The 121,896-nt window shown below is 40.4% G+C and overlaps 1 protein-coding gene across 1 annotated transcript; it reads right to left on the reverse strand.

Moving 5' to 3' along the window:
• Positions 1–21,088: 21,088 nt before the first annotated feature.
• Positions 21,089–102,064, reverse strand: ABCC12 (ATP binding cassette subfamily C member 12). Its single transcript, XM_036751849.1, has 29 exons — positions 101,946–102,064; positions 96,827–96,982; positions 93,276–93,423; positions 91,947–92,180; positions 88,706–88,879; positions 86,534–86,681; positions 85,360–85,508; positions 82,564–82,671; positions 80,535–80,813; positions 77,922–77,993; positions 72,121–72,245; positions 71,235–71,307; positions 70,218–70,421; positions 65,283–65,417; positions 65,099–65,187; positions 64,945–65,024; positions 62,600–62,689; positions 61,784–61,887; positions 59,166–59,363; positions 58,128–58,354; positions 54,466–54,603; positions 50,836–50,992; positions 34,741–34,830; positions 34,463–34,652; positions 33,808–33,967; positions 23,223–23,301; positions 22,372–22,485; positions 21,281–21,445; positions 21,089–21,175 (listed from the first exon to the last, which is right to left on the reverse strand). Exons 1-29 carry the CDS (start codon positions 102,062–102,064, stop codon positions 21,089–21,091), a joined length of 4,092 nt encoding a protein of 1,363 aa, XP_036607744.1.
• Positions 102,065–121,896: the final 19,832 nt, after the last annotated feature.

The following is a 121,896-nucleotide window of genomic DNA, read 5'->3' on the forward strand; positions in this document are numbered from 1 at the left end:
CATGTGGGTTCTCTTTCCACTTTTTCCACTCCCATAACATTTCACAAAGAGGCCATCATACTTTGAGTCCTACAATTTTTCAGGAGCAGAGTGATAGTCCCTCCCTTCTAATAAGACTTAGGTAAGACTAGAGATGGTATTGGAGTCATCAGTACATGTGACCAAATGATACCTGCAGTGGCCAGTGATTCTTGCCTTGAGCTTGGCCTCAACTTTGGAAATATGAGCAAAATCTGTGTGGCTTAGTAGGAAGAACCCTGGTTCTAGAGTCAGAGGACCTGGGGCTCAACGCTTACTACCTATGCAACTTTGAAAGTTAGTTAATTTCTCTGATCCTCAGTTACTCATCTGTAAAGTGAGGAGATTGGATTAGGTGGTCACTGAGATCCCTTTTAATTCTAGTTGTATGATCTTAGACCTTTTTATAGTAGCAAAGAACTAGAAACAAAACAGGTTTGCCTCTACTGAGGAATGGCACAACAAATTGTGGTACATGAATGTCTTAGAATATCACTTCAATACATGAAATAATGAATATGAAGAATTCAGAGAAGCATAGGAAGATTTATGTAAAATTACGCAGAGTTTAGTAAAAAAAAAAAAAGGCCCAATAGAACAATATACACAAAGATTACAATAATGTAACAACAAAACAAAGCTGAACACTGTGTCATCATGATGACGAGGCTTCTCTTAGAGAAGAGCTGAGAAAATGCAACTCTTCTTTTCTTCTTCAGAAATGGGAAACTATGAATGTGGAATATTGCATATACAAACAGACTTGGTTGATGTGTTGGCTGGTTTAATAGAATAACTTTTCTTTTTTGTTATAGGGTTCATTGTGTAGTAGAGGAAAGAAGAGGAGAAGGATATAGTTATAAAGTAATACAGTGCAAAAAATAATATAAATATTTTAAATGAATTAAACAAAACAAGTAATAAATTTAAAATTGTGCTTGATAATTTCTTTTTTTCATACTTTATTATTTGATATTTTTTCATTTTCAGCATTGATTTCCACAAGATTTTGAGTTACAAATTTTCTCCCCATTTCTACCCCCCCCCCATTCCAAGATGGCATAAATTCTGATTGCCCCATTCCTCAGTCAGCCCTCCCTTCTATTGCCCCCCTCCCCCTCCCACCCTATCCCTTTTCCCCTTACTTTCTTGTAGGGCAAGATAGATTTCTATGGCCCATTGCCTGTATATATTGTTTCCCAGTTGCATGCAAAAACAACCTTTTTTTGAGCATCTGCTTTTAAAACTTTGAGTTCCAAATTCTTTCCCTCTTCCCTTCCCACCCACTCTCCCTAAGAAGGCAAGCAATTCAACACAGGCCACACATGTATAATTATGCAAAACTCCCCCATAAATAGTCATGTTGTGAAAGACTAACTATATTTGCTTCTCTCCTATCCCGTCCCCCTTTATTCAGTTTTCTCCCTTGACTCTGTCCCTTTTCAAAAGTGTTTGCTTTTGATTACTTTTTGCCCTCCCTTCTATCATCCCCCCTCTTTTATCCCCTCCCCCCTATTTTCATGTGGAGTAAGATACCCAAATGTGTGTGTATGTTATTCCCTCAAGTCAAATCTGATGAGAGCAAATAAACTCCTTCCCCCTCACCTGCCCCCTCTTCCCTTCCAATGAACTGCTTTTTCTTGCCACTTTGATGTGAGATAATTTACCCCATTCTATCTCTCCTTTTCTCCCTCTCTCAATATATTCCTCTCTCATCCCTTAATTTGATTTTATTTTTTTAGATATCATCCCTTCATATTCAACTCATCCTGTGCCCTCTGTCTATGTATATGTATATTTCCTTCAACTATCCTAATACTGAGAGAGGTTTCATGAATTACACGTATCATCTTTCCATGTAGGAATGTAAACAAAACAGTCCCACTTTAGTAAGTCCCTTATGTTTTCTCTTTCTTGTTTACGTTTTCACGCTTCTCTTGATTCTTGTGTTTGAAAGTCAAATTTTCTATTCAGCTCTGGCCTTTTCACTGAGAAAGCTTGAAAGTCCTCTATTTTATTGAAGATCCATATTTTACCTTGGAACATTGTACTCATTTTTGCTGAGTAAGTGATTCTTGGTTTTAATCCTAAAACCTTTGACCTCCAGAATATCATATTCCAAGTGCTTCAATCCCTTAATGTGGAAGCAGCTACATCTTGTGTCATCCTGATTGTGTTTCCACAATACTCAAATTGTTTCTTTCTAGCTGCTTGCAATATTTTCTCCTTGACCTGGGAATTCTGGAATTTAACGACAATATTCCTAGGAGTTTTCTTTTGGGGATCTTTTTCAAGAGGTGATCAGTGGATTCTTTCAATTTCTATTTAACCCTCTGGCTGTAGAATATCAGGGCAATTTTCTTTTATAATTTCTTGAAAGATGATATCTAGACTCTTTTTATGATCATGGCTTTCAGATAGTCCAATAATTTTTAAATTAGCTCTCCTGGATCTATTTTCCAGGTCAGTGGTTTTTCCAATAAGATAGTTCACGTTATCTTCCATTTTTTCATAGCTTTGGTTCTGTTTTATAATGTCTTGGTTTCTCATGAAGTCACTAGCTTCCACTTGCTCCAATCTAATTTTTAAGGTAGTATTTTCTTCAGTGGTCTTTTGGACTTCCTTTTCCCTTTGGCTAATTCTGCCTTTCAAGGCATTCTTCTCCTCATTGGCTTTTTGGAACTCTTTTGCCATTTGAGTTAGTCTATTTTTTTTAAATCATAATGTCTTTTTAAATTTATTTATTTAATATTTTTAGTTTTCAGTGTTGATTTTCACAAGAGTTTGAATTACAAATTCTCTCCCCATTTCTACCCTCCCCCCCCACTCCAGGATGACATATATTCTGATTGCCCTGTTCCCCAGTCAGCCCTCCCTTCTGTCACCTCATTCCCCCCATACCCTTTTCCCTTACTTTCTTGTAGGGCAAGATAAATTTTTATGCCCCATTGCCTGTATGTCTTATTTCCTAGTTGCATGCAAAAACTTTTTTTTCAAACATCTATTTTTAAAACTTTGAGTTCTAAATTCTCTCCCCTGTTCCCTCCCCATCCACCCTCCCTAAGAAGGCAAGCAATTCAACATAGGCCACATGTGTATCATTATGTAAAACCCTTCCACATTACTTTCAAGTCCTTCGACCCCTTAATGTAGAAACTGCTAGATCTTGTATTATCCTGACTGTGTTTCCACAATACTAAAATTGTTTCTTTCTGGCTGCTTGCAGTTTTTTCTCCTTGACCTGGGAACTCTGGAATTTGGTGACAATATTCCTAGGAGTTTTCTTTTTGGGATCTTTTTCAAGAGGTGATCAGTGGATTCTTTCAATTTCTATTTTACCCTCTGGTTCTAGAATATCAGGGCAGTTTTCCTTGATAATTTCTTGAAAGATGATATTTAGGCTCTTTTTTTGATCAGGGCTTTCAGGGAGTCCAATAATTTTTAAATTATCTCTCCTGGATCTATTTTCCAATGAGATAGTTCACATTGTCTTTCATTTTTTCATTCCTTTGGTTCTGTTTTATAATTCCTTGATTTCTCATAAAGTCACTAGCTTCCACTTGCTCCATTCTAATTTTTAAGGTAGTATTTTCTTCAGTAGTCTTTTGGACCTCCTTCTCTATTTGGCTAATTCTGCCTTTCAAGGCATTCTTCTCCTCATTGGCTTTTTGGAGCTCTTTTGCCACTTAAGTTAGTCTATTTTTTAAGGTGTTATTTTCTTCAGTATTTTTTTGGGTCTCTTTTAGCCAGTCATTGACTTGTTTTTCATGGTTTTTTTTTGCATCACTCTCATTTCTCTTCCCAATTTTTCCTCTACTTCTCTTACTTGTTTTTCCAAATCCTTTTTGAGCTCTTCATGGCCTGAGACCAGTTCATGTTTTTCTTGGAGGCTTTTGGTGTAGGCTCTTTGACTTTGTTGGCTTCTTCTGGCTGTATGTTTTGGTCTTCTTTGTCACCAAAGAAAGATTCCAAAGTCTGAGTCTGAATCTGAGTCCGTTTTCACTGCCTGGCCATGTATATCGTTAAGGCAGAATTCATGACTTCAAAGATAACCATGAATATGCCTGAGTGGTCCAGAATCACAGAATATAATGAATTCTCTAAGTAGAAGATAGAAGATTTAAAGCATTTATTGAAACGCAAAAGTAGCAGACCTACAGACCAGTGTTCCCAATTCGACATCCTGGCAAGAACCTTCCAAAACCAGTATCCCCATCTCACAATAGTGACCAGGAGGCCACAGAAAAACATTATGGCAGCAAGCCAAGCCATACTGGTGCTTCCCTCCCCTCAATGCCAGGGCACTCCAGCACTAGCCTGAAGCCCCTGCTCAGCATTCTCTGGTCTCCACGAGGGTCAGTCCTGCTTTTTTTTTAGCAACTGCTGCTGTCGCCACCGCTTCCACTGCAATCTCCAAGCTGTGTTCCAGCTAGATGACTGCTTCCTCTCTCTTAACTGCTCTCACCAACTGCCTCTTAGCTTTGCTCCAACCGTACAGCAAGCTCCTCCCACCACAGGCTTCATGTCATCACATGGACCAGAACTCAGGCACCTACCATTGACTCCAGTCCTAGCCAGTCCCCCCAAGACCCTGAGAGCCCTGCCCCAGAAGCCCAGTGAATGGGCAGGAAAGATCTTCCCATTCACTGATTGCCTTTACACCATGTTCCCAGCCAACTTACTTGACCCTTGAGTTTTTTGTCAAGGTATGACCACTTGTAGAGTATAGAGTACTTTGTCCCAAGCTTGAGGGGCTGCGCTGTTGTTTTCAGAGCTATTTCTACACAGCAAGCTCTGCCACACCAGCGCTACTCCTCCCCCAAGAACTGCCAACCCGGACTGGACTTAGATGTAAACTGGCTCTGCACTCCCACTCAGATCCACCACTGATTTCCTCCCACCAAGTGGGCCTGGGGCCAGAAGCAACTGCAGCTGTAGCTCTGTAAGCAGCCTCAGAGTTGTATCACCTCCACTGCCCCTGGGGCGGTGGCTGAACCACGAACTCCTTTCACCCAGCTCCTGGTCTGGTTGGTCCAGGCGCAGCTCATGCTGGGCTCTGCTCTACTCCGCTCCCAGTTCCATGTGATAGACCTTACCCTGTGACCATCCAGGCTGTCCAGGGCTGGAGCCTAGCTTCCCTCTGCTATTTCATGGGTTCTGCAGTTCTAGAATTTGTTCAGAGCCATTTTTTATAGGTGTTTGGAGGGACCTGGGGGGGGAAATCATGCAAGTCCCTGCTTTTCAGCTGCCATCTTGGCTCCACGCCCCTCCCCCCTTGATAATTTCTTAAAGAGAGTTACTGCTGAAATATTTGGAAGTTTTATCAGAAGTTTTGGAAACTTCTGAGTAACACAAGGACTAGAAGGAAAGGATGCACCATTTTCTAGCCAAGGGGTTAACTGTCTAAAATGACATAACAAGGTCAAGAGGACCTGGGAATGCCATGACATAGCTGTGAAAGCACTTTGAAAATTTGAAATCACTATATAAATCAAAGGTGATATTATTTTTATTATTAAATCCATATGTTTCATTGATATCACTAGGTAAGAAAAAGTTGGCCTTTTCTGGAACCATGAAGGATTGGCTAATGAGAGGGAAGTTTCTGTTCATTTAAAAGTCACTATCTCATATCTCCATCTCTTTCCTGACCTTTTCTCTGCTTGGCTGCTCTTTCTCTGGGCACACTCCCAGCAGGAACACCTGCCTAGTTCTTGTCCTTTACACATATCATCCTGCGACATCATGGAGTCAGCTTTCTTTCCCATGCCTCATATAACCTGGAGTCATCTATAAACCCGACTTGTTTAATTCAGCAAATACTAGAGCCAGACTCTAGGGCTTGTTCCAAATTATACTCTGCATTTTGACAATCTTCTTATGCATCTTAGCACAGCACTGCTATTTCTGCTGCAGCATATTCTCTGTGTATTTACTTGAATGTCCAGTTTGAGTTTAATGACTGAATATAACCTAGCCTTCTGGCTTCGATACACAGTAGGAATAATTCTGTTCATTGTCTATAGAATCTAAACTCTCTGTGATTTTTTCTGACCCACTATCTGCCTAACAGCAAACAAGTTTCCATTCAGAAACTAGAATGGTAATAATTATAAATAAATATAAACTAAATAAATAAAAATTATACTCCTTGTTCCTTTTTATTTCTTGGTAGCCATTATCATAGCCCCATTTGAATAGATATGTTTCAGGAGGTATTCCTGACCAAAAAGGACCCTTTCAAGCAATAGCATAAGGGATAGTTGGCCTATAAATCCTAACTCTCTCAATGGAGTTGGAATAATGAGATTACTTCAAGGGACTGTGTACACCAGACCCAGATGTACTTCAGGCCGGCTGGTGGTCTTTTGTGGATATTCACAGGGTCCTGTAAAGCAGTGGTCTACAAAGTGGGAAGCCATATATCTCAGGCCTGTGGGTCTTCCTGCTCTCAGCAAGGCTAGCTCCTGGTGAAAACTACTCTATGCGGGTGACTTCTGGGGCAGCAGCAGGGAGGGGTGAATGGTGGTGGCAACAGTAACAGTGCAGATTGAAATAGGGACCCATAGGACTCTGAGCTGGAGCCTAGGTTTGAGAGTGGCAGTGATGGCAAGATGCAGTGGTGATGGAGACTGAAGTCAGGAACCATGGTGGCTGAGAAGATTGTAAGGTGCATGGGGGCAGTAGCTGGTTTCTCTTTCCCTTCCCAACCTCCTCCAAGGTCTGGGCAGCTGATGTAGAGATAGGGACAGATGCAGACAGAGTAATGGATGCCAAGCAGGACTAGTCTGGTATAGCTGGTTTTTCTTTTTTGCAGGGCAATTGGGGTTAAGTGACTTGCCCAAGGTCACACAGCCAGTACATGTGTCAAGTGTCTGAGGCTGGATTTGAACTCAGGACCTCCTGACTCCAGGACCAGTGCTCTATTCACTGCTCCACCTAGCTGCCCCTGGTATAGCTGTTAAAGTGACAGAAGCAATAGTGAGGCAGCAGCTGAGGAGGCCATATAGTATGTGGGGTCATAGGCTGATAGGTTTAGAACTAGAATGGATTTTGAAGGCCATAAAGTCCAATTTCTTCATTTTATACATGAGGAAATAGGTTCAGAGCAGTTGAAGGTCTTACCTATTGTCATTCAACTAGTAAATATCTGGGGTGACATTTGAAACTAGGTCTATTCTGACTCCCAAGCTCAGAGGGCCCTCTCCACCACACCATGTTGCTTCTCAGCACTTGCTAAAGCACCTAGGTCAATGCATCAGGCCCAGAAGGCTGCTGGAATAGGAAAATAAGCAAACATTTATTAATCCCCTACTATTATGCTAGGTACTGAGGACACAGAGACAAAAGTGAAATAGTCTATGCCTCACATGCTTACATTCAATCAGGGGAGTTAATGAGCCTCTACATAGGCATATAGAAAATAAATACAATTATTTCTTGCCTTCTCATTGAGTGGGGCAGGGGAGTGAAGGGAAGAAGGGAGAGAACTTGGAACTGAAAATAAAAGTAAAATATTCTCAAAAAGAAAATAAATGTAAGATAATTGGGGAGGGGGAGGCATTGACAAGTAGGCGGATCAAGAAAGGCGTCATGCAGAAGATGGTGCTTGAGTAGATACTTGAAGGAAATAAGGAATTCCAAGAGAAGAATGTGAGTAAGGAGTCCATTTCAGGGCTAGAGGATGGCTAGTAGGAAGGCATTGAGATGGAAAATGAATTGCCATGTAATTGGACCAGTAGGAAGGTCGATTTGATAGGCCCAGGTGGTATATGAAAGGGAGTATGTGTAATAAAGTTGGAAAGGAAATTTGGGGCCAGATTGTCATCTTCCAATGACAGACAGAAGATGATAATAGAGAAACCTATGAAGAAGATGAGAGAACTAAACCTTCACTAGAGAGAGAGGCATCAGGCCTTTATCTCCAGGCTAGGGTGGAGGATGGAGCCCAGAGCACATCATGGTGTTGCTATTCCTGTTGGGTTCATTCTTTTCTGCTTCTGGCTGAAGGATATTGGCGATGGCTATGACCTTCTGAGCTTCCAAAGGTTGATGATACCAGAAGTCTAGGAGCAATGTCCATGCCAAGATTTGCTAGAAGCCAGGAGTGAAGTGAGGAGTGAAGGCAGAATGGCCTGCCCCAGCCCAATCCAGCAGTAACAGAGAGCCACAGTGATGGGCCTTGCCCCAGTTGGAAGTGAATTTTGTTGGATTAATTGCTGTATTAATTCTGAGCCTACTCTCCATAGCAACTGAGTTGACAGAGGAAAGATTGTGTTCTTAAGGGCTGGGAAAGAAAATAACATCTGTTCTTGCTATATCTTTATAGTAAATATCTCTTTGTGAGATAGACAGACAGACTCAGAGATTGAGACAGATAGAGAACAATAGGGGAGTTATTTTAAAAGAAAGATTGTTTCTAACTAGGTAGATAGCAAGATATTGAGAAAAAGGCAAACAATAAAGGAGAAAAATCACAAAGGACACCGATTTCGGTGTCCTACTTAGCTCTGTAGGTGACACCCCCCACCGTTTCATTCCAGGGAGAAAAAAGAATGGTATACAGAAGCTTCATTCCCTAAGCAGCTCTCAGTCCTTTATGTGGCCTGTAAGCCATTGGTCCAAACCCTTCAAAAATCACTTCTATCATTGGGGATAAATGTGGCTGCTGACATAGTTCAGCTCCTCTAGAGCCCCCACCGATGAAAGCAAAGAAAAAGGGAGAGGGCAAGGGACACATGAGACCCACGTGAAATGGCCCTTGGGGCTAGGTGCTGATGTGATCTCTGATGTTGCTCACAGTCTGTCTAGTGCCCACAGGTTAAGGATCGCCTTAGGCCTTGTTCTTCTTAGGCTTCCCAGAAAATCACTCCCCCATTTTAGCCTGCCAGTTGAAAAACTAGATAGGCTGCTAAATTTAGATGTTTCTTTTAAAAAAAAGAGGATGATAACTCTCTAACAGCTCAGCCACCCCTGAGTTCTAACTCCAGAAAATTCAGTAAGGGGTTGACCCAAGAGAAAAAATATTCTTGTAAAACTCTGTGACTGAAGAAAAGAGTCTGGAATTTGAGCAACTACCAAGTATATACACAACTCTTAAAGAAGAAGAGCCTGAAGCCTGGCTGGACAGAATGATTTTCAAAAGATTAAAAAAAATAACTTCTTCTTACACCTTACTCACTTCCACATACTTTTTTATCCAATGATACTAGCCTCCTTGCTGTTCCTCAAACAAGACACTCTATCTCCTGGCTTCGGGTATTTTCATTGCTGGTTCCCTAAGCCTGGAACCCTCTCCCTCCTCATCTCTGCCTCCTGTCTTCCTTCAAGTCCCAGCTAAAAATCTCCCCTTCTGCCAGAAGCCTTTCCCAATTCCCCTCACTGCCGGCATCTTCCCTCTGTTGATTATCTCCAATTCATCCTCTATTGCTTATACATAGTTGAGTTTTCACATTGTCTTCCCCCATTAGATTGTTAGCTCCTTGAGAACGGGCTCTTTCTTTTGCCTTTATTTGTACCCCCAGTGCATGACATGCTTGTTCATCTGCCTTGAAGAATTATCATTGTGTTGTTTCTTACAGGTGAGTCTAAGAGGAAGACATAGAATAAGATAATACTCCAGTAAAAGCTGTTTGTAAGCATACCCCACAGCTATGATCAGCATGGCTACTGAAGTCTGCCTCTACCCCTGTAATGCAGAGACCAGTTGGCACAATCAATTGTAAAAACTCTTTCCAACCAATTATTCTTTCTAGCTTACCGTTATAATAACATGATTTCCTTTAGCAAGTAGAATGCTGTTCATCCTATGTACCAGGTGCTCCTCACCCTTCCAATTAAGATCTAGTCCCTAGTTTTTGTTTACAGTAAATCGGAGTTCACAGGAAGTGATGAGGTCAAAGTATGATTAGTGCCTATCTACATTTGGGGAAAACAAATGGCAAATGCTCATTTTTCAAAAGAAAAAAAAGAAATTAAGCTTTGCTAATATTTCATATAGAGATTGACATTGACACTGCCATTCTGTCTGTATGCCAGATGGTCACATGTCACATACAGTACATGAAATGTCCTAAGGGAAGAGTTGGAGTTCCACAATACTGAGGGGTTGACAGTGATGCCCTCACTTGTTCATTAGCTTTCAGCATATTGGGACATACTATAACATCATAAAGTGTTAAACCAAGATTTTCAAAAATAATGAATAATCACATTGCTCTCAGTTAAAATATTGTTATCAACAATACTTTGATAATATTTTAGGGAGAGCAAAAAGGGTTTTTCAACCATTAATACATAAAAATATTTTAAAATATATTCTTTCATCTTTATTTCAAATTGTGTGTTTTATTAGTGTGCATAATGTATTGGTACAGTAATACATATATAATCTACATGCATCTGTAATTTATTGTGTGTATAATTTACATATGTGTGTAATTTATTATGCATGTAATTTGTAAAAAAACATATATGACATAATGTAGGGGCATGCTTAATCTCCCCCTCCCCCTTTTTAACTGCTGAGATGTGAAGATCCAAAAAAGCTTGCAGACTACTGTTGTTAAAAACTTCTGCTAGCAGATCTGTCAACAACAAATTTTCCAGAAGCCTAGAACATCAGAGCTGAAAGGGTCTTTAGAGACAACTCTTGCATTTCACAGAGGAAAGAAGGGGAGGAACTTGCCCAAGGTCAGGCAGCTAAATTTCAATTTACCAGATTGAAGATTATATAATGTTGGGGCAATTTCTAACGCAGCCACACATTTGATGGGAGGCAGGTGGTCCAGTGGGAAGAACTCTCGATTTAGACTCTAAGGCCCTGTCAATAAATCCCAACTCATTCACCTGTGTGAACTTAGGCACGGTACTTAACCTCTGAAACTCAGTTTCCCCGTTGGTAAAATAAGGACTTTTTAAATTAAATGGCCTCTAAGGCCCTTTCAAGCCCCCAATTTACAAAACAAGTCTTGCTTTGTGGATTTTTCACTTTAAAGGATAGCTAATATTATAACACTTATTTTTTCACTGCAGGGACTACCTTTCGTCATTTCAGAGAACTTTGTCCACTTAGGGAGTCTGGGACTGGCTTTGGGCAGAGGAACACAGAGGTGTTGCTGCATGAGAGAGTATTGACAGGCTAAGGATGGACAGGTGGTGGACAGGCACAGAATTAGAGGGAGGCCGTCCCAGCCTCGGTCCGAGCGTGGTCATCCCCCTGTCCTTTCCCTAAGTTATACTTTAGGATGTGTGCTTGTTATTTGGACATGCTTGTATTTCTATTGCTATTTACTTATTTGTCTACCAGTGGTTTTCCCCCAGTAGAATGAATGCTCCTTAGAGGCCTGGGAATGTTTCCTTTATGTTCTTGTATCCCCGGCACCCAAGAGCTCATAATTAAGATTTATAGCATTGAACTGAATTCGATTTGGTTGGAAAGGGGGTGACTCGGGAAAACAGGTACTTAGCAAGGACCAGTGACTGTGCCAAGCTTTAGGGTTACAAAGAAAGTATGAAAAGAGGTCCTGCCCTCAAGGAGCTTACAGTCTAAAGGAAAGGAAACACGTCCGTGCACGTATCTCATCATAGACAGAAGACACACAAAATGGATGCTATATTACTTTAAGGGGAAGGCGATAGTATTTGGAGGATTGGGAAAGGCCCCCTAGAGAAAGTGGCATTCAGCTGAGCCTTGAAGGATGTCAGGGAGTCCAAGGGCGTGTGTGTATGTGTGTGTCTGTGTGTCTGTGTGTCTGTGTCTGTGTCTTCTCCAGACTAAGTGAAGGTGGGGGGGGGGTGCAGGGGAGGGTGGCATAATATGTCAGAAGACTGGAAAGAAAGGAAGGGTTCAGATTGTGAACACTTTAAAATGTCAAAGTCGTTTTAGCCTAAAGGTACTAGAAAACCACTGGGGTTTTGTTGTGTTTTTTTTTTTGGAGGGGGGTGTGGTGCGGCGAGTGCTGACAGGTCTGTGCTTTTAAGAAAATGTCTAAAAAGAAGATGAATTGTGAGAGAACACAATGAAAATCCACAGGAAGAGATGATGAAACAAATGTCCTCCCTTAGGCGGAGAGGTGGGACACTATTAGGATGAAATATTACATACATTGTCGGAGAAGGTATCTGCATTGGATTTTATTTTTTTAATTCTGTCACAAGAGAACATCCATTCTGAGAGTAGGGATGGGAAATAACTTTCATCAAAAAATAAAAGGCTTCAAAAATCAAAAAAGATTCAGCTTTTGCTATATGGATTTTGGCCTTTGGAATACATTTTGGTCTCTAGTAAGACTTTTTAAAAGATTCTTGAGTGTCTTTTGATATTTGACAGAACGATAAAAGTTCATCCACAGCCACTAACCCTTGAACATAATGAATCATGGGAATAAATAATAATAATAATAATAAACAGCAATAACCATAGCTAGCATTTTTATAGCTCCTAATGTGTTCTAGGCATGGTGCTAAGAGCTTTAAAAATTTTATTTCAGCTGATCATCACAACAACACTGGCAAATAGGTGTTGTTATTATCCCCATTTTACTGTTAAGAAAAGAGAAATCAAGTGACTTGCCCTGGGTCACACAGCTACTAAGTAGTCAGCACATAGCAAAGTGCCTGGCACATAGTAGGCACTCAATAAATGTTTATTGTTTAGTTGAAGCTGAATTTAAACTCAAGTCTTCCTGACTTCACTTCTCCGTGCTCTGTCTATGGCACCACCTAGCAGCAGTAATGATCTACTAAGTTACTGCTACTACTACCAATAGCTAGCATTTATATAGTGCATTAAAGTTTGCAGAGTACTTTACATAAAACAACTCTGTGAAGTAAGTGCTATTATTGTGCTCACTTACTGGTGGAGAAACTGAGCCTAAAAGAAGTTGTGACTTTCCCATAGTACACAGCTCCTGTTTGAAGCAAGATTTGAGCTCAAGTCTTGAAGTTAAATCCTCTGTCCCGCCTAAATTATTTCCCTATTGTCTCAATTCCCCAGGTAAAAATCATCCTTAAGCAAAAAAAAAAACCAACCAAAAACCTCACCTTGATTTCATAGTCATCAGAAAGATGTCTGGAGTACCAACAACCTTCTTTTCCCTGATTTGAGATTATTCTAACAAAGTGGCACACTGAGCTTGGAGTCAGGAAGACCTGAGTTCAAATTTTGTCACAGACACTTGTTAGCTGTGTGACCCTGGGCAAGTCACATAACCACTGTTTACCTCAGTTTCCCCATCTGTAAAATGGGCATGATAATTATACCAATCTCTCAGGGTTGTTGTGAGGCTCACATGAGATAATTATAAAGTGCTTAGCCTATTTCCTAGCACATAGTAATACAAAAATGCTTTCTTCCTTGTTTTTCTTTTCCTTCTGAGATTTGCTTTCAACTACCTTTCAGGTATGAGACTTTCTTCTCTTAGAGCACACTGTACTTTGAGGAAGGCTGCCATCCCAAGCTCCTTAGGGTTATCCCTTCTTGAGATCACACTACACTGGTTTCAAATTAATTCAAGTATTTTGTGAAGCCAACAGTATCTGGTTCCTTAGTAAGTAGTTACATGGAGTTCTTTATCCTGAGAAAATGATAGTCAGTAGGCCAAGTCTGGCTGGCAAGGTGTGCACTGTCTCCAGTGCAATTTCTGTTGCTGTCAAAGAGATCTCTATCTTTTCATTCTAAAGTGATAGTTGGGGCTTGGGGTTGGGTGGGAACCACATTTCATTCTATCATAGATTCCGATGTCTTCTCCCATTAGAACTCTGCCCTGGGGAACTCCGCTTGCCCACATCATTTCAAAAAGCAATAGGTGGCAATGTATTTCCTGGTCTCTTTATCTTCATATTTTCCTCTTCTATTGTCCTCATTTTCATTTATATCCCCAATCCTTTGAAATTACTGCCATGTTTCTCTGTTTCATTTTGATCAGATAGTGCATCTCTGGGGTGGCTGTCACCCAGGGCATCAAATAAATTACTTTTAGTAATCGGTTTTTTAATGTTTTTTTAACCCTCTCAACCACCAGTGTCTTGTGTATCTTCCTCTTAGTTCGGTTTGGTTCATGTTTTAAGGTAGTTTTAATTTGTATATTTGTTTTTGTTAGCAGAATCTACTTTAAGAGTTTTTCCTTCATTAATTCTACTTATAATTTTATAATTCGAACATGGAGATATGTTTCTCTTCACACACACATACACAGACTATACTGAGTAGGGAAAGAAAGGTTTGGGATTAAAGTATTCATTATTTGTATTGCTCCTGCTTCCAACAGTTTTCTTTATTGCTGATCTTGTGAAATCTTCTCTTTTCATTTAATTTGGTATTTTTTTCCCTTGCTTGATTAGATTCTAGACTCACTATTGGGTGGTGTGGTATAGCGGGGGGGGGGCGGGGGGGGAGGAACCAACACAAAACTTAAGTCAAAAGGCTTGGGTTTTCTAAAGGCTGTGTGACCTTTGGTGGGTCATTTAACTTGGAAGCTTGTGGCCATCTCCAGTCATCCTGATTTATATTTTGTCACTGGACCCAAATGGCTCCAGAGGAGAAAGTGAGGCTGGTAACCATGCAAAGTCCTCCCTCACTTAAATCCAATTCAGTTGCAAGTCATGGCATCACTTTCCTGGTATCGTGGTCCTCTTTGAAAATGAAGGACAAACAACAACTTGGTAGTTAGGTGGTGCTGTGGATAAAGCACTGGGTCAGTGCTTTATCTGGGTCAGGAAGACCTGAGTTAAAATCCTGTCTTATTAGCTGTGTTAGCCTAGACAAGTCACTTCACCACCATTTGCCTCAGTTTCCTCAACTGCAAAATGGGGATAATTATAGCACTTACTTCTCAGGGTTGTTATGAGGGTCAAATCAAATGAGATAACATGGGAATAACCAGGGCTTGAATCCTAGACCAAAGGGGAATGTGCAGTCCTCTCACTCTGATCCAGCAGAGCTTTCCAGTTGGCTAATATTGTCCAAATCCAGCAGCAGTCTACTGGAACTCAAACCAAGGGCATGCCCACAGGTATATTACTCAGACCCAAACCCAAGTCAAGAACTTCTATAACTCAGACAGAGGGCTATAACTCAGATGGTGGGGAGGGACAGCAATTGGACTTTGCCTTGGATCAGACTACTTTGAGAGCATTGAAAACTTTCAAGTCAGTGGGTTTTTTTCCTGTGCTGTGGCTGCAGCCATGAAGTATGTTCAAGTTTCAGAAGACCCTTGCCTCTAGCATCCCTCAATGTAGAAAGAATGTATTTCTTGACCCCACTGAGATCAATGAAATTGCCAATGCCAATTCCCATCAGCAGATCTGGAAGCTGGTTGAATATGGACTGACCATCCCAAAGCCCATTACTGTCCACTGTCATGCCCAATGCCAGAAAAATACTCTAACTTAATGGAAGGGCATTAGTAAGAAAAAGAGTACTGCCAATGCTTGTATGCCTGAGAAAGTGACCTGATGAGGAGAATGAGGATTCTGCTCTGTCTGTTCCAAAGATATTGCAAATCCAGAAAGATTGACCACAATATATATACTGTAGCCTGTATTTGAGGGTGAAGGGAAATGTTTTCAAGAATAAGTAGATTGTCACAGAGCACATTCATAAACTTAGGTAGAAAAGGCCCAGAAGAAACTTCTGGATGACCAGGCTGAGGCTCATCAATCCAAAATTATGGAAGCATAAAAGTGTTGGGAAGAGTATCTAGAAGCTAAGAAAGAGATGATCAAGACTTGTCCAAGAAGGCAGAGACCAAGAAATGATTCTCCCCATCTCCTCTGTACACAGTACCCCTCTACAAAGTTCATGCCGTAAGATTTAACAAACTATCAAAAAAAGGAAAAAAAAGTTTGCAAGTCTGATATGTCCCTGAGATCTTAGAACAATACTCAACACCCCTAGAAAGCAGCAGGAACTAAGAGGACACAGAGATGATAAAGGATATCGGCTTACAACCAAGAATAACTTACCCTGCAAAACTGTGTATAAGCTATAGGGGAGAAAAATGAAACTTTAATGAAATCAAGGATTTCCAGACGATCCCAATGAAAAAGCTGGAGCTGCATAGAAATTTTAAAATAAAAACACAGGAGTCAAGAGGAACATAACAAGTTAAACATGATTGAACAATCATAAAAGACTAAACAACCAGTCAATAGTCTGAGTATTTGTTAAGTGTGTACTGAGTGCCCAGCATTGTGCTAAACACCGGAAATACAAAGAAAGGTCAAAGATAGTCCTTGCTCACAAGGAGCTCACATCTAATGGATGAGACAACACAGAAGCAACTACGTACAAACTATGTATTCAGTATAAATTGGAGATAATCAACAGAGAGAAGGCACTAGTATTAAGGGGAATCAGGAAAATCTTCTTGAAGGTGAGATTTTAGATAGGACTTGTAACTAGAAAGTATAGTTGAAAAGGAACTGAATTCCTAGTGTGGAAGATAGTGAAAATTCCCCAGTCAAGAGGTATTGAGTGCCTTTTTAAAGGAACAGCAAGAAAATCAGTATCACTGAATTCCAGAGTACCTTGTGGGAGCGGGGAGGGGAATGTCAGTAGGGGTTGGGAGTAAGGTGTAAGAAGACTGAAAAGGTAGAAGAGAACCAAGAGTTGAAGGGCTTTGGATGCCAAACAGAGGATTTTATATTTGACCTTGGAGCCCTTGGAGTTTATTGAATAGTGAGGGTGACATGATCAGACTTGGGCTTTAGGCATATCTAGTTGACAGTTGAGTGGAATATGGAGTGGAGGAAAACTTGAGGCAGGGAAAACCACCACTAGCAGCAGACCAATAGTCCAGGTGGATGGTGATGAGGACCATTCACCAGAGTAGCGGCAGTGACAGAAGAAAAAGAAGGTATATATGAGAGATGTGTCAAAGGTAAAAAAATCCATGGAACTTAGCAACAGATTGGATATAGGGAAGTTAGAGAGTGAAGATTCAAGGATAACATCTATGTTCATAAACTGTTTGAAATATCCAGAGATGATACATGCCCCCTAAGAACCCTATGATTATCAGTTCTACTTGGTTATATCTATGATGATGTTCTTGGATTTACCAATTACAGAAGTAAATAGGCCAACAGTTTAAATCGAATATGCCTGAAGGCATTGTAGTTTTCTTTTTGTCTTCCCCTGTTGCAAATCATTTAGAACATTGTCTCTGCCACATTGAGTTTTGTGTAGCTGAAAGTTGGCAAGCCAGACATTGCATTTTTTAAATGAAATTTCCATTTTGGGATGTCCAGGTATATGTGTTGATGGGTAGAGGGATGGCAGTAGGGAGAAGTTGAAGGATCATATTATCTCAGTTTTTTTTTTCATTTTCCCACAGCTCAGATGGCTTTGTTGGGTAGCGATTGTCCACTCCCTCAGCTTTGCCTTGGGCAAACCCTTTTGTTAACCTGTTGGTTCTTCCCAACTAACATGTATAGTTTCTCTTGCAAGCCATTCTTTCATAATTGTGTCCAAGACCAAATACCAACCACGTTTAGGTTCAGGCAGAAAAAGCACATGGCAAGTTTTCAGCTACTCTTTCTCAATTAATATCCTTACTGTATCCAATATATGTAACAGAATCATAGTTTAGAGTGTCCAACTTTGAGATTGTCATTCTTCCTAAGATATCTTTCTTGACCTGATGTCAATCAATTCACAGATTGAGCAGTGTTTTCTAAAAGTAAATCACAAATAAAACCCAACCATGTATTTAGATTTCTCTGGTTTCAGTTCATGACAACCAGAGAGGATCCAGAACTGGAGAAAGCTGTTATAGTGGTCTCTGTTCTTTGGCTCTCATACAGTTTTATGCTAAAATGTGAGCCAGCCATGGGTTTCATGGTGGCCTTTTGATTCTCTCTCAGCCTGAGGTGAAAGCTGTTCAGCTGCAGACAAAGGACCTTTCATGACATAAAGACAAGTCAGACCCTATCCATGGCAATCAGCTCATCTTTTAAGTTTTGAGCCACTGCTTTAACTTCCCTCAAACATGGTCTTCCACAAAGGACAAGAAGAGAATAATTTCTTTGGTCATCTGACCTCAACCTGAACTGCGATATTTCAAATACCTTTAAATCATGTCACTGGCCAAAAGGATTCCATCTCATAGAAAATAGCATTTCCTATTTTTATTAACAACTCTGAGCCAGTTTTAGATCTATTTGCTTCAGTGGTAAGAATAAAACTTTGGGAGTTCTTTTGATCTTCCAGAGGAGGCACAGAGAGCAGGAGAAATATTTTTAAAGGGCCCTAAGACTCTGACAGAGGAGATAAATGATTCCCCTTTGTCAGAGACTCATTCTCTCTAAAATGAAGAATAGCATTTTTTCAGTGCCCTGCATGGCACCCTAGGCACCCTAAATACTAATGTCTGCTGCCAGGGAAAGAGCTTTCTGCTCCCTACTCACCAAGGCTAACTGTGACATCTCCGAATTTGTGTTTCTTACCTCCACACATTGTTGTGAGTGATGGACTTTCCTTCTTCCAATTAATTTCTCTAAATTACAGGACAAATTTGAGAAACTAGGTAAACATATAAGAAAGTATTCCTCCTTTGTTTCAATGGGAGCCTGAAAGAATACCTTACCCTTGTAATTCAGAATCCAAATCTCATAATTCCTTGAGGGCCTGGAGGGATCTTGGGTCTCATCACACACAATCCTCCTCGACATGGACCTTCACAGAACAGAGTGTAGTGTTGATGGTCTGCAGTTATCCTAGTATTGCTGTGTTCCATATACCAAATGAACTTAGCTGACCTGGCAAGGAGCTGCACATACTTGTTACTACAATCACGAAGGCCAGGAAGCTGAGTTGGGAGGTAGGTAGCAACTACTGCCACTGTCCCTAATGAGGGTTTCCTTCTGAGGCAGCTTGCAAAATTAGACATCATCCAGGCCTCTAAGATACACCATATATATGATCATGGAGCTGAATTATAATATGGGAAAAGCAAAAAGAGGCAAGGGTGTGTGTATTGTGTTGTGGCGCTGGGGAGGGGGTGGACAGTTCAGATGAGTCTCTTGCATGTCTGTGTTTGGGTTCCTCTGTGTTATTTGTGTCCCTGAGAGGTCTCCTATGTTAGGTAATTCCATAAGCTGCTTGAGGTCTTAGGAATTGAATACAGCAAAGGGCTAAGCAGTGATGCTTGTGTTACAAGAACAGCAATAGCTGAGTCCTTGACAGAAAATAGTTTATTGGAGGTCATAGAACCCGCGCAGTCAGTAATAAGACCTTGACAATACCCTTGCCTAAGAACCATAAATAACAAAGACAATCCACTGGGAAAGGATATGAATTGAGTTTCTCCTCTAGGTAGTGGTCTAGGTAGTGGTTCACTGGGAGTGAGAAAGTAAAATGTTTTGTATAGCAGGTCATTTTTTAAAACAGTTACAGAAGAAACTGAGTCCAAGAGAATGGATAGGGGCTCAGATGACCATTGACTTGATGGAGGCACCTCCTGAAAATCATGGTCCAGTTGCTCTTCTGGCACCAAGGTGGAAGAAAATAAAAATGGTCTCAAGTTGACCTACATTTGGCTGAAGAGAATGGAATTCCCCCTGACAATGTACAACCAGGATTTCTTGCTTATTGAATGATAGGAGTTGCTGGGTATTTCTATCAAGTTGACTGACTGTAATTGGCCTAAACTTGTAACCTCTATAGTCTGAACTTACATTAGTGTTTTGACCTCAAAATCAAGACTAAAAACCAAGGGAGAAAGTTGTTCCCTGTGCAGTGGACCATTTAAAGGTACATTATGTCCTTTCACCTTGAAGATTCAGAGCTTGGAGGAGAAACATTTTCCTTGGCATGAGCTGCATTTGAATTGAGCCTCCCCAGCTTTGTCATTTTCAGCTTTGATTGAACTCGGTGTAAATCTTTTGCTGATGAAAACACACTCCTCTAGTATTCAGTACAATAAGATAAAAGTTAGATGTGGCTAAAAGGAGAATCTTCAAGACATCAAATTTCCCTTCACATCACAGGAATTAATGTAATAAGCAACATTAAATCACCATAGCATGACCATATATGAGAAACTGCTGTAACTATCAATAGGCTGCTCATAAAAAAGGAAAAAATAAGCTGCCACTGGCAAATATTGCAAAAGAACATTTTAGATTTGCTATTTCTTTTTAAATATCACAATGAATTAGAACTGGTCACTCCCTGGTCTACTTGGAGGGCATTTTTAACGTGTCTGTCACAGCTCCAAGGAACCTTGAAGTCATAAAGAAAATTCTTTATTAGGAAAACATCACTTAAGTTATTGAGTGAAGGAAGAAACCAGTAAGGTTCTATGAAAGCAGATACTACAGAAGTTCGACTATCCTCAGGAAAATAATTGTGAAGCAAACATTTCAAGGTAGTTTAATTTTCTAGTGCATTTTAATGACCAAATAAAGAAGATATAAAAATATCAATTATATATAAACTCCAACATTTTGTTTTCCTGGTTATTCTAATAGATCAAATGGAGTATACAGTATGATTTCATTTTTTAACAAACACTGCAATCAGTCTTTCATGCTACAGATCTGTGTAGTTATTGCATGCTACATAGTCAAGATAAAAGTGAATTGGAGCTTAAATAGAACACACACTGTTTTCCTCTGATGGTACTGTAAGGAAACCTGTAAAATCCCTATATCCAGGTGCCTCCCCATTCTATTTCCTATCAACATGTTCTTCCAGAAAAAATGGCATTTCTGTTTTCAGGAAATAAGATTGAATTAGTAGGGACAAAGAGTTGGAATTTTAGTAGATGAGGGGCAGTGTATGAATCTACCAGCTCTGTCTGCTTCTGTCCATAGTCCATTACCAACTTCAAACCCAACATGAGGTGAGGAGACATTGGAGGGCCAGGCAGTTTCCATCCCATCACAGTCAGTTCCCTGTGGGGCTGCGTGCTTTCTGCGTGTCAAGCCCTATTCCCACGAAAGTCACAATGATAAGCGTTCCTGGACACTGGGCTCTTGAATTAACTTCATTACCTACTCATTTCACACATTATCATCCTTCCCTAACATCACATGATGGGGACCCACAGCGTGCTCTTTACTATCAGACTTCTTTTTCTGCAGCTATTAATGTTGCAAATGCAGAATCTGGTTTCTCAGCAAGAACCTCTGGCAAGTCAAACTCAACCACCTGAAAGTCAGAGAACAAGGACCAAAATATTAGGAAAATCTCCCACATGAAGCCAGGATTTAATAATGTTTCCAGGTAAATGAATCAAGACAGGACTTTCTTTACCTTCCCACTGTCCATGACTAGGACACGGTCACAGTTTAGGACTGTGTTTAAACGATGGGCAATGGTTAAAACAGTGCAGCCCTTGAAGGCTTCTTTGATGGTGCTCTGGACCAGGGCATCTGTTTTAGAATCCATTGAAGCAGTGGCTTCATCGAGGAGAACAATCTGTTGAGGAAAGGTACATGCTAAAATCATTCTATACCAACTGAATCCTGGAAGGAAAAGGCCAGTGTTTTTGTTTAGATGACTCTTGGGGGAATGTAGTATTTGTATGGATTCTTCAAGTCATATAACTTCCTTGTAAAATGTCTTATTCTAATCATACAAATGGGCAAGAAGAAGCAATGTATTGGCATCAGCCACAATTCTATTATTTAATATGTCTATATCAACAACTAGGTGGCACAGAGTAATGGAAAGAACACTGAACCTGGAGTCAGGAAATTTGGATTCAGATCCCAGTTCTGCTGTGGGCAAGTTACTTCATCATCTTTTTCAACTTCCTCTTCTGTAAAATGATGATGATGATGATGATGATATTTGTCCTGCCTCTTCCACAGGATTATTTTAATGAACAAGGAATTAACGGACATTAAAGTGCTTTGTCAACCTTAACATTCTATAGAAATGTGAATTGTTGTCACAGAAATGCCAAAGTGGGTTGGAAAAATAGGGTCTTTGAAATCAATAGCAATATCTTCAATAACCCAGTATAGCCAGGTTCCTAAGAAAAGTAAGTCTACATTATAAATCTCTCATAACCCCTTGGAACACTGTTTACTACGCCTCCAACTTTTCAGGAAACAGAGGTACAAGATGAGAGAAGGATTTTAAACCTGAACCACTTGGAGGAATAGAAAGGACATATAAGCTGAGCTTCTGAGAGGAGGTTCAAGGGAAAATGGTGCCTTTGTCAATTCATCCCTCCTACTCACCCACTGACACCTTGTTTCAGAAGCCTGTGCTCAGTTTTAAAGTGGTCCAATTGTTCTGTCTCTGCCAAAAGGCAAGCATGCTGCTATAACTCCTGTCTTTAGCAGCCCTGTTAGAAATATACAAAATCCGACCAATTTTCCATGCTGTTTCCTTACTTTTGAATTACGAAGAAGCGCTCTTGCCATACAAAGCAGTTGCCGTTCCCCTACTGAGAAGTTTTCTCCGTTTGCTGTGACTTCTGCCTGTAATTTCTCTGGGAGTTTCATTATCTATAAAACGTGGTAAATGTCACATTTACAATGATGATCTACACAATTGTCATAGTTGGTGCTTATTGATTGCTGCCTTGGCTGCATTCATGAGTATGCTTTATTTTACTGAACACAGAGGAAAAGGAGATGCCACACAACAATTATTTAAATATTTCAAACATGCATAAGAAAAAAGATCAGGGAGTAACTAGACATTAATAATTCAAAATTGTTGTGTGATTCATATGCCCCCATAGTTAGCCCAACTAAAAGAGCTAATGACTCATCCACAATTCTAGAGAACTCATACGCTATTGGGAATGACTTGCAGCAATTGTGTGTTCACAACTAGGGTGGGTAGGGAAAGCCCCTAGCAATTGAGGTTAGCAGAGGAAGGCTTTCATTATTCCATTTGAATAGCCCATTTAAGTCAAAATGGTTGCCCCAGAAATAATCCTGATTAGCAAAGGCAAGTAGCCAATGGAAATGCCCATCTTGGAACCAAGAGTAGAAGAAAACCCCTCTGAGAAGCAGAGGTCCCTGATGTGGTCTCACACCTGCTGTCTCCAGTCGGAGCTACTAAGACTGGCTGCATTCCCATAGGCATGCCAGTCTCTGCAGATTGTACTGAATTAACTAACTATAATAAAAGCAAAAAAAAAATCAGCACAATCCTGGACTGGGTATCTGTGGAGAAAGAGATGGCGAGAAGTGATACAGTTTTTAGAAAAAAATGCCATTGCCTAGAAACATACTGTATCTTTCATGAAAGTTCTCTCCAGGACCTGCCAGAGTTCCTCATCTGTGCGGCTCTCAAAAGGATCCAAATTAAACCTAATAAAATAAGAAAAAACTTATTGTGCTACAATGAAAGGCTGAACATTTATTTTATTTTATAGGTGCATTTAAATGTGGCTCTCTACATTTTGGCAACAAAAAAGATATAAATGAATTGATCGATATTAGACTGATTAGCCTAAAGCAATGCTAGATTGATGTATCACAACCAAGCAATAAAACAGACCTCATAAAGGCTCTTTGGTGAATCCCAGAATTAAATAGTTGGAAGGAACCCTAGGATTCATCTAGTCAAACTTCCTACTCAAATTCTAGAATTCCTCTCTACTTCATTGTGGTACAGTAGAAAAAAAAATGTTAACTCTGGAGCCACACAATCTGGGTTCAAATCCTGATTCTGACACTTACTACTTGTGGGACCTTGAATAAGTCATTTAATCTCTCTGGGTCTCAGTTTACTTGTCTGTAAAATAAAAAGGTTGGACTATGTTGGCCTCTGAGACCCCTTCTTTCTCTAGCTATATGATCCAAAACAAGTAATCATCTAGCCTCTGCTTATATACCTCCCATGACAGGACACTCAGTGCTTCATATGTCATATCATTCTATTGCTGGACAGTTCTGATTTTTAGAATTCTTTTTCATACTAAGCTGAAAGCTTGCCTCCTTATAACTTCCACCCATTGATTCTAGTTCTGTTGTGCAGAGAGATTCTTCTTAATCCCATTGCATTTTTTCTACATGACAGCTCTTCACATATTTAAAGATAATGAACATAACCATCCTTCAGACTTCTCTTCTTCATAGCTTAAGTTCCTTCAGTCCTTTCCTCATATGTGATGGTTTCCAGAGCCCTCACCATCCTGGTCATCTTCTTCTGAATGTGTCCTAGTTTATCAATATCTCTTTTAAAATGTAGGTCTCAAAGGTGAAAAAACTTCTTTATAAGTATTTTTACCAGAGTAGAATACATGGACTTAACACTTTCCTTACACTGAACATTAGGATTTAAAATTTTTTTTCTTGTTGTCATCTTGCTTTTGATTCATAGTGATCACATGCATGCACACACATGTACCTGTGCACACATGTGCTCACACACACACACACACATCCTTTTCCCAGTGAACTGTCACCTAACAGTCTTAGAGAACTCAATTTGGAAGCAAGAAGGCCTCAGTTTGAATTCTGCCTGTAACCTGAGTGACCATGGACAAGTAGTTGAAGCTCTCTGAGACTCAGTTTTCTCATCTGCAAAGTAGGGTTTTTTTCCTCTTTAAGAGGTTGTTGAGAGGAAGAAATGAGATAATGTATATAAAATGCTTTGCAAAATTAAATGTATGACATATAAAGCTAGTTATTATCTAGTTACATCTATCTTATCCTTGTTAGATGAACATTTCATTCCAATCTGTCAAGGTCTTTTTAGATCTCAGTTCTGTTATTTGGTATATTAGTTGTCTCTCACAATGTCATGGCATCCATAAACTTGATAAGCATGCAATCTATGCTGTCATGTAAGTCATAGGCAAAAATATTGAACAGAATATAACCAAGCCCAGTTCCCTACAGCACTCTACTAGGACCTCTTTACAGTTAGACATCAACTCATTAAAGACCACATTTGGGGCCAGTTATTCAGCTATTTGTTAATTCTCCAAACTACTATTAACAATCACATATGAGGATACATATGTGTACATAAAGATACATAAAGATACTAGGACCTCTTTACAGTTAGACATCAACTCATTAAAGACCACATTTGGGGCCAGTTATTCAGCTATTTGTTAATTCTCCAAACTACTATTAACAGTCACATATGAGGATACATATGTGTACATAAAGATACATCTTGTACATAAAGATATCATGAGAAACTTTGATACATGTTTTAATGAAATCTGAATATCCTGTCCAAGGCATCTCCCTAACCTTCCAGTCTAGTAATTTTGTCATGAAAGAATGTGGAGGCATGATCTCTGTCATCATAGGGGTTCACTGTTACCTAGTGTTTCAGTTAAAAAAACACTTTACGTATATACCATTTCATGCTATCATCAACGTGTGACTGATGATTCACTGAATTAATTCAGTCAGTCAACAAGTATTTAATAAGCCCTTAGTATGCATTGGCTTCTTATTGCAAAATTCAGACTTAAATTGAACGAAGTAGAGAAAACCATCAGACCGTATAGATACGGCTTAAACAACATCCCTTATAAATATGAAATGGAAGTGATGAATCATTTTAAGGGATTAGATGTGGTAGATCGTACCTAAAGAATTATGGAAAGAGGTTCACAATATTGTACAGGAGGCAGTAACAAAAAATATTCCAAAGAAAAAGAACAAGAAAGCAAAATGGCTGTCTGAAGAGGCTTTATAAATAGATGAGAAAAGAAGGAAAATGAAAGGTAGAGGAGAAAGGGAACAATATACTGAACTGAATGCAAAATTCCAAAGAATAGCAAGGATAAAAGAGGTTTTCTGAAATGAGCAATGCAATGAAATAGAGGAAAATAATAGAATGGGAAAGACAAGATCTCTTTGAAAAAAAAATAGAGATGTTTCTTGTTTCACAAGAAACAGTTTCATGTGAAAAAAGGCAAGATAAAAGACAAAAGATAATGATTTAACAGAATAAGAGATTAAGAAGAGGTAGCAAACACAAAATAACTATCCAAGAAAGATCTTAACATCACCAATAACAAAGATGGTATGGTTACTGATCTAGAACCAGACCAGAATAAAGTCAAGGGGGCCTTAGGAAGCATTGCTAACAATAAGGTAAATGGAGGTGATGGAATTCTAGCTGAGCTATGTAAAACCCTAAAAGAAGAAGCTATTAAAATGGTGCCAGCAAATTTGGAAAACACAACAGTAGCCACTGATTGGGAAAACATCAGTTTATGTCTGAATCCTAAAGAAGGACAATGTCAAGGAATGTTCCAATTACTGAATAATTGCCCCCATTTCACATGCCAGCAAGGTTATGCTTAAGATTCTTTAAGCTAGGCTTCAGCAATTTGTAAACTGAGAATTACCAGAAGAGCAGGATGGTTTTCAAAGAGGCAGAGGAACTGGTGACCAAATTGCCAAACTCACTGGATTATGGAGAAAGTAAGGAAGTTCCAGAAAAAAATCTATTTCTGCTTCACTGACTACACTAAAGCCATTGACTGTGTAAATCATAACAAAATGTGGCAAGTCCTCAAAGCAATGGGAATAGCAGATGATCTTATCTGTCTCCTGAGGAAACTGTATGCAGGTCAAGAAGCAACAGTTAGAACAAAACATGGAACCATTGATTGGTTTAAGATTGGAAAGGGGGTTCAACAAGGTTATATATTATCACTTTAACTTATATGCAGAATACATCAGCCAGCCAGGCCGGGAGAATTAAGGTTGCTGGGAGAAATATCAGTAAAACTCTATTATGCAGATGATATCACTCTGGTGGCAGAAAGTGTAAAGGAATTAAGAAGCCTCTTGATGAGAGCAAAAAAGGAGAGTCTAAAAGCTGGCTTGAAGCTTAATATAAAAAAACAAACAGGAAGTGGAGCCAAGAGGGCGGCTGGAAAGCGAGGGATTTGTGTGAGCTCTACCCCAAGGTCCCTCCGAACACCTATAAAAAATGGCTCTGAACAAATTCTAGAGCTGCAGAAGCCATGAAATAACAGAGGGAAGCAAGGCTCCAGCCCAGGAAAGCCTGGATGATTGCAGGGAAGGGTCTATCACAAGGAGCTGGGAGCAGAACAGAGCACACCCCAGCGTGGGCTACACCAGGACCAACCAGACTGGGAGCAGGGCAGAAGAGGCCACAAGGCCCTGAATCATTGAGCTATGGCAGTTACTAGACCTCTCAATCCACAAATGCCAAAGACAACAGAGAAAGCTAGTGAGTAGAACTGCTAGAACAGAGTGAAAGGAGTTTGCAGTTGGCCACCGCCCTGGGGGTGCGGAAGTGGTGCACCTCTGGGGTTGCTTCCAGCTGCAGTTGCTTCTGCCCGAGGCCCACCTGGTGGGAGGAATTAAGTGGCAGATCAGAGCAGGAGTGCAGAGCCTACTTGGATCTGAGTTGCGGTCCAGGTTGGTGGTTCTTGGGGAAGGAGGAGCGCTGGTGTGGCAGAGCCTGCTGTGTAGAAGTAGCTCTGAAAACAGCAGCAAGAGGCCGATAAAGCTTGGGACAAAGTACTCTCTACTCTACAAGCAGTCATACCCAGACAAAAAGCTCAAGGGTCAAGTAGTTGGCTGGGAACATGAACAGGCAGGGAAAACAAACTCAGATTCAGACTCAGACTTTGGAATCTTTTTTTTTTTTGGTGACAAAGAAGACTAAAACATACAGCCAGAAGTCAACAAAGTCAAAGAGCCTACATCAAAAGCCTCCAAGAAAAATATGAATAGGTATCAGGCCACGGAAGAGCTCAAAAAGGACTTGGAAAAGCAAGTAAGAGAAGTAAAGGAAAAGGTGGGAAGAGAAATGAGAGTGATGCAAGAAAATCATGAAAAACAAGTCAATGCATTGCTAAAGGAGACCCAAAAAAATACTGAAGAAAATAACACCTTAAAAAAAAGACTAACCCAAATGGCAAAAGAGCTCCAAAAAGCCAATGAGGAGAAGAATGCCTTGAAAGGCAGAATTAGCCAAATTGAAAAGGAGGTCCAAAAGACCACTGAAGAAAATACCACCTTAAAAATTAGATTGGAGCAAGTGGAAGCTAATGACTTTATGAGAAATCAAGATATTATAAAACAGAAACAAAGGAATGAAAAAATGGAAGACAATGTGAAATATCTCATTGGAAAAATCACTAACCTGGAAAATAGATGCAGGAGACATAAGTTAAAAATTATTGGACTATCTGAAAGCCATGGTCGAAAAAAGAGCCTAGACATCATCTTTCAAGAAATTGTCAAGGAGAACTGCCCTGATATTCTAGAACCAGAGGGTAAAATACAAATTGAAGGAATCCACCAATTGCCTCTTGAAAAAGGTCCCAAAAAGAAAATTCCTAGGAATATTGTTGCCAAATTCCAGAGCTCCCAGATCAAGGAGAAAATATTGCAAGCAGCCAGAAAGAAACAATTTGAGTATTGTGGAAACACAATCAGGATAACACAAGATCTAGCAGCTTCAACATTAAGGGATCAAAGGACTTGGAATATGATATTTCGGAGGTCAATGGAGCTAAGATTAAAACGAAGAATCACCTACCCAGCAAAACTGAGTATCATGCTCCAAGGAAAAATATGGACTTTTTAGTTTTTTAGTTTTCAGCATTGATTTCCACAAGATTTTGAGTTACAAATTTTCTCCCCATTTCTACCCTCCCTCCACTCCAAGATGGCATATATTCTGATTGCCCCATTCCCCAGTCAGCCCTCCCTTCTACCACCCCCCTTTCTCTCCCCCACCCCAATCCCTTTTCCCCTTACTTTCTTGTAGGGCAAGATAGATTTCTATGTCTCAGTGCCTGTATATCTTATTTCCTCATTGAATGCAAAACAACCTTTTTAAATTAAGCATCTGCTTTTAAAACTTTGAGTTCCAAATTCTCTCCCCTCTTCCCTCTCCACCCACTCTCCCTAAGAAGGCAAGCAATTCAACATAGACCACACATTTATCATTATGCAAAACACTCCCATAAATAGTCATGCTGTGAAAGACTATATTTCCCTCCCTCCTATACTGTCCCCCTTTATTCAATTTTCCCCTTGACCCTGTCCATTTTCAAAAGTGTTTTCTTTTGATTACTTCTTCCCCCTATCTGCCCTCCCTTCTATTGTCCCCCTTTTTTATCCCTTTCGCCCTACTTTCATGTGGAGTAAGATACCCAATTGAGTGTGTATGGTATTCCCTCCTCAAGTCAAATCTGATGAGAGCAAGATTCACTCATTCCCCCTCACCTGCCCCCTCTTCCCTTCCAAGGAACTACTTTTTCTTGCCACTTTTAGGTGAGATAATTTACCCCATTCTATCTCTCTTTTTCTCCCTCTCTTAATATATTCCTCTCTCATCCCTTAATTTGATTTTATTTTTTTAGATATCATCCCTTCATATTCAACTCATCCTGTGCCCTCTGTCTATGTATATGTATATTCCCTTCGACTACCCTAATATTGAGAAAGGTCTCATGAATTACACACATCATCTTTCCATGTAGAAATGTAAGCAAAACAGTTCAACTTTAGTAAGTCCCTTATGATTTCTCTTTCTTGTTTACCTTTTCATACTTCTTTTGATTCTTGTGCTGGAAAGTCAAATTTTCTATTCAGCTCTGGTCTTTTCACTGAGAAACCTTAAAAGTCCTCTATTTTATTGAAAATCCATATTTTGCCTTGGAGCATGATACTCAGTTTTGCTGGGTAGGTGATTCTTGGTTTCAATCCCAACTCCTTTGACCTCTGGAATATCATACTCCAAGCCCTTTGATCCCTTAATGTAGAAGCTGCTACACCTTGTGTTATCCTGATTGTGTTTCCACAGTACTCAAATTGTTTCTTTCTGGCTGCTTGCAATTTTTTCTCCTTGATCTGGGAGCTCTAGAATTTGGTGACAGTATTCCTAGGAATTTTCTTTTTTGGGGTCTTTTTCAGGAGGTGATCGGTGGATTCTTTCAATTTGCATTTTACCCTCTGGTTCTAGAATATCAGGGCAGTTCTCCTTGATAATTTCTTGAAAGATGATGTCTAGGCTCTTTTTTTTGATCATGACTTTCAGGTAGTCCAATAATTCCTAAATTATGTCTCCTGGATCTATTCTCCAGGTTAGTGATTTTTCCAATGAGATATTTCACATTGTCTTCCATTTTTTCATTCCTTTGTTTCTGTTTTATAATATCTTGATTTCTCATAAAGTCATTAGCTTCCACTTGCTCCAATCTAATTTTTAAGGTGGTATTTTCTTCAGTGGTCTTTTGGACCTCCTTTTCAATTTGGCTAATTCTGCCTTTCAAGGCATTCTTCTCCTCATTGGCTTTTTGGAGCTCTTTTGCCATTTGGGTTAGTCTTTTTTTTAAGGTGTTATTTTCTTCAGTATTTTTTGGGTCTCCTCTAGCAAGTCGTTGACTTGTTTTTCATGGTTTTCTCACATCACTCTCATTTCTCTTCCCAATTTTTCCTCTACTTCTCTTACTTGCTTTTCCAAATCCTTTTCGAGCTCTTCCATGGCCTGATAACAATTCAAATTTTTCTTGGAGGCTTTTGATGTAGGCTCTTTGACTTTGTTGACTTCTTCTGGCTGTATGTTTTGGTCTTCTTTGTCACCAAAAAAAAAAGATTCCAAAGTCTGAGTCTGAATCTGAGTTCGTTTTCACTGCCTGTTCATGTTCCCAGCCAACTACTTGACCCTTGAGCTTTTTGTCTGGTTATGACTGCTTGTAGAGTAGAGAGTACTTTGTCCCAAGCTTTATCGGCCTCTTGCTGCTGTTTTCAGAGCTACTTCTACACAGCAGGCTCTGCCACACCAGCGCTCCTCCTTCCCCAAGAACCACCAACCTGGACCGCAACTCAGATCCAAGTAGGCTCTGCACTCCTGCTCTGATCTGCCACTTAATTCCTCCCACAGGGTAGGCCTAGGGCCAGAAGCAACTGCAGCTGGAAGCAACCCCAGAGGTGCACCACCTCCACCGCCCCCGAGGTAGTGGCCTACTGCAAACTCCTTTCACTCTATTCTAGCAATTCTCCCTACTAGCCTTCTCTGTTGTCTTTGGCATTTGTGGATTGAGAAGTCTAGTAACTGCCATAGCTCAATGATTCAGGGCCCTGTGGCCTGTTCTGCCCAGCTCCCGGTCTGGTTGGTCTTGGCACGGCCCACGCTGTGCTCTGTTCTGCTCCTAGCTCCTTGTGATAGACCCTTCCCTACAACCATCCAGGCTTTCCTGGGCTGGAGCCCTGCTTCCCTCTGTTATTTCATGGCTTCTGCAGCTCTAGAATTTGTTCAAAGCCATTTTTATAGGCGTTTGGAGGAACCCATGGGGGAGCTTATGCAAGTCCCTGCTTTCCAGCTGCCATCTTGGCTCTGCCCCAAAATATGGACTTTCAATAAAATGAGGACTTTCAAACTTTCTCAGTGAAAAGAACAGAGCTGAATGGAAAATTTGACTTTCAAACACAAAAATCAAGAAAAGCAAGAAAAAGTAAACAAGGAAGAGAAATCATAAGGGATTTACTAAAGTTGAACTGTTTTGCTTACATTCCTACGTGGAAAGATGATATGTGTAATTCACGAGACCTTTCTCAATATTTAGGTAGTCGAAGGGAATATACATATACGTAGACAGAGGGCACAGGATGAGTTGAATATGAAGGGATGATATCTAAAAAAATAAAATCAAATTAAGGGATGAGAGAGGAATATATTAAGAGAGGGAGAAAAAGAGAGATAGAATGGGGTAAATTATCTCACCTAAAAGTGGCAAGAAAAAGTAGTTCCTTGGAAGGGAAGAGGGGGCAGGTGAGGGGGAATGAGTGAATCTTGCTCTCATCAGATTTGACTTGAGCAGGGAATACCATACACACTCAATTGGGTATCTTACCCCACATGAAAGTAGGGTGAAAGGGATAAAAAGGGGGACAATAGAAGGGAGGGCAGATAGGGGGAAGAAGTAATCAAAAGAAAACACTTTTGAAAATGGACAGGGTCAAGGGGAAAATTGAATAAAGGGGGACAGGATAGGAGGGAGGGAAATATAGTCTTTCACAGCATGACTATTTATGGGAGTGTTTTGCATAATGATAAATGTGTGGTCTATGTTGAATTGCTTGCCTTCTTAGGGAGAGTGGGTGGAGAGGGAAGAGGGGAGAGAATTTGGAACTCAAAGTTTTAAAAGCAGATGCTTAATTTAAAAAGGTTGTTTTGCATTCAATGAGGAAATAAGATATACAGGCACTGGGGCATAGAAAACTATCTTGCCCTACAAGAAAGTAAGGGGAAAAGGGATTGGGGTGGGGGAGAGAAAGGGGGGTGGTAGAAGGGAGGGCTGACTGGGGAATGGGGCAATCAGAATATATGCCATCTTGGAGTGGAGGGAGGGTAGAAATGGGGAGAAAATTTGTAACTCAAAATCTTGTGGAAATCAATGCTGGAAACTAAAAAATATCAAATAAAAAAATCTAAAAAGAAACATAAACAAATGCAAGGTCTTAGCAACTGATCCCCTCACTTTCTGGCAAATAGAGGGAAAAGAAATGTCAGATTTTCTATTCTTGGCCTCAAAGATCACTGCAGTTGGTAACTGTAGCCAAGATGTTTGTTCCTTGGGAGGAAGGCTATGGCAAATCTGGACAGCCTACTGAAAAGCAGAAACATCAACTTGCCAGTAAAGGTCTATATAGACAAAGCTATGGTTTTTCCAGTAGCAATTTATGGCTGTGAGAGTTGGACTATAAGGAAAGCTGAATGCCACAGAATTGCTGCTTTTGAATTGTAGTGCTGGAGAAGACTTTTGAGAGTCCCTTGGACAGCAAGGAGATCAAATCAGTCAAAATGTAGAGACATTAATTCAGATTTTTTTACTGGAAGATCAATACTCAAGCTGAAAATAAATACTTTGGCCGTATAATGAGAAGATGGGACTCATTGGAAAAGACTCTTATGTTGGGAAAGATTCAAAGCAAAAGGAAAAGGGGACAGCAAAGGATAGGATGGATAGATGATAATATGGAAACAACAAATATGAACTTAGGCAGACTTTAAGAAGTCATGGAGGATAAAAGGGCCTGGCATGCTATGGTCCATGGGGTCATGAAGAGTTAGACATGACTAAATAACTGAACGACAACATGCACTAGACATTGTGCTAAGCACCAATGACATAATAAAATCTGCTCCCACCAAAAAAAAAAGAAGAAAAACCCATGTACATAGCACCTAATCTCAAGGACCATCCTAATGGAGACAACATGTAAATATCTAGACACATACAATTATTATATATACATATATATATGTATATAAATATATACACACACACAGAGCACAGGTGATTTGTAAAAGGAAAGCATTACTTCAGTCAGGGAATAATCCTGAATCAAGTCCTCTCCGGTGCCATACAGCTCATTATCGTTCCAACATACTAAATGGTACCTGAAGTAAGCTTAAAAAAATAAATCACTTCTCAAAGAGGTCAGCTTCTTTATCCCTGGGAATGAATTATTTGTCAATAGTAATTACTAAGTAATAATAGCATTCACTGTACTAGTCAAAACAGTTTTGCCTCTGTTTTCTCTTATTTTACCCCAATGTTGGGTTGAGAGGGATACAGTGGGGTGGGTTTAATGATTGTTTTCCCTGGATCAGCTATCGGCAATGTCTAGCTGACTCTATGCGGTTTGTAGGATTTGGTCCTTCCTAGGAAATTATGCCATATCTACTGGTGATTCACTAAAAGACAGTTACCAGCAGTTCTCCTGACTGGCACTGAAATGGTGCCTCCTTTCAGACAGTTTCTCCCTACACTGGGGGACCTGATAAGTTCCTGGCCAGTCTGGTTTCACTATCTGAGAATATGAACGTGCAATGATAAAAACAGCTACCTTACTGTACCTACAAACAGGACAGGATCCTGGGGGATCACAGAGAGCTTGGTTCTGAGATCTTCCAAACCAATGGTGCAGATGTCAACATGATCAATGAAAATTGTGCCAGCAGTTGGCTCTACTAGTCGAAACAAGGCCATTCCCAATGAAGATTTTCCTGGGGAAGAGAAAAAGTTACAAAGCAGATAGTTGGATTCCCATCATATTTAAACATTTAAGGAAGAGAGTGGTTTTAAAAATGGTGCCTTGGTATAGCATCAGGGGCAGAAATCAGTTACTAGTCCACGGGATGCAGTCAGAAGCCCTAAAACAATTAAGTTGTGAGCTATTCATGCTGGGATAATGAACAGGCATTTCTTCTAAGCTCTATGTACTAAGATAGTCTCTAACATTAATTTACCTGAGAGGAGTAAATATATAGACATTCACATACATATGCTATAACTTCGGACACTGGTATATCTGTTGGCATTTCATGTGTGTGTATGTGTATATATATAAAATATGTGTGTATTTGTATGTATTTATATAATTTATATGTATATGTATACAGAGAGTGCCAACACACACCGCTCTCCGTAGTTACAGCATTAACACAGCCAAACTCAAGCAGAATAGACAAGAAGTAAACAAAAACCATGATTTATCTCACCAGAACCAGTCCTTCCAACGATGCCAATGGTCTGTCCACTTTGGATATTCAGATTTAACCCATTGAGGACAAGAGGGGTATTTTCCCGGTATTTCATTTGGTAATCTTTGAATGTGATTTCCCCTCGTTTTGGCCACTCTTTGGGACAACTCACTGATCTGAAGGGGTCAGTAGACTCAGGAATGCAGGTCTAGGATGCAAAATAATTAACCAACTAGTAAACATTGGACAAAGGTGCAAATGGTCTGACTTGAGCACTCATTAGAATGATTTCTTACCGAGATATATTCCCTTAGTAGTTCCACAGAGGTAAATTTGGCTTGTGTCTCTGTACCTGTTCTTACACAGACTTGTAGGAGTCCACTTAACTATTGAAAGGGACAAATTGTCACAATTAGCAGATTATTTCCTAATTTCAGTGACTTTGGTCACTTTTTAGGGCAATAAATGTATTATTACTATAGCTATGCTTCTGAGAAGCCAAAATAATGAGAACTACATTTTCAGACCAGCTCCCAGGAGTTAAGATATTCTTGTTGTGATGTTTTCCCTTTAAACACTTCCTTTGTATCTAGAAATAAATGGTAATTACATTTTTTTCACTGGCACTCCAGATGGCTGGAATCATCCCACTCCACCACCATTTGATCACACACAGCTTTCTTCATTCCAGTTCTCTGGAACTGTGATGAAGTGGAACTCTTCTGTGAGCCCATGCTGGGTACCAGCTCCTTGTTCCCACCTGGTGGTGTGCTACTTCACTGAATCCCACCTGAAATAATTCTATGTCCTCTCAGAGAATATTACAGCCACAAGAAAGGACCTCATAGATAATTTAAACCAACCTCCTCCCTCCTCCATTTTACATGGGAAAACAGAGGCTTAGAAAGGTGATCTGCACAAGGTCCCATAGTAAATTAGTGGCAGGACCAGGATTATGGCTCAGGTTTCCACTAAATTATAATCTCTCTCCCTTTCTCCTGTTCTACTTCCTATCCCCCTACTCCACCTCCTCCCAACTCAAAGTCTTCCTGATACCTCACCATCAAGAATGTGAGTTTGACTTACCATACCAGACAGTATGGTACATTTCTTTATAGGAAGAGAAATTAGTGAATTCTGATTTAAATTGGAGTTTAGTATTCCTATTTATAGTTATGACTTTTAAAAAAAATATCACTGAAAGACAACAGCAGATGCTGTGGCCCAATCCATTCATTTTACAGATGAGTAAACTAATAGAGATGATGGAAAGGAAACATAACTAATAGTTTTTACTAGTATTTAATTCTTTTTTCATTGATCTTTGGACTAAAGAAGAAGCATAAACATGGCTAACAGGTTGAATTCAGTAAGGTAATACTCAGCTGCCATTACTGAAGTTCTAGTCTCCAGGCCTGGTTAAACTACATCTCAGGGTTTTAAAAGAAATAACTGATTATGGAACAAATGTGATTTCAATGACCTCGGAAAAGTTGTGGCAAATAGGAAAGATACTGCAGGACTGGAAATGAATAAATGTCCTAGTTTTTAAAAAAAAGAGTATAAAGCCTTTAAGTAGTTGATATATCCAGCCCTAGCCTCTCTTCTGAGCAACAGTCCTACATCACTTATTGCCTTTTGGACAACTTGAACTGAATATTCCATAGGAATTGCAAACTCAACATGTCCAAAACAGAACTCATTATATCTGTCCCTTCCATCAGTAACCTCCCTTCTGCCAAACTTCCCTTTTACTGTTGAAAGCACCACCATCCTACCGGTCTCTAGGGCTTATAACTTGGGGTCCCATTCTTGACTCCTCATTCTTACCCCACACAGCCACATTGTCTCATCTTCCTTCATAGTAACTGTTGTATATATTCCCTCCTTTCAACTGTCTCAGCCACAGCCTTCATTCTAGGTCTCAATACTTCTCATCTGGATCATTGCAATGTCCTTCTAACTGGTCCTCCTACATCAAGTCTCTTCCCACTCCAACCTATCTGCCACTTGGCTGCCAAGGTGATTTTTCTAAAGGTTGTTCTGTATTATTGGTGGTTGGTTATTGTCCTTTATGCTCCAAAAGGAACAAAATTATATCACTACATTAGAGTCAAGTTATAGTGCATCCAGTTGTGACTGATCAGACCAATATGAGCTCAGAATGCTCTACCACAGGTTGGGCATAAATAGTCCGTGTGAACATTTGGGGTGGATTCTCAAAGTTTGCACATCTCATATTTCTTTTGAGCTACTTTATAGCATGTAGGTCTGTAACTCCCTTGGCTCAGTGAGTTCTAGTGGCTCCCTGTTGCCTCCAGGATGACATCTAATCTTCTTTATTTGACATTTAAAGCTCCTGATAACCTGGTCCTTTCTGACCTTTACAAGTTTTTTTGTATTTTATTCCTTCTTTTATGTTTCATGATCCAGCAACACTGGCCTCCTAGCAGTTCTTCAGACATAGCACTGACTGTCTCCCACATCTGGAATGTTCTATCACCTTACCTCTGCCTCTTTCCTTGGCTTTCAAGACTCAGCTCGAATGTCACCTTTCCCAATCCAGCCAGCTGTTAATGCCTTTGCCTCCCAGGTTGCTTTTCATTCTACTCTGTCATATATCTTTAGTTTACCTTGTTATTCATGTGTAGTTTCCCCTTTTAGAATATGAATTTCTTGATGGTGGGGCCTGTTTTTGCCTTTTTTTTGTATCTCCGGTGCTTAGCACAATATTAAATGGTTTAATGAATGCTTGTTGACTGACTTGACAAGTTGCATAGAAGGTACCAACCTGCATTGGTAAAGGAAATGACTCACTGAGAACTCCCTGAACCAATTAAATTGCAAGTACAATTCCCGTCCATAAACTTAATACCTAAATTACTTTGTGCAAATAATTTTCCCTTTTTAGACCTTAGTTTCCTCTTCTTTAAAGTAAGGGGATTAGAATAGGTTTTTTTCTAATGTTCTTTCCAACCATAAATCTATGGTCTTATGACAATTTCCTATAAAAAAGTCCAATGGAAAATTTTTTTAAATTAAAAAATAAAAAAGAAATATGTAAGCCATTAAAAAAGCCAAAGGAGACTTAGTAGAGTAGGACAAAAGTTACCTAACACATCAGTCATGGATAGGCTTAAGACTTCTCAAAACAACTATAACTGTGGGACCAACCTTATAGAGTAAGTGAGAGAAGGTCTCCCAGGGCAAATGAAGCCTCAGATACTTCAATTCCAAAGTCAGTGCAGAGCAGCCTGCTCTAAGTACTAAACATGGTAAGTACCTTGCATACACCAAGGCTCTGTCCTGACCCACAGTATCCTCTGTGAAGGCAATTCCCCACCAAGTAGGTTGACTGGATGAAGAACAATAAAAGTACTAAGCCCTTATTATGTACAAAGCACTGTGCGAAGTGCTGGGAATACAAATTTTGAAAAATAAGACAGTCCCTAGTCTCAAGGAGCTCACATTCTTAGGGAGGAGACCACACAAATGAAAAGTTTCAGGTACAAGTGAGATGGAAAGGTCCCAATGTCCTTGGAGTGCAGCAGCAAGGCACACGGTAATGCCTCTTTCTTTAATGTCATTTCCCCTGATAAAATGCTACCAGTTTCTGATATTGAACCAGGTTGAACAGTTAAACACTGTAACCTAACCCTTTCAATCCATCCATACTGGGTCTATGAATGCACATTTAGGGCCTGAAATAAGTTAGTACATTTCTATCCAAGCTTGAAAGTGTTGTAATTCTTAGACATTTTTTCTTTCATTTCCTAACTACCCTAAACCCTTGTCATCTCTTTAGACTGGCTTTTATCCTAATAGCTCTGGTCTAAGAGTCTCAAGAAGCTTTTACCCAAACCAAGGTCTTTTCTCCATCCTCATTCTCCCTAGCTGCTCAGTAGCATTTGATGCTGTTAACCATCCTCTCCTTTAAATTCTCCATATGTTTTACTCCTATGCTAACAACATAGGACAGTACACTAGTCTCATTCTCCTTCAACTGTTCTGTGTTTCTTTCACTGTCTTCTTCCTTCTCCATTCTAACTATGAGTTTCTCCCACTGGCTAGTCCTTAACTTCCTATTCTTTTCCCCCCAACAATTTCTCCTTTAAAGAGGACATTCACTTCTATTGCTTCAGCTATGGCCTCTAACTGGATGACTTAAAAGCTATGTTTTCTTACCTGCTTTATTCATCAAATATTCACTAAGCACCTTTTGTGTGCAGAGTGTAGTGATGGGGGATAGAGAGAAAATGTAATCAAAACAGCCCTGGTGGCCCTCTTGAAACATAGAGACTCATATGGAGATAAGGCACAAACTAATTCACAATGGTATGTAACATGAAAGCATATTTAAAAAAAATTTATAGTAAAATGGAAAACATCAAGAAATACTGTTTTTCTCTAAAGCCCTTTCCAAACACTGGGAAAATCCCCTTGGAAAGATAGATGATGAGATGGACAACAAAAAGGCTTTTCTTGGTGAAATCTGCTCAAGACAGATAACTAGTCTTGTTTACATTATCTCTTCCCATCCTTCCACTGAGGAAATATTAAGATAATGACAGAAAGGAGCAATTTCTTTGTTTAACTCCAGGAATGAAGGGAATGGTCACATTCTTATGGTCACAATACAAATGAAAAGTTTCAGGTACAAGTGAGAGAGCAGCTTGGGTACTCAACAGCTTCTGAAACGTGAACCCAGAACTGTATCGTTACGTAGTGATTTCCTTGGTCTAGGTTCCTAATGTTGTTACCTGAAATATTCTTGGGGCAGAGAGTAACCAATCCATCTTCAAATCCTCTAACACATTTCCTCAGGAATGTGCTGGCCTCAGATTCTGTCAAGCCTAAATAAGTTTCTCTGCAACTTTTACTCATTGTTCTTAGTTCTCTCAGCAAATACTCAAGGGGATTCATGATCTTACAAATTTTTGCTTGATCTCCAATGATACAGACCCCTATTCACTCATACTTGACCATCCTGTAGAACAGAGATGGCAAGTGTGTGCTTGAACCAGATTAAAATGTCATTTGGAAATGTTTAACAAAATAAATAAAAATGCAATATGACATAATGTTAATTTGTGGTTTTCTAACTCAATAATTGGCCCGCAGGGATCCATTTCTATGCGAGTTTGACACCGCTGCTGTATAGTACCACACTCGTCCATATGTTGTGAGCTCATCTCAGAAATTCCTCCAGACATGCTGGGTGCCTTCTCCACTTTTTCTGACATTGTAAAGATACTAATAAAGAACACTAGTTATCCTTTATTTCCATTCTCTCGCCATGTGAATAGCCCGTTTTTTTACTTATGTTTCTTTGATGACATTACAGTTTTCTTTTGTAATTTCTTGCTTGTAATAAGTTGTATTTTACTTACCCTCATTTTTGTTGTTATTGTTCAGTCATTTCAATTATATCTGACTCTTCATGACCCCATTTGAAATTGTCTTGGCAAAGATACTGGAGTGGTTTGCCATTTCCTTCTCCAGATCATTTTACAGATGAGGAAACTGAGGCAAATTGAGTTAAGTGACTTGCCCAGGATCACTCAGCTAGTAAGCATCTGAGGCCAGATTTGAACTCAGGAAAATGAGTCTTCCTGACTTTAGGCCCAGCACTTACATCTATTGTGTCACCTGGCTGCTCCCCCCTTACCTACCGTTTCCTATGCAGAGAGACATTTGGAGTTGTTAAAAGAACTTTGCAGTTTCCTAGGCAACCTAGCCTGTTCTCTTCCTCACGTTCAATCCTGGGCCCAAGTTATTGTCCATTTTAAACTTGTTAAGATGGCATAAAAGTTCCTAAAGGGATCCAGTTATCTCACATCCAGCAATATTCTAAAAGGACATTTGATGATACAATAATCAAGAAGACCAAAGAGAAACACCTTACTAGCTGCTCCTCCATCTAGTCCAGGATTTCACAAGAAGACAACCGTAAGCCTGCAGGCATTCAGAGAGGAGACATGGTGAGGGAAGCATAAGTCAGAATGAATCTCAGGTAAAGAGGACCAGAAGCCAAGGGGGATCTCAGCCCAAGCTTATAGGAGCAGCAGAGAGGCATAGAAGCAATCAGTAAGTTACTAAAGAGAGAGACAGGGCCCAGTTGTGTACATGCACCTAGAAGCACTATAAAAGGCTTCAAGCCAGCATTACCTTGAAACCCCAGGGCCAGTGCTGTGCCAGGGCAGTCACCAGAAGAGGGGAGGGGGGGTCTCCAAGAGACCAGAACTCCTGTGAGAGCCACAGCCAATGCAGTACTTGGGCACCTCTTTGCCGGGAAACTTTTCAAGATGCTTGAGACCAACTCAGTCTCTGATTTGGTCCTACCAGGGCCACACCAGGAGAAAGAGTAACTCCCAAATTGGTGATAGTGTAAGACAGATGAAAGAGAAAGAATAAAGGCTAACACCCATGTTGTGACACCAGGAGATAGGGGAAGAAGCCAGAGGTTATGACAGAGCATGGCACCTAGTTCCAGCTACCTCATCTAGACCTTAATTATGATGCCCAGGCTATAGAGGAGATAGTACCAAAGTCTGCCCACCCCATGTAAAAGGGTAGCACAAAGTTCCAACCTCTAGGACTGAAGCTATATATGTGTGTGTGTGTGTGTGTGTGTGTGTGTGTGTGTGTATGTATGTATGCATGTATGTATGTATGTAGAAAACTCAGAATACATTGAAAAAATAGTATGTTGAGAAGCCCAAGAGACAAACCAAAAAGAATGTAACTCCAAAATTCTTGTTTGACCTTCATTCTCAAAGAGGACCAATGACATCATGATGTTGATGTCTTGACTTGCAGGTGAATTTGATTTAAGTGAGGCTGGGCTGTGCAGAGTTGTCTATCTCATTCACTCCTCCAGGGTCTTGCAAGTTCAGTGGCAAGACAAGAGTCAAGACAACTGGCCATGGCTAAGGATGCAGTGGGTGACCTTGGCCTTTCTAAATTAAATTCTTTCCCAGTAAATACAAGTAGAGCTTTAGAGAAAAGAATGTTTTGGCTACAATTTCTCCATGAGTGGCTGGAAGAAATTAAGCAAGAGCCAAAAACAAAATTAGAAATGAAATTAAACCTCTTAAGGAAAAGGTTTGAAGGAGAATAAATAACTTAGAACAGAAGTGGAAAACCTCATCCAAATAGTGGACTCCATGAAAAATAGAATGGAGCAAATATAACCCCCAAACTCTATGAGATAAGAAATATTAATACAAAGTTTAAAGAGTGAGAAAATTGAAATGTATTATGTGTCTACATCAAAAACATCTGACCTGGAAAACCTGACAAGAGAGATAATTTAAGAATTATCAGACTCCCTGAAAACCATAACCAAACAAAGAACCTGGATGCCACATTTCAAGATGTAACAAAACTGCCCAAATCTATTAGAACCAGCGGGCAAAGTGAAACTAGAATGAATACACTAGTCACTCCCTGAAAGAAACCCCAAACTAACCCCCCGCCCAAGAATATCATTGTCAAAATCCAGAGCTTCTAAACTAAAAATAGCCGGAAAAGAAAGAATTTATGTACCAATAAATCAGTTAGGACAACGAAGAAGACTTGGCAGCAACTGCTATAAAAGGAGAGGTGCTTTTGGAATTTGTGTTCTTATTGTTTCTGACTCTTTGTTGTCTAACTCTTTGTGACCCCATTTGGGGTTTTCTTGGCAAAGACACTGGAGTGGTTTGCCATTTCCTTCTCCAGATCATTTTACAGATGAGGAAACTGAGGCAAACAGAGTTAAGTGACGTGCCTAGGGTTACACAGCTAGTGTCTGAGGCCAGGTTTGTACTTAAGAAAGTGAGGCTTCACGGCTTGAGGCCCAACCTTTTATCCACTGCATTACCTAGCTGCTCTTGGAATATGTCATTCCAAATAGCAAGATATAAAGGCTTTATAATCCAAGTATAACTTATCCTGAGAAACTACAAGGGGAAAAATAGGCCCTTAATAAAAGAAGACTTGTAAGTATACTTGATGAAAAGATCAGTGCAGAGTAGAATCTTTGAAATAAAAACATGAAAGACAAAAGAAACTTTGAAAGGCAGATACATTCAAACAATTATAAGAGGCTAATTATAATGAAGTGCTTACTTCAGAAGAAAAGACACGTGTCCCTTCAAAGTGTCATTGTCTGCAAAAATTACAAAGGTTTCTGCAAAGATTTCTGCAAAGAAAAACAAATGGAAGGTCTGGTGTTAAGAGAGTAAAAAGAAGGAAGGCATATACTAGTGAAAATGAGGAAGATGGTATTTTACAATTTCTCATAATGGAGATATCTGAGAAGAAGAGTATACAAACATGGCAGCGGTGGGGTGGAGATGGATTTTATTGTATTTTTATTTATTTTGTTAAATATTTCCTGATTACATTTTAATCTGGTTTGGTTGCAGGCTGCAGGCCTCATGTTTGACATTTCTGTCCTAAATCACTGTTCCCCTTGGCTGCCATATCTTGGCTTGGCATAAAGTCAGGTGACTAAAGCACTGACAGTACTATTTCTTTACCTCATAACCCCTTGATATCACCCTGTACCATTTCTTCCTTTCCTTCAGTCTCTGATGAACAGTTAGTCCTCCTCATCTCCAAGGCCACCTCCTTTTCTCTTGATCACCTCCCTCCTGTCCTTTCCAGTAGATTGTCCCCACTGTCATCCTCAAATCTTCAATCTCTTTCTATGGTTCTTTTCCTACTGCCTAAAAACTGGTCTCAGTCTTTCCTCATCCTTAAAAAACCCTCATTAGATCCCACCATCTTTGCTACCTGTCATTCTATAGCTTTCCTCTTTCTCAGCCAAACTCTTTGACAAAGTCATTTACATATCATACTTCCACTTCCTATCCTCTCACTCTTTTATGCCTTTAATCTATCTTATGACTTTGTCATTCAACTGAAACTGCTCTCCAGAGTTACTGGTCAGCTCTTAATAAATCTAATGAACTTCTCAGTGATCTTTTTTTAAACCTCTCACAGCATTTGACATTGTTCATCACAGTTTCCTCCTAGATACTCTCTCTTTTCTCAGTTTGCATGACACTGCTCTCTCCTCGTTCTCCTCCTACCCATCTTAATACTTTTCAGTCTCCTTTTCTTATTCTTCATTTATGTCATGCCCACTAAGGTAGGCATGGTCCCTCATTCTTTCACTTGGTGACCTCATCAGCTCTTATGGATGCAGTTACAGTCTCTATGCAGATGCCTCATAGATCTGTATATTATCTATCCAACCTTAATAGCTCTCCTGATTTCCAGTCTTAACATCACAAACTTCCCAATGGACATTTCAAGCTGAAGGTCCAAAAAGCATCTCAAACTCAGTATGTCCAAAACAGAATTCACTGTCTTTCTCCAAAATCTGCCCTTCTTTGGAACTTCCCTACTGCTATTGAGGGCATCATCATCTTCTCATTTATCTAGGCTTGCAACTTTTGTATTATCTTCAATTTCTCACTATCTTTCATCCCACACATCTAATTCAGCTGGCGAATCTTGTTATCTCCATCCCCATAGAAACTGCCTAAGTCCCCACTCATATATGCAAGACCTTAGTGGAGTCCCTCATCCTCTCTTGCTTGGATTGCTGCAATAGTTTTCTGTTCTGTCTTCCCACATCAACCTTTTCCCCTACTCCAATCTGTCTTCCATATTGCAGCCAGAGTGATTTTCTTAAAGTACAGATCTGATCACGTAGCTCTCCCCCAATCAATAAAAATCACTGTTGCCTTATCACCTCCGGGGTCAAATAATCTCCTCTTTGGCATTTTGACCTCTTCACAAGTTGATCCCTTTCTGCCTTTGCTTTCTCCTTAAACATTTCTCCAATCCCCTCTGTGATTCAATCATCTTAGCGTACTTCATACACTGTCATTTCTGTACTTCGCACTGGCTGGCCTTCATTCCTGGATTATATTTCCTTCTTGGATTCCATTGTTTCCTTTAAGACTCAATTCAAGCAACAATTTCTACGAGAAGCTTTTCCTGATACTTTCAAATGGTATTTCACTCCCACCCAAAACCATCTTGTATTTATTTTGTATATATTATATATTGCATATACTATATGTTACAAGTTCTTTAGAATTTAAGTTCCTAGTGGGCAAAACTGTTTCAGTTTTGTCTTTGTGTTCACACTGCTGAGCACAATGCCTAGAGTACAGTAAGCAATAAATGTGTTTTGACTGATTGTTCTTTAAACTCATTTGATCTATTGTTAGATTTGATTTACATTCATTGAACTTCTGTACAAAGTTGTTGTAATTGGTGGTGGTGTCTTTTCTTCTGTCCACATCCCATACTTTGGCATAACTTATTTTAAATATAGTTTATAAGTTCAAGTTGTTTTAATTATGTGCCATATTTTTTCTCCTTTTTATTCAAGCTTTATATTCATTTTTATCTTTGCTCTAGCAAATTAGATATGCCTAGAGGCTGATTCAGGGTTGGCTCGCACATCAGTAATGAGTCATTTAACAGTCATGACTGTTAAAATATAATCACTTTCATTTTCTATGTTATGTGGTGGTCACCATCACCAGCACTTTCCAATTCTTTTCTGAAAATATTCATGATATAGAGGTGTAAGGCTCCTGTGTAGCTTACAAATCTTTGACCTTTAGCATTACTTATTCTTGACCAATATTTTCCAATATATTTTTCACCATCCTTGGCTTATTCTTACCCTTGGAGAGTTTTACCAAATTCTTCACAGACTTCCTCTACTATGTCTTCTTTCTTTGTAGCCAATGTTAGTTCAAAGACTGCAGTTATTTAGGGGGTAGTATTTTTGTAAAAAATATTTTCATCAGCACTGCAATAAAAATATGACCAAGTGTCCCATGAAATGATGCTTCCTGTTGCCTTGGTGTACATGATAAAACCAGTCCTGCCAATTCCTTTAGTTGCCTTCAAGAGATGAACCTGTGAGACAACCTTCCATTACATTACGAATTTCCTCTTCTGGCTTCAATTATAACAAGGATGTAAAAACTGACACAATTCAGCTTTTAAATTAGCATATTCACTTGTTCATTAGACAAGGACATCAGATTTGGAGTATCAACAGCTAAGTTAATTTTTCAGATGATCTGAAAACTTTGTGATTTTTAGCACCCCCTTTCTCCCTTCTCACTACTGAGCCAGTCATTGCAGAAGCAAAAGAAAGTCACACAAAAGGACCATTTGGTGTTTTTCATCATTCATGGGTGACTGTGGTCATTCCTAGTTATACAAAGCAGTGAAATAAAAATAAAAAAAACTAGTACTTCCAACCTTCTTACCCTTTAGGTATTTGGAGAGGGTCGCCATTCCTATTTCCCTCCTCCAAATTTATGTTTTTTCCAAGTTAAATTTTCTTAATGACTTTGTCCAATACCTGTTCAGTTCAATTTATCAGACACTAGGTTACCCAGTGGATAGAGTTTCTGGCCTGGAATCAGGAAGATGTGAGCTCCAACCCAATTTCAAACAGTTGCTACCTGTGTGATCCTGGGCCAGTCATTCTATTTGCCTCAATTTCTTCAACTGTCAGACGAGTATAATAACACCTCCTAGGGTTGTTGTGAGTTTCAAATGAAATAACTATTGTAAAGTGTTTATCACAATGCCTGGTACATAGTAAGCCCTATATAGATATTTGCTGTTATTATTATTTCAATAAATTAAAAATATTTTCTATGTTCAATGCACTGCATTAGACTCTGGCAAATGCAAAGACAAAAATTAAATAGTTCTTACAATCAAAGGGCTTATATTCTACTAGTGGGAGCAATATACGCAGCAGTGGTGTCAAACAAATAGAAATTGATCCCTATACTGCGTATTGACTTAGAAAAGCACAAATTAACATTATCTATGTTGTATTTTTACTTTTTTGTTAAACATTTCCCAGTTACATTTTAATCTGGTTCCAGTCACACTAGGAAGTTACAGACATTGAGTTTGACACCTCTGATGTACACAGATAAGCAAATATAAAACAGTTTGAGGAGAGAGGGAGAGAGTATTGCAAGAAAGACTTCCCAATGTAGGAGATATAAAAATTTAGTCTTGAAGGAAAAAAAGACTCTTTCAATTGATGATGAGGAGGGAATACTTTCCAGGTGTGGGGAACTACGCGGGCAAATGCATGGAGGTAGGACATGGAACACGGAGTTTGGAAAACAGTAATACAGGTTGACCAGATCATAAAGAAAAGTAACAGGGGAAAGCTGGACAGATTGAGGACTTTAAGTACCAGGCTGAGGAGTTCATGTTTCAGATTAGAGGAAATGGGAAGCCATTGAAAGTTTTTGAATGATGTAATGTCATGCATTGTCAAATGTGTCTTGGGAGGTTTATCCTAGTAGCTATGTTTCAACATAGAAGTTATGAGTAGAGTAGAAGGGGAAGAGGGAAGTTAAGAGATTAACTAAGAGGCTATTAAAGTAGTCCAGGTGAGAGGTGGAGGAGCCCTAAACTAAGGTAGTAGATGTTTGAATGAAGAGCTAGGGAGCAAATGTGAAAGATTTTCTAGAGGTTAAATTCAGAAAGAGTCAGCAACAGATTGAATGTGGAGGAAGAAGGAGACAAAGAGTCAGTGATAGCAAAAATAGGGAAATTTTGAGGAGCAGCAAGTTTAGGGGGAAAGATAATGGGAGTCCCAGTTTATACATGTTAAGTTTGAAATGACAATGGGAAACACAGGTAGACATATCCAGTAGGCAGTTAGTGATATGGGCCTGATGTTCAGGAGAAAAATTGGATGACAGAATAAAGTGTAGAATATTAAGTTCCTTGAGGTTAAATACTATTTTGTTTTTGTCTTTGTATACCTAATCCCTGACATATAGTAGGCACTTGATAAATGTTTGTTGAATTCAGTTAGATTGAATGGTCTTCAGTCCCTTTACCATCCTGGGTACCCTCAGCTGGTTGTCTTATAACTTGTCATTGTCTTTCCTAAACTGTAGTGCCCAGAGCTGAAGACAGTACTCCGGATATGTCCTGAAAGGGCAGATGGCATTGGTACTATCACCTCCCCTGTTCTATCATTACTCCTCACTTAGAGGTCACCCTGGCTTTTTCTGGCTTATGTGTCATACAGTTTACTCATTTTGAGCTTGTAGTCCACTAAAACCCCCAGATCTTTTTCACAGGACCTCTTATCTAGACAGCACATCACATTATACTTGAGAAGTTGATTTCGTTTTCACCTCAAGTGTGAGACTTTATATTTATTGTTCTTATATTTATCTTATTAGATTCAACATATCACTCTAACTTGTCAGAGTTTTTTTGTATCATGATTCTGTCATCTGTTAGCTCTCCTTCCTGGCTTTATATCTATTGCACATTTGCTAAGCGTGCTACCGATGCCTTCATCAAAGCCACTGATAAAAATATTAAATAGCACAGACAAGTCATTGAGATACACCAGTAGAGACCTCTCTCCAAAAGAGGAGTTTTGGGGTCCAGTTCTGAATACACTTAATATTGAATAGCCCACTTCTCTTCGTCTTGTTCACAAGGAAAGTGTGAGATAATTTTTTCTAATGTTTTGCTAAGAAATGTAAGTATACTATATTCATGGCATTACCCTATAAAGAAAGTTAGGAAGGAAGGAAGGAAGGAAGGAAGGAAGAAAAGGAGGGATGTCATGACCTGTTCTTGATAGCTATGTCTGCTCAAATCACTACCTTCTCTGTTTAAATGCTCAAAAAATCCTTTCAATAAGATAATATAGAATTTTGCCAAGAACTGAAGGCATCATTACAAGCTAGTAGTTTATAGACTCCACCCTCTCTGCTAAAAAACAATCAGTGTATTTGCCCTTCTCTTGTCCTGTAGCATCTCCCCAGTTTTTGCCAGTCTTTCTTGGGTCATTGACAATGCCTCAGTAATAACGTCTACCAGTTCTTCTAGAATCCTGCTATGTAGTTTGTCTAGACCTGTTCATTTAAATTAATTGAGAGTAGTTAGGTGATCTCTTATTATCTGCTCACTTATCTTGAGTTTCAAAAATCCTTGTTAACCATTTTTATTCTTTTCTTCTTAATGTGAAGATCATTCTCCTTAGAAGGGAAAACAAGCAAAATTAGATTTGAGTAGTTTTTCCTTCTTTATCTCGTACCTTTTCCTTTATTCCATCCCCACCTCCTTGAGTAGTAGTCCCATTCTTTCTTTGATCTTCCTATTAACTCCACCATCATTAAAAATAAAAAGCATCTTTCTGCTGTCAGCATTCCCCAGCAACATTAGCTTGTTCCTAGCCCAAATACACCTGACTCTATTTTGGTAGTTCCATGCTATGATTCTGTATTCATCTGCCTTTGACTGATCTTACTTCCATCTTCTACATGTGTCTTTTTAAAAAAAATATAAAATGGCTGATGAGTTCCTTGTGTATCCACGGGTTGTGCCTTTTCAGACAGTGTCCCCTTTTCTTGCTTATCAGAATTGTCTGTCTTTGTATCTTCAGAGTTGCACTGAGAATCCCTATTGGGCTAACTTTTCCTGTGAAGTTTTATGCCAGGGGATCATATCTATCCATTCTCTAATAATTTGACATCTATTTTATTAAAATCTTGGGCGCATATATGACAATGTCAAATTTTCCTCTCTATTACAAATTCTAAGACTAATCAGTTCATCACAGTTACCATCATTTCTACTTCAGCAATTAATTATTCATTATTTGCCAAAATCAGAGATTTTTCTTTCATGTCTCAGATTTTTTTCTTCTTTCTCCATTTCTACTTCAGTACCCCCAAATATAGGCCATTATCACTGTACATTGAGATTTCTGCAATAGTTTCCTAAATGATCTGTTTTCTTTCCTCTCCAGTCCACATTCTCTACAACCATCAGATTCAACTTCTTAAAGCTCTATTTTGAATAAATTATTGCTTCCCATGCACAAGAATCTAAAATGGCCGTATGTTGCTTATTACATCAAACTCATTACCCTGGCACATCTTTAATTTGGTCCCCCATTGTCCAACCAGTTTCCTGCTTTTTCCCAACATGAACACTGATTTGGTAATGAAAATGTACATGTCGTTCCCTTCCCACCTCAACTGAAAAAGGTTAATTCTCATTATTTGGCTCATACTATACATCCCCGACTTATACATTCTCCCCTTTCTCTTTGCCAATCCAATCCCTATTCATTCTTCAAAGGTCAAATCAAATCTACCTTCACCATTTGATAAGCATGCTGCTTATGCTTTCATCCAAGTCATTGATAAAAATGATGGTATGGATCGAGCCTTTCTTAATTATTGCAAATCAGAAAAATTTTTTCCTCGTAAGAATTTCAGTAGCATGCATAGTCTACACCATACCACCTAGCACTCAATTATATTTTCTAGATTATATATGTGTGTATGTATAAACAAGTATTTGTAAAAATATTCAGTTGTGTTTATGCATACACATATGTGTACATATATGTACACTTGTATGTGTACACATATGTGTGTGTACATATGCATATATCCACATATTTTTTCTTTCTACTAAATTACAAGTATCCCAAGGGCAGAGGCTGTATCCTACTTTTTTGTTATTCCTACACAGTAGATTCTTGAGAAATACTAATTTTATTTTCTTCTCTGATTTCAATTTGGGTTAAATTTATATACTGGTAGAGTAGATGGGGTGTTGGGCCTGGAGTCAGAAAGACCTGGTTTCAAATGGGACCTTAGACACTTACTGGCTATGTGACCCTAGGCAAGTCACTTAACCTTTGTTTGCCTCAGTTTACTCAAATGCAAAATGGAGATAATAATAATAGCATCTATCTCACTCGGTTGTTATGAAGATCAAAGGAGATAATATTGTTAAAGCACTTTAGCATGGTGTTTGGAACTCAGTAGGCACTTAATAAATACTTCCTTCCTTCCCTCCTTCCTTCTTATTTCTTTCTTTCTTTCCTTCTACCTTCCCTTCCTTCCTCCCTTCTTTCTTTCCTCCTTTATTTTGTCACTTTGACAAAGCCAAGAATTTAAGGCCAATTTGCAACCTCTCTTACAAGTCTCGAGTACTTTTAAAAAAGGAATTAATTCTCAATTAAATCAGTGATCAAGACAAAAAGGAAACATTTCCATAGATTTCAGCAAGTGTGAAATTTACTGTTACTTTGTGGCAATGCAAAGACCATCCATCCTTTTTGGAAAACTAATGATACTAATAGAAAACCTGGATTTGACAAGATTGGGGGATTCCGCTTTTGAACCAATGAAAGGAGACAACTGAGCGTCAATGGACTGAGCTCATTTCCTTAAGCAAGAACAATTGTAGATACCAGGCAAAGGGAAGAGTGCGACAAAGGACCTTCTCTACCTTAATGTATATCAAAGCATCTAAGTAATGCCCATCCTCAGGTCAGATGTTACCTGGATGATGTAGGTCAAGGATAAACCTTTGGATGAAGCACTGATTGAAGAGTAACTCAGAGCCACCAATGTAGCCACAATGAAAGTGACCAGATTCATGAGGATATCTGTTCTTAGTGCAAACCACCGGAGTGCACAATTAAAATACAGCAGGTGACTAGAATTTTCATCATTTAATATCTTAAACCTGAAATAAAGAGAATTTAAATAAAGAGAAGCTTAAAATAGAGAACTTAGATTATTTAAACATACTTTTTAAAAAACATCTGCAAACACATGCTTAAGACTAGGAGCATAAAGCATTTTCCATATGGTGAAAAACACTGTTATTTCATGGTCCTCTACCAAAATGCAGCAGTTAGCTACCTCTTTGTCATTAGGGCTGTCCAAAAGTGGAACAGGCTGCTTGGGGATAGGGAGGGCTTCCCCACTGTAGTTTTCAAGTGGATATTGTGGAGGGAAATTCGGCTAGCATGTAGTCCATGTTAGATGGCCTCTACAGTCCCTTCCAACTCTAAGACTCTATGATTCCATTTCTATGCTTTTTAAAATCTTTAGACCATGCTGGGTTTTTGTTAACACATGTTGTGAGAAAGCCCATCCCTCTTAAAAAAATAATGCTGTCATATAATGTAGGCAGCCATCAATACCCCATGTTTTTAAGTATCCCCAGACTGGTCTTTTGATTAGCTTTGCAGTAACTGCCTCTTTTCTCTTCTAGCTTTTTTTCTCCATTGTTTAGTAAAAAAAAAATCTTCCAACTGCTATGATGTTTCTTTTGTACTGATATAAATTCCAAAAATTCAGTTGACAGACTAGGAAGCCAGAAGCATTATCTTTGTGGTTAGTTTCACAAGATACAGAATCACCATCTGGGGTTCAAATTGGGAATATTTCCTGATGCAGCCTATTAGAATTCAAACCCCTTTAGAAGTGTATGATATGAGATAAATTCTTGACAAGGCAACTCATCAGTTAGTGTTTATTGGGAAGATATGGGGGGCATGGTATTCTTTAAGCCTCTTTCATCAGAAAACTTGGCAGAAAATATTTTAGGAAGTCAAAGGTTTAATCTAAGTGTTTGACATGAATGATTGTGTGGATAACTGCATTTCTCTCTTCCCTCTAATACAAAATAGAACTGTTTTAGACTGTATGGCCAAGCCTGGCGATGCATGCCTGTAATCCTTGCTACTGGGGAAGGCTAAAGCTTGGCTTATCCCTTGAGGTGGGTGTCTAAGTGGCTCAGGCCACCAGATTCCCTAAAGAGGGGTCGGGGTTAGGGATGGCAAACTGATCCAAGTTGGAAACAGAGTGGGTCAAAGCTTCTGTGCTAATCAGAATGGGACCAGGACTAAATATAGCCTACATCCAGCCTGGGTGATATAGGGACACTTGGGCTTTATGCAGTTTTTTTAAAAATTTAAATTAATTAAAAAAATTTTAAGGTTGTATGACTGGTAATATCTTTAGCCAAACCGATAATGTATAATACTAGCTGTGGTAAAAATTTCAGTTTGATCTTTGTTTCAAATTCTAGGATAAAAGACAATTAGAATCAGGATTTGAAATAGCTTAGTCCTTTAAGAAAAGAATCTTTGGTCAGCGTGGAGGTTGCCAATAAACGAACTTCCTACTGAGGAAGCTCAGAAGTAATCAGTAATAAACCCTATATTAGTGATTCCCAATTGTCAGTTAATGCATGTATCTTTTGTAATTTTTTATGGGTCTACAAAACTTTTGCCTCCAAAGGTCCTTATTCTTAAAAAAAAAACCATGAAAATTTGGATACTTTACCCCCCTTCTCCCAGCTCTTTCATCCTTCTGGCTTCTGGTTCTTCCCCTCCCTTACCCCCACACCAGCTTAAAGAAGTATTGAGGCATGGGGTGGGGAGGGGTTGAGCATTTTGCAGAAGAGAACACTGATATTGTATGGAGTCTAATTTATTGTTTGGGAAGAGAAACACTACTTTAAGCCCTTTCTGCAGGAGCCCACAAAATACAGGAAAAGGGGCTGTTTCTCAGGGTACTAATCTTCAACTCTTCTGGAAACTCAGGGTTAAAAGCATTTTATGGCTATAAAGAAACCTCTGGATTAAATGGAAGAATCCTCAAGAATCTGAAAGATTTGGTTTGTATAGAAGCATTTCATCCCTGTGTGAGACAGTAAATTAACTTCAATAGACACTAAAGACTGCTTTGTCTGAAGAACTCAATGTAATCTAGTCCTGATATATGTGCAGGTGGTATATAGAGGTGTCTGCCTATTTCTTTCAATTTAAGGTGACACTAAGCAGGGTCACTTTCCTTTAAATATCTCCTTCACTGCCTATGACAATACCTAAAATTCCACCATTAACATTAGTAAAGAATATGATTATCTTTTATGAACATGTTGGGTTGAATATTTCAGTTTTAAGGTAATGGGAACTATTTTATTTACCTGCTGGAATTTCCTTGCGTGTCCCTTGGTTAGGTTGGAAAGGGGGTGTGAAGTTAAATAGCTAGTTTAGTGGTTATTTGGTACTGAGGCGAAACACCACAAGACCACCATCAAGGGAGTTCTTCTTTGGCTGGTAGTGAACATGGGCCTGCAAGAATGAACCAATGAACCTCATCCAGAGAGCCCAAGTTGGTGAATGCCAAGGCTTCTTTTTGTCTACAGTCCTCATGATGCTCAGTATAAAGAGAATCAGGCTGCTCAGGCTAGATATTGGGTGAACTTTAATCTAGAATAATTTAAGGTCTAAGTAGATTTCTTCTATGTGTACTTATTTGCCTTAACTTTGATATGTTATTGAGATTCATAGAATCATATGTTTAGAGCTTGGAGCTTGGAGCTTAGAGCTTAACTCAGTGAATCAAGGTGGCTCAGGGACCAGGAAGGTCCAGTAGGCTTGAGACTTTAATTTGGAGTTTGGGGATCAGGGGAGTTCTGTAAAGAGTGTGAGGTGAAAGAGCTGTAGGGTTGAAGGCAAGGTACCTTGAGAAGAAGCTCACAGGTCAGGGAGCCCTAAAGCCCCAGGACTGGCTTTGGCATCCTTTAAAGGGATTCATTCCTGGGATAATTAAGCTTTTTAGTCTCCTAGCCTGGTCTACTTAAATATACCTTCCAGGGAGATTTGTAAAACTTCAGGCCTTTATCAGCTATGGCTTTGCAGACTCCTTTACGAGATCCCTTTATAATTAGCCCTGTAGGAGTGGGTCACATAAGAGGGGCCAAAGCAAAGATTTGAAAACAACAGAAAGGGGGGAAAAGGGTGCTAGACCTGGAGGTAGGATGCTGTCAAAGGTAAATTGCCCCAAGGACCCAGTTTCACTAAGGGCTGGCTCAATGCAAGAAGAGGGTCTCCTTAGATATAGTACTGGTATGGTTAAAACTCTAGACTGCCTGTGGAAACATTGGGCTATTTGAGAAATTAGTGACCCAGTCATTTAACACTGCCCCAGGCTGTCATTTAATCCCTGAGCCAGGGGTTTTGGGGGCATCTGCTATATAAGTGCTATAGAAGGTCAAAGCCCTTTGCACAGATAGAAGTGAAGAACTGGGGGCTGAAGTGTCATTTGTTCCTATTAACAAGCTGACAGATGCAATGCTGAGACCACTCCAGGGCACTGTTTGGTGCTTACTTGCTGATAAATTCTTCCTTTTTATTATAGGCATGAATGATGCCCAGACCTTGCATGGAGGAGGTGATGTGAGAGAACCAAGGAGAACGACTGATGTTTTCCACACTCTTCAGCTCTTGGATTCCTCTGTGGAAAATTCTGCAAGAAAGCAGACAAGCAAGGAGGGCTGTGTGTAGGGGCACCAGGAGCCTCATCAGTAAGTGACCACCACCTGGAAGAGCTCATGTTTACATGGGGGATCCTGAGGACTAACTTATTTCAACCTCTACGTTTGCAGCTAAAACTAAATTTAGACAAAAGATCCAAGACTCAATTCCTATCCCAAGGAGTTAGGAATAATTCAGGCAGGACCTGACTTCTAATATCCCAAAGGATATGGGATAATTCAGGCAAATTTTTCTTGTAGTCTAATAGCTTTGAGAGGCGGGGGGAAGAAACCTAAGCAAATTAATAGCAGACTTTGTTTCTTCATCTATGAAATGGGAATAATGGTCCTGGCAGTAGGTCCCTCATCAGATTGTTAAGGAAAATCTGTTTGTAAACCTTAAAGTATTAACAGTTTTCAAGCATTTAGCATCATTGTGGGCTTCAGAGCCAGGAGACACCTTGGTCTTCAATTTGTCTAGCACCTTCATTTCACTGAGGGGGAAACTGAGGTCAAGAGAGTATGAGTGTAAGTGACTTGCCCAAGATCACTCAGCCAGCAAGTAGCAGAGTTGAGCTTCTAGCCCCAAGTCCTCCGTTCCTAAATCTAGTGCCATGGAGTGTCCCTTGTTACAGATGAGTGTTATCTGTTCATTAAAAATGGACCTGGCAGGACCCCTTTCTTGACAAAACTTCAGCACTTAAATTTTACAATTTGTGCACGAAACTAATAAAACTACAGTTCTTCTCCAAACAAAAATATTCATTATTGGTTGACTTAGTCTGCTTTGCAGAGGCAGTAGAAACACCAAACTTTAGGTTCACTTTGTTGCTCTTTTTTTGAGGCTGCCAACTGTTTTACCCTTGCTGTACAGCGGCAAACACCTACACAAAAATCAAACAGTTCAGTCAGTGACTGAGAAGTTTATCTAAATTTTCCAGTCTCCATCAAGATGTTTATAACCTGTCAGCCAAGTCTTCTATATCTAGGCTTTGTTGTCTGCCTTGGGTATCAGACACCTCCCTGGATTTGGAGTTAGATGACTTGGGTTAGAACCCTGTCTTTTCCACTCAATGTCTGTGTGATGTTAGGCAAACCATTTATCTCCTCTGGGCCTCAGTTTCCCCATCTGTAAAATGAAAGGATTGAACTAAATGATCTCCAGGATTCCTTACAGTTTTAAATCCTGTAATCCAATAATCTTATGTCAATACCAGAAAGACCGGGGCAACTGATGCAAAAATTGCTTGGTCCTTTGAGGTATTTTTTAATGGAGTGTATCAGTCTAGCTTTACTGAAGTTCTCTTCAGGAGAGCTTTTTCCTAATGTCAGGTTAATGTCCTGTACCCTATTAAGTGAAATCCTCTTCTAGTGTAAAGACTACTCTTTCCTGTGACTCAGAAAAGTAAAGTGATTTTCCTAGGGCCACAGAGCTAATAAATGTCAGAACCAGAATGTGAATTCACTTCTTCTGACTCCAAATTCAAAGTTCTATCCACCATACCAGGCTGTCTTCCCTCTATAGCAGTGATTATAATCAACCTACATATTTAAGCTACAAGGCAGTATATACCCACAGTACTGGTGGTAAAATATGTGACATCTAGACTAGCCCTATAACTACAGTTCTACAGCTCTTATAAGGTAAGTATCTTATGTCTTGGCATTAGCATAAGACTTTGGGTGTATAGAACATCTGTTTAACTGCATACTGGAGTGTTTGTGAAAACCATACTGAAGCCATGGCAGTAATTCTGTGTGATATATCTAAATATTGAGTAGGACACAGGTAAATATATAGGAGCCATGGGAAGGAATAGAGAAATGGCCTGAAACTGACAGCAAGACTTTTCTGAAGATCCCATTATTTCTCTCCTTTAAAAGGGGCAGGTCTTATTTGGTTGGCCACAGTCAATGATATAGTCATTTACCCTTAGGATAACATGAAGTTATAGTGCAGGAATTGACGGATTCTGACATCAGACTTTCTCCAATATGAAAATGGAATTAAAATAAACTAAGCTCAGGAAAACTATGCAAGATCAATCTGAAATTCTTAGCTCCCCAAAATACCAAGACACAATCTAGAGTAGGTTCCACTGGCATTTCATTCCTACATTCTTTAACAGTAAATTGAGGCTGGTCTTTGAAGATAATTCCTAAGCACTCTATAATGACTTATAATGAGAGATGCTAACAAAAAGTACTTCTGCATGCCTCTGCCATGGGAAGGGAAAGAGAAGGGAGATAGATGTGTTGCAGTTAGGCTGAATTAGAGTCTTTAGGTTGCTAAGAACTAAGTGTTTGAAAGCCTGCACCTTCTGAAGTATTCCTTTTTCCCTAGGTTTATCAGTTAGAAGTCTTAGGACCCTGGAGGCTTACACTCTGATTCCTTTCTGTTGGGTCAACCATATTTGAAAAGATTATCTGATTTAGGCCATTTTGTGGCCTCATATTAGACTCTCATGTTTCCCAATCAAGGGATGCTTTGGTGGTTCTTGAAATTGTTCTTACTGGGTCATGTCATTTCAGTGTCCTCACTCCCTCTGGCTAACTTTTAGCAATGAAGGTGTAGAGATAGTTGGTCTGGCAAAGTCGAGGTGGAAGGAGGGGGCTAGGGAGTGGAGAATGACCTGTGCTATAGAACAATAGAATGTTAGAATTGTAAAGGGACTTTAGAGATCACCTAGTCCAATCTGCTCATTTTACAAATGATAAAACTGTGGCCCAGAGAAATAAATGATCATGATGGTAACAATGCTTATGAGTTAGGCAGTATAATCATTATCCCCATTTTACAGATGAAAAGATGAGGCCCAGAAATGTTAAGTGACTTGTCTAGAATCACGCAGCTAGGAAGCAGCATAGCTAAGAGCCCAGCAAGTTCAGAGCTCTATCAGAGTGAGAAGAGCTGAAAACTGTTTTAGCTTTCCCATGCCTCACTTGGTCTCATCCTAATGCTTCTCCTTCTAGTCTGCCTCTGCCAAGGCTTTCTGCCCCAAGTCATCATCAGTGAGATCCTCAAGTCTACGCAGGATTCATTAGGACTCTCCATCTTTGGACAAACCGATGTATTTTCTCAAAGAGAAGTTAATTCATCTATACAGCAATAAAAGATTAGAATGCTAGATCTGGGAGGACTCTTGGGAATCATATTATCTCTCTTTTACAGAGGAGAAAGCAGAGGTCCTGGAAGGAGCAAGGACTTTCCCAGTTCCTAGATCTGGAGGTGTCCTCAGCTGCCTCCTCTCCCTGAGGCATGAACCAAGGGGCTCCTGAGGGCGGGGAGGAGGAGGACATCTGAAACTTGGTTCTGACTTCAAAAGCAGTGATCGTCTTTCAGAAAATGTCTTGTCTTTGGCAGAAACTCAAAAAAAATCAATTTATTCTACAACCTGGATAAAATAAAAAGATATTTAAATATCGTGCAGCATTTATGGTCACCACAGTAGCAATCTGACAAAGGATCTTTGACCACACCTCTAAGAAAGACCCAGCAGTAGCATCAACAAATTACCGTAAGAGAATGTAGAAAATGACAGCTAGACCAGCCAGCACAAAGAGTAGAGCAGGGAACACCACTGCTAATATAACTAGAATAGATAACACCATAGAAAATTGCTGCAAAAAGTTCTCAGCATGAAACGGCAGCCTCACATCCAGCTCATCCATGTCCTTGGAAAAACGGTTCATTAGCCTGCCAGTGGGAGTTGTGTCAAAGAAACTCATTGGGCTTTTTAAGATCTGTGGGGGAAAAAAAACAGGAATTTGTATGGAGCAGTGATCTTTGGTGCAATATTCTAGGGTCATTGAGCAGGCTCAAAACCACTTTGCTGGAATTTGTGCCATAGGACTGAGAGCTGGGAAAGACCCAAGAGGTCATTTCATCCCACATCAGCATTTTACCAACGGGAACACTGAGAGTCTGAGTGGGGAGTGACTAACCCATTGTCACATAGGCGGAGAGCAGCAGAATGAGGGTTTGAAATCAGGTCCTCTGACTCCACATCCAGTGTTTGTGTTCAGTTTTTCTTGTTGCTTGCCTTTGTTTTCCCACTACCCCATGCTGTCAAGCTCAGGGTCATAGATCTAGAACTGAAACATAGAATCCAACTCTTCCACTTTGCAACTAAGTGAAGTCCATAGAGGTGAAGCAACTTGCCCAATCGAGGAGAGATTTTAGAGGTCGCCTAGCCCGAGCCTCTAATTTTATAGCTGAGGAAACTGTGGCTCAATGACGTCACACAGATAGTTAGTGGCTGAGGCAGGATTTGCACTCCAGGTCCCTTGACTACAAATCTCTCTGTTATACTACACGGGAGTCAGAATGTTAGTTCTTGAAGAGATGCCTCCCAATATCTTTCTTTTACAGATGGGGAAACTAAAGCTCGGGGAGGTTACACAGATAGTAAATAGTAGATCAAGGACTCAGATCCAAGACTTATGACTCTCTCAATCCAGTGAATCCCATGGTGTGAGTTTTTGTTTTCCATTTTCCACAACACCTGCCCACCCTGAAAATCCCTGATTTTGCAAAATCCCTACTCTGTCCTACCTTTTCAAATACCCGGTCATGTAATGTGGAAGATGCCATTAGAGTTGTCTTGGTGAAAACAAATCCTTTTATGATGCTGAAAATGATCACAGCCATCATACTCGCCACATACACCCACTGGTAAATGTGTTGCTTGGGATTCACCAATATATCACTAGTCTGACAAGGCGTCTCATTATTATGAGTCCTACAGCCCATCTGTGGAAAGAAAACAAAGAAGCTCATGAAATGGGTGATGTATCTGAATTGTCTTTTGGACAACATAAGGGAAGGGAGGTTAAAGGAGCATTTCAGGGAGAAACTGAAAAGGAGGATGGGATAGATTTTGAAAACTTGAATTATTGCTGGTAACGTAAAGTCAACTTTACGTTACCAATGAGTTTGTGTCTCGGGGACCAGAAATCCAGGGCAACCATTTCTCAGTGTAGGGGCATATGTCTCATTAGGTTCTGCCATTTAGTGGGAAAAGCACACAAACAACTGTACATCTTTCATTTCAAAGGCAGAAGTAAATGGACTAGAGAACAAGGGTAGATGGATAGCTGAGGGAGGCCCAAAACAGAATTCATCCCTTTGGCCTCCCGCAACTCTATGATCCTGGCTGCGTTTGGCACTCAGAAAGCAAAGTAAAAATGAGTATGTTGTGAAATTGCTTAAACCACCTCAAAGTAACATAGGGTGAATGGGGTATCAGAGTACCCATCACTACTAACTACTGTGAATGGTTTTGGAGAAGTCACTTGGCATATTGGAGTCTCAGTTTTCCTATCTATAAAATAAGACATATATCTCTGCCTACTTCTAGTAGAGAAAAGGAGGTAACATACACAAAGTGTTTTGAGCCTCATGAGAAATGTGTGAAATAGATTCAAGGGATTCTCATTTTGACCCAAAACTGCTTTCTAGCTCCATCTCTTTTAAGTGAGAATGTAGCTCTCCTATGGCAATCCAAGAAGACATAATATCCTGCTTAGAAATGCCTTTTTAATTTTTCTCAGGGCTGTGTGTTTAAATTCACATGACCATTAAGGAACAAACACAGGTATTTTCTAAACAAGTTTTTGTTGCGTATGGTAATAACACGAATGGAAATTATGAGGCTGATGGATGAGCCTTTTATAAAGAAAAACTCTCAGTGCCTTCCTCAAAGTATAACTTATAAAGGACCCAACTTGGGAAGAAGACTCTATCATACTCTACGTTTGGACCCGCCATGAACATGGAGATATTATAAGCCAAGTTGCTCTTGTAAGGGTAAAGAGAGAAGATGCCATCAAGATCCTCATGGGTATTTTCTAGCCTTCTGGAAAGTCTTTAAGATCACTGCCAGTAATTAAAGGTCTTCTCCTGGTATCTTAGAGCTCTCCTTTAGAAAGTTGAAAATGCAATCACTTTTGGAATCTCTTTCCCCAAGAATGAAAAGTCTTTGTTTCCAAGGGTCATCTCTAGGTAGGTGGGTTCATTTGCTCTTTCAAAAGTTTGGTAGAAATTTTTAGGATGTGTCCAGTTCCAAAGGTTCTTTGGGGTTTAGTGCATGTCTGCCTGCTAGGGGCATTTGTCCATGTTCAACCAGATCAACATTTTCACTGTGGCTGCCACAGAGAAACCTGAAGTAGGGAGTAGTGGAGAATAACTGAACAGGGGTACTTTGAAGCAGGCACCTACCTGCCTGAGCTGGAGACACCACTTTCTGAGGGTATTATAGAGGGTGGAAGTAAATGGGTGTTTCCATTTGTGACCAAATTTAAAAACCTATAAAAATTGGTTCTTCTTAAAAACACTTTTGGTTCATGAAATTTAGCGCTTTGGGTACCAGAGATTCCCCCAGCCCAGTCCATTCATTTTACTTAAGGAAAAATTGATGCCCAGAGGGGACAAATAATTTGTCTGAAGTATAATAGTAATTAGCAGAGATGGGACTCTAACCCTAATTAGGTCTACTGATTCCTAATCTAGTGTTCTTTCTACTATAAGAGAGCTCAGAAAATCATGTGATTTAACCATTTCACTGTGCTAATTGAGGAAAACTGGGGCCCATAAAATGGGAAGTGATTTGCTCCAAGTCAGGCCTCTGAATTCACATGAATTGCCCATTTTGGCAGGACCCTTTCTTGGGAAAACAGATGTTTGGGATCTGAATTTGAGGCCCCCTTGGTTTTGATCATAGTAGCATAGGGCACATGGGGTTTCTCCAGGTCACTGACTTTGTGGAGGTTATATTTCCTCCTCATGGTTTCTGCCATCCCCAAGTGTTGAAGGGTATTCCTGTGCCCTGTTTGTGCTACTTGCCTCACAAGCTTGGGTAGCAGACCCTGCCACCCCTCCTCAGGATTGCATCACTGTGGTGCCCCACTCACAAGGCCTGCCTTCCCTCACAGTCTCAGTGAGGACAGGGGTCAGACCTCCACCTCTTCTAGAGTAACTATCCCAAAGATTGAATGCTTCCCTTCCCCACTGGACTGTTTTTGCCTCACTTTAAGGTACTTCTAATTATGTCTCTGAGTGTTACTGAAGACTTAAAAAGCATGTTTGCATTTACTGAATTGAGAGTGAAGGTGGCTAACTGCAAGATATCATTACTTAAACTTCTTTTAAAAAATAAAGTGAATGAAACTTACCCCAGATCCCTGATCCAGCCAGTAGCCTAACCACAAGTTGCTGAAGGCTGAACTTCCAATCATCAGAAAGAAGAGAAATACCACGAAGATGGACAGTATATACCCTGGAAGAGGAGGGGAAAATCCCCCAACTAGTTATTCATATGGTAGACACCAAGTTTTTCTGTCTTCCTGGAATCCAGATATTTTGTAGGTGTTAAAATGTTCAAAGCAGTGTCTCTAAATGCTCATACAATTACAGCTACCTATCAAGAACCACCTCACATGAGGAGGCTCACGTGTAAAATTCAGTGCACAAAGCACTGTCATCCTGGATTTATTTGTTCCCTTCAATTGGAAAATTGATCCTGATTGTAAGCCTATGGCACTGGAGTGTTACAAAAATGTACATTCATTGAGGAAACTCAGAATTCTTAAATAGAATGCTGATCTCTGGAGGAAAAAAATACACACTATAAGCAACAGAGATTCTACATCTTCAAGCTTGACACATTCCTTTGTGGTGGGGATTTTGTTGCAAAAGCAGGTACTATTTCACATTAGGTGACGAGAGTACTACATTTCAGGAGGTGAAGCTGGTCGGCTCCTGGTTCCCACTCGTTTTTCCCTAAAATAAGGACTGGCAGATACTGGAGATTACTGGAGATAAAGAATGATTCCATCGAAATACTAGATTCATCAGACTTTAGATTTCAGGAAGGGCATTGATTAACAGCCTTAGTAAAAGGTGGTTTTTGAAAGAGACCATAAGATGTATACTGAACAATTTTACAAAGAATTAAACATAAATTAAACCCAAGGCATTTTATACCAGACCTCCAGCAGCCTCAATGTATGTGTGATATGTCCTCCAGGTCACTAATCCTTCCCGGGATGTTTCGGTCTGAATGAGTTGGTTTGTAGGAGCTGCCAAGAAAAACACAAAGGGCAATAGTCAGTGGCTGCACATAAGACCCCCATACACAAACTGACTTCTAGTTGGACACAACAAGTAGTTGTACAGAATCTCAGCCCCAACCACTCTGTCACCCTAAGTCCTGTTCCAGCTTCTGTGCATTTAGAAAATGGCTCTACCATGTCCATAAACATAAGGTTAAACAAAATAGAGATACGGCCTGCAAGGGAGCCCTGGAAGCCCTGTCTGAATGTACCCTTATGTTGCCCTTTTCCCACCTCCTACTTCTCAACAGAGCAAAATGAAAAGGTCAACACCCAAGCGAAGTCAGGAATCAAATTCCTTCCTCTAAGCAAAAGGCACAGAGGCAGGCAGGCTGATGAGTGCACTATAGATATACCGACTGTGCCCTGGGAAGAAAAACTTTGATAGCTCAAGAGCAACTCACTGAATAGAGACCCCATTATATACTGGCTGAGAACCTTTATATTCCTTTGAACATACTTAGCAGGACTCAAGAACATTATGCCTCTCTCTGGGGCAACAAAATGAAGGAGAATTCTCAGAGGTCTCAAGATTCATACATGCAGGTCCTAATGACTGCCCGCTCAGAATGCTAAAAAAAACTCACCAAATTCTTTCATGAACTCGTTAGCACTACCTAGGACATCCTTAGTGTTCTTTTCTCTTTAACTACATTCTACAAAATGCTCTTATGCCAAAGGTAGCAGGCCTCAGTTTCTTGAATCAGCTTCTACATTCCCTTCCTTTTCCTTCCCATTAGTTTTCAGTAAAATAGACTGTTGATGGTCATGTAATTTTGAGGCTAATAGAATACCTGCTTAAAAAAAATACAACTCTAGGGACGGGTAACCATTTGACCTTGAGAGTTGAGGTGAGATGGTCCAATCGTTCTTATGTCCAGTGTGCTGGCACCTAATTCACTTTCTGCCAGTTTCATTGAATCTTTCATTGCAGGCCCCCTTTGGGGCCATCCACCCCATCTTTCACTCCAGCATGTGGCAAGAGACAAATGGCTCCTGCTCCAAGGCCCAGGAACACTCAAAGGCAACACAATGTCCTTTTCCTCAGCCGTGTGTCTATTACAAACTTTCCACTTAGAAGGCATTGTTTTTCAGTTAATGTTTTTCTGAGGCATAAAACCTCACCTTTGAAAAATTATCCTTTATTTCATCCTTTTTTAAGGATTTGTTTAAGTTTGTGACAAGCTGCTCCCAAATCTCCCAAAGGAGCAACATGGTGTAGTAGCACAAATACTGAATTGAGAGTCTGGAGAGTTAGAAAGTTCTTATTCCCTAATTAGTGTGACCTTGAGCAAGTCACCTAATCATGCCGAGCCTTACTTTCTTCCTCTGTATTACTTTACAGATGCCTTACTGGGCAGCCAGATGAGGTGACCTCTAGCCTTTTGTGATCCTCTGGTTTGGGCTCATGGCTCCTCCCCCATGTTGGCAACCCCGCCACACTGCCTCAGCATTTTGTATACAGTCTGGTTTGTGGTAGATGAACTCTGCTTTTTTTCTTATTGTTTCACACGTCTGCAGAATTAAGATTCCCCATTCAAGGGTAGGGACTGATGTTTCTTTAGTATCTTCCACAGTCCACCTTAGTTTGGGACATGAAAATGCCATGAATATAAAAATGGTCACATAGCCGCATTGAGAGGTAGCATGGCATAGTGCTTAGCATGGGGCTCAGCATACCTGAGGCTCAGCATTTGAGTGTACATAACAGGACCTGGAGTCAGAGAGGTCAGTTTGAGTCTGGGTTTTGCCACTTATTAGCTGTGTAACTATGGGGAAATCATGAAACCTCTCCTGGCTACATAGTTGTTATCTGTAAAATAGGGATGATAATAAGTCTTGCACCAAATCACTGGGCTATTGTCAAGAAAAGTACTTCCTGAACTATAAAGTGTTATAAAAATGTGAGCCATTATTATAAGCTACTATAGATAATACTTAAAAACAATGAATGCATCGGTGAATGAATGGTGCAGCGTGGCAGAGCTTAAAGAATGCTGGTCTTGGAATCGGGAAGACCTGGGTTTGAGTCCTACCTCAAAAACTAGATGACATGAAATGTCACCTAACCTCCCTCAGCCTTTTTTCCACATCTGCAAAACAGAAGTAATGTCTGTAGCACTTGCCTTACAGGGCTGTTGTTGGGATCAGTATTCTATCTAAATTGCTTTGCAAACCTAAAAACTCTCTATAAATGTCTATTACAATGCATGAAACCATACCTTTTGTGTCTAGAGGGTGTAGATCTGTCTCGGGTTCTTTTCCTTCATCTTTTTCATCATGTGGAGCCAAAGCTAGGATTAGAAATAAAGACAGCTATGGAGCCATTCACTAGCCATGAGCAATAAGAGAGTTGAGACCCTAATTCTGATTGTACCAGCATTTTCCTCTCCCTTGGCAGCTTGATCCCCCTGGTTCTCCTTTTGGGCTTCCATCATTGCTTCATTGTAAATGTTTTCAGGATCCTGGGAACAAAATAAAATTCCTCCTAAAATTTACCAAGGAAAGAAACCCATACGTAGCTCCTCCCAAGTATCTTTTTGGAAAGATTGCAAGTTACCTTGAATTGCAATCCCCGAAGGTTGTGAATCATCCTTGCATATTGCCCACGTTTCAGCATGAGTTCCTTGTGAGTTCCTTTTTCACAAATCTCCCCATCTTCTAATAAAACGACTTCATCACAGAATTCTAAAAACTATAGAAATATAAAAGCAATCTACGGTATGATGCATTGGAAAGACAGGAGGTATAACCACTCATTCAAAGAAAAAGACAGGGTTAAATGGTCTCTTCCATAGGCCAAGTATCTTCCACAGTCCACCTTAGTTTGGGACATGAAAATGCCGTGAATATAAAAATGGTCACATAGCCGCATTGAGAGGCAGCATGGCATAGTGGAGAGATATCGGGATTTGGAATCAGGAAGATCCCACCTCTTGTACTAACTGTGTGACCATAGGCAAGTCACTTAACCTTTTTGAAATTCAGCTTTCTGTTCTGCAAAATGGGAGATAATAATACCTGTAGTCATCTGTTTCTCATAGGGTTATCAAAAGGTTCAAATGAACCATTGTAGGTAAAGTACTTCACAAAATTTAAAAGTACATATATCAGTGATTATTATTAGTATTTACAACCCCAAACAATGTAACCACTCCAGTAGGGAAAGAGAATGATGATTTATTAATCATCTGCTGTATGCCAGGCACCGTGCTAAACTCTTTACAAATATCCCATAGCAACTTGGAAAATGACATTAATAAACTCTACAAAGTATTGTGGTAGTGTAATGTAACAGAATGAGGACTGGATTTAGAGTCATTGGGTTCAAATCCCAGCTCTCCTACTTACTTTCTGAGTGACTTTGGGTAAATCATTTTAGCTCTGAGCTTTTTTCTTCCCTTGTGTAACAAGAGAGTTAGACTAGATTTCTAAGGCCCCTTCCATCTCTAAATCCTATAAAATGTTCAACAGAGATACCAGACATTTATTTCCTCTACTTTCTTTATGTTAATTATAAATTATCCAAACCTCCCTCCTTATTTCTAGCACTTTCCCTCTGTAAATTATTTCTATTTCTCCTGTTTTGCTTTGTTACACATTTGTCTGTGTGTTGTCTCCCCCATTAGACTGTATGCTCCTTGGGAGCAGCAACTGTCTGTTGCCTCTTTTTGTATCCCCAGTATTTAGTACAGAGCCTGTCACATTATGGGCACTTAATATTTATTGATTAATTATCTGTAGCAATATCATCATCACCATCATTACTCATTATTATCACCCATCTCCACACAGATTATTACACTTTCTGTTGTCAATAGAACTTCTACAGTTCTTACAAGTTAAATACATATACAGATTCGGATATTTAATTAGAACATTACAGTAACATCTACATGTTGGGATTATATAAGCACTTTACCCCAAAACATTTATTTTCGTTATCACCCCTTGTCCCAAAGAACTAGGCTTGACAATGTTTTCCTTTGATTCTGAAATAATACGAAGCTTTGCTCATAGGGTCAAATCTGTCCTTACAGTGGGTGAGATGTAATCCATCTGAGAAAAGGGGTTTCTTCCTTTTCAAACCTTTTTGTTTTAAGTACAATAGGCATCTGTGCTAATGAAGACCAAGGAAGTGTTCATCAGAGACCTTCCTCAAGCTTCACTAGCCTGCCTATTGAGATTAGGATCTGCACATTCTCCTTTGAGATGCCTGAAAAGAATATTACTTCTTATCGGATCTCATCTTGGGGAGGTAGGACTAGTGAACTCCAAATAAAAGGAGTCTTGAAACCTTGTCCTTCAATTTGCTAAGTCCTTATGGTGGTCACTGAACAGGCACAGTGGGCAAAGTGGTTTTCCCAGGGAGAACAGGAAATGCCCAAACCATCTTGGCAACTCAGTGGAGAGAATGGTTTAACCTCTCAAAGTCTAGATAAAGCCAGTCTCAACAAGTCTTTTTTGTAAAAATACCACTACCTAACCATTACCTAGTACATGTTTGTTTGTTATATCATTTCACAATAACCAAATGAGATAGGGTATTTTTTCCTACAACATATGTATAAGGAATTTTGTTGTTTCATTGTTGTTCAGTCATGTTCAATTCTTCATGACCCCATTTGGGGTTTTCTTGGCAAAGATACTGGAGTGGCTTGCCATTTCCTTCTCCAGATCATTTTACAGATGAGGAAATTGAGGCAAACGGTTAAGTGACTTGGCCAGGGTCGCACAGCTAGTAAGTGTCTGAGGCCAGATTTGAACTCAGAAAGATGAGTCTCCTTGACTCTAGGACTGGCACTCTATCCACTGGGCCACCTAGCTGCCACATATAAAGAAACACAGCCGCAAAGAAGAAAAACGAGTTATCTAAGTTCACACAGACTTAGTGACTGTTCAAGGACTGAAGTTAGAGTCTAGTTCAATGCTAACCCAAGCCCCATTTCTATGAGTCCCCTTTCCTGATTTCTCCCCTTCCCCTATTCAAGATATTAGTCCTGCTCCCCCTTATCCTGAACTTACTCTGTATGAATTGTGTGCATACTTAGTTACCTGTTGTTCGCCCAGTAGACCATAAGCTCCAAGGACTGGGTTTTTTTAATCTTTGTATCCTCAGCACCTAGCACAGTGACTGGGTACTTCTTCATAGGCACTTAATAAGTATTTATTGAACTTGAAAAGCTGAATTGAATTGACTAAAATATGTCTGCTGACTCTCAAGCTGAAGGTCTTTCTCCTGTACCAAAACCTATGCCTTGGCTCTGAGGGACAGTAATTAAAGAGGCATTTCTGACTAGCAGCCTTCAGTTTCAGTCAGTCCAGTGATACTACTCTGTGTGGTTTTAAGCAACATGGTTTGGTGGGAAGAGCCTAGGATTTAAAGGCAGAGGCTTTGGGTTCAAGATCCCACTTTGGTACTTATCTTTGTTACCGTGGACAAGTCTCTTCCTCTCTTTGCCTCAGACTCTTCATATGTAAAATGAAGAAATTGTACCACGTAATCTCAGAGGGCCTTTTAGGGTCCTAGTTGTTCTTATAGAGGATGTGTCAGTATATTCTATTTTCTATGATATTTGGGGCCAAGAAGGCCTCATTCATTGGAGGACATTTTCTGCACATTTTCCAGAAGGTTGAGCATTAGCCCACAGGGAAACTCTGTATTAGCACACTCAATGAGCCTCACACAAAAACCTGTTGTGGGTGGCAGAAAGACAGCAGAGGCATGGGAGCAAAAGAATTTGAGATCGTAGAAATCTGGGACTTTAGAGATCATCTGATCCAACCCAGATTCATTTTATAGATGAAGAAACTGTGGCCCAAAGAGATAAAATTATTTTCCTGTGTTCACACAGTTAGTAAGTGACAAGGCCAGGATTATGATTCTACATCCCCTGATTCTAAAGCCAGCTCTCTTCCCGTTGAAGTGCATTGCCTCTCAGGTAAACTCCTGAGGGGTTATGCTTTTGTCTTTGTGCACCTAGCACCTGGCATCATACCTGGTTGATTATTGGCTTTTAAATTTAGTGATGTGGAGAAAAAGCAAGCATGGTGCATCTGATGGTGGCACCCTGAATTTTAGCATCTTGTCTGGACCATGACCATGTTTTTAAGCTGTGTATTTGTTCATCACCCAGGAGTCAGTGCTGTCTAACTTGTCACTCTGAACTGAGCAGAGTGGCTTTGGATGTTTTTTAAAAGCAATCAGGGTTAAGTGACTTGCCCAGGGTCACATAGCTAGCAAGTGTCTGAGGCTGGATTTGAACTCAGGTCCTCTTGACTCCAGGACCAGTGCTCTATCCACTGTGCCATCTAGCTGCCCCATGGTTGGACTTTAGGCTGCAGGATCGCTAGCATGAATTTGATATGTGTTCCCCTCCTGTTATGTTGAGAATGCAGAAGGATCAGATGTCAGCTTGCATAGTGCCTCCCTGGAGAGGTGCGAGGGTAGAACCATGTAGGTATGAGTACATGGATCATTTACTAACTGATTCAATTCCTTGCTGTTTACCTTCCCATTCTATTTTAATTAAATGCCTTTAGCTTTTGAATTCATGCATCATTTGGTATGGCCTGCTATAGAGATATACATTGGTAGGGACTTGAACAATGGCTTCGAATAGGTGAAACTCTTGTGTTGCTAACAGAGACGTGCTACATTTTATTTTGCAAACTTATTTTGCAATCCCCACATCAGATTTCTTTGGCTGGTTTGTCACAGTCATTGCACCTTTTTCTACTTATATTAGAAAAGCCATCAACCAGCCCACAAGCATAAAGGCAGATTCTTCCTGGCCTGTCCTACCCTCTTTGTCTTTCTCCTCGGGACTGAGCTACTAGGAAATGGAGCTCATTCTCCCAGTGCCACCTGGTGGTTGGTTGCATTTTCTTAAAGGCAAGGAGTAAAATGTGTGGGGAGAGTGGGGAAGGGATGTCCACAATTTTTTAGAGCTGGAAGAAGGTACCTTAGATATCTTATAGCTCAACTTTCTCATTTTTATAGAGGTTCAGAGAGCTTGTCCAAAGTCACATGGCTGCTTAGAGGCAGAGCCATCATCAGGTAAATATGGTAGCCATACCATATATAAGAGATATAAATATAGAACTCACTTTGGATAGTGGACTTGTAATCCTCCTCCAGGTTATGTTCTACCCTCCACATGTCCCCAGGGTTTGTATAGCCTCAGTTTATGATGTGATGGAATGGAAAGAGCCCAGGACTTGGAGTCAGGAGGCCTAAACGAGCCTTGAGCATCTCACTTAATTTCCCTGAGCTTCAGTGGCTGTATCAGTACAACAGGTATAATTCTCCTTATGCTACCTGCCTCCCATGGTGCTTGTGAGGAAGGTGCTTTGTGAACCTCGAAGTATTATATCTGTAGGCATTATTTTCTAAATCACCTGTTTGGCTCACTTTACAAATGGTCAGAGCGGTGCTGAGTCGGAAAGTGTCCACTGCTAATATGGCCATATAGAACACCTTGATTGCCATTACCTGTAGCTGGTGAGTCACCAGAACCATGGTCTTCCCCTTGAGTGCCTTCTTAATGCACTCTTCAAAAATTTGCTTCCCAACATGGGCATCCACCGCTGAGAGTGGGTCATCCAGCAGGTAGATCTCACGATTGGCATACACAGCTCGTGCTAAGCTGATCCTTTGCTTTTGACCCCCAGAGAGGTTGAGGCCCCGCTCCCCAATCTGCAAAAGAGTAGAAAGATCATGCCTATTGGCTCTTCTATTTTCTGCTTGGACTGCTTTCTACCAGTCAGTAGAGCTACTCTGATTTTTCAGTCTAGTATGTCAGATATATAGTGAAACAGAGTTGCTTATCTATCACAAAACTTTTTTGACACACACACACCCAGCCCACTCTTTCTCCAGCTTGATGGTGGCAGAGGAACAGCCATCTTTTCTTCCTGTCAGTCTCCATAGATCAGAATAGCATGAATGCCAAACTGGAAGGGACTGAAACCAGGCCCTGATTATGTTCTTGTGGGAAACTCAGGTGAAGAGTGAAGAGCGTTTGACCAGAGAACTGTTCATGGCAAGAGGATGTTCTTCCCTTCCCTGAGCAGCACTAGCACCTGAACATTTTTGGTAGAAGCCAAATCATGACAGCCAACCCAACAAGGTGGTCTCTGCCTGATCAGCAAGCAGAAGTGCCTCTGAATATGTTTTTCCTGAGAGGCTGCTGACTTAACCTTAACTGACCATGTTGGCCAAAGGCCATACTTAATGACATTCAAAGAAGTTTGGCCTGACTCAGTACCTTGCTCTTCGCCTTCAGTGTTTGGATTGATCAGATCAATAAGAGGCAAAGTCCAGCTGAGGAACAAGGACGAGGAGAGGCAAAAACTTATACGTGAGGATTCTGAAGAGAACTACAGCGTTAGACTTTATCGGGAGTCTCATTGCCCCTCAAGGAGTCAAGGTACCCACTAAGCGTAAAGGATCTTGGGAAGAGGCCCTCATTGTGGTTGCTGTTCTGGGCGAGGACATAGCAATGCTCACCTCAGTCAAATCTCCATAAGGAAGATTTTTTAAGTCCTGTTGCAAGCCACAGACCTTGACTGCACGCTGATACCTAAAGGGACAAAATAAAAAAGCAGGCCTTTTGAGAAAGACCCCCCCAGCTGTGTGTTGTGAAAGAGCTTAGGATCTGCCTTTGAAGCCTTTATTTTATTAAGTTGCTACTGTTCTTTAGGCTGGTTTATGGAGTGAAGCTAGGTACATAAGCCTTGTTCTAACCATCACCTCACCCCCATAAATCCCTGTGTGTCTCTTAGGGATGGAAGCTAAAACTTTGAGTGGCTGTAGGGCTCAGTCTAGTCTACAAGTCTACGTTCCCCTCTTCCCTACCACCAGCACCTCCACCTTCATTCTACTACATTTTCTAATAAAATTGATGCCTCCTTTCTTGGATAGGTTTCAGCTTAACATTGTGCTCTGAAAACTGGGAACTTTGTTCCTATTCCATTAAATCGCTTCCAGGAAAGGAATAGCAACGCATCCTGATGGCAGTAGCATCAGTTAATGTCAGGACTGATTAAGCACATACCTGCCACCTCTGATTTCAGGGGAGTTTAGGTTACTCAGCCTAAAGCAAAATTAGTGGCTTCATTTTTCTGCAGTCAGTAAACATATGTGATGTTGTGCTAAGTCCTTAGCATATGCTACTTGACAGTGGAGACAAAAGTTCTGATTCAAATCAGCTTCTCATTGTGTGAACATGGGTACTTTGAAGCAGTTTCTTCCAGCTTCCTAGGGTGGTTAGAAAAAACAGCAATATCCATTTGGCCATTATAAATGCTGCAATGGGACACTTTTAAAAAAACTCACTTCACTATCATTCAAAATGGCATCATGTGTCTAAACCCATTTACTGGGTAACTTTTACCTTTGACTGTCAAACTTTTCTCCAAATAATATGTTTTCTCTCATGTTTCCATGAAAGATCCATGCTTGCTGTGACACATAAGCCACTGTTCCATTTACTGCCACGGACCCATCCCATAATTGCATCTAAAACAAGAACATCACATAACATTGAGATATTCAAACCACTGGAAAGTCATATTCTGGATACCACTGTATCCTCTTTGGGTCAGCAGCATTTATTTCATCGTCATTACATGAACCACTACTAAGGTGGTGGAAAGCAGACAATTTCTTTTCCACACCATAAAGCCTACTCTAGAGCCTAGATGCTAATAATAACAGCTGACATTCATATGGCACCTTATAGACATGTGTACATACACATATATGTACATACACATTCTGAATAGTGTTGTATCCTCTTTGCGTCAGCAGCATTCCATAGTCATTACATGAACACTACAAAGGTAGTTGAGGATAGACATAGTTTCTTTGCTACAGTAAAGCTGACTATGATTCCTAACCTGTAATAATAATACCTGACATTTGTGTGGCACTGTACAGTCACATACATGTATGTGCACATATATGTACATTTATACATACATATGTCATCCAATCATCACAACCCAGTGAAGTCGTTGTGGTGAACTAAGTCACAGGAAGATGCAATGACTGGCTCAGAGGCGCTGCAATTATTAAGGAAGAGAGCTAAGTTTCAAACCCAGCTCTTCTGACTCCCATCATGTATTCTTTCTACTATGCTACAGTTTTTGTTCATTATAATGGTAATTTAGATTTTCCATCATGTTTAAAATGTAGACATTTAAAATGTAGACATTTTAGGGAGTGAAGATGGTGGCTAGAAAGCAGGGACTTGCATGAGCTCCCAGCGAGATCCCTCCAAAAATCTATAAAAATGGCTCTGAACAAATTCTAGAGCTGCAGAACCCATGGAATAGCAGAGGGAAGCAGGGTTCCAGCCCAGGACAGCTGGGATGGTCGTGGAGTAAGGTCTATCCCGTGGAGCTGGGAGCCGAGTGGAGCAGAGCCCAGTGTGTGCTGCGTCCAGACCAACCAGATGGGAAGCTGGGCAGAACAGGCCCTAGTGCCCTGAATCAGTGAGCTGTGGCAGTTACCAGACTCCTCAATCCACAAACACCAAAGACAACAGAGAAGGTTACTGGGAAAAGCTGCGGGGACAGAGTGAAACGAGTTCGCCGGGGGCAGCTGAGGTGGTGCACCTCTGAGGACAGAACTACAGCTGCGGTTGCTTCTGGCCCCAGGCCTACCTGCTGGGAGGAATTAAGTGGCAGATCAGAGCAGGAGTGCAGAGCCTGCTTAAGATCTGAGTCACGGTCCAGGTTGGCGGTTCTTGGGGGAGGAGGAGTGCTGGTCTGGCAGAGCTAGCTGTGTAGAAGTAGCTCTGAAAATAGCAGTGCAACCCCTCAAGCTTGGGCCAAAGTACTCTCTACCCTACAAACAATCATACCCTGACAAAAAACTCAAGGGTCAAGTAAGTTGGCTGGGAACATGGCGAGGCAGCAAAAATGGATGCAGATTCAGACTCCGACTTTGGAATCTTTCTTTGGTGACAAAGAAGAACAAAACATACAGCCAGAGGAAGTCAACAAAGTCAAAGAGCCTACATCAAAAGCCTCCAAGAAAAACACGAACTGGTCTCAGGCCATGGAAGAGATCAAAAAGGATTTGGAAAAACAAGTTAGAGAAGTAGAGGAAAAATTGGGAAGAGAAATGAGAGTGATGTGAGAAAACCATGAAAAACAAGTCAATGACTTGCTAAAGGAGACCCAAAAAAATACTGAAGAAAATAACACCTTAAAAAATAGACTAACTCAAATGGCAAAAGAGCTCCAAAAAGCCAATGAGGAGAAGAATGCCTTGAAAGGCAGAATTAGCCAAATGGAAAAAGAGGTCCAAAAGACCACTGAAGAAAATAATATCTTAAAAATTAGACTGGAGCAAGTGGAAGCTAGTGACTTTATGAGAAATCAAGATATTATAAAACAGAACCAAAGGAATGAAAAAGTGGAAGACAATGTGAAATATCTCATTGGAAAAACCACTGACCTGGAAAATAGATCCAGGAGAGATAATTTAAAAATTATTGGACTACCTGAAAGTCATGATCAGAAAAAGAGCCTAGATATCATCTTTCAAGAAATTATCAAGGAGAACTGCCCTGATATTCTAGAACCAGAAGGTAAAATAGAAATTGAAAGAATCTACAGATCGTCTCCTGAAAAAGATCCCAAAAAGAAAACTCCTAGGAATATTGTCACCAAATTCCAGAATTCCCAGGTCAAGGAGAAAATATTGCAAGCAGCCAGAAAGAACAATTTGAATATTGTGGAAAAACAATCAGAATAATATAAGATCTAGCAGCTTCTACATTAAGGGATCAAAGGGCGTGGATATGATATTCCGGAGATCAATGGAACTAGGATTAAAACCAAGAATCATCTACCCAGCAAAACTGAGTATCATGCTCCAAGGCAAAATATGGATTTTCAATAAAATAGAGAACTTTCAAGCTTTCTCAGTGAAAAAACTAGAGCTGAATAGAAAATTTGACTTTCAAACACAAGAATCAAGAGAAGCATGAAAAGGTAATCAAGAAAGAAAAATCATAAGGGACTAAAGTTGAACTGTTTTGTTTACATTCCTACATTGAAAGATGATGTGTATAATTCATGAGACCTCAATATTAGGGTAGCTGAAGGGAATATACATATATACATATATATATATATACATATATATACACACACATATACATATACATATGCATATATATGTATATATAGAGAGAGACAGACAGACAGACAGAGAGACAGAGGGCACAGGGTGAGTTGAATATGAAGGGATGATATCTAAAAAAAATCAAATCAAATTAAGGGATGAGAGAGGAATATATTGAGAGAGGGAGAAAGGGAGAGATAGAATGCAGTAAATTATCTCACATAAAAGTGGTAAGAAAAAGCAGTTCTGCTGGGAGGGAAGAGGGGGCAGGTGAGGGGGAATGAGTAAATCTTGCTCTCATTGGATTTCACCTGAGGAAGTAATAACATACACACTCAGTTGGGTATCTTATCCCACAGGAAAGAAGGAGGAAGGAAATAAAAAAGGGGGGATGGTAGAAGGAGGGCAGATGGGGGAGGAGGTAATCAAAAGCAACCACTTTTGAAAAGGGACAGGCTCAAGGGAGAAAATTGGATAAAGGGGGATAGGATAGGAAGGAGCAAAATATAGTTAGTCTTTCACAACGTGAGTATTGTGGAAGGGTTTTACATAATGATACACATGTGGCCTATGTTGAATTGCTTGCCTTCTTAGGGAGGGTGGGTGGGGAGGGAAGAGGGGAGAGAATTTGGAACTCAAAGTTTTAAAAACAGATGTTCAAAAAAAAAGTTTTTGCATGCAACTAGGAAGTAAGATATACAGGCAATGGGGCATAAAAATCTATCTTGCCCTACAAGAAAGTAAGGGAAAAGGGGATGGGGGAGGAGTGGGGTGACAGAAGGGAGGGTTGACTGGGGAATGGGGCAATCAGAATATATGCCATTTTGGAGTGGGGGGAGGGTAGAAATGGGGAGAAAATTTGTAATTCAAACTTGTGAAAATTAATGCTAAAAACTAAAAATATTAAATAAATAATGATTAAAAAAAAAAGAAAAACACCTCAAATGAAGATTTTGGCTATATGTGGCCCTCTCTTGTAATCAGTATTTGTCGCTAATCTGCCCATTAATGATGAATATTTACTATAGAGTACATCCCAAGTTTGTAAAGGAAATATTTTATTGCTACTTTCATGCTATGTTATTTCATTAAATGCCTTTGCTTCAAACTAACTGCCCCCTATTTGTAACTAGTAGAAAATAAACAAAAAAAAATTTAGACATTTTAAACATAGGTCTTAAAACTAGAATGGAATTCAAGTGGTCATCTAGGCCAGGCTCCTGCCTTCAAGTAGATACAATGGCATAGTCCCTATTTCAGAGCTGAGACAACCAAGATCCAGAGAAGTTGTGATGAACCCAAAGTCATATAGCTAGCAATTGATGGAGGAGAGACTAGAATCCAATGTTCTTCCCTTGCAATATTCTCTCCATTCCACCCCATGTCAGTCAATCCACTTAACTTCTCCAGTTTCCTTCTGTAAAATGATCACACTTATTCCAGCCATAAATCCTATGATCCTAATCAGATTAATCCAATAAAAGCATTTAGTACCTGTTTTCTCTATCTCTCTCTCCCTCTCTCTCTCTCTCTCTCTCTCTCTCTCTCTCTCTCTCTCTCTCTCTCAACATTTTGCATCCAGTGACACTGTCAGTTACTCTCTTCTTAATACTTGCTTCTCTCCAAGTTTGGAGGACTCTGCTTCCTCCTGGTTTGCCTCCTACCTGTCTCACCACTACTTCTCAGATTCCTTTGCTTGATCTTCAGCCAGGTCTTGCCTGCCAACTGGGCAATCCCACAGGGCTCTGTTCTGGGCCTTCTTTTATTCTTCCTCTGTCCTGTTGTACTCAGTGATCTCATCAACTCCCATGGATTCAATTATCAGCTCTATTATGATGATGATTACCAAATCTATTTATCCAGCCCTGATCACTTTGCTGACTTTTAGTCTCACACCTCCAATTGTATAGTAGACATCTCAAACTAGATTTCCTGTAGACTTCTTAAACTCAACATGTCCAAAACTGAATTTATTATCTTTCTTCCCTAAACCTCTTAATTTCTAAATCTCTCTTAATTCTAGTGCCTTCTCTCTGTTGATTATTTTCTATTTATCCTGCATGTAGCTTATTTGTACACAGTTCTTTGCATATTATCTTCCCCTTACATTAGATTGTGAGCTCCTTGAGAGTAGGAATTATCCTTTGCCTTCCTTTCTATCTCTAGCACTTAGTGTAGTGCCTGGCACATATTGTTATTATTCAATTGTTTCAGTCATATCCAACTTTTTGTGATCCTGTTTGGAGTTTTCTTGGCAAAGATACTAGAATCGTTTGCAATTTCCTTCTCCAGATCAATTTACAGATGAAGAAACTGAAGCAAACAGGGCCTAGTGTCACACAGTTAGTAAGCTTCTGAGGCTGGATTTGAATTCAGAAAAATGAGTCTTCCTAATTCCAGGCCTGGTACTGTATCCATTGTGCCACCTAGCTACTGTTGCTTGGCACATAATAGGCGTTTAATAAATACTAATTGACTGGTTAGTTTATCTGTTTAAGGTATTGTGCTAGGCACTGAGGGATATGAACCTGTAGGAACTCATGTTCTACTGTGAAGAAACAGAGTACACATGTGTACACAGATAAGCTAATACAATGCAGCTTGAAGAGGGAGAGGGCACTGACAGCGGGACCAACCAAGAGAGGCTTCACACAGCAGAGGGAACCTTTTCCAAGATGCAAAGTGAATTAGGGATTCTAAGATCCTATGAACATCCTCAAGGATTGCAGAGGTTTTAATGAACAGTCTCTTATTTGCAGTTCCATCTTGAAGGGGTCAGTCACTGTCTTAGCCTTGCCTCCTGGGCAGCAACTATGTATGACACCATAGAAGCAGTGAAGCTTGAGAAATTACCATTGAGAAATCATTTTAAATACTCTCATTGCATAGAGCAAGAGAGGAAATATTTCCACAGTAGGACTCTGCCACAGGTCTGAACTTGCCAAGCAAAATATGCCCTATTTGTAGCAAGAAATAGACCGTCTAGGGGGGTTATTCGAATGCCTTACTTTAAGTAAATGGTATATTTAAAAAGTAATTCTTCAGCATTTTTCTTACCTGTCCCAGGATGGCTGATATGAGGGAACTCTTTCCGCTTCCAACATTGCCACAAATTCCCAAGACCTTTCCCTGCCAAAACAACAGAGGTTAGACGTAGTGGTGCTGCCAGGACCCTCCGCCCACGCCCTTACAATCTAGTCACAATGCCTTTGCTCTAAGCTGCAAAGAGGAGAGGATGGGAAATGTTACCCTGAGAAAGCCTGTCATCAGCCTCAAAGGTTGAAACCCTGATATGTATAGGGATGCAGAAATGTAAGTCTTAATTAAATCCTTTTCATTGTGCAGCATAGCGGAGCAGCCCAGAGGGCTTCTTGTAATAATGTAGGAGCGTTGGCGTGAAGCACTACGCGTGTGCTGGGCCTAGAGACACAACCCTGCCTGGCTGCAAAAAAAGGAGAAGATAATAAAGATGAAGAGGCTATGCAACGGCGAGGGAGAAAAGGAAGCATATCAGTGTGTGGCAAGGCGGTTATTTCTTAGAGGCTCTTTTTATAAGTTATCACCCATGTTACAACTGTAGTAACTCAGTCTGAAATTATCAAACAGCCTTCTGTTCCTTACAAACTAAATTTACAGGTTCCTTCAAAGTGGAAGACCTGAAAAGTTGGGCTTTTGTCTTTACAGCAAATTAGATAATCAGTGACAAAGGAAGATGAGTTGGCCATGTTTATCATTGGCACATTAAAGGATAGTATTGAAGATGAGAGTTATTTTGCTTTCCAGACATTCAGGTTGTCTAAAGAAGAAGACACAATTCAGATTAGACAGAAGGATATGGGGAATGTATAGGAGATTTCATTAGGGTATTCAGCCAGAGAATTTTTTTAAGGTGAACATTTACTGAATATTCAGTTACAAAGATATTATTTATTCATCAAACTAAATAAATTAAATGATCAAATTAATATACAATTAACATCTAAACTTAACTCAAAGAATATAAACTTTGCAATTGTTTCCTTTTAATCACATCCTTACGCTTACTCTAACATACAGAATAACCTTCTTCTGCCTTATATTCTTGCCTTAAAAATGTATCTTTTGAACTGTATCCTGCTCCCTTAGCCCTGCACCTTAGCTATGAAGAGAGTGGTAGAATTTAAGGACTGATGATTGGAAGCATCTTTTTAAAGTAATATTTAACCTTTTAAAACTTTTAACTTTAAAAAAAAAATTTATGTTTTTGAAATTTTAATTTTTGTGCCTTCATTGATCGTACCAACCAGAATAACAGGACCTCAGAGTGTGGTTTGAGTCATAAAACAAAGTGGTCAGAGAAGTCAAAAGGGTAAAAATGTCATCGATTGATTGTTTTCCCTGCCCCTAGAGTACCCAGACAGGGGTGAGGCCTACAGAAGACAAGAAGGGGGACAGACAGCCCACCCAACAGATATGGGCTCCACCAAGCGTGGAGCATGCACGGCAACTACACAAGGGGAACCCTCATGTTTGAGAGTTAAAGAGAAGCCAGGGACTCCAGGGCAACCGAGTCACTACCCTTGCTGCCTTTTTCCTCCCTCATCAGAGCCTCATGGGAATGGCAGAATGGAAGTGAATAGGAAGTAGAACAAGAAGTAGAAGTGGTAACTGGGGTTCCCAGAGGCTAGAAAAGTCACCTCCATCCCACTTTGGGCTCTGGATCCTGGGCATCCCCATCTGGCATAACTCACATACAGGCCTATATAGGGAGATGATTTTTTTGGTCAGTATTTGATCTACACCTTATCTACATTACGTGGCCTTGAACAACTGATACAGTAAATAATGACTATTAAAAAGAGTGATAGAAAAAAAATGGAGAGGGAAAAACACAATTTAGTTTTTAAAAAAAATAAAATCTGATAGTGTCGACCTCTGAGGCAAATCTGAAGACTTTATTGGAGCAAAGGTACAGTATGTTGCAGGGGGTTATAGGAACAGCAAAGCTTCGCACAGCAAAGTTCAGCTTTCGAGAATGGTGCAGTTACACTGAGCAATGTGTGGCAGACCTCCTCTTGACTTGCTCTAAGAACATATATTTTCTTATACTCCTAGTTGAGCTCCACATTGTATAATCAATAAGAAACATCCTTCCTTTTTGAGCTTACTTATCCTAGAAATGATGGGAAGATTAATATGGTTTACAAAGAATGTTGCCTCTCCACCCACCCCACCCCCACCTTTGCAACTAAAGATGCAGCTTATCTTGATTTAGCAATTCTGAAAGGAAGAGTAGTTTACTGGACGCTGATTCTACCAAATCAGCATGCTTCATTTTTCAAAGAATTAAGAAAGCTGAACCATCTGTGTCTCTCCAGTCCTGGCTGCATATATGCACGTGTGCATCCCCCTCTCCCCCTCCTTTCACAGATATATATGTACATTGATCAAAGGCATCTGCTGTCTTCCGGTAGAGGTAAACATATCCCTCTAATTTGCACATGTATGAATTAAAATAAGTCAGGCCATGTTCTGTTTAGAGAACTAAGAGAATGTAGCCCTTTTTCTCAAAAATTCCACAACCTCTAGGTCTCATTTCTGTATATAAGCCCTTGAGAAATTCATGTGAAGATGGACATTGGGACCTCAAGGGAAAGGCTTGGGAGACGTACCCTGGGACTGAAAATCTACCTTTTTTACAGTCAAACTTATTTTTCGCAGCACTGGCCTTGTCTTCTCTTTTTCCTCATCTGGCCCAACAAGCCCCTGGAATTTCAGACTCAGTTCTCTGGAAGTTGCCAGGCCTGGGTTTGTGTTAAAGCTCTTCTTCTTAAAACTTTCTTTCCCTGGGATAATTATCCTGCTAGGTTCTTGTTCCCAAGACAAAGTAGCATTTTTTAGTACCAAGACAGTATCTGCATCTTCTGGTTGGGTGATGTAAGTTGGGGGGCTTTCGTTTACAAGAATTTTCTAAAATTAAACAGACAGATTTAATTTTTGAGATACTATCTACCTGAAAGAAACATCACAGCAGTTTCCATGACCGATAATTGCATAAACTGCAATTTTGACTATGTAATCTAGGTAACTTCAGGCTATTCAGAAGGTATGGCAGCATTATGGCGGCTTGGTTTGTTAGCTTTATCTACTCAATGAATCTTCCCCTGTTTGGTTTTAGCATATAATATGTCACATACAGTGGAGGTTGCTGTAAGCTACATTCCCACACACATGCATGAGGCCAAGACTATCCCTTCACTGTCTTTGATGGGACCGCTCAATGGTTAGATTGCTATGTTAATCAAATCAGGGCACTCCAACTCCACCCAGCTATTTTCCACTAGTCCACTAGAGCTTGGGTGGGAGGAAAGGGGGATAAAGTTAGAGAGCATGAATATTTTAGTAGAAATCCATCCCTCTTACTGGAAACTTTATTAAAAGCCTACTGTATGCAGGACACTACTGAACACTGGGGCAGGGGTTAAGTTTGGCTGGGACACAGTCCTTGCCCTCATGGAGCTTACAGTCAAGTAAGAAGATAAAACAAAACCACAAAAAAACTGTAACACACAGTAATACATAATAAGCGCTCTAGAAAAGTACAAAACAAAATGATATGTTAGATGAAAGGGAAAATGTTAGTGCTTTGTAGGGTAACAGGTTATCTTCATGAAAGAAATAGGCTTTAAAAGATAAGTAGGAATATGACCGTTCCTTGAACATAGTAGGCAGTTAATAAATATTTATTGAAACAAAAATAAAAATGAAACCTGGGAAATAAGGGAAGGAGGAGTCTACATTTTGGTGACAGTGTAAGAAGAGACACAGGGACAAAAGAGAGCTGGACTTGTTCAAGCAGCAGAGAGTAATCCAGTGGTGGATGATATAAGGGTAGGACTAGAAAGGTAAAGTGACATCAGATTGGATAGAGCCTTGACTGCCAAGCTAAGAGAAGCCATTTGAGGTTTTAGAGCAGAGGAGCGAAACAGCCAGATGTATTCTTAAGAAAGATCTTGGGGTCATGGATTTTGAGCTAAAGGGACATTAGAGGGGTCATTGAGTCTAACCCTCTGTTTTACTAATGAGGGACTTGAAGTCCAGACAGCTTAAGGTCACAGAGGTATTAAATGACATGGGTTCAGTTATCATCTCTATGCAGATGATCCCAGATCTGTAAACTCAGCCTTGTGTTTCTCCTGAACTACAACCCTGCATCACCAACTGTCTTGGATATTTCAAGTGTATTATCTCTCTCAGCATTTACCACAGTTTGTGGCACCTAGTAAGTGCTTAATAAATGATTGTTGATGGGGTTATTAAATGACAAAGCCAGAATTGGAACTTGTGCCCTCTGATACCAAACCCACACCTCTTTCCATCTTACCACTGTGCCTCTGGCACTGGTGGGAAGGATAGACTAGAGGGAAGAGGAAGGAGAAAAAACTCTTGAAACACATGTCCTTCTGATGATGGTTTAGGGGAATCGTCTCCAAGTACAAAGGACCTTTTTACCGCTTACTAGAGACCACAGCATGGGTCAAACTAATGCTCTACTTTCATCTGCTATATATATTCATCTAATTCTAGAATAAACTTTTACACAGTGACCACCCACCTGAAGACCCAATCCATCCCCAGACTAAAAGAGAATGTTCTCTGGGCCTAGCAACTTTCCCAGAAATGGAAACTCCCCTCCCTACTCACCCAGAGACAGTTATACCTTCAATCTCATTAGAGAAACGTTAGCTTCTGCCACCGCTTTGACTGAGAAAGGCAAGATTGCAATTGAAAACTTCATTACATTAAACATGGAAATCACACTAAATGCCTGCAGGACAAAAGAAAAGTATGAGGGTTTGGGATGGGCCATTATCTTGTGTCTGAAGCCATTCACTCATGGGGGTTACAATTTATTGAGATGAGAAACGCTAGTTTGAAGCCTCTGGGAAAACTTTCCCCCTCTCCCATTCCCCTTTGGCTTAGAGACAAGGTGTTGGCAAGTTTGAATTTGGCATCTAAGTAACAAGCACATTTAATAATTCCTATTCCTATGAGGTTTAAAGGTCAACCAAGTGATTTCCTCCCCACAAACTTGTGAGATGAAGACATTCTGCTGACTAAAAGGAAATACATTTATTGAGAGAGGCAGTAACAAAAAAGGATTACTAGGCCTCAGAACAGACTGCACTTGTAAGTTGGGTACACTCCCATCTGATCTTATAGGATTAGAGATCTAGAGCTAGAAGGTCATTAAGTCCAGCCCCCTAATTTTACGGATGAGGAAACTGAGGCTCACCCACAAAGATGAAGTGATTAGCCCAAGGCCACACAGGTAGATTCAGGATTGGCATTTGAATACAGGTCTTCTTTTTCTACTGTATCCCCCTGCCCCACTATCATCATTAATTCAACTGCCTCTGTAGGTTTTTCATGAACTAGCCTCATCCAGTTCTTCGAAGTAGGATTCCTTTAGGAACTTTCATCTCCAAGCCATCTTTAGTGTTCTGGTAAGTATAGGGGCTGGAGCTGTTGCTGACCCTAGACCTGCTTTCATTTCTGAGAAGAAGCATGCGGGTGACTGGCTCTAGAGTGGCCCAACCTTACCCGCTACATCTCAGTATGTACATCAAGACCTGGCTTTGGAATGTGGTTCCTATCCCAAATGCCCCACACATGGTAGCAAATCACCTTCTCTGCTTTGCCTTCTTCAGCATGCCATGTCATTCCTTTGAAGAAATCAAGTCATCTGGCCCTGACCAAGTTCCAGTTTCAGTGCACTAAAGTGCCTCGCTCCCCATTTCCATCTTAAGTGACACATTCTTTCATCCCCAATAAACAGCACCTGTGTTTTTGCTGAGACTGGAGTCAGACTTAGCAATCCGGAATTGATGGCTTCTCTCCAACCACCCACTTTAAAAGCTGACATCACATCTGCTTTCTTTGAATCCTAAGGGATTCCTGACTGCTGTTTGGCATATCATTGAATAACAGTGCCAGGTTTCAGCTAATTCTTCCATAAAAATGGTGAGAACTCTCATCTCCTCCCTCCCAGAAACTCCCCCCACCACACACACCCAGAGTACTCCCATTTCACTGAAAGGTGCCCCGCTCTTTGGCTAACTTAATGGTAGGTGTGTGCAATCGTTATCTAGTCATAAGTTCCCTCCAGGCCTGACACAAAGCTGAGGCTTTTCTTTATATGGCACTGTGAAGGGAAGGAGAGAGGTGACTATGCCAGGAACTCAAAGTGAATGAAATACTGCTACAGAGGATTTTTTGGCGATTCTGGCTTTGCTCTGGTTCAATAGTTTTATAAAAATATATAGACTCAATTCTGATTTCATTGGTTGAATAGGGTTTAGAGCTGGAGGACATTTCAGAGATCCAACCCCTTCATTTTACAAATGATGAAACAGGTTCAGTTAGGACAAGAAATTTGTACAAGGTCTCCCAGTAAGCAGTGGCCAGAATTTAAACCAGATCCTCAAAACCTAGAGTTCTGAATTAGTACACTTTGTGTTTTCTGGGGGAGGAAAAATAAAACAATGGGTGAAAAATTAGGTACGTGTCCCAGTTAAGTAAAAAAAAAATAGCATCAGGGTTGGGTCTTTAGCAAATTAGTACAATTTGTTCCAGTTTGTGGTTCAGTTCAAACCCCTGGAGTGTTCCAGAGCAAACTATGCATGAGATGACACATACAGAAGTACTCTCAAAAAAGTAAAAGATCCTGTATTCTATTATACCAGACAAATACAAGGTGTCCTCCTTAACCAACAACTCCAGATTCCCCTGGGACAGAGAGTTCTGGCTTTTCAAGACATCTCCCCATCACATTGAGCTTCTTCAGTCCTGATTCTATTGCCTATTCACCATGTAGGTTATTTTTTTTCACTGACTTTCCTGAAACTGTTTTTCTCTGGTCTTGCCTTGCTTTCTTCTCTGACTTCACCTCCTACATTCTGAGTTCCCTCTTGATCTGATATCTTAGCAGACAGTCTAAGTTGCCAGGGCCAAAAACCCTCCTGTCCTCCAAAGAAATTTTGACTTTCCTTTGTGTTCAAACAGAGGTTCAATTCAACAATTATTAAGCTCTTAGTATGTGTTAGGTACTGGAAACCCTGGCCCCTTCCAGGTCCAACTCTCCCCTTCCCCCCATTCTTACACCACCCTTCTGATTCGACTTCTCTTTCTATGCTTTTCTTTCTTTACTGACTTGTCATTTAAATAGGTAATTTCCTCTTTCCTGTTTCTTCAAGGTTCCTCCAATGTGGCACTTTCCTTTACCTTTGACTCCGACCCCTGCCCCAGACACTTCTTTTTAAAAGGGAGGAACAAATGTCAGATTGAGCCGCATGAAGGCCTGAAGACATGAAGGCCTCCACCAACTGGGCCCTGTACCATGGTACAGAAACACTGGGGAAAGTCTGGACTCCCAGATACCCCAGGTTTCTCAGGGTGGAATAAAGGGGATACTTTAAACAAATAGAGAAAGAAGAGACAAAGAGGCTTGTCTTACAACAGGTGCCGTGAGCTTTCTTTTTAAAAGAACATGGAAAGTGAAAGTCAGGACAATGGCCATCGTGGACACAACAGGTGCAAGAGCTGAGTTTCCACTTTGTATTAACCCTGCCTTTTCCAGCAATTTCTTTTCCTTCTTCCTTATGCCTATGAAAGAAAAAAAACAGTTCAAAATAGTATGATATTTCATGCACAGCACTGAGACTGAGGCATTGGGGGCCTCAGTTTCCCCAACTGTAAATTGGGAAGGGCTATTTTAGATCGCCTCTAAGATCCTGCCTTGCTTCTGTCATCCTGTGTTCTAGGAGCCTATAAAAAGCTGCAATCTTTTCTTGCTAGAAAGCAGGAAAGTCTCCTCTTTTCCAAAGCTGAGGATATGTGTGTGACATTTGTGGTGACCATGGAAGTAGGACATCATGAGGGTGTTGGTGCTCTACTTCATAGTACTTCCTTTGGCACACTTAGAATTCATTTTCTAAATCTGGCCTCACATAGGATAATACAATATTTTCAGTGCCAGTTAATTGCTGGTGCAACAAAAGTATAATTGTAGAACCAGAGAGTCAATTGTAAATGGTAGTTCAGATCATTAACTGGCCAACCACCTGATTCCATGAGAGCAATTATGTAAATGTCCCTGCAATTAAATTTACATTTAGATTCTATTTAAATAATTTTTAAATTGTCTTTTTTTAAGAAAAAAAAAAGAATATATCTTTGAGTTCTAGTTTTTCCAACTAAGGAAGAACATACCATTCTACCATCCAAATACTCTGTGACTATGACAGATGAAGAGAGAACACATACACATGTTCTTTAATTCCAGTAAATAGCTTTAGGCAGTTCTCTTCCAGAATGCAGTATACTGGTGAAGTATTTTACTTAAAGACAATTCAGCCTTCCTCCACCACCCCACCTGTACCCTTCAGCAGCATTACTGTAATGTTTCCCAGGAAATATTAAACCATATATTGCAAACCCACAGAGACTTTGGAGGCACAAGAACAGATTCCTGGGTCTATTATCTAATAAACACGTTCATTCTCAAAAGCTGAGAAGAAACCTCTTAGAGGCTACTGGAATTCTTTTGTCTTTTTTTTTTTAGAACCTTCTTTGATTAGCACATTCTACAAAGTAAGTGATTCTATAAAGGGGGTCCATGTTTATTCTACCTCGGATGTTGGTTGTAAAGGATTTTTCCCAGGCATACATTTTAATAAGCTTGATGCAGGTCAAAAATTCATTCATTATCTGGACACGATTGTCTGTCATAGTAATGGCAGATCTTCGAAAGGCTGAATTGAGCTTAGCCATAAACATCTGAAATCAAGGAGCAAAGTATTACCTTCACAGAGGACCACTGCGTGGGCAATTGGGCTAAAACCAAAGATTGAAAAAAAAAAACAGGTAAGGATTCAGTCTGGGGAGTGACTTCAGTCAGCTTGAAGATTAAGACTCTGGAGCAATGAGGCTCCAAAAGGGAAGAGGAAATATGATGATGATCATCATCATCATTGTTAAATGGCTAACACTCATTACTTAGCAGCTGGAGCATTTTCTTCCATTCTGATTCAGACTTCAGTATTATCTGTTACTTTGCCCTTTCATCTTCTTCCTTTGGATACTTGTCACTACATGCCCTTCACAACCCTGATTTTTTTTTTCTGGCCTCAAATAATTGTATTGGTTTGTTGTTATTGTTGTTTTAACGGAAGTATTTCAACCAAGCTCTGCCCAACTATAGTCTCTCTCATTAGACTGTGAGTTCCTTGAGAACAAGGACTATCTTTTGCTTTTCTTTGTGTCCCTAGGGCTTAAGCCAGTGCCTGGCACATAGTAGGCACTTCGTAAGTGTTTGTTGACCAACTCAACGACTCTACGAGATGAACAAATCATCTTACATATGTCCTTAAGAACCACAAAGGGTAGGAGATTCTTCCTCTGCTCTCTCTTGGATTTCTTGTTCAAACTTAAATCATACCCCAATCAGTGGAGCATATTTACCTTTGCAGGGGAAGGTTCTCAGGTGAAGGCTGAGACACTCGTTGTCAGAGCCAGTCCTCTATATCATCAGAATAAAAATTCACATCCTTATAGCATTGAGGCTGAATTTGAACCCATGTATCTTGACTCTAATTCTCACACTCAATCCACAAGGCCATGTTGGTATATACCATAGAAGAGGGAGGGGCCTTTCTACCTGCTCTGATCAGAGAGGCTCCAATTAGGCCTGTACTCAAAGCCCTTTCAGCTTAGGGTGACTTGCTAGGGCTCATGCTCTGCTGACACAGATTTAAAGAAGGCAGGGTCACCTACACCTAAGAATGAGGCATTGGTGAAGAACATTAATGAAGCAAAAGGACTTTCTAGCTCTAATAATTGTATGTATCTGTGAGGAGGGGAAGGGCATTATTAATTATTAGTACCTTAACTTAATCCAGCAGATTAGCTAGCAAAGAGAAAGGCCAGTGGAAATGGATAGAGATTAAATGATTATGGAGGGGAAACCAGGAAGGATTGTTGATCAGGAACAGCAGGTAAGGTTTGAGAGTCTATCTGGTTACAACATGAAGTCACTGGGCATCAGGATGGATAGCAGGAGGATGGGGAAGGAGCTGGAAAGAAAACTCAGTTGGCATATGCAACTACTGTTAGCACTGGTACATGTTCCTTATGGGTTTTAATGTCTAGAGTTTTATTTTTTAAAATTGAATGGGACTCAGTAGATTGATGCATGGTTCAGTCAGCAGAACTTCAAGGATCAGTGTAGGTCATTCCCGATTCAGAAGATTGTAACTCCTCCACATCTCAGGAGGCAGTCTTTGTAAGTTGGTGAGGGTCCATCCACAAGTTCATCACCCTGTGGCCAATATGCTGGTAAGCTTCTCTAAACTTATAAGACTGATCCTGGGAAAATAGCTGTGCAGTCAGTCACCAGGCCTATACACAAAGCTTTCTCAGCTTGGGTAGGACCTAGCAGAATTTACATTCTGCTGTTAGAGCCTCAAAGAACCTATAGTCAAGAATCTCCATAGCATGATGTCACACTGGAGGAGGCTGCCAGGAAAGGTCCAGAGGGCAGTAGCCTCTTAGCATTTCCTTCCTAATCAAAGACAGTGGGTTTAGGAAGTTTCAGGGGCAGGCTTTTTAAGTCTTGGTCATTTTGGGTTCTGAAATGGCCTCAAGGCAGACAAAGAGAAATATGCATTATCACTGTACCAAATTAGACATGTTTCTTATGCAACATGTAGTGAGGAAACACACACTTCCTGGACAAGAGATTTAAATGTTCAAATGTATTTGGATGGTTTGCTTCAAACCAGCAAGTAAATCAAAGATCCTACCTGAATAGGGATGAATATCACATATACAGATGTCCCAATGAGAGCTGTGGGCCCCAGAATGAAATAAGCATACACTGAGCACACTGCCACGAGGACAGGAATTGTAGCTGGCAGTGGACAGAATAAGGCAGCTTCAAACAAGGAATGGCCATCACTTGATAGTATATTGATGACCTGAAAAGAAAATATCCATGTTCAAATAACAGAAGGGCTGATTTTTTTCAGAAACAAAACATTTCCTCAGCTCATTTTTTTCTAGAATTGCCATGAGTTTCTGGGAAACTGCAAAGATTTCCAGTGCTAGAAATAAAATTACTCTATCTCACATATGACCGATACTCAGAGGTCTGTAGCAGGATACAAGAACTCATAGACAAGGGTTGAGCCAGGAGAAGCATTAGACAACAAAAACAAATAAAGCCAGCCATGCAAGAATAAGACTACATACAACCACTGGCCATTCAAGCCCATGAATGGAAAAGTAAACTCAGAGGGTCAGGGTGCCCAGAGACCTCATAAACAATGCTCCTCATTGCTACTTCCAGGTTCTCCCTCTAGCATCATCAGGAGCAACCTTTCCTCCTTTGAGGTTCATACTATCCATATTTATCACACAATTCAGATCCTGGTGACCATTATCTTTCAACCCCCAGGACATTCACCTTCTTTTCTCAATGAGTTCAGTGCCTGGTTCTCAGTGTTTTCCTCTATCTCAATTCCTGACCTCATACTTAGGGACTTTGACATAAACATTAATACTCCCTCAAATACCCTAAATTCTCCATTCCTCCATCTACTGAGTTTCCATGACCTAATCCTCCTCTCCATCTCACCTACACACAGAGGTGGTCATACTTTGCCAATCACCCACAACGTTTCCACTTTAATGCTCACAGACTCTGAAATTCCCTTATTTGATATTAATATTTTGTCATATCATCTTTATTTATGCCTTTTGACCCCTAACCTTGTTATTCATTCTGTGACTTCTATTTTCTTCACTTCTGTTCTTTTCCAGGACACCTCCCTTTCATTGGCTCTACTATCCTCCTTTCCCTTGGTGAAAAGACTGTCCTGTTCTCTCATGTCCCTTGCCCCCTTCTGCTATCACCCATCATGCCTTGACAAACCACAAATCTAAATTACTCCTGCCATCCATACCACCTTTATACTTGCTCAGATGCTGCCAAATAGAGCTAGAAGAAATCACGAAACCATGCCAACTGGGTCCACTACACATTTATGTTTCTCTTCTCAACTGGACCCACACTGCAGCAAGGCAATTGTTCTACTCTATCCCACTTTGCATAGTGGCTGTTCCAAACCTTCTTGTCTCATCTAAAATCTCTCAAGGTACCGTCTCCCCCCACTCTCTATGCTGGAAACTTTGTCTCATATTTCACCAAAAAAAATTTTTCAATGGAAGCTGTTTGCTATGAGGAACCTTCCCCCTTTACCCTTTTCTCATCTCACACATCAGATACTATCTCCTCCTTCACTCTGGTCTCTACTGAAGAAGTGGTCCTCCTTGCCAAAGCAAGCCTCTCTACAATACATCCTTGATCTCACTCTCTCCTGTTTTTTTTCTTTCCCAGCAGATTGCCCTAACTTAATATCCACACACTGATCTTCTTAATCTTCATCCTCTATCTACTGGCTTCTTCACTTTGCTTACAAACATGTCTCCTTCATCCTTAAAAAGAACCAAACCCTCTCTTGATGTTACCATCCCCATTAGGTATTTTCACATTTCTTTCCTTCCCATTGTTTCTAAATTCTTTGAGAAAGCTCTCATTTGGTTCCTCCAAAAACCTCTGTGATGTTGTTCCCAGCCTCATCATTCAACTGAAACTACCTTCTTCATGGTTACCGGTGATCCCTTAATTGTCAGATCTAACGGCCTTTTCTCAATCCTCATCTTTTGCCTCTTTGCAGTATTTGACATTGTTACCCTCTCCTCCTGAATACTTTCTCTGGCTTTTCATGAAATTTGTTGCTCCTAATGGTCCTTCTATTTTGCTGTTTCTTCATTAATGTCACACTCACTAATTGTGAGTGTTCCCTAAGGCTATGTCCTAGGCTGCCTTCTCTTTCACTCTCTACTGTCTCCCTTGGTGATTTCATCAGCTTGCTTGAGCTTAATTATAATTTCTATGCAGATGTTTCCTAGGTTTGTGTTTACCAGCCTCGAGTCTCTCCTAAACCACAGTCCCAAATCACCAACTGCCTTTTGGACATCTCAAGCTTCACGCATATATAGGCATCTCAGATGCAATACATCTAATATAAATTCATCTTTCTCTCAAAACTCTCTCTTTTCTTAAACTCCCTGTTGCTATCAAAGACACTACCATCCTACCAGTCTCTGAGGTTTACTACCTCAATATCTTCCCTGACTCTTCACTTTTATTCATCCCACACAACTAGCCTATTGCCAAATTTTGTCATTTCTACTTTCACAGCATCTTTCATATATGTCTCCTCTCCCTTAGGCTTTCTTTCATCAACTTTCACCTGGATTATTTTATAGTCTTCTAACTGATCTCCCTGCCTCAGATATCTCCCCCCCCCACAATCCATCCCTCCACTCAGGTGCCAAAGTGATTTTCCTAACATGTAGGTCTGACTATGTCACTTACTCTCTCCCCCTTCCACTCTGTAAATTCCAGTGACTCCCTTTTACCTCCAGGATCAAATATAAAGAGAAATGTTGTGAAGGTAGACTTGACAAAACTTGGTAATAGATTGAATTTGTGGGGTGAGAAGTTAAGGATGATACCAAGCTTATGAGTCTTGGAGAGGCTAAGAGGATAGGAGGATGGTGCCCTAGAGGGTAATAGGTTTGATGAGAAAAAGGGCAGTTTGAGTAGAAAGATAATGAGATCTATTTAGGGCACGTTGCATTTGAAACATTTATGGGATGTCCAGTTCTAGAAGTCCAAGAGGCATTTGGCGGTGTGAGTATACCTCAGTAGAGAAACTAGAACTGGGTATATAGACCTGGGGACTATCTGAGTAGGGATAACGATTGAACCACTGGGAGCTGATTAGATCACTAAATGAGCTAATAAGAAAGGGGGCTCAGGACAGAGCTGCAGAGTTCCACCTTTAACCTAGCCATGATTTTTAAGCCCTCCACCCTTTCCACTGCACAACACTACCAGATAGAGATGCTGACAAATGGATAAAGAAAACCCACTTGTCAGATTTATTCTTCTAATACAAGACTCTGATTGCTTACCTCACCAACAGAGATGTGTGTCAGAGTCTTGAATGAAACCAAGTTTTCAAAAGCTACAGTTGAGGTGGCAACTTTCAGCCGGATGGCCGTTCGATAATTTATAGCCCAGGCTAGGGCCCAGAATAAAACTTTAGTAAACTCGGTGAAAAATAGGGCCACACACAAGGCAATGCCAACGAAGACATTCTTGGAGGTGCTTTCTGTGTACTGGAGGATTTGGTGAATGAGAACAGTCTGCAAAACAGCACAGAGTGATCAAAGCCTCAGGCTTCCCAGGGCAGCAGCATGAGTACCAGACACCAGCTACAGGCTAAACTCTTATATGATATTTTCCTTCCACAGAAATAGAGACTTTTCCACATTAGAGAGAATGAACTGATAGGTGCCAAAGAGTAATAGCAAGGCATTCAGAGGGGAAGCTAGTGTTGAGTTGTTGATATTTGACCTAAAATTAATGCACTCTCTCACAATCAGGGTGGGGCATCCTCAGAAGTGAGGTTTGTCATCCATACTTCCAGCCTCCCTTTTCAGTGCATTTTCGCTCTACCCAGGGCTACTCTCTTGCTCCTTTCCATTCCTCTATTATTCTCAAACTCTCTTGCCTTCTCCTTCCTATTCAAACTGGCTTTTCAGGAAAAAAAAAATCTTATTATCTCACTCACTCTGAGATATAAGTGACAGATTACAGCTCAAAGTAGGATCCCTTCCATGGGAATTTGCATTTGAACAAGAAGTAAAATCTCAAGCCAAGCCAAATGGATGAAACTATAATGGTGGAATGCCTAGCACCTTTAGGCAGAAGGAAATAGATTTTTTAGAATCCAAATGGTCTTCTCAGTTTCCCAGTACCCATAAAATCTTACCATTGATGACTGTCTATTCCTCCTAATTTACTGAGATAAATATATAATGGGTATATGTGTATGTATATATACATTATATATTTATATCCTTAATATTAGATAACCATAGTTTCTTTTACACCTCTCACTGGGGAGGTTCTTCATTCTCCTCCCTTGAAGCATTCAGGGCTAGAGTGTGGAGTCTAGGTTAATTGGTTGAATAATGTCAAAGATCCTTGGTTTAAGCCAATACAGAAGGCCTCATGGAAAATGTCAGCTCTCTGACTCAGAGGGTAGACCATCTAATTAATTTTAGTGGTCACTGCTGTACTCAATTAGAATTAGCTTTCTGAAAATTAGTCTCTGTGGAGCACAAAGATAATGATAATATAACTTTTTAAAATTAACTCAGAAATTAGCTAATGACATTCTTTGCCAGTTTAAAATCCCTAAATTATGAGGTTGTGGAAGAGCAATCCCCACTCACCGGCCCTATGGCTGCCATGATTATACAAAGGAAGTTGGCTATGATGTCCATCAGAACACGAGTTCTCTGAAATCTCCAAACCACTCGTCCCACTGAAGCTTTTTCTGCACCCACCCTTGCTACTTCTTCTTCCCAAAGGGATCGAAACCTGTGTTGGATGGGAGGGGGGAGGAAGGAATGGTGTCATATTTCCACTTCTTCTTTTTGTTGTTCATATTCATTCAACAAACATTTATTAAGCATCTTACATGTACAGAGCACCATGACAGGTGCTAGGAGAGATACAAAACTTAAATAAGACATAGCCTCTGCCCTCATGGAGTTTACAGTCTGGAACAGGGATAAGATACCAACAGAGAGCTATTATACGCAGCAATACATCAAAAGTGCATCAGCGATTAGAGAAATGCAAATCAAAACAACTCTTAGGTACCACATCTCTCCTGTCAGATTGGCTAAAATAACAAATCAGGAGAATGATAAATGCTGGAAAGGATGTGGGGAAATTGGAACATTGTTACATTGCTGGTGGAGTTGTGAGCTGATCCAGCCATTTTGGAGAGCAATTTGGAAGTATGCCCAAAGGGCTATAAAAATGTTCATACCCTTTGACCCAGAAATACCACTTCTGGGGTTGTATCCCAAAGAGATCACACAAGTGGGAAAAGGACCCATATGTACAAAAGTATTTATAGTGGCTCTTTTTGTGGTAGCCAAGAATTGGAAATCAAAGGGATGCCCATCAATTGGGGAATGGCTGAACAAGCTGTGGTATATGAAGGTAATGGAATATTATTGTGCTATAAGAAATGGGGATGATACGGACTTCATAACAACCTGGAAAAACCTACACGACATAATGCTGAGTGAGCGGAGCAGAGCCAGGAGAACATTATACACAACCACAGATATATGGATTCTGTGAGGACTAACCCTGACAGACTTTGCTCTTCTCAGCAACACAATGTGCAAAGACAACTCCAAAGGACTCACGATGGAGAAAGCTATCTATGTCCAGAGAAAGAACTGTGAAGTATGAGTGCAGATTGAGGCACACTTCATGCTTGCCTTTTTCCCCCCTTTTTTTTCTCTCTTTTGTTTTTGTTTTTGTGGGTTTTTTTTTGGTTCTGTTTCTCCTTTCTCATGATTCATTCCATTGGTCATAATTCTTCTCCACAACTTGACTAGTGTGTAAATTAATTCAATTTGAAGTTATACGTGGAAGTTATATGGGATTCCATGCTGTCTTGGGGAGGGAGGGGGGAGGGAGGGAAGAAAATCTGGAACTCAAAATTATGTAGAACCGTGTGTTGTAAACTAAAAATAAAGAATAAAAAGATGAGGAAAAAAAGTGCATCAGAGAAGTAGAAAACAGTGCTAAGTGAAGTCTGAAGGGGAGGATCAGCACTAACTGATAGGTAGCATCTGCAAGCATAAGCTGTTACAATGGAAAACCTTCTTACAGGACATGGGGATGACCAAGACATTGCCCCTTCCTATTCCTTTCCTCTAGGGATAAAGTGATATTGGAATGACTGGCCTGGGTACCATCAACTCATCTCCAGGAACAAAGATCAATTTTGTGGACCCACTAGGCCCTTTACTTCTGTCCATTTTTGGACCATAGTTGTCCTCTTTAGCATGATATCAATTGTGAAAAGAGGTTGGAGGAGTTAGGAGGGAAAGTTGTAGCAAATGTAGTTAACTTGTAACATTAATTTATTCCCTAATTATTCCTCCTTACTGTGGTGGGGACCATGGTTAAGTCCTCTGCCTTGAAATGAGAGACCTATATTGTCCCAAGAGTTGCCATTTAAAGCAACTTTCATAATATTTCCAAGTGACTTTGTCATAGTTAAGTGGTGATTTTGAGTGGATACCCATTTTGCTTTGTTTAGTTTTATTTCAGAACATTTTTAAAAGGCAAATCCAGGCTCAATGTAAGGAAAACGTTCCTAATAATTAGAACCATCCAGAAGTGGAATAGGTTTGCTCAGGGCCATGACTGGTAACAGGAGGGGGAAGTAATATTATTCTCTTTCATTGGATAGTCTTAAAACAAAGGCTCTAGATAACCACTTGACTATTTTATAGTGGGGATTCTTTTTTCAGGTGTAAGTTGGACTAAATATTCCCTTAGGTCCCTCCTCCAACCCTGTAACCCTGTGATTCTGAGACATGGGCAATATTAGAGTTATATTTGGTGTCCTATAGAGAAGATAGGACTAGAAAGATAGATAAAACAGAAAAGGAAGAACGTGGTATCCCCAAAAGATCCTACCAGACTATAACAGGTAAAGGATCAGGACCTCCTTCCTGGAAAGCAGCCCCACACTTAAGAGAGATGCCCACTTGGTACAGGCATTCACCAGGAAGTAACTCAGCCACATAGACTTCTAGCCCAGCAGGGCCCAAGGAAGTTCTTTGTCTTCAGAATAGATAGGTCTAAGGCCACACTGTATCTGAGGTTATACTAAGTTGCCAGTCTCTTTAAAAGCTATGTCTTATAACACAATTTATATAATAGGTAGTAAAATGGACTTCTGAATCTTTTATGCTGCAACTCTGATTGCCGGAGAACAGCTTTGCCATTTCCCTAAATTGCTGTACAAAGGGACTTTTTGTGAGTCTCTTGATTACAGGTGACAAAAGAAGGAGGTGGTTGCAGCTGCTCAATCTGTTTGTTATTATTCTCTTCTACTTTTTCAAAGACAGTTGAAAGTTGTGAAGTCGCCTACTCAGTAACATCTCTGAGAAGCAGCATTAGTAGGATGGAAGTCCCTAAAGGCACAGGATGGCTTCTTCCTAGGAAGTAAAAGGGAAGAATGGCTTCTCCTCTTTGGCTCACGTATTTCTTTTTTATTTTAATTTTTTTTTTTTTTTTGCTTTTTGGCAGGGCAATCGGGTTTAAGTGACTTGCCCAAGGTCACACAGCTAGTACATGTGTCAAGTGTCTGAGGCCAGATTTGAACCCAGGTCCTCCTGACTCCAGGGCCGGTGCTCTACTCACTGCTCCACCTAGCTGCCCCCAGCTCATGTATTTCTAAGCCAGTGGCTTGATGTTTTTTAATTGCTACCACCATCCTTATTACTGTTGGTTGCCATCAGTGTCCTCCATTATGTGACCCCCAGTGCTCCTAACCTTCCTTTGCACTGTAATTCAGGAAGATTCCATTTTTGAAGTCCATCCCCTACCTTGTGTCAAGGGACAGTGCTTACGATAGAGTCATCCTGAATTAAAAATGACATTTCTTTCAGGGGGTTTTCTCCTGTCCCCACCCACCACCTCAGGACAGAACACTGTATGGCATTGAGGTTTGAGGAGGAGGATAGAGAGTTCTACTAGAGACAATGAGTACAATCTAGAAATAAGAGGAGCCCCTACACCTCCAGTTCTGTGATTGCCTTTTGTGGTTAGTTCAATTATCCTAAACCCATGCCCTTCTGAGGGAATAATCAATCACAGTTGAGCGAAGGACCCAAAGCAAACCAGGTCCTTTAGGCACACTTCCACGGAAGGCCCCAGAAATATTTTAAGAAAGTAATGATACCTCTTTGCATTGGTGTCTGATGTGTCATAAGATGACAACGGGGGCAAGGTGTTCATGGTCAGAATGTGTTTGTAGCCTTTGACCATTATAGGTGTAAGCCAGGAAAATGTGGCGAATGAAAATAGCCCTGCATCATCAACTGGATTACGAGCCAACCTGGGAGGAAAGAAGATATTTGGTATTCCTTGAAGTTCAGAATTACCAGATGTCTGACTGGGTTTTCCATTCTCTTATCTACAGTCATAATAATATAAATGGGTAAAGAAACCAGGTGGAATGTGTCACCAGAGGTCTGGCCCCATCACCCTTGTTAAGATAATAACAATGTCTTCATGGTGCTGTATAGATTTCTAAGTTTCCTTCACATTTATCTCACTTGAGCCTTACCACAACCCTACAAGCTCCATAGGACATGGATCACAAGCTCATAGGTATAGGTGAGGACAGATCTCAGAAGTCATCTAGTCCAACTCATTTTACATTTGAGGACAGTAAGGCTCAGAGAGTTTAAGTGACTTTCCAAGGTTATGCAGCAAACAGTAGAGCTGAGATTTGGGCTGCTGCTCTTAATTGCTGTTGTGCCCCCAAGCAAGTCCCTTCAACCTCCCTGAGCTTCGGTTTCTTCATCAATACAATGAGAATAAAAATCCCAGTACTACATACCACACAGCATTATTGTGAAGGTAGATTGAGACAACACACATAAAGTGCTTTATGAAACCCCAAAACCTTTAGAAAAGCCACAATAAATGGCAGCCCTTATTGTTGGGAAAAACAAATAGGGGAAGCAATTAAAGGACTGAGGTTTTGGGGAGGCCGTTACTCATCTGTGTCTGGTAATCCCAGTGGTTAAAGATCAGTGACTGTGTGAACAAAGTCACAGATTCATCCCTGTGGGGTCAATTAGCTTTGTTCAATTCCATCATTGAGCAAGCCTCTATTGAATACCTTCTTACTACCCATCTATGAAAGATAAAGAGGAAGCATAAGATAGTTTCTCTCTAACCTCAAGGAGTTTGCCATCTCACTAGGGAGAAAAGACATACATCGAACAATCAGAAGCTAAATCAGGCCAGGATAAAATGATATATGATAGTGTAACCACAGGCTACATCCCAGCTCTGGGCATCACAAATGAGCAATGGTTGCCATGAGGGGAAAAGCTGGCAGCCTCTATGGCCATCCTTTCTAGTACTGGCTGTGCTTTCACCCATTCCCTTCAGCTCACTGGTCAAGGTGAGGGAGTTGGAATACTCCATGCTCCCCATTACCACTTCCAGGTACTCTTCTTACTACTCAGTTACCTCTCCTCCTTTGAGATCCATCCATACAATCCACATTTACCACCTGATCAAAATCCTGGTAACTGTTGTCTACAGACCTCTAGAACACTCCCCTTCCTTCCCCAGTACCTGGCTCACGATCTTTTTCTCCTGCCCAACTCTCACTGTCATACTAGAGAACTTCAGCATACATATTCACTCTCCCTGAAACACCCTAAACTTCCTGTTCCACAGCCTACTCAATTCCAGTGACTATTCCTCTAACCCACCTCAACCACACATACAAAATGGTCATTTCTTGGATCTTGCCAGCATGTACAAATCAACCTCCATGTTCAAGAACTCTGAAATTCCATTATCTGATAACAGTCTATTGGCTTTTGACCTCTCCCTCTCCCTTCCCATACCATACCCTACTTTTCATCCAACCTTCAATTGAAAGTCCAAGGGACTTTCAATCCCTTGACCACTCAGTTCTCTCCCAGGCCATCACCCTTGCATTAACCACTTACTCCATCGTGACCCCTTGGTAAACCAATGCAACACTATGTTGTCCTCTTCTCTTCAATCTCTTGTCCCTTTATCATATTACTAATTGTGCCCTGCCATGCTTCAGCCTTGGATCACTCCTATTATCTGCTGCCCTTTTTCCTATACGTAAGCTACTGAATGAAGGAGAAAATCATACAGCCATTCTGATTAGGTCCACTACACATTTATGTTACATAAACTCAACTGGACCTACATTGCTGCTAGGCATTCCTTCTACACCTCTCTTTATCAACTCACTATCACACAATCCACAGCAATTCTTCCAAACTTTTTCTTCATATCTCAGACTTTCCATGGCTTTTACTCCCCTCACCCTCTCAGCTGAGACTCTTGCCTCAGATTTTACCGAAAAAAAAAATTGAGGCCATTTGCCGAGTACACCTCCTGCTCATCTCATATCACTCAGCTGCCTTCTGCCATTATCACCTCCTTCACCCCAATCTCACATAAAAAGGAGCCCCTACTCCTTGCCAAAGCAAAGCAAGAGGATGTCCCTCTTCCTGCATAAACAATCCCATTCCATCCTGTCTGCTCCAGCTGATTGCCCCTCTGTTATCCCTACTCTCTCATGTTTCTTTGATCTCTGTCTACTGGCTCCCCCTCTACTTCCTACAAGCATGCCCATGTCTCCCCCATCCTCAAAAAACCCCTCAGTTCATCCTTCCATCCTTCCTATCATCCTACATTCCTTCTGCCCTTTCTGGTAAAACTCCTTGAAAAGACCATCCACAGTAGCTGCCTCTACTTATTCTTCTCTTAACTCTCTACAGTACCATGTTATTACTCAACCAAAACTACACTCTCCAGAGTTATCCAATCTCCAGAGTTACCAGATCATTGGTATCTTAAATCCAATGTCCTTTTCTCAGTCCTCATCCTTCTTAATCTCTCTATAGCCTCTGATAGTATTGATCATACTCTTATCCTTGATATTCTCTTTTTCTCCAGTTTTTCAGGACACCACTATCTCCTGGCTCTACTCCAACCTATCTGACCACTCCTCAGTTTTCTTTGCTGGGTCTTTATCCAGATAATGTACACTAATCTTGGGTGTCCCACGGGGCCCTGTCCTCAGCCCTCTTCTCTTCTCCCTCTATACCATTTCACTTGGTGATCTTCTTAACTCCTATAGATTTAGTTATCATCTCTTTTATGACAATTCTCAAATCCATTTATCTAGCCCTAAGCTCTCTGCTGACCCTCAGACTTGCATCTCCAACTGTTTTTCAGGTATCTTGAACTGGATGTCCAGTAAACATCTTAAGCTCAACATGTCCAAAACAGACATTCCAGAATGGAATACTAATATGCATATCAAGTATCTTGTCAAATAATATGAATATCAAATAACTCATTATCTTTTCTCCTAGTTCTCTGTTACTGTCAAGGATACCACTTTCCTCTCAGTCTCTCAGGATCACAACCTATGTGTCATCCTCCATTACGCACTATCTCTCACCACCACCCACATCCAATCTGTTTCCAAGGCCCATTGATTTCATCTTTGCAACATCTCTTGAATATATTCCTTTCTGTTCTCTGACACTGATCGTACTCTGGTACAGGCCCTTATCTCCTCATGCCTGGCCTACAGCAATAGCTTACGGCTGGGTCTGCCTACTTTAAGGCTCTCCCCAATCCATTCTTCATTCAGTCACCAAAGGGATTTTCCTAAAGTGAAGACCTGACTATGTTTTGCACCCCTCCCCCACATATACTAAATAAGGTCTGGTGGCTTCCTATCACCTCCAGGATCAAATACAAAATTCTCTATTTGCCATTCAGAGCCCTGCATAACCTACCCTGCAAACCCCCCTCCCATCTTTCCAGTCTTCTTGTACTTTATACTGTCCTCTCCCTACTCCCACCCACCCCCAGGTACTCTTCAGTCCGGTGCCTCCTTTCTGTTCCACAAACAGGAGGACTCTCCATCTCTTTGTTCTGGGCATTTTCTCTGGCTGTCTTCCATGCCTGGGATGCTTTTCCTCCTCATCTCTACCCACTGGCTTTTCTGGCTTCCTTCAAGTCCCAACTAAAATCCCACCTTCTACAGGAAGCCTTTCCCAACCTCTTTTAATTGTAGGGCCTTCCCTATTGATTATTTCCTATTTATCCTGAATATAGCTTGTTTGTATACAGTTGTTTTCATGTTGTTTTCCCCATTAGATTGTGAGCTCCTTGAGAGAGAGGATTATCCTTGTCTTTCTTTGTATCCCCAGAGCTTAGCACAGCACCGGCACATAGGAATTTAATAAAGGTTTATTGACTGGCTGAAAAGTATGTGGATGACTCAACAAACCCATCACTCCTGGAGCAGAGCTTCTGTTCAAAGCCCATACTATTCTGGTAGTGAATTCGGAATGCTATAATCACCCAGGAAAGGCAGTGCTATCAGAATTCCCCTTAGATTGTGGAGAGAGACAAGATTCAACAGAACTAGCTTTGACACTAATTAGCAGGGCAAGTCACTTAACCGCCTTAACCTTAACCTGTCAATAGTCCTCCTTAAATATGGGCCTTTATTTTTTATCTACCAAAGTAGGGACAACACTTGCCCTACCTACCTCACAGTTGTTATGAGGAAAACAGAAGTCCCTGGGATCCTTTGTAAACCTTAAAACACTGTGGAAATGTTACCATTATGCTAGAAGTAGAAGGAGGAGACCCCAAGAACTAAGACCACAAGAGCTGATTCATAGTGTCATCTTCTAGTCACTGGTGCCATGGATACAGCTCAGGCTAGAGTCAGGAAGACCTGATTTCAAATCTACCTTCAGACACTTTCTAGCTATGTGATCCTGGACAAGTCACTTAACCTCTGTCTGCCCCAGTTTCCTCAGTTGTGCAATGGGGGTAATAACAGCCCTACTTTAATGCGTGTTTGTGAGGTTTCAAACAAGATGATGTTTGTAAAATGCTTAGCACAGGACCTAGCACACAGTAAGTACTTAATAAATGCTTGTTCCCTCCCTTTTTCCTATCCATGGACCTCTAAAAAGGGGGAAGGGAGGGGAAAGAGAAGTGCTGGACTGCACATGTACCCACCCGCTCATTGCTGGTTCCACATCCTGCTCAAGTCAGCAAACTCCAACTGCCATGATTGAGGATGCTGCTTCTCAAAGCAGCAGACACAAGACAATCCCTGTCTAATCCTCTGGTTCCAGAAGCAGTTGTAGGCAAAAACCCCAAGAGGGTTTCTGATTAATGTCATCAGCTCCTACAAATATTAGGCATATTAATAAAAGTAACTTGCTCTCCTGCTGAGAGGTGGGCAATAGGCTTACCTTGCATAGGGTCGTAAAGGGATCATCGTTCTTAAACTGGGGTCATATCTCTCCGCAAAGGATCGACGCCGACCCCTTCTGTCCAAGTCAGAGATTAGGTAAGGACCTTCACCTACCATGGTGAGTGTTGCTGAGCACTCTGGGTTCTTAACCTCAGTGCAGCTTGACCCTGGAATGAAAACAGACATACACAAGTTTAGGGAGAGTTCTTTTAACACTACATAATTAGAACTATCAGGAAAATTGTTTTCTTGCACTATTCCCAAAGCAGGTCCTAGTGCCCGCAAATAATCTGATAACCCATTCTGTGTACCAGACCCCCTTGACCATCCACAGAAGCTACCCGTTCCATGTATCCTTCCCAAGTTAAATAGAAGCAAAGTGCAGAAACTATCTCTCCATCCCCAGAACATCTTTATTGGAAGAAAAAACATTCCGTTCCCCTTTTATATTTGCCAATATCAGGTATCTATGTATGGTCTTCATTTGGCATTTAGTTAAGTATGTACTGTGTACAAATCATGGGACTAAGTGCTAGAAGAGATACAAAGCATAGCTAAGATACGTATCCTCAAACTTACAGGAATAGGGGGATGGGAGAGGGGACAAACATTCAGTATGCATGGTATGGGCCATTAGAGATTTAAAAAACAAAGCTCAATGTGGGATACAAAGGTTGAAGTTGTTACCATTCTGAATGATCAGAGAATGCTTTATTCAGGATTGATTTGGTTCAGATGGAACCCACCCACCCTCCTCCCCCAAACGGGACATAATACTCCAGTGCTCGTCTTTACTATCCTCCATTATCAAGAGCGATTGAGTAGTAAGTGTATTCATTTCATACTATGACTTTTTTCATTGGACTTTCATTAGAAAGGATTTGCCATGTGACCTTGGGCAAGAAGTTACTTCCTTTCCCTGGGCTTCTATCTTTTCCTCAGTAAAATCAAGGTTTGAACTAGATGCCATCTAAGGTCCTTTCTAGTTCCAACAGTCTACAAATCAATCTAGTTGCTATTAAGGCATCCTAAAAGCTTTGGACTCTAGAATGCCACACATGGAGGTCCATGCCTACTTGACCAGCATCCAAATAATCCTATTTCAATAGGGAAATTGGCCCTGGGAGGTAATTTCCTTGAGCTCTCTGTGGGGAATGCATAGTTATGATTACCTAAGATAGCTTGGAAGCCTTGCAGCTGGAGCTACATTTTGCTAAATTTGGCAGCCCCAAGGGGGGGAAATGGGACTTTAAAATCAGGAAGTCTGCTTTGGCTAACATTTCCATCCCGTCTGTCATGCTATCCTGTGCCAGAAGTGAGAAACTGCCTGGAGTTGGAAATATGCTTATTGACAGCCAGCTGGGTGAAGGAGGGGATGGCAAATGAAAGTCAGCCAGCTCATTGGACCTGTTGTGGCCTCTTTTGCTGCAGAGCCAGCAGTACTCTAGACACAAATTACTTACTCTGAGAGGCCAAGACCTCTAAAGCTGCAACAAGTTCTTTAAAAGGGCATCGAGTGCATCCCTCTTATTCCAGACAGGATTATTCAGAACCCAATCCGAACAGTTCAGATAGGGCAAAAAGAGACTCTTTCTGTAAGGAAGCTTATTTTCGTTCTATCTTGGTGAAGCATTCAGTAAATTCTTCCTTGGAACCCACCTAAACCCCTCTTGCTCGATTCAATACAGACACTGTCTCTTGAGCATATAGTATTCACACACTAAGAATCCCACGTTTGGCATTGGCATGCAATCACCCTTCAGGCTTCCCTTCTCTAGGCTGGTTATCATTCTTCACAACAAGAAAAGGAGCTTCAGTCTGATCATCTGTTTCACGTCCCACCCATGGGTTTTTTAACTTCTCCCTCTGAAAGACTGAGTAGTCTCAGAGCTCATGAGAGAGCCTAAGAGGAGCTTTCTTAGGAATGTAGGACTTAGAGCTAGAAGGTATGTCAGAAAACATCGAATCCAGCTCCCTTATTTTACAAATAAGAAAACTGAAACTCATAAAGGTCAACTGACTAGTCCAAAGTCATACGAGTGTCAGCCCTAGGGTTCAAACTCAGGTCCTCTGATTCCAAATTCAATGCCAAATTCTATATGTGTATATAAATATGTATAAATGTGTATATAAATACATATAACATTTGTGTATATAAAGAGTATATATAAAAGGTTATACAAACCTTAAAATGCCACATAAATGTTCACTATTATCATTATATCTATTTCCTACCCCAGAGACCCCTTCATTTTAATCTTAATATCCTTGTTAACAAAGAACCATGTGACATTTGGAGTGATGGCCCCAGGAGGCTTAGTGAGCTTGGTGGTGGCAGGTCTTTTCACAAGCATGAAGGGACTGAGTGGGAGAGGCAGAAAAGGGAGAGGGTATAGTAGATGAGACAGCATGTGAGGAGTCAGAGTGACAGAGACAGGAGAGCATTTAAGTTCCATAGCCAGGTCTACAGAGTCTCAAGGCTCTTGGAAGAGAAGTAAGAGTAGAAAGGCCTTGGGACAGTCGCCATGATCAAAGCTAATGGGAAGATTAGTAACAGGCAACTCTACCAATAATCCATAGCTAGGAATCAAGGCAAGAGAGCTTTTACCTGGGTAGAAAATATAAATACCACAATCGTGAGGCTGTGATGGGAGGAGGAGGAGGATATGGTGTGTAATGAGAGCTCCAGGCTCTATCTGCCTCAGTTGCCTTTGTCTCTCTTTTTCTCCTTGATTCTCTATGGTCACCATCCACAGCTTCTCCCCTCCCACTTCCACCTCTACCCGGCCTCTTTCTCTCCAACTGCCCCATTCAACTGTCGTTCCCTCCCCTCCTACCAAGGAACTCTCAGGAGCCAACATTCCCTTTCTCTCTTCATTAAAGGAGCATCACCTCCTCTATGCACCAAGGGCTGTGATCAGCTGCTGTGACTCAGAGTCTCCCAGATGCTATCCTGCTACCCAAATAATCAATTTTCATATTGGCATATCACCTGACATTGTCGTAAGTACTTTCATAGGTACAATTTCACTTGTCCCTCACCCACGGTTAGGTTAGAGCAGTTGTCATTCTTCCCATTTTATAGCTGAAGAAACTGAGCCATGGAACATTTGAATTATTTACCCAAAACCATGTAACTAGTTTAATGGCAAAACTAGAGTTAGAATCCAGGGCTCCTGTGTGCTAATACAATGTGCTTTCTACTTCAGCTATCTCCCATTTCCCAGAGTATTTTGATCCTGCTAAATTGGAATCCAGTCAGCAAAAAAGTAAAACTTCAATTTTTAAGATTTCCCATTTGAGGATTGATGATAATCTATATGCAGTGAATGTAATGTTGTTAATTAAATGGTTTGTCTGGCACTTGGGCCAGCAGTTAATTTTTTGCATATAAAGAACTTTTTCTTTTTTGATACATCATCTGCATTGGTAGAGGGAGTTCTCTCATTGAGAGTTTCCTACATCAATGAAATCTCAGGCTGGGGCCAAAAAAAACCTTGTAAATTATTGTGTAGGCAGGAACTAAGTCTGAAAAATCTTTGTGTTTCCAAAGCATTCATCAAAGGCCCTTATACATGGTAAATGTTCAATAAATATCCATTAATTGAGTAAGTACATATAATGTAAGCTTACTGCAAATGTTTCAAAGCTAAAGACCTATAAATACTCTATAGGACCTTTACCTTCCTTCCTTCCCCAACCCAACACACAGAAATTTGTGAACTTTCCAATTACTAGACTCCAAGAAATCTACCCAGATTTTTTTTCTTCCTACTATTTCCCAGGTCACTTTCTCCCCCTACTGTCTTCTTCTGGTATCTATGCCTATAGTTCTCACTAAAAGACTGTAACCAGACAGGCCCATAATCTCCCCCTCTCCACACCCAACATAGAAAAGCACTGGCATCAAGAGATGAGAAAAAAAAGTTAAGTTACAGTTTTGGGAAAAGCAGTTTCAGAACTTGGGGGGGGGGGTTGGTTTTTTTTAGCTGAAGCAGAAAAGATGGAATGTATTACTTTCTTCAACTATGTCTAATGTTTAATATCCTTTTTGTCTTCATCCCTCCACGAATGAAAATCAGTACTACTATGAATAACATTTTACATAGGCATATGTGAAAGTGCCTTATGTGTATTGCAAATTGCTTTCATTCCTATTTCAGGTCTCATAACAACCTAGTAAAGGAGATGGGGAGGAATTGTTCTTCTCATTAAAAAGACACCGTGGGTCAGAAAGGCTCAAGTGACAGCTTCACACAGCTAGTTTAAGGTAAAGGAAAAGCTGGGACTTAAGTCTCCTGACCTCTAGTGCAGTATTCTTTCTATTTCATCACATTGCCTACTAAAACACTCCAAATGCATGTACAGAGTAATCCATGCTCATAGCTGACGAGACAAACTACAAAGGGAGACTCTATTAAATAATGGCTGGTATTTACACAGACCTTTAAGGCTTGCGGGACACTATATTTGTTAACTTATTTGATCTTCCCTGTGGGGTAAGTACCATTATTATCCCTGTTCTACAGCTGAGGTAACTGAGGCACAGAGGACTGAAGTTACACAAACAACACAAATCTTTATGGTTGTACGCATCTCCTCCTCCCCTCCCCCAATTTTAGTCAGAGTTTCACCATGTAATCTCTCCATCTTTTTCTGGATCAATGTGATAGTCATATGTTGTCTCTGGGAACCTAGTACACAATAACTCTTTTGGACTAGGTGATTTTCAGGTATAGTCCAGATATCATTTTACATAAGTGGACCGTTGCAGAGACCTCTACGTAAAGCAATTTTTACATAATGTGAATTTGCCCACTGACACGGGGAAGGAAGGGATGAAGATAGACAGGAAGGGGGCCTCAGAGGCTTTGGCAAACCACTTAGGGGCCTAGCCTGAACAAGGAGGAAGAATAGGGGTGGTAGGCAGACATATGGGGGCCAGACATGGACACAAACAGGAGAGGAAGGGTGACACATAGAGGCCAATAGAGGAAAGAGATATGCAGGGGCTGGACATGAAGGTGGGTGGGCGGAGTGGGGCAAAGGTCTCTTGGCTCCAGAGGTTTCAAGCCAAGCCCCCATCCCATTGATCCAGTACTGGTGGTGGTGATCTCTCTGTAAGTCTGTTCTGCTTTCACCTGGAGGGTGGTAGGGGGTTGGGGGATAGAATGGGAAGCCATAGAATGCCTAGCCAAGAGATAAGAGCAGAGAGAGAGAGCACAGTACTGTACAGTGAAGTTAACATAGGTCTTCTTTAGGAATGTGAATTTCTTTCAGAATTCTTTATGGAAAGTCAAATTTGTGTCATGCCAATTTACATGAAGTAAGAATTATCTGTGTATTTAATTGGAAGAAGTTGCTAAAACATTTTTCTTCTGTGTCCATGGAAGACTCCATGAGATAAAATGGGTCCAAGTTAGAGCTGGAGAGATTTTGGTAATACACAAGCAGCAAGGCACCCTGAGGGAAAGATAGGAAGTGCTATATACTAGGTCAGTTAAACCACAGCTACCACCTCTCCTCTCAAACCCTAGTAAAGCTAGCCCAGGACCCTAAGCCCAAGAACACCAGGAACAGTAGCACTGCTACCATCACCACCACCACCACAGGCCCTGCTCTCAGATCAGCTTCCAGGGAATCAATCCTTGTGGAAACGCAACAGTAGCCCCTGCCTTCTCAGCAACCATATAGTTACTGAAGGCCTAGAAAAAAAGTTCTCACCTTTGGAATCCTTGGCATTGCGGAACTATTGTTCCACATCAGAAATAGATACGGTTTTTAGCAGTGAGAATAACACTAAAGAAAATGGATTGCTGTCTGCTTTGCTGCTGCACCTTAAGGAACCTGGGCCTTCTCATCTGACTTGCAGCTGAAACATCTTAAGGGTTGAATCCTTCATTGGAATGTGAACTCCTTGAAAGGAGGGACTGTCTTCCTTTTTACTTTGTATCTCCAGGGCTTAGAACAGAGTTTTGCACATAGTAAGCACTTTTATAAATGCTTTTTCATTAATTTACTTCCACAGATGTGACTTTGGGTAATTACCTTTCCTTCTGGGGCCTCAGTTTCTTAATCTTTAAAAAAAACAAAGAGATAGAACTAGATAAATGCTAAACCCTTTTAATTCCAAATCCTATTTGCTGTTATTCAGTCATTTCAGTCCTGACTCTTTGTGACCCCATTTGGGGTTTTCTTGGCAAAGATATTGGAGTGGTTTGCCATTTCCATCTCCAGTTCATTTTACAAATGAAACTGAGACAAACAGGGTTAAGTGACTTGCCCAGGGTCACACATACCAGTAAGTGTCTGAGGCTGGATTTGAACTCTGGAGGATGAGTCTTCTTGACTCCAGACCCAGCACTCTATCCACTGTGCCACTTAGCTGCCTACTCTCTAAATCCCATTAGCCTTATGAATTCTTTCACTATCGGAAGATGAAACACTAGAGTGGGTGGCAGGGTGTGACTCAGAGTCATTGTTCATGGGAATCTTCATGAGTAGATGAGACCCCTGTCTGTGCTCTCCAGCACAGAGCATGGTCTTCCTTTCAGGGAATTTAGACAAACATAAAACATGATTTCTACCTTCAAAGAATTTACAATATTGTTGGGGCAGCCAAAAATACTGACACAAAACTATTAGAAAAGAATACAAGTCTGTTGGACTTAGCCATGAGGCATTTGTTTGCCCAAGGCAAAGTTCCTTCTTGCATTTGAAAAAATAGACCTCCCTGTATGTGACTGTCCACCAGAGACTTTGAGCTTTCTCTATCACATTTATGGCTTGATATCATAAAAAAAGATGTGGCCTAAAGGCCACAGACATCAAGATTTTCTGATATTTAAAAAATATACACTTGTAAAAAGTCATATTAAAATGTGTCTCCTTTCCCTCCCCTGTGTGTTGTGCCTTAGGCAACTGCTTACCTAAACTATTCCTAACCCTGGCTCAACAAATCTATAATAAAAGGATAGCTTGTATAGTACAAACTAGAAGTGCTCTAAGAGTTCAGAGACAGGACAAATCTTTGTGGACTGGAATGGTCAGGAAACGGTTCATCGAGCCCATGGGGTATGAGCTGGGCCACAATGAGCCAGGAGTCAGGTTGGCAGGGAGGAAGGAGGAGGCCATTCCAGCTGTGGGGAAGATAATGAGTAAAGGCCAGGAGGTTTAATGCATGTAATATGTTCACTTTGGGATTGAGGCCAGTATTCCATTTGAACAAGGAACAAAATGCTTCATGGAATCCAGGCATGCATTTCCCAGAATGGAGAAACATACTTGTTCAAGGAATGAGGGCAATGTTTTCCTCAAGCCTGGTGAGAGAGAATTGGAGCCCTCTGGTTTTAAACAGAAGCTGATGAGAAGGGCACAGCTGCACAGACAAAGCAGCATCGAAGAGCCAAGGATTTGATGGGAGACTTTTTCATTTAGGGAGAATATCATCTATTTCTTTCTTGACATGAGAAATAAATAGCTCGATACTGTTTTACCTTGAAGGCAGCTGTGGTAATTTATTAGGTGGTGATGACCGTTTAAGGGCAAAATGTTGAGCCAGGAAAGAAATTTATTCATAGACTCATGGAAAGCATGGAATTGTGGAGCCAGAAGCGACCGTAGAGAACATGGTTTTTTAACAAACGAGAAACTGGGGGACCTGAAGGAGGAAGTGACTTGCTTAAGGTCACACAGCAAGTCAGTGCAGAGTCAAGCTCTCCTCCAAATCAGAGTTCACAGGATTTCCAGCCCTATAGGACATAAGGACTTAACTAGTCATCTGGAAACTGAGGCTTCAAGAGGAAAGTGATTTGCCCAAGGCTGCAAAGAGTTACTGACTGAGACAAAACTAGAATCCAAATCACCTTGGCTCTCAAGGCAATGGTCTTTCCCCCTCTTACTATTTATCCTCTTACTGATTCCTGTTAAGAAACTTCTTAGAAACTTCTCTCGTGCTTTGCAGAGGTAGGGGTGGGAGAGAGTCCACGGACATGGAACATTACATATACTGTCAGATTTTTTCCAATATATTGATTAGTTTTGCTAATGTTTCTCTTTTTCCTTTTTTTCTTAAAAAATGTTATATGGGATGGCTCTCTGGGAGTGGTACAGAAGGAAATTTAGGTAATATAAAATCAAAAGATAACAATAAAATTAATTTTATTTTTAAAAAGACATTTCTTAGAGTGGAAATCAGCTACTGACCCTAATCTGAAATGTAACTTTCAACTCCCCAGAGGAAAAACTACATTATTCCTGAAGTGGCTGGCATTTCTTCCCAAGAATTTGATCTTCAGGGACAGAGACCAACCAAGCCTAAGGAAGGCCATTTCTCTCTACTCCTGAGAAAATTTATCCAAAATTCCAAAGACAGAGTCATGGGACCAATATTTGCATAATTAGCTTCTACTACTAACTAGAATTAATCCCAGATCATCAACTGGCTTCTGTTGGAATACTTCCCCGTGAAAAGAGCTCATTATCTCATGAAACAGCTCTAGTTAGGAACTTGTTCACTCAGTTGAGTCAAAAATCTGTCACCCCTTTGCTCCTTGTTTTTTTCTTCTGGGGACAAGCAGAATTAGTTTAAGCTAAGCGTTCTTAACCATTTTTGTTATGGACTCTTTGTCAGTCTAGTGAAGCCTATAGATCCTTTTTCAGACTAATGTTTTTAAATGCATAAAGTATGTAGAATTACAAAGGAAACCAATTATATTGAAATGCATTTACCACAATATCTTTCAAGATTAAATTCATGGTCTCTGGGTTAAGAACCCGCATGGAAGCTCTTCAAAAGTTTTTCAGGTGTATACTTCTCACCTTTCTCAAAAAGAGAGTCTCTTCTCCCTGTTCTCTTATCTCACATTTCTTTCCTCCAGATTAAACATCCCCAGTTATTGATACCATTCTTTATTTGATATGCTTTCCAGACCCTCACCATTCTGGTCAATGAGCTGGCATTCTCCATGTTGTCAATTGTCCCTGCTAAAGAGTTTTCTTCAAGTCTGGAAATACATATGTCTAGATGTGTCCAGGGCTCTCTTCCTTGGAAGACAAGAAACACACTCAACAAACAGCTCAGTAACAATATTGTTTTGCATAGGATTAAGTATTAAAACAAGTGTAACTCCTTCTACTCTAAACCCTATTACCTGAAGGCCAGATAGATTACATTTCACTCCTCCCTCCAGAGTTCTCACAGCAGTTAGGTGGCTCAGTGGATAGAGTTCCAAACCTGGAGTCAGGAGAAGTCATCTTCCTGAGTTCAAATCTGGACTCAGACCCTTACTAGCTCTGTGTCCCTGGGTAAGTCACTTAATGGTGTATGCCTCAGTTTCCTCATCTATGAAATGATCTGGAGAAGGAAATTGCAAACCACTTCAGTATCTTTGCCAAGAAAACCCCAAATGGGGTTATGTAGAGTTGGACATGACTCAAAAACAATTGAACTGAATCAGAGTTTTCCAGTACCTTTTTAAGGTGTTTGGGGGTACCTAGACTCTCTCCAAATGGCTACAGCCCCAACCAATTGTATTCCCCTCCAGTATAGCAGGTTCCCTGCACCCCAGCTTTGTTTAGCCAATAACATTGGATAAGCTTTTACAAAGAATTGTTTACTTCAGAAGGTTTTATCACAACTCTCAAATTTACTCTATAACACAAAGGAGGTAGAATCCCTGCTTCCTGCCCCATAGCACCTCAGTCTCTGGGGAGGCAAAAGGAACTAGGTTCAAAGCTTAGCTCCCTTCATCTGTATTCCTATATAGCACAGTCCTAGCTCCAAACCCACTAATCCCACCTCAGGCCTGAGACCCAGGCACCCTGATTTCTCTGGGACTCCTTGCCAGCTGGCTGGCTGCAGTGTTCTGCATGGGTCAAATTTCATCAGGTTACTGTGGCACCTGAACCTAAGGACACGTGAAACAGGGAAGAAACAAACACCCTCCTTCTCCCCTCCCCAGGCTCATTTCTCCAAGCTGATATAAAAGAGAGAGCAGGGGAAGTCCTTCCCCTCTAGCAGGTTCAGCTCGCGGTTCTCATACAATGGGTACACTGTGATCTTCATTCTCTGGACACAATGGGAAAGAGAGCACAACAAAAATGCAGGAAAAGTGACTCAATCTGCCGGTTTTAATATAGCCAAGCACAGGAGGCTACAGTCCCCCACGTGCTAGGAGACATAAAGTTCTTCCATACTATATTATCTGTGTGTGTCCAGTTATACTTTTTCCCCATTTAAAATTTTCCCTCAGAGCCAAATAGGCACAGGTGTATTTATTTAAAAACATAGTCATCATCCCACATTCAGTTCCTTCAGAAGAGTTCTCTGTGGTCTCTGGGGAGGCACAAGCAATATCCTTTCACTTGCTTTCCCAGCACTATACAGTTAAGTCTCAAAACAGCCGAAGTTGCATGATGGTATATAATCCCATATGTACAGATGTAAATTGCAATTATCCCCAAATACAAAGTTTTGTAGAGTCAACAAAACAAGATACATTTTACAAGATTTGCCAATTATTTTTGCTTGCTTAGACTTATATAGGGTTGTTTGCAGCTCACAAGCAAAAGAAAGAGCAAAGACAAAACTGGCTTCTATCTTAAACAGAAATCTAGTCCCCACTGAGTTTTCCAAACTACATAGGGCTCTCCCCACAGGGATTTAGGACCTGAGGATAACTTGGTATCAGATTTCCCAAATGAGAAAACAGCCCTGGGTGGAAACTCTTCCAGTAATTCCCTTAGTGCCTAAGGCCATCCAACTGAGGACTGAACAAAGACTTTCCCTTTCTACACAGGGCACAGCAAAATTCTCTAGGAGTCCTTCTAATATAAGCAATTCCCAAAAAGATCCAGGCAGTTTCTTCTGGGTCCTTTATTCTGAATGACACAAAACTCCCCTATGGATCCTTGCTACTGCCCGGGTAAACCACATGGAATTCAAAACATCCATCAGGACAAGAAAAAAAGTAGGCTAAGTTAGAGAAGTATCAAAGAATGTCAGATACCCGAGGAATTTGGGGTCAGACATCTTGCCTTAAGAAGTAGTAGGGAGTTTTGCTTTCACAAAAAAGCAAGTAGTCTAAGTCATTTTAAATGCAAAAAAGAACAGTATGAACATTTCTACTAGACAGTAGCAATCTAGTGATTCCTAATTTCTCATGTTAAACTTAATGTCAGTACTTCCATAAGATTCAGCAATACAAACAATATCTATATATCAGTATCAGGCATCAGTGTATTGATACTTCTACAGAATTCAACAATACAAAAAGTATCAGAATTTAAACAATCAACAAATGAAAAGTCTGCAAAGGTATGCCAATGTAACGGACTTGTGAGCGATCACACAGCAGAAGAAAAAGCAACTGTACATTTACAGCCCTAATAATATGTATTAAAAATGTTCTTCTGGTACTTCACAATCTGGTACTTTAGGGTTATCTAAAATCAAAGATCTCAGGCAGAAAATCTCCCCAGAATCTTTTCAAATGTGATGAGCTCAGTTTTATCCCAGACAAGGCTTACATTATGGCACCTGCGCAGCAGATGAACTGTGATCTTCACCCTTTGGATGCAGCAGGAAAAAAAACTCAGTAAGAAAGAGAGACTTTCAGTATGATTAGTTTTAATACAGTCTATCAGAAGAGATAGCACCTGCCCATGTGGCAGGATTCATAGGGCACCTCCATGTTAGGCAATCTTGGCATACCCAAGTAATCCAAACAATAAATGTTAAAGTAGTTTATAGATTAGGAGTCAGAGGACTTGAGCTCGAGTCATGACTGTCACTTACTACCTGTATAACACTAGGTAAGTTATTTAACCTTTCTGGGTTACAGATTTCTCATCTTTAAAACTAGAGCATTGGACTAGATTGTCTTTAAGTCTGTTCTAGCTCTAAATTTTTGAGCCTAGGTTGACTGAGGTGGTCCCCAACAACTTCATTTAGGATATGGGCTCTGAAGGATGGATGGGATGTAGGTAAAATTGGGGGCATGTACGCATGGAAAGAAGACAATGTAAATAAAGGGAGAGGCACAGTACTAATCATGGCAGATGTAACCTCAGCTCCCACCCGAGCCTAGCAGCCCTATGCTTCGTACTGTATATGAAAGGAGATGTGACTTCTAAGTAGTGGAGAAAATACACGTCTACTTGAGGAGTGAAATTGGTGACTGCGCTCTTTAGGAGGTAGCTGTGTGTGGTTTGAGGCTGACTTTGGGAAGAGAGAAAGACTTTGGGTAGCGAGGATTTGTCCATCTGTTCTCCAGAACAATTGGTCATTGAAAATGAATCTGAGCCCTGCTCCCTTTTGGCGTTGTTTAGAGTTATTTTTGTTTACATTATTGTAGTTACTGTCTATATTCTCCTAATTCTGCTTCCTTTAGTGCTTTGTAGCAATTCATATGCATCATGCCATATTTCTATGAATTTCTTGTTTCTTATAATCCAGTAATATTCTTTTACACTGATAGACCACACTTTGTTCCTCTATTCTGCAATTGAAATGTACCTGTTTTGTTTCAAGTTTTTTTGCTGCCACAAATAAAGCTGTTCAAATTTTATTTTTTGTAGACTTGTAATTGCATTAATATAGGGAGATTCCAGCAAGAAAATTCCATCTAGCAATGCAGAATAGCAACTTTGTTGCAATTCTTAAATTTTTAGTCTTAGAGAACTGCTGTGGTACTAAGAATTTAAGTGATTTTTTTCCAGGGTCAAACAGCTAGTATATGTCAGAGGTAGGATGGCTATGAGTATCTCGGTATATATAGGTCCTTTCTAACCCTTGGGGAATATGTCCAGTAGGGGGATCGTTATATAATACCATCTTCAATAGCCTTTCCCACAGAGAACAGAGATACAGTTACAATATCTTTAAGAGTCAATGGAATCTCTGAAGTGGACATTTCACAGACATCTTAAACTCAACCTGTCCAAAACTGAAATCACGCTTTCTCCCCCAGTGCCCTCTCTGCTTCCTAATTTCCCAGTTACTTTTTCCCAATTAGTACACCATCCTCCCAGTGAACCAGGCTCACAACCTAGGTGTTATCTTTCACTCACTCTCACCTCACATAGACAATCTTTTTCCAAGGTGTATTGATTTTACCTTAATAGCATCTCTTGAATATGCCTTCTTTTCTCCTGTGATACTGCCATAATCTTGGTGCAGGCCCTCATTACCTCACACCTGGACTACTGCAATAGCCTGCTGTTCATCTGCCTGCCACCCTACTCCAGTCCATCTTGCGCTCAGCTTCCAAAGTGATTTCTAACCATGTCACTCCCCCTACTGCTTACCTACCTAAACTACTCTGACTCCTTATGGCCTCTAGGATCAAATATAAAATCTTCTTTTTGATCTTCTGCCTATGGAGTTGGTGCCTCGTTCTATGATAGTTGTTTTCATATTGTAAGAAAATTACAATTAAAAAATATGATTAACTTTGAAAAATGCTCTTTTTGGCTTTCAAAGCCTCCATAACGTGTACCCCCCTCCTTTTCTGTCATCTTACACTTTATGCCCCACCATACATACCCTGCCATGTACTCTGGGATCCAGTGGCACTGGTCTCCTCGTCTAAAACAAGACATTCCATCTCCTGACATTTTCACTGCTGTCCCCCATGGACAGAATGCTCTCCCTCCTCATCTTTGCCGCCTGTCTTCCTTCAAGTCCCAGCTAATATATCATCTTCTATATGAAACCTATCCGGATCACCTTTACTTCTAGTGCCTTCCCTCTATTATTTCCTATTTATCCCAATAATAGCTTGTTTGTACATACTGTTTGCATAGTTGTCTCACATTAGACTGTGAGCTCCTTGAGAACAGGAACTATCTCTTGCATTTCTTTGTATATCTAGCACTTAGCATGGTGCCTGCTACATTGTAACTGCTTAATAAATGTTTATTGATGGTCAGTAACAGTTTAACTGTCATTCAGTGAGGAATCTGTGAAGACTGGGAGCTTAGCTGCCATTCTAGAGACCACTGTCTACAGGGACTGAAGAGAGTGCAGAGAAAAAGAGCTAAGAGAACTTATTTCCTGAGAGAGCTCAGTTTATCTATTTTATGAAAAAAAAATGGAAGAGAATTCTTGAGAAGAGACTTTTTATCAGGATCCTGAGATAATGGAATGGTGGGACTATGTTTGCAGAATTGAGAAGTAGTTGTATTTAAAGGTGACTTTATGTTCTTTCTTATAGTAAATACATATTAATATAATAACAATATGTTGATATAATATTTATATCTTTGTTGTATTGTTGGTTACCATGATAACAAATAGTATAGCCAATAAATTTTTTTCTCTAAGTTTAAGATATTAGAGGATTTGACATATAGATGATATGGTCAAAAACTTATAGAGAGAAAGGAAGCTTCTCCAGTCCATTAAACATTATTTAATAAACTAATGTGGGGCTCCAATCTAACTGATTAATAAAGATATTGGAGTTTTAGTAACCAATTAGGAAAAATCAAAACAAATACTTTAATTCTCTTAGAATCTGGGATGAGAATAAATAAGAAAATGAGGTTGTAGCAAGTGGAGAAAGAGGTGACCATCCTACCCTGGGTTATGCATAGGGAAGTTTGAATCCTGATCAAATTGTCATAAACATTTTAGTGACCTCTCTCCCCAGCACTCTGTCTGTTATCATGCTGTGTGAACTATTGCTAAAAACATTAAGCAAGTAAAACTAGATTGTGGTGGGCCTTGAATGTTAGTCTTGCCTCTCAGAAGCACTTTTGTGATTGCATAATGTTTTTCTTTTCTCTAGCAACATAGGCTTAAGGACATGTTGCGACATAGCCTGTCCCCATGCTAAGGATGATTTTTCTTTTGTTTTACTCTTTGAAATAAGCATTTTAGCCCCCACCCACCCAATGAATACACTTTTAAAAATTGTTTGTGTGACTTCTTTAGAAATTCTATCACCTTCATCTGCTCTTATAAGTGTGGAAATGTGTGTCTGGGTGAGTCAAAACAGCTAGCACTACTGAGTTGGGCTATGTTGGGGAAATACCTAGTTCAAGGTTTAGCATGTGCTGGATTACAGATTTTGCCCAGACCACCAGGACTGCTCCAGTGGTGCTGTTCCTTACTTTGCTTCAGAATGAGGGCATCCTTTTTTTGTATTCAGTCTAAGAATGTTTAGCCCAGAGGGGATCTCGCTGTGGTTCATTGACATAAGTGAAACCTCTCATCCCTAATTTTCATGCTGCTGCTCCAACAGAGCAAGAGAGTTCAGAGTTAAACAATTCATGGTCTACAACTATGAGTTAGGGAATAGAACTAGCCTTACACGTAAGTGGAGTGATCCTGTATAATAGGGATGCTAGAAAGGTTCTAGTATTCTTGAGGAAAAAAATTTACCTCTATCTGCTGGCAGATACCTGAAATTCCAGTAGATTTTAATTGTATTAGTCTCAGATTCAGGTTAAAATGCAAATCTTTTCTCCCTCTCTCAATCTACCCTCACACATACCCCCCTACAGCCCACTCTACCAGGAATAATCCTCCAAAACAATATTTACCAAATTCTGTGTTCTGAAGAATCCTGGTATACCACATGATATGAAGAGGGGTTGGGTGAGAAAATTTCAGGGCTAGTAATATTTTCCTCAAAGTTATTAAATATTGAATTAGGAATAGTTTTAACACTAGATTCAGTATTTAAAACTGGAAAAGACCTCAGAAGCCCTGTAATCCAACTCCCTCATCCTACAACTAGAAAAACTACCAAGGAAGTTAAATGATTTGCCCAAAGTCACAAAGGTAATGACAGAGTCAGTATTTGAATCTAGATCCTGTTACTCTAAATCCAGGATTCTATTCCTGTATTTTTTCCACAATTTTCCCATTGTTCTACAGGTATTCCATACCCTTGAGAAGCCTTGGGATAGCACTTAAAAATTCCATGAAAGCAGTGCGCTCTAATGGCTAGAGCACTGAATTTAGAATCACAAGGCCTGAGTTCGAATACCAGCTCTGCCCCTTTTACTATTGCTCTGCCATAGGGTAAGTCCCTTCTCTGCTCTAGGCCTCAGTTTCTTTTTCTATAAAATAAAAAGGATGGACTTTAATAATCCCTAAGGACCTTACGTATCCAAATCCTATTATTTCAAGACCAAAAGTGTTCTATGGCCATATTGGTTTGAGAAATGCTGCTCTTAGGTCTTAGAGGCAATGGGCATCTCATTGTGCATGAAGGATCTAAGAGGGATGAGAGGTCAGAAACGGGAGATTATGAGGGAACTGAATACCTGCCTGGGGCTGTAGGAGAGGGAACAGAAGAAGACAAAAAAAAAAAGAAAGAGGAGGCTGGTGACACCATAAATCCACTTTACCAACGTTTTGTCTAAAGACAAGTTTATCAGGAGGCCTTGTTTGAACACAGCAGACCTGCTTCTTGTCCCACTAAACTGTGGCAGAAGATTTTCCCCCCTAGACTTCCCTGGTTGCTTCTTGGAGAGTTCCCAGAACAACAGGCCAGCTGGAAATCAGGCGCTCAGCTTTCTTGCATTTCTGGAGTGATTCTGACATCTGGTGGCCAAGCTATGGCAGAGGGAACTGCAGCAGAATTCAGCCTGTGAGACAATGTAAATTGGCCAAAACTTCCCCCAAGAAATTGGGTAGCAGCACAAGTCAGGAATCTGGAGCTAGAGATGTGACAGCCTCCCTCCTGTCTCTCCTTGGGGTTCATGAAATAAGCTTCTACCATGCTGAACTTTGTTACATTAGTTCCGTGCTGTTCAGAGTTTCAGTGAGATATTCAACTGCCTTTTGAATGTTTCTGATCAGTTTTACCTGTGGCTCCCAGTAATGTCAAAACTCCTAAGTCTCCTTCCTGGCCCCAACATAGTGAATTTTATAGGTACAAGATTTTATTCTTCCTTTATTCTTGCCAATTTCATTAAACTCAATTCCATCTTTTGGAACCTAAGCACTTTAGAACTGTTTCTTCTCAGCATGCAATCTCCTCCAGCCTCTATCACCTTGATTCATTTCACGAGGCTGCTTGGTAGTATGGTGCATGTGGTATTGTACTCAGAGTCTGGATGAACCGAGTTCAAATGTGTACTTGGACATTTATTAGGTGTGTGACCCTAGGCAAGTCACTTTATTCTGTCTGCTTCACTTGCTTCATCTGGAAAATAAGGATAAGAATAAGACCTGCTTCTCAGAGTTGTTGCGTGGGTAAATTGAGATGATATTTGCAAAGTGCTTTGCCAACTTTAAGGTGCTATATAAATTCTAACCACTGTTGTTATATTCCAGCCATTTGTGAATCCTTCGCCCGGTTAAAGCCTTTTCTTTCAAGTCTCAGCTCACATGGCACCTTCTTCCCCATTAATTGTCACTTATGACCTGGTTGGCCACGGCTTATTATTTGCCTTCTCTAGGCCTCAGTTTCATCATGTGTGAAATGAGGGTATTGAAATAAGTGATCTCCACTTCTAAATCTATGATCCTATTCTCTTCCTCCTCAAATTTTCCTGGAATCCTTTGTTTTTCACCTTTCCTTTGCCCCCATTGTATTCTATCTCTTGTTAGACTTACTTGTGTATCTACCGTCTCCCCAACCTTACCCCAACCTCAAGAATATTGCATGTTCTTTGAGAGCAAGAACTGCGCCATTTTTCATCTTTGTATTCCTAGTGCTTTTGCACACAGTAGGTACAAATAGATTGATTTCTCTGCCACCCTACATTCTTCTCAAAAGAAACCCATAGTTAGACTTACTATGCAGAGCTTCACAGTTCTCGTTGTATTTCCTCACTTAAAATGTAAACTTTCAGATGGTAGGGAATATATAGACTTTCACCTTTGCATTACCAGTGCTTAGCACAGTATCTTGCACTTAGTAGGCATTTAATGTTTGTTGAATTGAGTTAAAATTATAAGAGAATGAACAATATTGATACTGGAATGGTTAAAAAAGCTCTGTGATTAGTGGGAAAAAAAAAATTCGCCATTTCTCCCATAGGATTCTCTGTAAGCAGCAACCAAAAATACTAATCTTCATTTAACTTGGTGGTATCAGCTATTAATAATTTAACATTGGAGCCCAGACCAGTACTGGGGGCGTATGGTAGGCACTCCATAAATATTTACTGAATGATTTAACAGCGCATGACAAAAGAAATGATCACAGCACCTATCAAAAAGTACAGAAATGGGTTTGAGTGTGATTAATGCTTTGCAACTGAAGAAATAAGGGAATGTGAATTTATAATGTAATCTCTAATGTTTACTAAAAATGCAAATTGTGTAGTCAAGTAGGCTAGGCAAAGTTAAAGGAAGACTTTGAGGTATCTAGAGAGTATACTATGGAAGAATCTCTTTGCCTCCTTGGGCCTCTGTTTCCTTATCTGTGAAATGGAGGGTGTTAGATTAGATGACCTCTGTCTTTTGTCCCTTCCAGCTCTAGATCTATGATCCAATTATCCTCCCATTTAAGGCTTCTTTAATAAAGGATTGTGGGAATGGGCCTCAAGTGAAAATGTTGTTTGTTTGTCATATGTTGTGCATGGAATAGGTGAGAATACTGGGGATGCTCTGAGGACAGGTCTTGGAGGAAGGGGAAATAGGAGTATGGACAGGTAGGAAAAAGACAAATGTGAAAAGAAGATTAAGAAAATACAAAGAGGAAGTGACTGAGCAAGACTGAGGCAATTGCCTCAAGTCCAGTGAAAATAATTATATGTGCAGGACTACAAAGAAGCAGCCTGTCTGAGTTGATTTACATCTTATTTGAGAAGCAATAGAAAGTAGGGTCAAGGTCACTAGATGTGAAAGCAGAAGACCTAAGTTTGAGTTCTGACTTTTCTACTTACTGACTGCATGACCTTGAACAAACATCCTATCTCTTGGCCTCAGAAAACTATAACACTCAACACACACTACCCCATAGGTTTTTTGTGAGGAAAGTGCTTTGTAAAGCATAAAGCAATGTTGAAACAGGAATTGTTCTTATTTATTTGACCTGATAGGCCATATTCACACTAAGGTGCTTTTGATTTCCCTACCTTCATGATATTTCACTCCACAAGGAAGACTTGAATTATGAAAACGTGCCTATCCTAAGACTAGCAAGGACAGTGAAGGAAGAGGAAGGAGTACAGCCCATCTCTCTTGCAAACCAATTTCAATAAAGATCGTTGAAGAGTACCAGATTGAATAGTGATGGGGTAATTCAATCAGAAATCACAGTGGGTTATTTTTCCAGACCAGGTGAGCACAATGAGACAGTCCAAGACTTGTAGTCTCATAGGAAAGGTTCTATCCAGGGAGGAAGGCTCAGACAGAGCCTTTTAAGGTCCTGTGGCTGTAGATGAGGCAGGGAAGAGGAACAAGAGCAAGTCAGCTGCTATGTTACAGCTGAATCACAGAGTCATCCCATGGACTTCAGCTGAGATTTGCAGCTGAGTAACTCACAGAGAGGATATGGACCAGCAGCACGTTTGAAGTTTTACTGCTCTGAACCCTCAGAGCGTACCAGCTAGTTGTCAGGCACTGGGGATATCAGCTGTCTCCTGAGTTTCTCAGACCCACACTGGGCTTGAGAACCTGAAGAGTTCCAACCATGAGGGCAATTTTCAGACCATTAAATCAGACCACATAGAGAACTCTAAAAGTTCACAGCTCCCTGGCCTAAGCCACCCCTGAGATTTTTAAAGAAAACAATAATCAGTACTCAGAGAAAGTAGTGTCAAGACCCCAGATAATACAGATCAGTGTCACACAAAGCCACAACATTCCCACCAGAAATTCATAGTCTGAAACAGGAGGAAGGCAGAGCCAAGATAGATAGCCAAGTAGGGACCTACCTAAACTTTCCCAACAACTTTAAAATAACACATCAAATCCAATTTTGGAGCAGCAGAGCCAACAAAAGTTCAGAGGGAGACATTTTTCCAACCTAAGACAACTT

This window comes from Trichosurus vulpecula, chromosome 3 (genome assembly GCF_011100635.1).
Source record: "Trichosurus vulpecula isolate mTriVul1 chromosome 3, mTriVul1.pri, whole genome shotgun sequence".
Lineage (NCBI taxonomy): Eukaryota > Metazoa > Chordata > Mammalia > Diprotodontia > Phalangeridae > Trichosurus > Trichosurus vulpecula.

Excerpts from the sequence above, each read along its gene's own strand:
- ABCC12 (XM_036751849.1), bottom strand. The coding sequence starts at position 102,064 with ATGGTAGGTGAAGGTCCTTACCTAATCTCTGACTTGGACAGAAGGGGT. Across the intron at positions 72,246-77,921 it reads TATCAGCCATCCTGGGACAG|ATGCAATTATGGGATGGGTC; the intron begins GTAAGAAAAATG and ends TTCTTGTTTTAG. Across the intron at positions 54,604-58,127 it reads ATTTTCTACATTCTCTTACG|AATTTTCCACAGAGGAATCC; the intron begins GTAATTTGTTGA and ends GCTTTCTTGCAG.